Raw genomic sequence first — 121,896 nt, forward strand, 5'->3', positions numbered from 1 at the left:
GCTAAAGCAGGTAGATCTGTCCCAGTGAGATCTAGCAAGCCAAGATAAAAACAGTGGGTTTAGAAAAATAGCACTCGTTGATGAGGTGAAATGAAAAATAAAAAGTTTTTTTCATTTGAAAGAGTGACTGAGAAAAAGAGACCTTCCATCCATTGGCTCACTGGCTGGAGTTGGGCCTGGCTGAAGGCAGGAGCCAGGTACTTGGGCCTGGGGTCATGTGAGCGACAGGAGCCAGGCACTTGGGCCAGATTTGCTACTTTCCCAGGTACGTTAGGGAGCTGGATCTGAAGTGGAACAGCCAGGAGTTGAATGTGTGTGCCTACATGGGGTGCTGGCATCGCAGGCGGCAGCTTGGCCTGCCATACCACAACGTTGCAGTCACTACTGATACTTTTTCTCTTTTGAAAAGATATTTATTGTTGTTGTTAGAAATGCAGATTTACATAGGAAAGGAAAGATAGAGACAAAGCACTTTCATCCACTGGTTCAATCCCCAAATGGCCAGCTGAGCTAATCTGTAAGCCAAGGTGCAGAGTTCCAAGGACTTGAGCCATCGGCTGCTTTCCAAGGTCATAAGCAGGGAGCTAAATGGGAAGTGGAGTAGCTGGGACACAAACTGATGCCCATTTTGATGGCAGCACTTGGAAGTGGAGGATGAGCCTGCTGAGCCACTGTGCCGGCCCCAGTGCTACCTTCCTGCAGCTCCGTTCATGGAACACCTGACTGACGGCGTGAAAGGGTAGCGGGTTGTAAAGGTGCATTAGCACCTATGCATAATTTGGTCCTACAAGTGGAAGACATTGCACCCATGTTTTCTCCAACACTGAAGTCCTGAGCGAGATCCAGCAGGCTTCTGTGGTTCCCTTCGCCCCAGGGCTCACAGCAGCAGGGCACGGTTGTTCCAGTTTTGGCCCCAGCTCCCTGGTGTGTGGTCAGTTTGATGTTTCCTCCGCATCAGAGAGGGAACCAAATACGCTGACGCCCGCCTCCGAGCTCACTGCTGGGCACTCAGCTCCCAGCGTTTCCTGCACAGACTCCTCCCTGACTGGGCACGGTTGCCCCCGGCGCTCAGCTAAGCCAGGCGAGGGCCCCGATTGGTGCATGTGGACAGCATCAGCTGTCAGCCTGTGAACTTGGCATCTCACTACTGAGCCTTGCACTTCAGAGATCAGCTTCATAATGTTCCCTCCATCAAGCACTTGTTTCAGACAGGGAACTGGTGCTCAAAGTCACGACCCCCGAAAGTGTCCCACTGGCTGGTGGTTTAGAGGAGCAGTGTGTTGTGGCTCTCCCTTGGAACAACTACTAACCCTGCTGGAGTCCCTGGTTCGAGACCTCCCTCTCCTGCTTCCAATCCAGCTCCCTGCTGATGTTCCTGGGAGGCACAGATGCCAGCCAGATGGGAGAATCAGGTTGGGTTCCTGCTTCCGGGTTTGGCCTGGCCTATTCCTGGTGGATGTGGGCTTTGGGATGTGAACCAGCAGGTGGAAGCTCTCTGTCGCTCTAACTTTCAAACCAACCAATCAGGCTTTCTTTTTTTTCTCATGTGTTCTTGTTAGTGGGTGCAGCCATTGGATCTGTTCAGTTTATCACATCCTGTATTGGAGCCCCTGGGTTTGATAACCTGCTCTGCTCCTGGCTCCAGCTCCGCACTAATGCAGACCCTGCGAGGCAGTGTTGATGATTCAGGTAGTTGGGGAGGGTCACCCCGAGAGTGTGGAGACAAACCTACCTTAACTCTCTTGACCTCCACCTTCTTACCCGGGTAATGGGAAGGGGTCCAGATTTCGAGACTGCTGTTAGTGTCTGCCCACGCAGTTCCTCCTCCCCTCCCACTGCTTGGTTCGTGCGCCACATTAGAGTTTTTTTAAATTGTACAGGTGTATCTACAGAGAGCAGGGATGATCGCCATCCACTGGGTCACTCCCCAGGTGGCCCCAGTAGCTGGAGCTGAGTCAGTCTGAAGCCTGGAGCTTCTTCTGGATCTCCCATGCAAGGGTCCCGAGGCTTTGGGCCATCCTCTACTACTTTCTCAGCCACAAGCAGGAAGCTGGATGGGAAGCGGAGCAGTCAGGACGTGAACTGACACCCATATGTGATTTTGGCGCTTGTAAGGTGAGGGTTTAGGCACTGAGCCATCACTCCTGGCCCCACATTACAAGTTTATTTTGCTGTACTTCACGCCATTTCCTCAGGAGACGGAAAATAGTTTTAGTTTTGAGTTTATTATTCTTCCCCAAACAAAATTTGAAGAAGTGATATCTGAGTGTTGAACTAAGTGTCAAGGCGTCATATGCGAAGGGGAATTTGAGCCTGATGTTTGTGAATGCCGAGTCTTCGTGGTGATCAGCACTGAGCACTTGGGAGGATTTGTCATGCGAGCTGTTCACAGAATGCTGCGTGACCAGCAAGGGCCGGCCGTTTGCCTGCTGCTGCATTTCTTCCTTTGAAGTCCTGCTGTGTTTTGATGAACACAAGCCAGGCTGCTGTGGCACCTGCTGCCTGTTCCTGGCAAGGACGTGGATGGTCTGTTCCTTCTTGACAGATGGAGACCTGATGGGTGGTTTTACTGTCACTGCTTTCTGGAGCTTTCCAGATGACAGGAGGTGCTAAGATCCTTCGAGACCTGTTTCTCAGGGCTGGTTTGCTACACTCTGAGCGTTGTAAGTGCCACACGATCGTGTTGCTGCTGTGTCTGTACCGTTCCACCCACGGCACTCTTGAGCCCCCGCATTCTGTGTTGAAATCTCTTCGTGGCGTGTTGAAAGGCGTCGCTTGCGTAGCCCTTGGAGGCCTCATCACTGAAACGGGAGTTGGGAAACAGTTCTGTACTTCCCACTAGTTTGTGCTTGGCCATGTTGGGCACCAGTTGGGCAGGCAGCTGGACTCTGGGTGCAGGATGCCTGTAGACACGCCTGCCCAGCCCTGGGCCCATTCCCCACTCTGGAAGTGGGAGATCAGCTCAGCAGAAAGGGGTGAAGGCGCAGCCTGGCTCTGTGCTGCAGGAGCCGCCTATGGGAAGCTGTGAGTATGACTTTTCTGCCCTAGCTCTTTCTGCTGTAGCTCGGAGGAATGCATTTGGATCTGTTGAGTGTAGAGAGGATGCCAGGGGATGAAGTGGCTGGTGTCTACTCCTTTGCTGTTCGGTGGGTGCTCGTTGGCACCAGCTGTTGTGGAGTGAAGTCAGCGCGCCTTCGCAGGCAGTTCCTGCTGGGTCTTACCCAAGTCGTTTCTGCCACAGTTGGTTTCTTCCTGTTTGTAGTGGCGGTGACCCCTCCGCTTGTAGCATACATGCTCTGTGCGTTTGCTTCCACGGAAGTGATCTGTGCATCCGGTGTTCTTTGGATGATCAGTTAGTTCGAAATCATCTTTCCTCTTAAAACAGCAGCAAGGTACCTCGGGAATGCCCAAGTTTAGAAACTGCCGAAGTGACACGTCGGTGAGTATGATCCCTGGCCCCGACACGCAGTCGGCTTGACCAGGTCCCTCCCAGGATCCTCTACCTGCAGAAGCGTTTGGGCTGAATGTGCTTGCTGGATTAAACATTTTTAGACAGGTGCCTTTGGTGGTTAAGAAAGAAAGAGACCATGCCCGGGTGTGAGCTGCCGCCGCCGTTTGCCCTGCGTGGCCTCCGTGTAGCTTCTGTTCTGTCCGACCGAGCTCTGTTGTCCGGAAGTGTGTTCCATGCTCTTCGCGTGTGCCCATCGCTTAAGGTTGAATGATTTCAGGTTACCCAAATTTCTGAGCAGGTGTTCATTTTTTTTTTTTCTTGGAAAGGCAGACACACAGGAGAGACAGAGAGGAAGATCCTCCATCCAATGATTCACTCCCCAAGTGGTTGCAATGGCTGGAGCTGAGCCAATCTGAAGCTAGGAGCCAGGAGCCAGGAGCTCTTCTGGGTCTCCCATGCGGGCACAGGGTCCTAAGGCTTTGGGCTGTCCTCAACTGCTTTTCCAGGCCACAGGCAGGGAGCTGGATGGGAAACAGGGTCACCGGGATTAGAACTGGCACCCATATGGGATCCTGGCACGTTCAAGGCAAGGACTTTAACCGCCATGCTATCGCACTGGGCCCAGGTGTTCATTTTTTATTGTTATTTGACACTCTTGCATGTCCACTAATGTTAGTTATTTAAAAGCTTTAAGATTTTGGTTTATAACCCACATGTGAAAAAAAGCACCATTTTTGAGCGTTATCTTGTAAAACGTGCCTTGGAGTAAAATCCCACTGTACTCATACCCCTTTTGTTATTGTTTGTTTTTAAATGCTCTTTTAAGAATTCATTAATTTGCTTATTTGAAAGGCAGAGTGGCAATGAGGGAGAGTTGTTGACTTTGCTTTGCTGGTTACTTCCAAAAGCCAGCAGCAGCCAGGAGCTCCCTCCAGATCTCCCGCATGGGTAGCAAGGATCCACTGCTTTCCCGGGTGCGCGAACAGGCAGCTGTGTTGGAACTGGTACTTGGACATGGGACATGATGGGACACGGCATCACAAGCTGTGACCCAAGGGGTGTGTTTTTTTTAATGTTTACCTGTTTTACTTGAAGGTCAGAGTTAGAGAGTGAGGGAGAGACAGAGATCTTCTATCCTTTGGTTCACTCTACAAATGGCTACAATGGCCAGAGCTGGGCCAGTCTGGAGTCCACCCAGGAACTTCCTCTAGGTCTCCCATGTGAGTCCAGAGCCCCAAGAACTTGGGCCATCTTTTGCTGCCTTCCCAGACCACGGGCTGGGAGCTGGATCAGAAGTAGAGCAGCCGGGGACTCAAGCCAGTACCCACATGGGGTACCATCACAGCAGCCCATGGCAGTCCATGGCAGCCCCAGACCTTAGCTTTTTAAGGCCGTCTGTTGAAGCAATCGTTTTTATAAGCATGTTGTGAACATGGATTGAAATGGAAGGATCTCTTGTCATTCATGTCTGGCACAGTCTGTTTTCCTCATTGACACACAGTGGGACTTCACAGAGAGCTGGGCCGTTGAGGAAGGCTGGAGGAGGACAAGGCCCCAGCCTCCCTGGATCCCTGCGTGTAGTGAAGCACCAGTACACGAGCCGGGGGCCATTCTCCTGGGTTTGCCAGGGTTGGAAATGGCCTGTGCTTCTCCCAGCGACTGCACCCCAGGGTGGAGAGACGGCTTTCTGTTCTTTATGTCTGGCGTCACAGCTGTGCACCCGGGCCTCGCTGAATGAATGCTGTGGAGTGAATACGGCTGCTTTCAGAGCACTTTGTGCGGCTCCCACGCTCCTGAGGCTTCCTGCGTGTAAAACCTGCCACTTGGGCACGGATTGAGATCCCACAGAAATAACCAGGGCGTGTGATGATGGAAGCAAATTGTGCATCTGCAACCGTGCAGTGACTTTGGATGGGAGTTGAGGGAGTTGTGTTTATTTGATGTCAGCATCTCAGAGGAATGTATGTTTTTATTTTCTGTCCCTCAGTCTCATGACTAGTTTAGTAAGCCTGTTGCCTGGTTTTTGCATAGTAATGAATGCAGTGTTCCTGGATATGGGCTATGCTTAGAGATAGTAAAATTTCTCCTTGTTAATTGTAACTTGAAAATGCAGGATCTGGTTCCTATGAAATCCCAGATATTGGCATTTTGCAAACATTTTAAGAAGTCAAAGCAGGGTTTATTGTGGGAGCTGGGTGTTCTGCTCTCGGGTGACAGGTAAAATGTTTATTTGGCCCTCTGAAAGTCACCGAGAACCACCTGATACCTGCAGTAGTTGAGCTTGTTCCTAGGTGGCTGCCCGTTTCCTTTTTCTTGCCGGCTGTTTGCTTTGCCCTGGGTGGTATCCAGGCAGGCTTTGGGACAACAGGTGCATCTGTTAGAACGATGATGGGGGTGTTTCTGTAATGCTTCCATTCATCAGGCTAGACCCTGCCTGTCACCCACGGCAGCCGGACGTGGAGTTCCGCCAACTGCACTGTAGGTGTGGTTTTTTTCTTATAAAGAACTCCATACTGTGCAGGTACACTTTTATTCTAATTCACATCTACAGATGAACCCCAAGAGAAAAAAAAATAGTGCAAGTTTTAAAACAAAGGTTTATAGAACAATAGGCGAAGTTGTTGGGAACTCTGAGCTGGAGAATTGTGACCTCTGTGTAGACAGGATGGTTTGTGATCTCAGTGTGTGACTCCGGTTGTTTAATCTGGGTACTGATTCTGACTTACTGTTTACTTGGTGCCATTTGTGTGTGTTTCTTCAAAAAAGCAAAATGAAGATGGAGGGAGATGGACCTTCTGTCCACTGGTTCCCTAGCCAGCAGTTATGGCTGAGTGATCACCAGGGCTCTGCCAAACCCAAACCAGGAGCTCAGAACTCCCTCCAGGTCTCCCGAGGGGGCAGCAGGGATGCGACCCTGGGCCACCTTCCACTGCTCTCAGGATCATGAGCAGGGAGCTGGTTCAGGGAGCAGCTGAGACTTGGATGCTGCAGGCCACAGTGCTTGCCTGCAGTCGGATGCCTTTAGGCTGTTTTGATTTCATGTTAGTATAGGTTATTACAACAACTATTTGGGAGACAGAGTTCCCAAACTTGGGTTTACTCCCCCAAACATCTATAGAAGCCAGGGCCTCCATCCTGGTATCCCAGCTGGGTGGCAGGAGCCTGGTCACCTGAGCCACCACCTCTGCCACCAGGGTTGGAAATCGACAGGCAGCCAGAGTGAGGAGCTTATGTGTGAGTCACACGCAGGTACCTGATGTGGGATGCAGGAGTCTTAACCCTCCAGAGCAAATGTGTGCTGTGGACAGGAAGCAGGAATCTGTTTCCTAGCCCCAGAAAGCAGTTAGCATCCGCCATCCCCGGAGAGTCTTAGCATGGAGCAACTGGTGAGAAGAGGCCAGGCAGGGCCGGTGGCGATATGCGGTGGGTGTCTCTCATGGGGCTCTTTGCAGGTTCGGGTCCCATCTCTCTCAATGCTTATCCATCCGATGACACCAGAGGGTGTCCCTGGGGCCGACATATCACGCTTGCCAGGGGCAGGGTGCCTCCTGCAGGACACATGACGATTCCAAGTGGAACGCAACAGCAAGTGTTGTGGGCTTGGAGCATAGCCACCTCCACAGCCCTTCCAGTTGCTCTGTTAGAATGGACTACACCCTTTAGATGGTGCCATTGTTTGGCCAGTTCAGGGTATTGCAGTAAAAGCTGATGGAGTGCCTCGAACATGGGCAGCTTAATGTGTGGCCTGAGTCCATGGCAGCAGACAGGGCCCTGGTGGCACCCCATCCCGATCAACAGAGGGTATGGGAGAGTGGAATTAGAACTGGTCATTTTTTCACCGTTGCTTTGTGTCTGGTTTCCAAGGAGTATTAAATTGCCCATTGGAAACAGATCTTAGGTGTTTGAGCCTGGCAACTCAGTGAATAGAGATCTGGACACTTGCTGGGGATGCTTGGAAAGTTGGAGATGCTGAGGAAGTTTGTGATTGGAAGTTTGTGAACCTCTGGCTCCAGCTGTCCTCCTGGATTGGATCTGGAATTAAGGAGAAGAGCCAGAGGGAGTCAGGGCAGGAGAGCTGGGCAGGGCAGCTGGCATGGTGGCAGTGGCTACAGCCACAGTGGGTGCCATCGCCGGGCTGCGCCCAGGTGTTTGAGGAAGATAAAGTTCCACGTCCAGTGCCCTTTATCTGGAAAACCTTTGTGGGTGGTGTTGGTTCTTTATCAGATGCCCTCCCAGGTGCACTGGGGGTCACCTTTAATGGGCTCAGGGCTGTGTAGCTTGCGGCCCTGCTGTGGTGACCATGTGTAGACTCATGGGCCTGGTGCTTGGGGACATAGCTCACTGCTCCCCTTGCTTTAGTCTGCTGGGTTTTTTTTTCCCTGCTCTCAATCATTCCCACGGAATCAGTTTTGTAAAAACTGTGCCACATTCTTTAGGCTTTTTTCCCCCTTGCTAGTTAATAGCTCCAAGAACACAGTGGAGTGAACATTGAACACTATGTGTAGGAGGAGTAAATGTTATTAGAAAATCATAATCTGGAACATAAAGGATTGTGGGAAACAGGAAAACATCACCAGCATTTCCTGCTTGTAGCTGCTCCTAAAATTCTGAAGGGCAGGCAAGCCTGGGCTTTTGTTGTTCTTTCCTTTTTTGAAAGCAGTATTTGTGTGAGAAGCAGCGAGAACATGCAAGAGTGCCTTCCCATCCACTTGCTGCTCTGCAGGCACGCAGGCCGAGGTTGGGTGCAGGGCCACCGCCGGGCACCAGGAGCTCAGTCCTGGTGGGGTAGGGCTTGAACTGCCTTAGCAGGGAGCTGGGTGTTCATCCCAAGTACTTCGTCTCCAGGTTAAACAGCCATCCCCTTTTCTGGATTTCATCACCCATCTGTATTTTCCTAGTGAGTAATCACTTCTTTTGCTTCTTCCTCCCACGTTTGGAAATTGGTCTAGTAAAGCGAATGAAACCCGATCTTTGTTGTTAGAATGGGTTCTCTGCCAAGCCCGAGACCTTTTGCAAAGAGATGGCTGGCTGATCTGCATCCGTTGCCAGAATGCCCGAGTTGTAGCTGGCTCCTCTGCTTCTGATCCAGCTTCCTGCTAACGTGCGTCCTGGAAGGGAGCAAATGTGAGCTCGAGATACAGGATCTTGGCCACTCATGTGGCAGGCCCAGCTGAGTTCCAGGCTTCTGGCTTCAGTGCAGTCCAGCCCTGGCTGTTGTTGGCATTTGGGGAGTGAACCAATGGATGAGAATGAATCATCTTTCTCATTCCACCCAACTTTCAAGTAAAATGAAAAAGAGTGTGCATCCTAGTTTCCATACCCAAAGTTTGCAGGTAACAGCCACAACCTTATACTCCCTGCATTGTTTAAGTAAGACAATTGGAAGGGTTTATTCTGGTGTCAGCCATGTACTAGGCACTCATAAGCAGTATGTTTATCAACTTCACCTTGTCTGCACATTATTTTTTTTTTTTGAAAGAGTGATGCAGAGCAATCTTACTTTACTTCCCAAGTGCCTGCGGCAGCCAGGATTGGCCCAGGATGCCAGGAACTTGAGCCAGTCTCTAACATGGGCAGTAGGAATCCAGGTACTTGGGCCATCACCCACTGTCTTCCCAGGCGTTAGCAGGGAGCTGGCCAGCCAGTAGAGCACATGGGACTCACACCCACACTCTGCACAGTGGACTTTCCAACTGGCAGCTTAACTGGCTTGTGCCACAACCCAGCCCCTGTGACCATAACTTAGCAACTGTCGAGTGCTTGGTCAGGTGGCATACATAGTTACTGGCATGGCCATGCACCAGATAACCCATCTTGTGGTTTCCTGTGAATTCTCACAGTGTAGAATGCTGTGCAGCATGTCCTTCCGTCCCACAGATGCGTCCGCATGAAGAGCCTTCCCCAAGTTCATGAGAAACGTGTGCTATGAAAACAACTCTGTGGATCTTGCAGTATTTGCTCTGAAATAAACAGCCTGCCCGTGTGTTCATGCATGCCCTTTCTGCAGTGACAAGACTGGGGTCTCAGGCAGGCTTGGTGTCTCTGAGACAAATGGTCTTGTACTTCACAAATTGGCATGTCTTCACATACTTTTCCTGGTTTCCGTCCTTGAAAGCCATTCTGCCCAGAGTAGCTCACAGGTTTCTTGGTGATATTTCTTGGTGGTGTTTTCCATTCCATTGTTACTACACCCATTCTTACTGATATTTTGATAGTTCTTTTGTAGAGAAGTCGGATATTTGCTTACTTCTCTAAACTTGTTGTACCATAAATAATATCCCATTTGATTCTGGGATTGTGCCTTTGATTTGATTCAAATCTTCTGCGAGGCACAGTTTCGTAGTTTCTCTTTCAGTATTTGCATCCCCTCTGGTTCCTGCTGCGAGTAACCTGGGTTGGAGATGGGGGTGGGCGCAGAGTCGGCAGACAGCACCTGGAGTCTTGTCCCACACTGAGCTGTCGTTTTCCTTGTAGGCTTGTGTGCTTTAGAATTGTGTATTACCTCTGCAAGGTGGTTTTTGTGGAGCGCCTTCAATATTCCATCGTGCTTGCCTTCCCAAGATGAATTCTCTTCTTCCCTGCTGAGCCCCCAGGAGGGTGAGGGTGGCGAGCAGGACCTGTTCTCCTGCTGAGTCAGCACTTAACTCCTAGCCTCTAGCACCTCGCCCAGCGGATTTGCCGAGCTCAAAACTGAGCGGAGCTGAGACGCTCGACAAGCATTTAATGCGCAGCAACCCGCCCTCCCTCATTCCGCAGACACTAGAAATGCGTTGGTATGCGCTGCCCCCACAGTGGTTAATTTATAAAATCATTGCTTTTTGAGTACTTTATTTTCAAACTCAGGTTTGTGTAAAAAAGAAAAAAAAGGCATGTAAATACTTGTTTAGGAATCTTTGCAAACAAAATCAGTTTTCAGTGGACTGCAAATCACTGGTGTGGCTGAGATTTCTAGAATATCTTATCTTGACTTTCCAAGTTAACTTTCCAATTTCTTTTTCCCCTTCCTGTTTGTCCAGTTGAGCCTCTTGTGACCTTTGTCCCTGACTCGGCCGCCTGCACTGTCTGACGTGTTAGGACTCGATGCCACCACGGGTAAATCTGTGGAAAGCTTTTAGCTGGCCTGCCGTGCCTTGTTTTAAGTAGCCAAACACCTGCCAAACAAGCCCTGCACATGTGAGTGTCTATATATGTTCCTTCCTCCAGGATTTGCCAGGCTGGAGTACAAAGAGAGCGATTGTTACCCAATAAGCAGTAGTCACACACTCCTACCAATCGCCTTAGGAGGGCCGGTTGCCATGGAGTCCGCCATCTGTTCACTCCCTGCCTCCGGGATGTGATTAGCCTGGCTGGGCTGGGGCCTGGGCGGTGGTGGGAGCCGATGTGCGATGGACTGGGCTAGCGGGGGGCTTCGAGGGACTCACTGGAAGAACAAGTGAGGGGGTTTTGCCTCCGCCGCTCCTGACTGCTGGTTGCAAGGAGTACCTTCTGCTTTGAAAGGTAGGTGCCCCGGCTAACGCCCCAGCTCCTTACTACGCTTGGCATGGAGCATGAGCTCCATGTGGTACAGGGAATGGCTGCTGGAGGCTCTGCAGGCAGAACCCGGCAGCATTACACGCTTGCCTGGGCTGGATTTCAGGCAGCCGGGTAAAGCTCATGCCGTTACCTGCTGCCGTGGGAAAATGCAAGGATTCTTCCTTACCCTTTAAAAATGCTCCTGCGTGTGTGAGATTAGATTGGGACCTCCTCCCATTAGGGGTACTCCCCCAAACCCCCCCCCCCCAAAAAAAAAGACAGTGGCTTTTAAAGATTTCTGACCAAATTGCACCGATATTGTTTCTGACAACTGCCCAGAACCATGACCTGCTCCGTGTCCGAGCTCATTCTTTGCGGCGCGTCCTGGGTCAGGGACGTCTGTAGGTTACGGTTTTGTTAATGATTATTTGGGCCCACATGACCGAGCCCAGCAAGGTGATCTTTCTGCAAGGCTTCGGCCCAAGTTTAAAGGGCCTGAACATGTGGAGACAATGTGACGGTGGTCTCCAAGGGCAGGCTGCAGGCTCGGGGACGCAGGGAGGGGACGCAGCTCGGAAGGTCAGCTTCCGTTGCAAGGGCTGCCTTTGTGTTTCTTCTATTTTGGCAGCTCCTTAAAATGTGTGTTGCGTATTGTGAGCAGCCGGGGGAGATTTTCGTCCTAACAAATGGATGATTGACATTTTTCTGGGTGGCTAAGAGGTTGGTAACTCAAACAAGGGACTGCTCTGTCTTTTGTAAAGCGGCATTGTGTCCCCTCCCCAAAACTCTGCCCTGAAATAGAACGGAGAGACAGAAGGAGCGCTGTCCGCGCACTGGGACTTGGGTGCTGCAAGTTTTTCTGGCATTTCAACCACAGCACCCAGCGCCCAGGGACTAACCAGGTCCTCCATTTTTATGTGAGCCGGGGAGGGCAGTGAGGAGAGACTTGGCTTGGGCTGTTCTCTTGCCTCTGCCCGTGCCTTCTGCCGCTGTCCTGGTCTGTGTCAGGGGGTCGGTGGCTACCCTGAGAGCCAGCTAAGGTCATTGGTTTGATTTTCTCTTGTTAACGACAGGGTGAAATTAGATCACCTCACCTTGGTAGAAGACTTCATGCTCCCGTTCAGGATTTTGGGCCTGACTGAGTCATGGCTTCTCGGATAAATTGTCTTTACTTAAGATGCCTACTGCCTTTTGCAGTCACTAATAGGCACTGTCAGATTAGGCACTGTCAGCTCTCAAAACACTTTTTATTCAGTAATAATGCACATCTTACTGCCAAAAATGTTCTTAGTATCTTCTGTAGAGACTGCCACACTGATCTTACATTACCAGGTTAAAATTTTTGTCTGCAGTCATCAGTCATTTGTAAGCAATAGGAGGTTTGGGCAGAGATGACTTAAAAGCATCGTGCACATGGAGGGCATTCCTGGAGCTTTAATTACTGTGTAGCTTAGCAACCTGCAGAAGCCTCTGAGAGACTGGGTGAGATCTGCGTGGCATCTGATGCCTAGGAAGTGGTGAGGCAGCCAGGGAGCTGGGCTGGCCGGCCAGTTGTGAACACTCCTGGGTCTCTGCTGCTGCTGAAATGCTTGCTATTTTTATTACAGAGTGGAAGTTGGAAGGTTGTGTCTTGTGAGTGTGTTTGATGTTCAAATGTACCCCAGCCTTTTGCAGGCATTGGCAGGCACTCGGTCACTCGTTTTTACTAAAGTGTGTTTATCCACACACTCCTCGGCTGAGAAATGGGTAATACAGAATACAACCACCAGGTCTTCAGGACTAGGTCAGGAAGCTGTGTCTGTCAGTCACTTGCAAGGAAAGGTTGCCCTTTCCTGAAGTGCTGAAGGGAGGTGCCGGGAGCAGCCTCCAGGAGTGCTGTGCAACCAGCCAGGGCCCCGATTCCAGAGCTGTGAAGCCGGCCCTACCTTCTGAGTGCACGGCTCCCTATGGGAATGAGCTTGCAGCATCTGGCTTGCAGGGGCTAGTTCAACAGTTCTCACTGGCCCCACATCAGGGAGTGGGTGCTGGCAGGAATGCCGCGACTGTGGGCTGCATCCAACTTCTCCAACTCTTGCTGTAGATTGTGTTTTTATGTGAAAGAGAGAGAGAACGAGAGAGAAACTCTTCCCCCAAGTTTTCGTTACAACCAGGGCTGGGCCAGGCTGAAGCCAGGAGCCAGCGAAGTCTCCCATGTGAGTGGCAGATCCTCAGACAGCTGGGGCATCACCCGCAGCCTCCCAGGGCAAGTCAGTGGGAAATGGGAATTGGAGTGGGAGCTGGGACTTGACCCAGGCCCTGCACTGTGGAATATGGGCGTCCCAAGCAACATCTTCAACTGCACCAAGCTCGCCTCAGCTTTACAACTCCTGTCAATCATGGGAAATCTTGAGATTTTACTGAACGGTGAGTTTGTGTTCATGTAATTTGTATCTAGCCTTGTTGCAAGGCATTTCTTAAAGTAGTACATAGATGACAAATGTGAAACGGTGGTTGACATTCTGATTGAGCCCTTAATGGGCTGAGTAGATGGCACATCAGCCTACTCTAGCTTTGGAGTGCTTCCTGACCTAAGTCACATTCTGGGCAGGAGGCCAGAGAGCTAACCCACAGTGATCAATTTCCTGAATTCCTGCACACAGTGTTTACCTGAGTCCTAAATTGAGACACTCTTTCTTTGCTTTTGAGCACGGATTTCTAACACCGAATTTGAAGCTCTCCTGTCTGGGCCTTGGTAGTCGGCTTGGTCTTGTGCTGATTCACTGGAATGGCAGAATTTGCAGAGCCTGCAGCAGCTGTTAATACCACCACGGCTCTGTTCACATGGCCTTGGCATTATGTCTGTTGGCAGTTCTCATGACTTTGAAGACCAGAGGTAGGTGGTTGGTATGGTAGTATGGCATCCCCTATTGGAATGCCCATTGGAGTTCCGGTTCTACTTCCGATCCAGTTTCCTGCTAATGATGTGCACCCTCGGAGGTGGTACTTGGATCTCAGCTCTCGTGGGAGCTCTGGCTATTGTGGATGGGTGGGGAGTGAAGTGTAGTAGCTATAGAAGTGTTCCCTGTGACTTTCAAACAAATGAACAAATTGCTTAAAATGGTGGGGGGCGGGGTACTGAAAATAGGTCTCTTCTGCCCTTTGCTGCAGTTTGCTGCTGCAAGGCTGTGGAATGGCAGGAAGCGGAGTTTGCCCTGCTGCCGTTGATGGAGCAGTGCAGCTTGGGAAGCCGGAAAGCAGGTGTGAGCTGGTGCAAGCCCTGTGCATGCCGCTGGGTTGCTCGCCCTGCAGGAGCCTGTCTCGGGAGCGTGCTGTGGGTCCCAGCAGCTGTTCTGCGCTGGCCTGGCTGTTCTTGCTACTCCTGGGTGTCTGGGGAATAAAAGGCAAACTTGCCATCAGTTGGCAAGAAAGGGGATTTGAATAGCCCGTGGATGGCACTCTGAGCTGTCTCACTCTGTGGCCAGGGTTCGAACCCCATGAAGAGCTTGCCGGAGTTGCCCATGAGTGTCGAGCAAGACCTTATTCTTAGAAAAGTTCCCTGTTTTACTGGCAACACTCACCCTGGGGTATGTGGTTCTTTTGTAACAGTGATTTTTGAATAACCGACTTCTCCTGCCAGTAATTGTCCCTTCCTTCCTTTTACTTCCTTCTTGTCTGCTTAAATCCCATTTTTTTGCTTTGTTTAACTCATTTCCTCATCCTGAGCTGAGATTAGGAAAACCCTGCGACAGGGGGTGTTCCCTCAGGCAGGCGGGATTGTTGCTATTTTTAGCTCCTCTGGGATGTTGTGCTTTTTGCCTATGTTGTGTATTTTGCCTGGTGTAAGGCTCCCCATCTGAGCATGCTCCCGCAGGCTGATGGCATCTTTCCTTGAGGCAAAGAAGCTGAGGCCATCTAGAGCCAGCCGCTTGCCAAGCCCAGGTCGGGGAGCCTGGGAGCTGCAGACGGAGCTCGTGTCGCGCCTCGCAGGTAGATGCAGAGCCAGCGGCCAACATCAGCCGGCCCCGTGAATGGTGCCCTCGTGGACAGGGCAGCACGGGTGTCTCTGCAGACCCACCACATGCTTAGAGTTTGCACAGGCCTGAAAGAATCGAAATTCCAAAGTGACAAGAATGAGGTTCAGCGTCCCTGAGCCTGACTTTGCTGCTAAGGTAGCAGCGGAGCCAGCAGGGTGCCTGTACGCCCGTGCCTGGCAGCTCTGTCCACGGGGGCAGTGCTGAGAGGGGAGGGTGGAGCCCACAGGACTGTGTCTTCCCTACGGGGCTCACACTGGTCACCTGGCACATGCACCCCTCTCGGCCAGCAGCTAGACTGCTGCCCAGCTTCCTTCCACTCTCCTCTGCTCCCTGCAGCTGGGACTCCCTGCCCAGTCTGTGCAGTGGGTTTCCCTCCAGGTGCATAGCTGTCACCGCGTTAACCCTTTTGGGATTGACTGAACATTAGCTCCACACCGTCACACATGCCGAAGGGAAAAGAAGCACTTGGATGAAGTAAGAAGGAAGTGAGTGGGTGGTATCGCTTCCCGTCGTGCCAGCTGTGTGAAGATGCTGCATTGTGGGTGTGCTCAGGTTGCGTTTGAGGGCAACGGGCCTGAGCCTGGCTGGTGGGGAGATGCCTGTGGGCTGCTCAGGCACTAATGATGGGGAGCTGGCCAGGCGTCTGGGTACTACTCCTGCTTCGCACAGGTGGAAATGGAGGAAAGCCCTTCTCAGGGGTCATATGATCATGCCATGGGCACTGCTTCCAGCACCTCCCGTCTTTGGGGGCTTGACAGGAAAATGAAGCGCTTCTCACAGGCAGGGCTTGAGGGGCGAACCTGGGAGGACTTGGCAGGACAAGTACGAGACCTCAGCAGCCCTAGGTTGGGGCATGTCTGGGCACTTGGCCCCCCTGGGTGTCGGGGCCAGACCTTTAACCCCGCTATGCCTCAGTTTCCCCATTTGTTCTAGCTAGAGGAATGTTACAGAAGTTCAAGTCCCAAAAGGTTATAGGTAACCCCAAAGCCTAGGGAGGTCACAGCCCTCCCCAAGGGGTCTCAGAGATCAATGTTGGCTGCTCTTGTTGCTGACAGCTTAACTCCCCACCTTCATTTATTCAGCAAATTCTTTGTAAAACATTTATTTGAAAGATAGAGTTACAGAGAGAGGAGGGGAGACAGAAATCTTCCGTCCACTGGTTTACTTCCTGCGTGGCTGCAGCATCCAGGGCTGGGCCAGGAGATTGTTCCAGGTCTCCAGCGTGGGTGCAGGGGCCCAAGCGCGTGGGCCACCTTCTATTGGTTTCCTAGGCACACAAGAGGGAGCTGAATGGGAAGTGGAGCAGCTGGGAATTGAACTGGTGCTCATGTGGGAAACTTGTTCTAGTAGGGGTTTAACCGGATATGCCACCATGCTAGTCCTAGCAGATGCTTTCTTAAGTATATCGGTTTGAGCAGCAGAGCAAGGGATGTCCCATCTGCTGTTTAGTTCCCCAGATGATCAGAACTGGGACCGAAGCCGGGAGCTGGAACATCAGTCCAGTCCTCCCGGGTGGGCCGGAGGAACCAAGCTGGGTGAGCCGTCCCCACTGCCTTCGGGTTCCCCAGTGGCCGAAGCCAGCCAGGATATTTATGCAGGAGCCCTTGTGGGATGTGCTGGCCTGATTGCTGAGACAAATGGCTACCCAGGAATCACCTTCCCAGGTTCCCTGAGCCCTTGCTGAACTCTGGGTGAAGAACTGACAGCAAGCCTGCTTACCTGGGCTCAGCTAGCCGGTGTGAGCGATGACAGAGTGGAGAGAAGGGGGTCCCGTGTGCGATCAGCTGGGCTGGGGAGTGTGGTTCTGCTTGGTAACAGCAAGGAGGCATGGTGGACCTGGATATGCTGTAACCAAGGGCTGATTTGAGCTGGGGCAGGCCCAAGAATGGAGATTTCACCTCACACACGTGTCGGGTATGCCCCAGAAAGAGCCTGGGAGTAGTCTTCAGTTCAGGGGCGAGCAACATCGGAGGGAACAGGAGCTGGGCGGTTGGAGCCCACCTTCCTGCCCTTGCGCCTCCTTGGTGGCAGGCAGACCCTGTCTCCGTCATCACGGGCTCAGCGCGTTTCAGCCAGCCACGTCGCCGGCACCAAGCTTCTGAAGGTGGAGTTTAGGTCGAGTCAGGAAAGGCCTGACCTTGAGTGCCTGGGCTCTGAGCCCAAGTCTCACAGAGTGTCTGCAATGTTGCATAGGGCATTGCCGCCTCGGTTGTGTGTGAGGTCAACTGGTGGCCGACTTGCCTTGAGGGACCACACTGCACACAGCACGGGTGTAACTTCAGCTCGGGTGACAGCAGCTCGCACCTGGAGAGTGGGGTAGTCCAGGCGCCCTGGGGGGTTGGGGTAGGTAGTGTCCAAGTGTCTGCTTTGCTCTGCAGGGCTTGGGCCCTGGCACGTGCAACATGTGTGCACACAGCTGTTGGCTTTGACGGAGTGCACGTTCAGCAAATTTTAAGTGCAGCTGTTGTAATTGCAACATGCATAACTTGATAGTTTTTTTTTTGTAAATAAGACACTGCAAAGCATATTCCTTATCTAATCTCTCATAAACACTTGAGATTTTTCCTCATTCAACAGATAAAATTGTTGCTAGGAGATGTTATTTGCAGGTTCACTGTTAAGTGAAAGACTAGGATAAAAAAATCTGCAATGATCTGACTTCCATTCTCTCTGCTGAGCTTTCATGTTCCATGTTCTTTAGAAAGCGATTTGTGCTGCTTTAACTTTGCGAGATTTTATTTGAAAGGTAGTTATGGGGGTAAGGGAGTTGGGGATAGCAGGGGGGAGGGGAAAAGTGAAGGAAAAGAGACAGTGCCCATCTGCTAACTCGCTCCCCAAGTGGCTCTAAGGGTGGCAGTTGTGCCAGGGTGAAGCCAGAAGCCAGGGCCTCCGTTCGGGTCTCCCACAGGAGGGACAGAACGCAAGAGCCTGAGCCATTGTCTGCGACCTCCCAGGCACCTCACCCCTGCTTCAACAGTCAATCTAAGCAAAGAGTAAGAAAGTTTAACTATTGTAGCAGCAGACTCCAGGGTGCAGAAATGACTTTAATAAGTGTCTTCAAAAAGCCCTCAGGTGCTGAGTAATCGGCAAAGAACAAACAAGGTTCAGAAAGACGCACAGTGACTAGCACGGGAGGTGGTTTTTAAATAGAAATACACCAAGTATTTTTACTTTACAACTGGAACTTTGTGAATGCTTACATTGTGAGCATTTGCCTACTTCAGGTGACAGAGCAAATTAAACCTTCTAGAGAATGATTTAGTTGAATATTCTTTAAAAGATTTACTTATTTGAAATCAGAGTTGCAGAGAGAGTGAGGGAGAGGAAAGACAGAGAAAAGAGATCAATCTTGCATCCACTGGTTCACTCCCCAGATGTCCACAATGGGCAGTCCTGAACCGTACCAAAGTCAGCATTCAGAGATTGGTCCTGGTCCCCCATGATGTGGCAGGAGCCCAAATTCCTGACCATCCTCTGCTGCTTTCCTAAGCCATGAGCAGGGAGCTGGATCAGAAGTGGAGCATCTGGGACACAGCGGGGTGCCAGAATTGCAGGAGGCAGCTTTACGTGCTATGCCACACACTGGCCCTGTGGAGTATGACTTAGCACGTTGCAAGGGGTGAGATCTCCCTGTGCCTTGAGAGCAGAAGAATGTACAGGGATGGAAACCAAGCGCTTCCTGGGGAGCATCGAATCCCCTAGGCCTCCCCAGGGGCTGGCATCAGCACCTCCGCCCAGTATCTCTGAGCATGTCATCACGTCCTCACTGTGCTGCCGCTCTGTCCTTGCCCTTCACGCCAACCTTTTCCACGACCTGCTGTGGGTGACAGAGTGGGAGTACTGTAATGTCAGGTTACACCACGCCCTGGTGCCAGGCCCCGCGGAATGAAATGTGTAGCAGTGTCTCAGAGCGAGACAGCGGGGGTCTGCGCTTTGGTCAGGGATCAGCCTTGGTCCTGGTGGCCTTGGCCATGGCACACGTGCAGCTTTCAGAAGGTTTCCATCCTTCTCTGAGTTCTGGCTTGTCACGTCAGATCAAGTGTTCCGATGGAGTGGGGTGGAATGGAGCCATGCTTAGCCTGGTCAGCCGGAAGGAAATAGCTCTTGGAGTTGCCATGCTTTTGTGTGAGTGTATGTTGGCAAACATGTCTTCCCGTCATGCAGGACAATGCTCATGGTGAAATGCTGAGTGTAGGAGCTCGCCGGGTGTTTATGGGAGACAAGGCTGAAACGGTGCGACGCCTCACGGAACTTTCTGAAGCCTCGCTGTGTGCTGCCTTGCTCACATTCTTTGTAACCCGTAAACACAGCAGAATTATTGAAGGGCTGAAAGGAGTTCTTTAAAATGTTGGGATCACTTTGATGTTTGTTTTCCGTGTTCATTTAAAAATGAACAGACACAGTGAGCAGCAGGAACTTTATGCTCATAAGAAGTTAAGCTATTATAAAATGCTCAGAAGAGTGATGTAATTCTTCAGCAGGGAAAATAAATGTGTCTTGGGTAGTGCTCAGTACAGGCTAACAGGTATGTGTGATGTAAGTAGCTTAGAACTCAAGAAGGAATTTCCTACTTCAGTTTTGGGGTGGTCTGCTCAGGAACTGTTTTCCTGTTTATTGAAACAAATGAGAGAAACAGCAGTAAGAGATTGTGAGACATACTTCCGAGAAGTCACCTGTCACACGTGTGGAGCTAACTGAATTTCTTTTCCTACTGGCGTTCTGGGCAGGGACTGGAGTGTGCGTGGCAGGTCCTCGTCACAGGCCAGGGATGGCGGCTGTTGAGTGGGTGTCGGGGTTCATGAGAGAGGGCAGCCATATTGCTTGAAGGTTTCCCTCATTCCCTCTGGTTTAAATCCCCAGGCCCCAAGTTCGCCCCTCCCCAGTCCCAGCCCCACGCCATGCACACACTGTCACGTTTCAAACAGAACAAAAGCGTTTGATTTTTCATTTTGAAGAGCTGTATTTGTTTGAAAACCGTGGAGAGAGAGAGGTGGGTAGAGATCTGATCTGGCTTACTCCCCACAGGCCTGTTTGTCCAGGAGCCTGGAATTCAGGCCAGGGTTCCCCTGTAGTGGCAGGGACCCCACCTCCGGAGTCAGCACTGCTGCTGCTTCCCAGGGTGCCCATTGGCAGGAAGCAGGGTGGGGGCGGAGCTGGGACTCCAACCCAGCCTTCTCCTTGTGGCCATGCCAAGCTATGGCCTGACCACTGCCCACCCCTAGGATGAAGTGTATGTTGATGGAATGAAAGTCTGTCATTGTAAACCCCAGAGAGGTTATCAGGTAGTTTGTATGCAAATGAGAACATTGAAATTTATTTTTCTAATAAAATGCCACTGGTTCATGAAAATACCAAACAAATTCATTATTCAAGTAAAATAAGTGCACAGCCCAGTGCTTTAAGATGGCAATATAATGCGGTCAAGACAACTGCGGTGTAGCAGTGGGAATGCTGCTGGCTCGTTGATAGCAGGTCTCTGACAGTGCAGGGAGGCCCTGGTGGTTTTGATGGGGACCCAGCCAGCTCCAAGCTCCAGCGCTAAGCTGCTTCATGGACACATTCAAGTCAGCAGCTCCCATGTGCCTTCTGCACGTGTGGGGCTGACCCGGCCTAGGAGGAGCGCGTGCAGCTACAGCTGTCAGGGGGATCCTACCTTCTCCCTGTTCTGAGCACCATGACCTTCACCTTCCCCTGAGTGGTGAAGGTGACACAGGAAAGGCGGGATGCAGGGTTCTGATGACAGGTGTTCAGCTGGAGATTGCTGCTGGAGCTTGTGTGTGCTGACAGGACACGCCCCTCATGCCGGCTGTTGTCTGCTCCCGCCGTCGGCACTGACAGCACACGCCACTCATGCTGGTTGTCATCTGCTCCAGCCGTCGGCACTGTGGCCTGCCGCTGTTGGCTTTGGGGCTTGTGGCATTTCGGAGGTGACTTGAAGATGGACAGGTTACTGGGTGAAATGGGCAGGCTCTCCATAAAGAACTGTTTGGGGGGATATGTAAGTTCTCCTTCTAGAAGTTGATCTCTCCCGACTGGTGATTAGTGAACTATGCAGTGCCTGCACAGTGCCAAAAATGTGCCATTTCATGCAGGAAACATGAGCATTTTCACCAAAAAAGTTCTAGAGCAGGCACATTAGCATTTCCAGTATCCGTGAACTTCTTTTTCCCCTTTCTGAGTGCTAAACACATCTCGCAAGGAGAATTGTCAAAATGTTCCTGAAAATACGTATTGTTTCAAGCTGTATTTACAGAGAAATAAATTTTTTTGAGAGATGAGGAGATTAGAGAAGAGAGAGGAGAACTCTGGAATCTAGTGGTTCACTCTGCTAATGCCTGGGTTGGTGGTGCTCAGCGGCAGAGTCCAGGTTTCCTGGGTTGGTGGCAGGAAGCCACTACATAAGCCGTCACCCCAGCAGACACCTCACTACCTGGTGGAACCCACATCGCAATGAACACCTTTTTTTTTTTTTTTCTTTTTCTTTTTCATTTGAAAGGCAGGGAGAGCACTTTATTCATGGACTTATTCCCAAAAGCCTGCAGATCCCAGGGCTGGCCGTGGCCCATGCCAGGAGCCTGGAGCCCCATCTGGGTGAGTGTCCATGCCCTCTTTGCTTTCTCAGGCACACCAGCAGGAATTGCAGGTGGAGCAGCCTGGACTGAAGCCAGTGCAATCATGTGGGGTTGCTAGCCTTGCAGGCGGCAGCTTAGTGCACAGTGCCACACCATCACCCCATCCGCTCTGTCTTGGTTCCTGGGAGGAATTCTGAGAGAAGAGCAGAAAAGGCCAGCACTGCCTCTCAGCTCTGTTTCGTACTTGGCGCTTTAGGCACAGCTGGTTCACTGGCCGAGATTCCGTTCCCCTAGGTGGTGGGATTCTGGCAGTCCTTGGTCAGAACTGACGGTTGACATCATAGGTTATGTAATGGCACTTATGTGAGCTGTCAGACTTAAGTCATAAATCTTAGGTTTTTTGTTTTGTTTTCCCAAAAGACGCAAGCTCCCTGTATGCCAACCTTTCCGTGTCAGGTACCTAGCAGATTCTTACCTGGCAAAACAGTTTGAAAAACTCAACACAGTGTTTGTCTTTGGAATAAAGGTGACGTTTGATTGAGTTAATAAGTAGCTGTAGTTGGGAGTTTGAAGCAAAGTACTGCAGACAGGAATTTTGAAAGGATTCCAGTACTACTGTGTAGACTTTTTTCCTCTACTAAAGCTGATGCAAGTCTTTTATTTTTAGAGAATTTAAAAAATTTTTATATAAAGGGGACAAATCTGCTGTCTTTCCTATAATATAGTTTCAACAGCATAATATTTCCCTCTGTCCCCACCCTCCCTCCTCTCTCCTTCCTTATTTGATTTTGTACAATGACATACTTTGTTTTGCTTTACAATCATAAGTTTAACGTTCCGCTAAATAAAGGATTCAGCAAACAGTAAGAAGGAAAACTGCCTTTGTTCTCTTGCAGCTGAGCAATACGCAGAGTGTGCCCGTCTCTGTCCGGGCATCAGGTGGGGGACGTCTTGGTGGATTGCCCTGTTGGGAGGTGGGCTGCTGTAAACGCAGTTACAGATAACTCTTTGTATGCTGACTTTGTTTCCTTTCAGTAGATTTCCAGGAATGGAAGGGCTGGGTCCTACAGTGGGCTTTATTTTATGATAGGGAATTTTAAAATCTAATTTCAACATGTATATTCAAATACAGATCTTTTTCTTAGAAGATGAGGCTTTTTAAGAGATTTATTTATTTTTATTGGAAAGGCATATTTACAGAAAGAAGAAAAGGGACCTTCCATCCTCTGATTCACTCCCCAACTGGCCTCAGTGGCCAGAACCAAAGCTGATCTGAAGACCGGAATCTGGAGCTTCTTCCCAGTCTCCCATGTGGGCACAGGGTCCCAAGGCTTTGGTCCATCTTCTACTTTCCCAGGCACATTGGCAAGGAGCTGGATGGGAAATGGAGCGTCCGGGATAAGAGTAGTGCCCATTTGGGATGTAGGCACTTGCAAGTGGAGGATTAGCTAGTTAAGCCATTATACTGGCCCCTCGAATACAGATATTTTAAACTATGTTTTAGGGCATAGTGGGGTAGCCTAGTGGCTAAAGTCCTTGCCTTGCATGCGCTGGGATCCCATATTGGTGCTGATTCTAATCCCAGTGGCTCCACTTCTCATCCAGCTCCCTACCTGTGGACTGGGAAAGCAATCGAGGACGTCCTAATGCCTTGGGACCCTGTGCCCATATGGGAGACATGGAAGAAACTTCTGGCTCCTGGCTTCAGGTCGGCTCAGCTCTAGCCGTGACGACTATCTGGGGAGTGAATCAGCAGACAAAGATCTTTCTCTCTGTATCTCCTTCTCTCTGTATATCTGCCTTTCCAAGAAAAAGAAATACTTCTCAAAAATAAATAAAATCACCTGTAAAAATATTTTTTAAAACTATGTTTAAAGTCTTTGTAATACTCTTAATAGGTTTTAGACTGTTTTCTCAGCAAATTTGGGGGAAAATGTCACTTTCCAAGAGGCAAGTCTTATGGAAGTTACTAGATGGAAAGTTGCTGACATTTCAAGGAGATCCTTTGTATGGTGGCTGGATGGGACTAAAAGGTGTGCTGGCTGACTGTTCAGCTTTGGCCCTTGCACCTTGTATAACATTTTTGCAGCATCCCACTTGTGTGTCAGGGTTTAGCAGGTGCAGCCTGCAGGGTGCTTTGTCCCCTCAGCATGATGAGAGCTTGTGATTTAGGACACTCCTGTAGCCATGGGTGTCAGTGCACCAATGCAGGCCACCTTCTTGAACTACAGTACTGCACACTAGGCCACCACGATGTTACAGAAATGAAGAGGTGGATTGGATCCTGTTGATGGCTCAGACGGGGCTGTGTCTGTACCTTGTCTTGGTGTCAGTTGTTTCTGGGTCTCACAGCAGTACCTGGGGCTGAGTCACACACAGGTCACAGGTGTGTGTACACGTGTGGGGGAACACACCCCATCTCCACACGGAGCAGGCTGTGCCCCCAGCCTTGGAGCTTACTGTTGCGGAGAGCCTCCCTCCCCCACTCCGCCCACAGCAGTAAAGGGCCTCTGTCAATCGCATTGTTAGCTCACCTGCTCTCCCCTGAGTGCCTCGAGAAGATGCCGTTTAGTGAGGCTGTGTGGAGTCTAAAACAGTGTGCACGGGGCTCCTGCCAGTGAGCAGGGCTCAGCTGGCCTCCAAGCACTGTCTCCTATATGTGCATATGCGCTCCTATACCGACAGGATCCTATTTGGAGACCTTGTAACAGGAACGCAGCAATCTAGCGATGGGTTTACAGAGCAGGCATCTGGCACAATGGTTAATTTCCTGCCTACATCACTATGTGGTTTGAGTCCACAATTCTTTGCTTTCCGTAGAGCTTCCTGCACGTGTGTCTCCTGGGAAGCAGCTTCCCTGGCACCAGTGTGAGCAGTGCAGGTGGAGAGCTAGCCGTCTGCCTTCTCTGGCCCTGGCTTGCTGGGGCACGTGGACAGCTCTCTCCATCTCTCTCTCAACCTTTCAAGTAAAATAGAGCTAACGAGTTCATTAATTTAGTAAGAAGAGGTTTCAAATGTTCTTTTGACATTTAATGTGAAATTTGAAAATCTTTTTTTCTTGTTTGCCTTGAGCAACTACCGCCTGCTGTTTCCAAACCGGCCGTTTGTGACTTGCTTAGATGTTAGATGTGTTTGCCTGTCCTGGGTAGAGGATGAGGAGCAGCAGTATTCCGTGCACACGGAGCTATTGACCGATACTTTTGTCTTAAATTCCACCTGTGATTAGGTCACAGAGTAAAGCGTCTTCAATTGTGTAATGTATTTTATAATCCTTAGCAAAGTACTGAAAACTGGTTCCTTTTACTGATTAAGTTGACAGTACAAATCGCCAGGGTGAGACTCCAAAATCTTGAAGCATGTGAAGGTATCGTTGATGTGGTACCCATTCATCAGTTCCCACCCAGGTGATGGCGCAGGGCTGCTTGCTTCTGCTTCCTTGATTGCCCCTGTATCTTTAACCTTACTTCTTAACACAGAGTCCCTTAATGTTATCTAAAGGCCGCTGAAATCTAAACCTGCTAATCTATGTATCATCCTTGGGGATTTTCTGCATTATAATGGTCTTTGGAGAGTGCATTAAATTATCTGGGTGTGGAAGAAATAAGTAGAGAGGATAATTTAGAAAAATGGGATGGTGTTGCTTTTATATAGGTGAGTTTTCTTTCCACATTCTGAACTTGGCCTTGAAGAGTAGCTGGGCCAACACCAGAGTCCTAGGCATTTACCCTTCCCCAGTGCACTGTGACCTAGGCAGGCAAGGCTGGCGGACGGAAGACAGAAGTTAGGAGCGATTTGGATCAGGCAGCTGATCCAAAAATGGAGAAACCAGTGCCTTCCCGCTTTCTCCCCCTGCTCCGTGGCAAGTCACTGGCTGTTCTTTCCCCTTTGTGTGACCCGGCCAGCCTTGGTTTTATTTCCCTAAGGTCTCAGAGGAGCCTTTTCTGGAAGCTCTGTGGTTATTTTGAAAATGGAAAAAATAATTGTTGGGTTCCTGTGGAACTTCATGAAAAGGAAACATTTTTCTTGCCTGCCTTCTTGGTTGGGTGATTGCTAGAGGGACCGTGGTTTGGAAACACACTTTGAAGGCTGCAGGGCTAGGGATGAGGCTGGGGAGGTGGCGGGGGGTGGGCAGAACGTGCAGGCCTTGTCCAAGTGGCTGTTGTTCTGGGGGCTAGCAGAGCCACAGGGGCTGGAGGCTGCCGGCCACTCCCGAGAACCACAGGCGGGCTTGCCGGTGGGCGGTGGTGCCCTCCCGGCAGCCTCAGCGCAGCCTGTGCTTCCGTGCAGTTGCCGCCCAGCAGATTCCTCTTTATTCCTCAAGATTAAGGTTATCAGGGCCTGTATTGTGGCACTGCAAGTTTAACTGACACCTGCAATACTGACATCCTAATATGGGAGCTCAAGTTCCAGTCCTGGCTATGTTATTGGAATCCAGCTCCCTTCTGATGCATCTAGGAAAACAGTGAGAGATGGCCAGAGTGTTTGGGTAGCTGCCGTCCATGTGGGGGTCTAAACGGAATTCCAGGCTCCAGGTTGTCCCCAGGAGCTTCTTGTAAGTTTCCCTGATGGTTCATGAAACAGTTGGGACTTGAACCAGCACCCATGTGGGATGCCAACGTCTCAGGTGGTGGCTCAGGCCACTGTACAACGTTGCCAGTCCCACTTCCTTCTAGATGTTTTTTTTTTTTTAGGAATGATAATATTTGTAAACATACACATTGTTGTCCAGGGATATACGATTCACATACGTATTTTTGAAGCTTATTTGAGACACAGAGTAATTATATAGAGAGATCCTGCCTAGCAGTTCAGATTCCTGCATCAGCCTGTGCTGGGCCCAGCTGGAGCCAAGATCCAGAATTTTATCCAGGGGCCGAGAGTTCCCAGGACACAAGCCATCAGCAGGTGCCTCCGGGTGCACATGGGCAGGAAGCAGAGTGACGGGGACGGATTCCCAGGCACTGCAGCATGAGGTCTGGGCAACCCCACAGATGGCCTAACTGTGAAACCAAAACCACTGTGTAGGACACGGACATTTAAATGCTGAGTTGCTGGGTTTAGCTTTAGTGAAATATGTACGGACGAGTTCGAGTGTGTGTGTGTGTGTGACTGAAGATTGTCCCAAGAGTGACGACAGATCCTCCTCAGGGTGGGGGAGCTTAGCAGCCCCCTTGAAATCTCCCGTGCTGGTTCTGCCTCAGGCCTGCTCGACACAGGTGGCTGCCCTCTGCAGATCTGGTCATCTTCCCTTGAGTGTGCCACCTATGGCAGACAACAGCAGGCTCTGGAATGTTCTTAACTGTCTGTAACTGGAACCACGCTGTTTTGTGTGACCCTTGTTACACTTTGCTTTTTGTGAAATAGGCTGTGTGGTTGTGTGTGTTAAACTTGCACAGTGCATACTAGATCTTAGGAAGGTACTCCAACCTTGCTAAGGTGTTCTTGGAGTTCTCATATTAAGTTGGCGCAGATCTTTAAATCATCCAGAGGTGCACATGTGTTGTACTGGTTGATAAGCAGTCCTGGACCCCCACACTGCTGGCTGCAGCTCCCTCCTTGTCAGTCTGGCTGGTGGCGGTGATGGCTCAGGTGTGCAGATGTCTGACGGCTAGGTAAGAGACCAATGGAGTCCTCAGCTTCAGCTCCGGTCCGGTCTTGGCCTGGCCCAGTGCTGGTGCGCAAGTCATTTGGGGACTGAACCAGTGGGTGGAAGATTCTCTCTCTTCCTCTCTCTCTGCCTTTCAATAAAAATGAATATTCAAGCAATTTAAAAGCCTGGTAAAATAATAGCAAAGAAAATGGAGGGAAGGAAGGAGAGAGAGAGGGAGAGAATGAGAATGTGAGAGAATGTGTGTGTGAGAAAGAGTGAGCGCGCCAGAGAGACCTCAGGAAAAGTTTTCAGTAAATTGTCATATTTTAACTTTGTGCCTTTGAGTCAGCAAGTCCACTTCTGGTAAGCGCTCCAAGAAACATGTGCAGGTGGAGACAATGGAGGCAAAATGCAGGGCTGAGCAGCTAGTGTTGACTGGTGACTAGTCAGTGATAGTGCTGTGTGTAAAGCATGTAAATAGTGACAGACATGGGCAGATGCGTGGGAGGATGGCCACAGAGGCCCTGGGCCCGGGCCCCCGGCAGGTGGCAGGAGCTGGCCCAACAGCCCCTGTGTGGGCTCCGAGGCACGCTGACAAGGGGTGCAAGCATGTCTGTCAGTGCGTTGACCCCTGCACCAAATGCCCACCCCACAAATGGAGGCTTAGGAACAGTGGCTCAGGAGTTGCAGCTCAGTTTGAACATCTGCACAAAAGTTGTGGAATAGAAAAGTGCTCTGGCCCCAGGATGTGCCTGGTGTTGCTTCAGGAATGTCATTAAGGCTCACAGGCAGGCAGAGTGGAGGTGCTGCATCCATTGGGGTTGTTTTGTTTTCATGTTGTTTGAAGCTCATAAGGGAGTTGTTTGACCACAGTGTCACTTGATTTCAAAAGATTGTTATTAGAACACTAACAAGTGCGAAATTGATTTCCAATGCTGATGAGGGTCACTCTGTGGGCGGGGGCCGCCCTCGGCGGAGGAACCCTGGAGACCCGAGGCTTTACTTGGCAATTCGTGACTCGGAGTTAGACTTTCCACCATTTTTCCTCCTCCCCAGTGTAGCTGCTTGAGAACAGATACCAACACACTCCAATATAGTCTCCTGTTAACGCTTGCCAACAGTAAGTTCATTACCAAGAACATTTTTGGTTTTGTTTTAAGATTTTTTTTTTATTGCAAAATCAGCTATACAGAGAGGAGGAGAGACAGAGGAAGATCTTCCATCCGATGATTCACTCCCCAAGCAGCTGCAATGGCCAGAGCTGTGCCAGTCCAAAGGCAGGCACCCAGAGCTTCTTCTAGGTCTTCCACACAGGTACAGGGTCCCAAGACTTTGGGCCATCCTTGACTGCTTTCACAGGCCACAAGCAGGAACCTGGATGGGAAGTGGGGCTGCCAAGATTAGAGCTGGCACCCATATGGGATCCTGGTGCGTTCAAGGCAAGGACTTTAGCCATTAGGCCACCGCGCCAGGCCCCAAGAACACTTTCCTGAAGTTGGCATTGCCATCATGATGCAGAAATTTTCAATGCCATGACAGGTGATGTGCCAATTAGCTTTAAAGAAAAATGCTAAGATGGATAACTCTTTTTGTTTCATTTTTATTTATTTTGAAAGTCAGAATCACAGGAAGGGAGAGGCAGAGGCACAAAGAGAGAGAGATTGATTTTATCTGTTCACAATGACCAGGACTGAGTCAGGCTGAAACCAGAAGCTTCGTCCCATACCCCAGGGCGTTGCCGCGTACATTAGCAGCCAGCTGGACTGGAAGTGGAGCAGCCAGAATTTGAACCGGCGCTCTATGGGAGGCCTGTGCCGCAGGCAGAGCTTGACCTCCTACAGTGCAAGCCCTCCCCACACGTGTTTAAACACACTGAGTGTGTAAGCTTTAATTTGTGAAACATGGGCTCCATGCAGGAATCTTCACTTTAGGTCATTTCCATTATCGGAGAGGAAGTATTGTAAGTAATATTGTTAAGCATTCATGAAAAGAAAGGTGAGTTCAATATTATTTTTAAAAAAAAAAACAATGTTATAAGGTACAATGTGAACGTCAGACTGAGTTCCTTATTCAAGGTATTTTGCAGAAATAAGATCTCTACAAAGTAGAGGAGAGACAGAGAGGTAGAGCTTCAAGTCCCGAGGCCCTGGCATTTTCTGAATAGCTGTGGCTTGATCAGTTGGATTTTAGGTAATTTCCAGGATTGATATCTGTAACAACAACAACAACAAAACTTTAAAGACTTAATCTGTTTTCATATTATTACAAAGGCAGAAAAACACAGCATGGTTTTTCATCTTTTCTCCAACTTGCCCACAGCAGCCAAGGCTGGAGCAGCTTGGAGCTGGGAGCCTGAAACACAACCCAGGCCCCCTGCTCTGGTGGCAGGGCTCATGTCTGCACTGGCACCTGCTCTCTCCACAGCGGGATGCGGGCACCTGAAGGTGTGTGCCAAACGCCACCCTGCCTCATAATATTTGAAATGAACGGAACTATCTAAATATGCTTATTCCGAGACAGACCATCAGTCTGCTGACTTCTTGCTATTTTTAAAGAACAAACTGCCTGGGCCTACCTTGTGGCTGTGATACAGTGGTTAAAATCGCCCCCTGCGATGCTGGCATCCCGTATGGACACCAGTGTGAGACATGGCTGCTTCACTTGCCATCCAGCTGTGTGCTAATGTGCCCGGAGAAGCAGCAGAGCGTGGCCCACATCCTCGGACCATCTGTGTAGGAGACCTGGGTGAAGCTCCTGCCTCAGCCTTGCCCCACCCCAGCCACTGGAGCCAAGTGAGGAGCGAGCCAGGGAATGGATGATTCTTTTTTTCTTTGTAACTCTGCCTTTCAAATACAAAAAATAAGTTGGTTTTTTTTTTTTTTAAGAAAGAACTGGCACCATTCTTTTAAAGGATAGAACCTTAAAAACAGAACAGACCAACCAAGAGCTTTTATGTGCTCATTCGTTTTTAGAAAATTAGGGAGTAAGCTATCTGGCATAAGATTGTGATAAAAGTCTGAGAGTTGATGCATGGTCATGTGACCAGTGGCACGAGAAAGATCTGTTGTAATCACGTCGGCTTCCAAAATTCAGTCCAGCACTCCGTGGTCCCTGGCTGGGGATCTCGCACCTCGAGCCTCTGGCTGCCCTGGTCCCGCCTGCGTTTACGGGGCTGCCTGTTGTAGAACGTTGTAAAGACTCTCATGAACGTGGATTTGGGGTAGCTTCTTTCTGCTGCTGTGCTGTTCTAGTTCATTTGCTATTTTATTATGATCTATTTTATTTACTTGAAAGGTGGCGAGCTGGCAGTCAGAGAAGCTGGGAGGAGAGGGATTTTCTTCCACTGATTCACTCCCGCCAAGGCCACAGCAGCCAGGGCCGGGTCAGGCAGGTGGCAGGAGTCAGGGCGTCATCCAGGTCTCCCACCTAAGTGGTAGGAGCTGAAGCGCCTCAGCCATGTCTGCTTGCTTGCCAGGCACTTTAACAAGAAGCTCGATTGGTGTGAAGTGGCTGTGAGCTGATATGGGATAGTGGCCCATTCTTTGTTACTGCTGAGGGAAGGGCCACAGTGGGTATAGATGCTTGTTAATTGATTCACTAACTAAAGCAGTGCATGTTTCCGGGCCTGGGTAATTTCCAAGTACATTTTGTTGGCCAGGTATTTTTTTTTCAAAGGTTATCTGCCTTTGTAATAAAAATGAATAAATCTTTGAAAAAAAAAAAAGAAAACCGAAAACTGAGTTTGTAATTTTCAGATTGCTCTCCTGGCTCCAGAAACACAGCAGCTGGGGTGTTTTTGTGAACAGAAGAATGTTCTGGTTTTCACTTTACTGAAAACTGCTAATGCCAAGTGGTCTTGGACTCAGATCCCCGCTGTTCCCCTGCCAGAGTGGTCTGCAGACAGATCGGGCGTTTGCGAAGGAAGTGAGATGCAATCCAGGGATTCTCCTGCATTTCTTTGCCCCATAGCTTCGTTGTTTGCTCTGTGAGTCTCAGTGCGGAGTCACTTTCATATTGCAAACAGACTTATCAGGAAATGCAATTTTGGTGAAAAACATGGACATGCTTCGTTTCCTGATGGGCGGGGGCTGCTCCTCAGGGCCCCCCATGTCAACGGGAGTGTGAAAGTGCACCAGTCATGGCAGGTGTGTGACTGAGTGGAGGCTCTGACCTGGCCCTTCTTCACCCCAGTGGTTCTCACTGCTGGCCATGCATAGCAGTGTGGGCAGACACCTTGAAGCTTGTCAGCCCTGGGGGCAGGGTGGCACCTGACCTAGGGGAGGACCCTGTGGTGTGTGTGCCCTGGAGCTTGAGGAGGGGCGTGGGCTGGAGCGCAGAAGGTGCCTACAGCCAGGACCTCAGTCAGAGCTTACAAATATTTTCATCCTGACCTTTTCTACTGTTTGGTTATGTAAGCTCACAAAAGGAAGTTATGAACTGGGCTGTGAAAGTTTTTCCAGCTAAACGATGTCCCAGTTAAACAATGTCCTGGAGTAACTTCTCAGACTTGGCTTCTGGAGAGGGGTGTATGATGCTCGGTGCTGCCTCAGCCTGCTCCCTCCTCCAGGTTGGCCAGCAAACTCTGTGCTCAGACATACATAGTGGGCACTCGGGACGTCTGCAGCCTGGCACTCCTGAGGCTGGACTCCAGACGAAAGGCAGTCAACATTGCATTGGTAATGGTTGAGGCATTCGTCAGCTTATAACCAATCCTGTTCCCTGCAGTGCTTCTCCTTACGACTCAGGACTTGTCTGCCCCCGGTGGTGGTGGTGGTGGTGGTGGTGGTAGATTCCACACTAAGTAGAAGCTGCCCCGGCTGCACAGCAGCAGCCTGAGCCCCAGGGGGTGTGGCAAATGTGCAAGGGACGTCCTTGTACCCTGAAGCCCCAGTGTGCTGGCCAGAGCTCCTGTTGGCTCCGGCTCAGCCAGGCTGTCCCGGCTGCTAAAGCAGCAAGGAAGTGTCCGACATGAACGAGTGACAGATAATCAGTGTCCCAGTCATGTCCGTGGATCCAGGTAGGTGGTTTCAGTTTCTATAGCTGTTCCGCCCGGCTTTTCCAGCCTGTGGGCAAAGGATGGTGGGAGTTTGTTTGGGTTTTAAAGACAAGACTCCACCCAGATTCCTAATGTGGAGTGTTTGGGCAGGAGTTAGTAAGCTTTCGAAATGCACTCCTTGAGGGGAAGCCGGCTGAAAAGGGAAGCAAGGTGCCCTTCTTGCCATCTCCTCTCGTTTCTCCTGGACCAATTGCCATTCACTAGCTGCCAAGGGCAGAGTTGAGTTGAAGCCAACAGAATAATCTATTCTTGCTGTGTTTGTTGCTGGCACGCGAGTGTAGGGGGTGTTACTCACCTTTCCATAAGATAGCGTGGTGTACACTGGCCAGCAGCCGGCTCCTGCCACTGCCGTCTCCTTGAATGTTGCAGACAGTGGATTCATGGAATGGAGTCGGCTGTGTTGCACAAACGTGGTCATGTGACAGGAAACGCCTCCTGCAAATATTTTTAAGAGCTGAAATGGGTTTGCTCTGTGGAGCTATTTCCCTGTTGTTCCTGCTTGCAAGCAGGGTGTGGGCTGCCTAGGCGGAGCCTGGTAACCTGAGCAGAGACTGCCCGCCGGGGTGAATCTCCTTTCCTGAGCCCCCGGACAGGTGCAGGATGGGAATCGAGGGTGGGGGAGGGAGGCCAGGCCCTGTCCCGCAGCTTGGCTGCCCCGGCTGGCCCTGCTCTAGCTCCAGCAGTTGCTGAGGGGTGGGGCGGCTCCTGCCCCCTCCAGGCTGAAGCTGGGGTTCCCTTGCACAAGTTCCACTCCTGAAGAGGTGGCGCCTGCATAGGACTTCCCTGTGGCTCCCCCGGTACTCTGTGCCCTGAGCCGGAGGTGGGGAGGAGCTTGGCGTGAAGGAGAAGTGTAGGTTTGCCTTCTCTGGTCCTCCTCGCGGCCAGAGTTGAGAGAGGTGGTGATGTGTGGGCGGGGCGGGGGCATGGGAACTGGGGGCCCCGCCTCCGCTCCTCTCCCTGGGAGGGGGGCCTTTCTGGGTTCCCTTTGGCGTTTGCAATCTGGAAAGACAGGGAGCCCTTCCTGCCAGCACCCTGGCTGCTTGAAGTCATCTCAGCAGGTTCAGCCTCAGCAGTCCCAGCTCCTGCTTCCTGGGACTAGCGCATCCTTTTTACAAGACTTGGAAAATACTTTGCTCGTTTAACCTTCTCCTTTTTTTGGACAATTGACTTATGTATTTGAAAAGTGGTGATGCGGTGAGAGCAAGACAGAGATTTCTTGTCTGTGAGTTCACTTCCCCAAATGACCACAGCATCAGAGGCTAATCTGGGGGAAGCCAGGAGCCTGGAGCGCCATCCACATCTCCCACTTGGGTGCAGAGGCCAAGCGTTTGGGTCATCTGTTGCTGCTTTCTCAGGCACATCGAAAGTGGAGCATCAAGGACTCAGACTAGACGGCATATGGCATCCCAGGTGTGCCAGGTGGTGGCTGAACCCACTGCACCACAACCCTGGTCCTTACTTTAGTTAGGCAGTTGGTCTTCATTTCATCTGTGTTCAAATGTGTATGTCACGTAAATGATGGTATAGTGTTAAGATTTATTTTGAACCAACTCTTGTTAGATAATGGAATAATATAGGCCACAGGGCAGTACAAAGGAATACAGGGGCTGGAGAAGGTACCAGGTGATCCAGGGAAGACTGAACTGACTCATTCCTAGCACTGAAGGCCTTTCTTGGGTGTTCTGAAGTTGCAGCCATCCCTCCTGCTCTGACCACCCTGTGGTCATCATCACCTCTGCACAGTGAAGGTGAGAGTGTCCGCAGAGTCTTAACCGAGAGAGGAGGGGAGATCTCCACCCACTGGTTCACTCCTCCAGTGGCTGCAGTGGCCTGAGCTGGACGGTTCCAAAGCCAGGATCCAGGGGCTGCTTCTGGATCTCCCACGTGGGTGCAGGGGCCAAGCACCTGGACCATCCTCTGCTACCTTCCTAGGAGAAATAGATCAGAAGTGAAGCAGACAGGCTTAATAGGCTGCCCCCACAGGGCCAGCCACTCCAGTTCTTTGGTTCTGATAAAATAAGGAGCTGGTTTTTCTAAATGAGAACCAATGCTCCCATCTAATCATTCATCACAGAGCCATGACAGTCAGCCATAGGCCAAATGGAAATCTGGAGGCAGGAACTCAATCTAATCCTCCTGTGTGGGTGCCAGGCACTCCCCTCCACATGCCCCCAACTCCTCTGCCCTCCCCTTCACCCCCTGCTCCCTTACCCTGCTCACACAGTGTTTGAAGCAGCGTCAGCAGCTGTCTCCTGCGGTGGTTGGGAACTAGAGCCAGGAGGAGTTGTAGGCATCTCAACCGAGGTCTTAACCCTGAGGCCAAATATCCACCCTGGAGCCAATTTTCATCAGTTGAGAGCTATCTATGTGCAGGTGTTCATCTGGCCTCACCGTGGCCCAAGTCCCTGCCACACTCTGTGGCTCCAGTCCTCTGTGTACTCCGCTGCCAGCTGGCCCTGGACCGGAGACAGGTCACGTGTTGGAGCAGGCAGGGGGGGAATGGATGTGAACGGAGGAAAGTGCCGGCTCTCCTGTTGGATCTGGGTTCCTCCATGCCACCACAGAGCAACTTGTGATGTTCATGTTCAGGCTGGAAACCTGTGTTTTCCTCAAGTTTAATTCCTCTTGCCCCATCCTGGGTGCCCGCAAACCCTGCTTCAGGATGTCAGCAGTAGTCCACACCGCTGCTACCCTGGTTCCAGATTATTAGCCCAGCAGCCCACTCTATTGTGGACCAAACGCCCCCTCATAAAGGGAGACAGACAGCGGTCGCCCCTCCGCTCACCATCCTCGATGCGTTCCTCTGCTCGGAGCACAGTGCATGTGCCCTCTCCGCCGTGGCTGCTGCCCTCCTGGTCTACCCATGCTGTCCTCCTCCTTTCTGCTCCCTGGACGCATCAGCAGTGCCTTGGGACTTCCATAGTGTATGCGAGTACCCTTGACTCCATTTCCTCCCCACCTAGCACCTCTGAGCACTCAGCAGGTTCAGACCACGCTTTGTTGCCACTTCCACTGCCGTTTCTCTGGGCTCTAGGAGGGTTCCGCTGGTTGAATGTGGGAATGCATTGCTAATACCCATGTGCCTTTTTTCTCTTTGGAGAATTAAAGTGAGCCAAGCGGACAATTAGAGATGCGAACTGATTCGGTGAAGATTCGCTGAGGTGTTCAGGAGCTCCGTGAGCTTTTGAAGCCCGCCGCCTTGGAGCTGTGGCGGCCTCCATCTCTCCGCTTCCATCTTCACTGAGTGGGTGTTCTTGCTCATTGTGGGCTTTCTTCCACTTGGAAGTCTGAGAGGGCAAGCTGGCTGGCAGACAGTGAAGAACGGAGTCAAGAAAGGGGTGCACAAGCTCTGGGAACGGGGTGGGCTGGGACTGAATGTGCTGTGTGAGACAGAGATGAGGCACACTTTTGGGGGGTCTGAAAGGCAGAGACTTGGGGATCATATTTTCCACTTGGGAAGCACATTGCCCGTCGGGAGAAAGCATGGCAAGGTGAAGCTAGTTTGGCTTGGTTGCTCTGTATTCTTTGTAGGATGTTTTGCTGTGCCAAGCATGTAAGTCCCCTCTTTTTTGTTTTCTGTTTTATCTTCCTGCATGTAAATCATTTTACTCTTTGAAACTCTCCTACAGAAGGAATTAGGACAAGCAAGAAAACAAAGGAGCAAAGTAAAAGTGACCCCTTTCCATAGTTTCTGTAAAGTCTGAAGCAAAGGATGTGGAAGTCCAGGAGGTGTGTTAGTGTGTGGGTTTATGTGTGCATTTGTGTGACAAGCATTTCCCTTCCAGATTTCTGAGTCTGGATAATTAGAACCTGCATTTTTGTTTTTGATTTGTGTTTATTTGGCACACAGAGACGAGGAGCAAGTAAGCAAGCTTCCGTATGCTGACCGATTGCCTTGATGCTTTCAGTGGCCTGACAGCTGGAAACTCAGCCCAGGTCTTCCATGAGGGTGCAGGGACCCTCACTGCCTCCTGCCAGGCTTGGAGTGACGGGATACTGGGTCAGGGTTAGGATATTCAGACACTCTGATGTGGGACACGGGTGTCTGAATTGGCATCTTATTTTTTTCTAAGGTTTGTCTATTTATTTGAAAGACAGAAATGGTGGAAATAGAAGCAAGTCTTCCATCTGCTCACCACTTTACTTGCCAAGTGCTCACAATGGGCAGGCTGGGCCAGGCTGGAGCCAGGAGCTCCATCAGGGTCTCCCACGTGAGTGGCAGGGAGCCAAGTCCTTGGGCCATCATCTGCTGCCTCCCCAGCGTGTTAGCAGGTAACTGGATCAAAAGTGGGGGAGCTGGGACTCCAGTATGGGGTACTGGCATGCTGAGTGGCACCACCTGCTGCCCCCACACACCCGCCCCTTAACTGATGTTAACCTGCTTGAGTAAATACCCACCCATGATATACGTCTTAAAATCCTACAGCCCACAGTTGTAATTTATGAATTGTTACTTGATGAGAACAATGATTCATGGCTTCTGGGGTCTGCAGTGGGGCTTGCTGAAGCATTGGCATCCCTATGGCATAGGTTTAAGTCGCAGCTGCTCCACTTGAAATCTAGCTCCATACCGATGCACCTGAAAAAGGAACAGGTGAGGGCTCAGTTGCCTGGGCTCCTACGCCCACATAGAAGACCTGGAGGAAGCTCCTGGCTCCTGGCATCAGACTGGCCCAGCAGCCATTTGGGGAGTTTACGAGGGGATGAAAGATCTCTAATTCTGTTTTTTTAAGTAAATCTTTAAATAAAATATGAAATTTATTTTTGACTACAGTAAATGAATACATAAGCCTGCTAATGACTATGGAACTGGTGAAATTAAAAATTTGTGAGGTAATTTTTTTTCTCTCTTTAATGTTACCCAGTAATTTTTGTCTTAATCTCTTTCCATCAGAGTTGCTAGTTTAAGGTATAAAACAACAACAAGCCAAGAAGATAGTAGTCTTGGTACTTCTTCCGTCCTAAGTAGACTGTCTAGACATGGCGTGATAACAGGACCTGCCTAGCGGGCAGGAGGAATAGCATGTTGACTGATCTCCTGTTTAATACCTTCGTCTTCGAGGACCTATTAAACAGTCCAAGTTGAGGTGTTAAGTATGAGTTTAGAAAACAGAAAAGGAAAAATGAAATGGAAACCAAAGGCAGACTACTGAGTTTATCTGAGGGGATTTGCTCAGTAAAGGGCGACATAGGGACCAGAGCTTGATGAATGGGCTCATTGCAGAAGGCTGGTCAGGCCAAAGGAGCTGCTATTGGCAGAGACATGAATGACAGGTGTGGGGGTTGCTGGCCTGGGGAAGAAAGGAACACAGTCCTGATAAAATGTTTCCAAGAAGGGAATAATAAGATGAGTCTCATCAGTGGATGAGTAAGTTAGTTAAATTCTTGATTTATAGGGGGCACAATTAGACTAGAGACATGGCCTAGCTCTGTCTCAGGCGTGCAGTTTTAGAATTCAGAATTGGAGAAGTGGTTATCTTTGATGACCTGGCTCATTTTTTCTTCCTCACTTCCTCCTCCTGACAGCCAGGGGGAAATTTTTTTTTTAAATGTATATATATTTGTGTGTATGTGTATATATACACACATGTAGTGTGTGTGTGTGTGTTTATACACATATAGAAAGAGGAAATAAAAGATAAGCTAGATGTGATAGAACATGACTGGGACAATTGTCTGTACTGTCAGAACACAGTCCTGCCGTGCACCTGCCCTTGAGGGACTTGAGTCCAGCCAGGGGCTGAGGGACAGGTCCACCTGCTGGTTGGATCCCACAGCAGGGTGTAAGGAAAGCACACACCCAGCTTACTAAACTGATGGGTGCTCAGTGCTGGGGAAGAATGCACTATTGATGTTTGAGAAAGTCATGATGAAGAACAGATGGTGAAGGGAGACAGTAAAAGTTGTTGCAACTTTCACGAGCCATCCAGTTGGCCAAAAGTATTTTCAGAAACCTGCCAGTAGTCAGTGGCCCGAGGGAAGAGTTCTGAAGGCTCTGGGCTTTGACATGTCCCCAGAGCCAGGAAAAGGGGGCTCTTGATTTTTAAGGAAGCTAAGTAACTTTCCCATGGTGACTAAGTAAATAACCGGGCCAAAAGTTTGACCTTTCAACCTCTAGTTTTACTAATCACCCCATTTTCTCCTGGGGGAACCAGAGGTACTTCCCGTCTACCCACAGCCTCACTGCTCACAGCAGGTCAGCCTGCTCCTGTCACTGGTCACATGCCTGGGCTGCAGCGGGGAACAGGTGGCTTTCAAGCTTTGGGCTCAGAAACTTTTCCTGTGTGGGGCAAGTTCATTGTACCCATTATTGCCACCGAGCTGAATTTAGGTTGACCAAGTAAAGGAAGCATGACAGGCGCAGTGAGACACAGAGCTGGACAGGACGGGGGGCAGGAGAACTCAGCCAGACACTTGAAGGAGGCGAAGCTAGTGGTCAAGCTGAGGGAAAGCAAGTTCCAAACGAACAAGCTAGAAAGGGCAGCTCGGAGGCGAGTGAGTAAGAGTCAGCTTATGAGAGCTGATTTGTTGCGTTTTCTGAGACAGCCGGCCCTGCCTGCTTCCTGACGACTGCAGCTGCGAGAGCTTCATTTACTTGCAGCAGCATCCTCATCAAATAAGTTGACGTGTTGGCAGTTAGGCTTCTGCAGTGTGCAGAAGTCGGTGAGAAGTGGAGGTTTGTGTTACTTGGTAGTCCAGATGGCTGGAGCAAGTGGCTTGGCTCTAGTTCGTCAACAAAGACCAAGTTTTGCCCTACGAGTTCTTTCCTGCCTGTCTGGTGCTTCTTCAGAGCTTGATGAGCTCAGTGCGAGTTTGCATGTCACTGATTTTGGACTCTCTCCGTTCACGGTCTCTGGCAGCCTTGGCTCACCTCCACCTGGGGTTTCACAGCTTCTCCTTGGTGTTTGGTTTTTTAAATGTTTAAAAATTTCATTTCATTTACTTGAAAGGCTGAGTTAGAGATCTTCCATCTGCCGTAAATGGCTATAAGGGCTGGGTCTGGGCCTGGCCCAACCCAGGAGTCAAGAGCTTTTTCTGGCTCTCCCATGGGGGTGCAGGGGTCCAGGCACTTGGGCTGTCTTCTACTGATTTCCCAAGACACCAGCAGGGAACTAGATTAAAAGAGGAGCAGCCAGGACTCAAACTGGCACCATTATGGGATGCTAGCATCATATAAACCAGGGGGTTGGACACCTACTAGGTGTCCTAAGGGCCTGCCCCGGTTCTAACCCTGCCCCGGTTCTGACCCTGCCCCACGGGGGTGGCACATCCCGCCTGATGAGCAGTCTGGCCCCCAGGACTGACATGAGGTACCAGTCATGAGCCTGGGCATCTCCTCTTGCCGACTGACAGGCAGTAATTTGAAGATGCAGCCTTCCTGGGCTCAGCTCTGTTCTGAAGTGGCTGACAGAACTCTGAGAAGGTGCTGTGCGGGACCTTGTGAGGGGTACAGCTGGACGCCCCCCGCCTTTGGGTGAGGTCTGTAACTCCACGGCAGGAGAGCTGGTGTTGGGTGCCCCACCTGTTGTGTGTGCGCATGTCCTCCAAGTTGGAAGCCCCACACCCTGTCTTCGGGAGCTTTGACCCCATGTAGCATCACAGATTCCTTCCCCAGCCTCCGGCTCCACTCCTTCCACAGGGAAGGTTCCAGGCTTGGGCTTCCGGCCACACAGCCTCTTGCTGAAGTTGTCTACTGGATGCCATGAGCGTTCTCATTCCCGACAGAGAGGTTCCTACTTCTCCACAAATTCCCAAGACTCCTCTGAGTGATCTGTGAGGAGCCACAAGGAGTGCTGTGCCCACGACTGTCGTGAAGTTCCAGGAATTTTAGGGTCGCTCGTGGCCAGCGACAGGGCACAGAGCTCACTGACATCACTTAGTGTGACCTAGATAATCCGCCTTTCAGCTGCTCCAAGGGGGCTTCACGCCTGCATGTAAGTGTTGCCTGGGCCCTAAGCTCGAGGCACATGATGCTGTGAACCCAGAAAACCAGAGAAACATCTCCAAGGGGGTCCCCAACTTTATAATTCTGGTGGAACTTTAGCTTCACAGCTTCAATGACGGAGTTCATTTCAGGCAGCTTCTGTTGCAAATTCTGGCTTGGTCCTAGCATGGAGCAACGCGGAGTGCGTGTTTCCAGCCTGGGCTGCACATGGAGATAACCCCGGAAGCTGTAGCACGAACTGGGGTGCTCTCCCAGCCCCCAGGCCTTCTGGGTCACTGCTGTTACGTGCAGGCCAGGGATTACCAATCTGTTTTGAAGTTATATGGTGATTCTAACAATAGTCGGTTGAAAATCACTGACCAGAAGGCATCATTTTTGTGGGGGTGGTTCAAGCCTTCTCATCAGCCAACTGGCTCTCATGTAGCAGAGATGGGGAGGAAACAGTTTCTGCTAAAAATATTAGGAAGGCAGCTGACCCAATAGCACGCTGCACCTGCAGAGTTGAGGACCATCCAAAACCCAAGATGATTCCCCGTGGCAGGGTGAATTTACTGAATCCACCCCAGAGTGGGTTGCGAGCCAAGAAGTGCTGGAACAGATGTGTCAGGAAGCCAGTAACGAGCTCCTTGAAATCCAGTAAGTTTTGCTTCATCAAGCCTGCACTGCTGGTTGGAGGAGGAAATGGGGGCTGGAAAGTTACAGTGCTAATTCAGTCTGTTGCCTTGTTGAGGTCAGGGTCTGTAGGCTTTTTCTATAAAGGGCTATATCGGACATATTTCGGGCCGAGTCCTCTGCTGTGCCAGAGTAATAGGTAGCATCGTGCACAACACAGGTGAGCAAGTGTGTGTTCCGGGAGAATGTTGCTTGCATAAGCAAGCAGCCAGCAGGAATTGGCCTGTTGATTGCATGTGCCTGATGGGAAGGAGTTAGGTGGTCCTCACCCTTGGGAGAAGGGCTCACTCGTGCTGTAAGGCGTGAAATAGCTGTTGAATTACAAGGACACACAACTCATCCTTGCTGCTTTTCTGCTGTCCACGGGGCTGAGAAGTGACTCGTGTTCCCCTGATGCAGAGCGGATGTTTTGGTAGAGTTCTTGAAGGGAGATCTGAATTGGCTGTGTGCACATCATTGTCTTAATTTCTTAGGGCTGAATCTAAGGCTGATTTTATAGTATTCCATAAACTTGGTTTTTGTGACATATGATGGGGCCTTTAGTGGATTTTTGTGAATACTGTCAGTTTTCATGGAATGTGGAATCTGTTTTAAAGGTTTATTTTTTTAAATATTTTATTTTTATTCGAAAGTCAGCTATGCAGAGAGGAGTAACAGAGAGGAATATCTGACGTCCATTGATTCATTCCCCAAGCGGCCACAATGGCTGGAGCTGCACTAATCCAAAGCCAGGAGCCAGGAGCTTCTTTCCGGTTTCTCACATGGGGTGCAGGGTCCCAAGGCTCTGGACCATCCTTGACTGCTTTCCCATGCCACATTCAGGGAGCTGGATGGTAAGCAGGGCCGCCGAGATTAGAACCAGCGCCCATGTGGGATTCCAGCGCATGCAAGGTGAAGACTTTAGCTGCTAGGCCACTGTGCTGGGCCCTTAAAGATTTGTTTTATTTTTATTGAAAAGGCAGATCAGGTTTACAGAGAGGAGAGACAGATCCAGCCACTGCTTTACTCCCCAGATGGCTGTTTCTGTGACCCTTCTTGGAGGAGCTTGGGTCAGTTCTGGCAGGAGCCACATCCCAGAGCCCAGCACAAGCCCGAGCCAGCCTGTAGGAATGCACTCCCTGGTGTCCCGAGAATGTCTATGATGGGAGGTGGGTGCCTACCTGCCCCAGGTGTGGACGTCTGACCCGCAGCACCGGGCGGCCCGCTTTGTTAGTCAAGCTTCTTGGCAGATGCAGTGTCTCCTTGGTCTTGGGGTTTAAGCCCTTGGGGAGCGAAGCCACGTCGAAGGGCAGGCTGGGAAGTGCTGCTGTGTGTGGGAGTGTCGCGCATCCTGCACCAGGCTGCCTCTGCGCCCCAGGCTGCTCTCTGTGCTGTGGGCTCCTGGGCGGCTTTCCCTCCTGGGCGGAAGGCAGCGTGCAGATGAAGCAGAGCTTCCTCTGCAGTGTTCCTGTCGTTACTCATGTGTGCATCCCCACAGTGTGCACGGTGGGGAGAACTGGGAGAAAGCCAAGTGTGGAACCACTGTCCAGCTGTGGTTTCCTCTAGGGTTTGGCTCCAAGGCTCCCATGCACGGTGCTCAGGCGTCCTGGATCCCTCACCTGGTGCTGCTTCTGCGACCAGGACTTGGTGGGTTTGTGCAGCCTCGGGGCTGAGAGGCTCCAAGTGGCGGCCAGGAGGTCAGAGTTTCAGTTCAGTTTCAGGGTGAGGTCAGGAGGGCAGCCGGGGGCTGGGTGGGAGGCAGGAGCAGGTCTACTAGTGGGGGTGTCAACAGCCAAGACTGCACTGCCAGACCATGGGTGGCTTTTCCCACAACACGCTCCGGGGTGCACCTGCTCCTCGGGGTGTTGGCTTGCAGTGCCTTTCTGTGTACCCTGGAATCAGCTGCGTCCTTGGCAGTTTGAAATAGGGTTTTCAGTACACTGCGCAGGGAGTAAGGGGGAAGCGAAGGGTGGAATTTGGGAGGAATGTAATGGTTTTCGTTAGGCTCTTTGCAGTTGGCTGTGATTATTCTCAAGTATTTTGTGCTTGGGACGGATAAAGACGAGATCTATTAACCACGGATGTCGAGGCTGTGATTACGGCACTGAAGTGTGCTTTTCAGAAAATGGCTCAGTATGAAAAACAAGCAATTTTGTTAATAACAAATGAAGAGATATCCAACGGAGGCAAAATTTAAACAGTTTATGTCACGCAGGGCACCCATTTCCAACCATGAACACTGAAGATAAGATGAATACTGCTTTTGTGTTGTAAATCCACCTCATGTCTACTGCCAGCCACTTGGTCATTACTAATACCATAACCCTTATTGAATAAGAGGCTGGTGTTCTGTGTGCAAGGACTTCACAATTTATTATTGTGTTTATTTGCGCACATCATGGTTGTGCTGGAATTTATTCCGAATGATCTCCTGGCGATCCCAGAGCTGTCAGAGGGAACAGTCGCGGAAGCCAGTGGCAGGTGCGGGATGGTGAGGGTACAGATTCGTGCAGGAAGGAGACACAAAGCACCTGGTCCCTTCCTGGTCTCCATGTGGGAGACCTGGATGTTGTGCCAGGCTCCTGACTTCCATCTGGTTGGGCCAGCCCCGCTTGTGGCTATTTGGAAAGTGAACCAGCGGATGGAATATTTCTCCGTCTTTCACGTAGAGAAGAATGTTCCCAAGCCAGTGAGTAAGTGGGAGCATGTCGGGGAAATTTTACATTCCTAGTCTGAAAAGTGCTCGTTTAAAAAAAATCAGTTTTGGGCCCGGCTCAGTGGCGCAGTGGTTAAGGTCCTCGCCTTGCACGCCCGGGATCCCATATGGGCGCCGGTTCTAATCCCGGCAGCCCCGCTTCCCTTCCAGCTCCCTGCCTGTGGCCTGGGAAAGCAGTCGAGGACGGCCCAAAGCTTTGGGAACCTGCACCCGCGTGGGAGACCCAGAAGAGGCTCCTGGCTTTGGATCGGCATAGTATCGGCCCGTTGCGCTCACTTGGGGAGTGAATCATCGGACGGAAGATCTTCCTCTCTGTCTCTCCTCTCTGTATATCTGCCTTTCCAATGAAAAAATAATAAAAATAAATCTTTAAAAAAAAAATCAGTTTTGCTTTTAGCAGATGTCCATTTCATATTGGATGCATCGTGTCTGTTAAAAAAGGAGTGGTCGTAACAGTTGCGTTTCTATTCTAAGGGTTCATCCAACTGGGAAAGTTGTGAAAATCTGAAATATCTGCAGTTACCTGCCTTCGAGGCTTGTCTGAAATTCATACTGCTTTTTCACTTAAAGCCATTTGCTTTACTTTGCAGGATAATGTTCTTTAATTTTAGGAAGCATGAGACAATGAGTTTGAATTATTGGGAACCTGTAGTGCACAGTAGTTTGCAAGTCTACTAAATTGCAATTACAGATGATAATACATGGAAATGTGCAGTTGAATGCTGGGTTTTTTCTTTATTTTTCGCTGTTGCTCTTTTTAGCCAAACGTCTGTTTGGATCCACAATTCCAGATGTTTACAAATCTATTTACAGTTTTGCATATGCATTGATGAAAATTATTTGGGTGAAAGCAGTTTATCTCCCATCCCTAACCACCTTGCTGGATATTTCTGGCTTGTATAGAAATAACATTGAACATTTCAATTTTTAAAAAATATTTTTGTTTACTTGAAAATCAGTTATAGAGAAAGAGGGAGAGTCGGAGATCTTTCGTCTGCTGGTTCAGTCCCCAAAGGAGCACAGTGGCCAGAACTGGCCAGCCTGAAGCCAGGAACCTGAAACTCCGTCTGGTCCTCCCCTGTGGGGGCAGGGCCCCAGGCATTTGGGTCGTCTTCCTCTGCCTTCCCAGGAATGTTACTGGGAGCTGAATTGGGATGCTGTTGAACATGGCAGCTGAACCTACTGTACCACAGTGCTGGCCTCAAAATTTCAAAAATTTTTTAATATATAAAAGGAAATATTTGTATGCAGATTGGGCTGTAAAATAGCTGCTTATTAAAATAGTACTTATTCTCAGAATTTAGGAAACATCTCTCATGAGACAGAAAATAAAAACATAAGCCCGTGAGTTTACCTAAGATGCCCACAATTCATTTGTCCAACAAGTGTTTGTTGACCATCTACTTACATGTCAGGTGGTGCTCCTGGCTTATGAAAAGATCTTCACAGTGTCCCTAGAGGGGAGAAAAAATGCATGAGTGTCACTTTTTGTGTGTGTGCCAAAATGAAGTTTTCATTCATTTGCCAAGAACTTTTTAAAGAGCTTGATAGCTTTCCTGGAACTTAGTTTCCCAATAGGGAAGAGAAGATACCCAGCAGTGCAGCTGGCGGGGAGGGCAGGGATGCTTGGAGAGTGGCACCTGCAGCATGCCTGGAGTGGCTCGTTGTCATACCAAGTGGGTGGGCAGAGGGCTGCACGTGGACCAGGAGGCACTGGAGCCCAGACCTGGAAGATAACTCAGGTAGCCAGTCCTCTGGGGGAGGGGACGTTCCAACAAAGAACAGCCAGAGCCACGGCCTTAAGGTGGACCGATGCAAGTAAGGAGCCAGGGCTGGTGGTAAGGTCAGGAGGCATGGCTCACAGAGAGCCTGCAGGACCTGAGCCTGCAGGATCCGAGGGAAGTACAGAGCCTGTGGGGAATTGAAACACAGAAGCTGGCCTTGGGCTTGAAACAATCTCACTGAACCTGCTTGGGAGCTCTGCGCTGTCGCATGGACGAGGGAAGGCACAGGTTGGCTGTCACCCAGTGCAGGGGCCAGCGGTGTGGGCCAGGGTGGTGACGGGTGGGCAGCACCTAGAAATGCCTTGAAGCCTCCGTCAGCGGGGTTACTGACGGACACAGAGCACCCCCAGGAGAGAGGCTCCGAGGCTTTTGACCTCAGCAGGAGTGGCAAGTGAAGGTCCAGGTTTGAGCCTGTGGCTGGCACAGCTCTTAGACATGTGGTGGAGACACTGGCAGAGCATCCTTTGAGTCTGAAGCAGCAGGTGGAGGTGGGCAGAAGGCAGCAGGCTGGTTGAGGCTGTCCGGGAGTGCGAGCGCAGGTGGAAGTAAGAGAGAGAATGTTCAGTGGGATGTGGGTGTTCAGGAGGATTTCCTGCCTTGTTGGAGGTAAAAACAGATTAATATTTTTGGATGTTTCTTCATTGAGCAAAAGATAAGCTTTCTTATTCACAACATTTCATTTCAGCAGTGGGCATTGGGCTGCTGCATCCCCTGTGGGAGTGCCTGGGCTCGGGGCTCGTCCTGACGGTGCCCACAGAAGTCGGGTTTCTGTCACCCCAGCACCAGAGACCTGAATTGGCTTTCTGGCGAATAATGTCCTCAGAGCTGATCCATGTTGTGGTTTGTCCACATCTACTTTCCCTTTCTGTAAGTAGCCCATAAATACGATTTTCATTGTAAAACATTTAAACAGTGTGCTTACATCGGCAGGAAGGCATGGAAATGCTTGTTCTGCCCTCATTTCCTCAAGTTAGGCAGTGTTATCGCTCTTGCTTTTGAGACATTTGCATCTGTATTTGCATTTATCCCGTGTTGTAAATGATGCCGATCGGACAGTACTGTAGCACGGTTTTCTGTCTTCAGTGTCTTGAAGAGCTTGCACTCCGCTGCCAGTGTTTTACACTTTTGCATTGGCTGCCCCCGGACAGGAAGCTGCATGTGCGAGGGCTCTTTCCGCATTAGAGATGCCTTAGAAGTGTCATTGTGGGGTCTAAAGAATTACCGTAAACTCACCCTAGGATGTTTGCTGAGGTTTGTGTGGTTTGATGGTCATTGTAGGGAATTCACTCAGCTCAAGCAGTGTGGGGGAACTGTTTGAAATGCTGCTGCTCGCTCTTCCTCCAGACCCATAGTCCTGCCCTAAGCTTCAGGACACATCAGAGAAACATACAGCACATCGTGCGTCGTCCACACGTGGAGCCTACGTAGCTCTCAGGAGGCGTGGGGCCATGAAAGTGTTGTTTAAGGATTGGTTTATGTATCTGAAAGGGCACAGTAAGAGAGAAGTTTTTCCATAGTTTATTTCATTCCCCAGATGGCTGCGAGAGCCAGGGCTGGGAGCTGGGAGCTGCTTCCTGACCTCCTACATGATGGCAGGAACCGGGGACTTGGACTGTCATCCACTGCTTTCCCAGGCACGTTGGCTAGAAGCTGGATTCAAAGTGGGGCGAATGGGGACTTCAACCAAGGCCCGTATCCAGAGCCAGCGTTACAGGTAGTGGCTTAACCCACTGTGCTATAATGCCAGCCCCTTCTCTGTGAAGTTCAAATTATTTCAAATTAATGATTTTTTTAAAGTGCATCTCTGTGCTGCTTAGAAAATCATCTCCCAAGCCCAGCACAGTGGGCTAGCAGCTAAAGTCCTCACCTTGTACTCGCTGGGATCCCATATGGCTGCTGGTTCTAATCCCGGTGGTTCCACTTCCCATCCAGCTGCCTGACTGAGGCCTGGGAAAGCAGTCGAGGACAGCCCAAAGCCTTGGAACCCTGCACCCATGTGGGAGACCCAGAAGAGGCTCCAGGCTCCTGGCTTCAGATTGGTGCAGCTCCAGTGGTTGCGGCTACTTAGAGACTGAATCGTCGGGTGGAAGATCTTCCTTTCTGTGTCTCCCCCTCTCTGTGTGTGTGCCTTTCCGATAAAAATAAATAAATCTTTAAAAAAAGAAAGAACATCATCTCCCTTTAGGAAACCACTTCTGCCTTCTTCGGGAGATGCTCTTGCCCTGAGGGTTGGCATCCGTCAAGCTGTGCCAGCCTGGAAATTTGGTGCAGCTGAGAACGAGGTTATGGACGGGCAAGGCTGCATAATCAGGAGCATGAAGGAGATTATAAAGATGAGACCTGGGTGCCTGGAAGGGATGAAACCAGAGTGGCTTCTCCTTTTGCATAGCAGGCCAAAAAGAGAATCCAAACCTAGGATGTGATAAGTTGGTCAAGAACGATTACTGGCACAAAGTTTGGTGAATCGGCAGATGTCACCTTCCCGCCAAGAGGATTACCTACCATTCAGAAGTGGGACAGGAAGTGTGATTGCCAAGGTGCAAAGGTCCCGGGAAGAAAGGTGAGCCGCACAGCGCCCCCTGCAGTTAGAACAGAGAGGCTTCTGCAATCAGGGATGAGACTGGATTCCCTGAACGCGTCTGAAGTTAACTCGTGTCTAGCCATTCCCCTGAAGGTAGCACCAGCAAACACAGCTGAATCACCCAAAGAAAAACTACAAAATTGCTCAGACCCAGTGATTGCACAGGTGACAAGTCCTCCAGAGAAGTCAAATGTGGTTGGGAGATGTCCCATTTAAATACTAACCTTGTGGGGATGTGTCCATGCCTGGGATGGCAGCACCCCACATGGGTGCCAGTTTGAAACCCAGCTCCCCTACCTCTAGTATAGCTCCTTGCTGCTACCTCTGGGAAAGCAACAGAAGATGGCCTAAGCACTTGGGCCCCTGAACCCACATAAGGAAGCTCAGAGAAGCTCCTGGCTCCTGACTCTGGTCTGACCCAGCTCTGGCTAGTTTGGCCGTTGGAGAGCAAATCACTGGATAAAAGATCTGTCTCCATCTTCCCTGCTCAACTCTACCTTTTAAATAATTGTTTAAAAATCTCGGAGGGTTGGGGTAGGGGATGTGTTTAAACGCTGGTAAAATGTAGTTCCTTCTGTGATCCAGATGTCTGTTTAATTACAAGTCACTCCACTTACAATTTGGAAGTGTAGAGCCCCTGTCGTCATGTATATGTGACAGGTGACCCATCTGGCTGCATTTGGGGTCTCGGTTCCCTGTTACACAACTGCACCCAAGTAAGGGGCATCAGGGAGTGTAAGTGGGCTGAGCCCAGCTCCGCAGGCAGCCCTCACTCTGACTGCTCGTCTCGGAGATGCCAGCTGACCAGCTGTCACGAAATGGTCATTGTCGGCAGACAGCCTTCACCCTGACAGGTTTGTCCTGCACTGTGGTCAGTCTGCCTTTCCTGTAATGGCCAGAGAAGTGAATATTTTTGGCCTTGTAACCACATGTGGCCTCTGTGTATATTGATCATTACTTTAAAAAAAAGAAAAAGAAAAACCAAGAGCCAGTTAAAGCCAGATGCGTTCTGTGTATCCCTCCCTCCCCACGGGGTTGGAAGCTTGCTTGAAATGGTCGTGTGGGAATGAATCTGGCTGTGAGTTTATTGGCACATCCATAAATCTATAATCATGGCTTTGATGGGATTAGAAGGTGGGCGTGGGGTTGATTTTCTTCCCCCTCCCTCTCTCCCTCGCCCCTCCTTTGGTTTGTTTGAAAGGCAGGACTGTAAAGACCTTGCATCTCTCGCCACATGGCTGCAGTGACCAGGCTGAAGCAAGGCACCCGGCTCTGCCTACAGGTCTTCCACCTGCTCGCAGGAGCCCAAACACTTACTTGGGTCTTGCTTTGCTGCAGTCTCAGGTACAGTAGCTGGGACTAGAAGCAAAGCAGCCAAGACTCTAACTAATGTGTGTGTGGGGTGCTGGTGTTGCCAGCCGTGCGGCCCCTGGAAGCCTCGGCTTGGTCTGCTTTAATCCCCTCCCCCACCTGTGCCCGCTGGGGTTGGGTCGCTGCTTGGTCTTTTGGTTGTACTCGGTGGCTTTCGGTGGCTGCCTGAAGTCTGTCCTGCCTTGGACCCCGGCAGGTGGCCTAAGCCATCCGGCAGTTCCTGCAGGCAGTGTCCACTGGTCCTGAGGGGCTAAGTGGAGGCATGATGGTGGCGTTATGGGTGTGTCATTCACGCTTGAAGGTGTGTAAGTTCTCCCTGCTGTTTACATTTGAATACTCTGCCGCGGGCTCTTCAATCAGTCCTTCAGCTGCACAGCACTTCCTCCAGCTGGCACATAAACCGCCTTAGCGGAAGGCTGTCTGATGCAAACCCCACTGCCTGGGGCCTAAGTGCTGGCTTTCTGCCGACGCTGCAGACAAGACCTGCAAGCGACAATATTTTCTAAAATCTGCTCCAAGGCGAATTTTAGCGGAGCACAACAAATCGGGTAGAAGCGTCCTTTGTATTAATTGCTTAGTTTAACGGGATATTTTTTATTCAAAGTAATGCTTTGAAAATTTTTGGCAAGTCCTAATTTTAGATATTTGAACTCTATAAAAAGTGATGTGCTTTGTTTCTTAACAAAACAGTAATCTCTTAAATGGCAAACTTTGACTCCTTGTAGTGAATTCCTGGTAAAGATTTTACTTTTTGTTATTACACAATTCTTTTAGAAGATTTAAAAAAATTATTTGAAAGGAAGAGTTAGAGAGGCAACGACAGAGGTCTTTCTCATTTCCTTCCTTACCTCGTGGGAGCCTGCGTCTCCATCCAGCTGTCCCCCGTGGATACAGGGATCCAGGACGTGGGCCATCCTCCGCCACCTTCCCAGGTGCACAGGTGGAAGGCACCACAAGGACCTGAATCCAGCGCTCTGATACCAGAGGCCAGCATCACCTATGGCTGCTTAACCCACACTGCCACCATGCTGGCCCCAAACTTTTTTGTCTTAAGCCAAGTTCAGTTGTGTTGTTAATATCACCACATCAAGCAGAGGGAAGGAAATGTGTTACATGTGTTAGAGAAAATGCTGATGTACGACTTCTCGCCGCAGGCCCATCTCTCCCCCTTTGGTCTGTGTCACGTGGTAGATTTCATAGTTGCTTTAAAGAGCATTTTGGGGGTTCTGCGTTCTAGGCGCATATGGCAATATTACCTACATAATGTCACCATTCTTCCCTTGGAAAGCCCGGGTCACTCTTAGGCTGTTGTGGTGGTCACATGGAGCCGAGTCAGGCCCGGTTGAGAGGGGGTGTGTGCACATGTGGGCGTGTGTCCGTGGCTAATGGAGCCGTTCTTGCAGCGCCCCCGGGTCAGCTGTCATGTCTGTGCCTACTGGCTTTTGTTCTTTTGAGTCGCTCAATGACTAGGGGCTGACTGGACAGGCAAAGGAACGCTTTTAACGGATTAGTGCCGGGCCTCCCGCGCCGGCCTCCCTGCCTCCCGGCAGCTGCGCCCTGCCCTGCCCGTGGCCCTGGGAGGAAAGGCCGAACGGGTGTGCGGCAGGCGCCCGTCAGCATGCGCCGTGAGGTCTCTGAAACAGATGGCATGAGATCTTCCCCAGGAAACCCCTGTGTCAAGGCCAGCACACGCCGGGAGAGCCTGGTCAGGCCCAGGCCAGGAACAAAGCCTGGGTTTGTTTCCCGGGCTCGGCAGAAGCCTCCCTTAGCAGCCAGTGGCGTGCCCAGCCTCCATGCTGACCGGCCCTCTCCTCTCCTCTCTTGCGCTCCTGCAGGTACCAGCACCTGTCCAAAGATCGCCATAGCCCTGCCTGGTTTGACAAGTAGCACTGACACTCTGATTGATGGCCGCCTACGTGATGACGAGGCCTGGGGGATAAATGGGAGGACGCCAGCGAAGCGCACGGCCGCAAATCCAAAGCCACAAGGTAGGACTGCTGCCTCGGAGAGGGGTGGTGGGCAGTGGCACGTGCTTGGCTGGCAGAACACCAGCCACGGCGAGCGGGGAAAGGGAAGGGTTAGGTGTCGTGCTTTTCAGGGTCTTACCTGTGAGCCCTCACCGGCTCTGCTCCTGGCAATGGCCACGTTCCTCTCTCAGAGTCCTTGTCCTGTGGCTGGCACACAGGATTAGGCTGCACCTGAGCTGTAACTATAAGAAATATTTCCAGATATTAAATGAGTCACAAAGAACTTTGCTGTTTTTCCTCCTCCTGCCCCAGTACCATCATTCATTGTTCGGCCTATCTGTGGCACCTGTCACCACAACTTTGTCCTTGCCTGAGATGTTTTATGTTCCCCTATGTCTCCGTGCATTTGTACTTCTATAACAAAATCCATATAATGGGTAGCTGCTAAAAATAGACATTTATTTCTCACAGTTCTGGAGGCTGAATAGCCCACGGGCACGTCCGGGGCAGGTTTCGCGTCTGAGGGCCTCTCTGGCCATCTCGTTGCTGCAGGCTCACTTGCTGGCAGGTGCAGGTCCCGTGCGCCTTCAGTAAAGCCATTTATCCCATGAGCTCGTGCCCTCCCTCAGCCCCACATCACTTCATACCGTCGTCTTGGGCTGAGGATGTCCAGCTTTATTTCCTTTTTCTCATTCACTACAATCGGACCCACTCTAGAATTTAGTCACTTTTAGTTTTGCTCTGTATTTTCCATTACCGTGTCCTCTCCTGTATCACCTAGATCTTCAATGACTGTAATCTACTGCCACCTTGAATACAACCCTTTTCTGTTGTTGAAAACATTGTTATTATTTGACAGAGAAGGAATGAGAGAGAGACCGTGCATCTGTTGGCTCACTCCCGAGATGGCCACAGTAGCCAAGACGGAGCCAGGCCACAGCCAGGCACGAGGAATTCCATCTGAATCTCCCATGTGAGTGGAAGAAACCCAATGCTTGGGACATCTCCCACTGCTTTTCCCAGGCTAGTGCAGGGAGCTGGATCAGAAGTGGAGCAGCCACAACACAAAAGGGTGCAGGTTACAAGCAGTGGCTTTATCCTGTATACCACAGTGCCAACCCCTCTGCTTTTCTTTAAAGATTGTTAAATACTTATTTATTTAATTGCAAAGTCAGATATATGAGTCTCTCTCCAAGTGACCACCATGGCTGGTGCTGCACTGATCCAAAGCCAGGAGCCAGGAACTTCCTCCAGGTCCCCCACATGGATGCAGGGTCCCAAGGTTTTGGACCGTCCTTGACTGCTTTCCCAGGTCACAAGTAGGGAGCTGGATGGGAAGTGGGACCACTGGGATTAGAACTGGTGTCTATATGGGATCCCAGTGCATTCAAGGAGAGGACTTTAGCCGTTAGGCTACCACGCCGGGCCCTGTTCTTTAAAATTTAACATGGTGCCAGGCAGTCGTCATCCTAGACACAAAGCTCTGTCTTAGTATTGTAAGGTTAGCTTCTGAGTAGATTAGACACTGTGTCAGCTTAAGTTTTTCTTATTTTCATTTTTGTATGAAAGGCAAGGAAGGGTAGATTAAGATCCTCTGTCCTCTGGTTCACTTCCCAAATGCATCAGCCTGAACTGGACCAGATCAAAGTCAGGAGCATGGAACTCCGTCTGGCTCCCCACATGGTTGGCTGGCCCCGAAGTACCCCAGCAGTCCGCTGCCGTCTCCCGGGATGCACTTAAACAAGAAGCTGGATTGGCAGTGGAATGAATGGGACTCAAACCCAGACACTCTGAAATGGAACACAGAATCCCAAGCAGTGACTAAACTGCTACCGCAGACACCTGCTGATGTCTAGTGATTTAGGGACCAGTTAAAAGTGCTCCTCACGTATTGGTTGGGAGCTTTCTTTAATTTCTGCATGCTTAGCTTTGTCCAGGTCTCTCTGAACCAGGTGCAGGGTTCCAGGGACTTGGGCCATCCTCCTCTGTTTTCCTAGGCCATAAGCTGGATGAGAAGTGGTGCAGCCAGGACATGAACCAGCCCCCAAATGGCTTGCCACCACTTGCAGGTGGAGGTGTAACCTATTGAACCACTGCACTAGCCACTAAACAAATTTTGAAAAACAAAAATTACAAACTTAGCAGAAATGTATATTATGATAAAACTATGCACAGAATCTGACCCTTTGTGTACCAGTGCAAGTTTTTCAGTCCTGTTTCCCCATGACCTCATACCTGCCAGTGTACCCAGTTCCTGCCTCTGTCAACATCTTTGAGCCCTTTGATGCAACATTAATTAGTTCCTCTTTATATTTCAAAGATTTACACTCCTGCAAATATTTCCTATAAATATGATTGTGATCAAAGAAGCTCCAGCTTTGTGGAGGTAAAAGCTTTGTAAGTCTGTAGCAAGTTTCGTGTTTTGATCTTTCTTATTACTACTAAATTATTGCATAACAAATTACTACATTCTCTTTGGAGAAAGCAAGCATAATTTAGGTTGGGCAGGACAGTCACTTGTGCTTTAGGGTTTCCCCCCCGACTGGTGTGTTCTAACTGAGGGATGTTTGGTGAACAAACTCTAGAGAGAGAGTTGAATTGAGTACAAAGCATTATAATGAACAAAAACAGTGTTCCAGTTAGCAGCATTAAAGTTATTCCTAATGTGATTTTTGTTCTTTAATGGAAACTTTTATTTTGTTTCTTTAGTTTTTGTTTATTTCTCACGAGAGTTTTTTGGCTGTAAAATGTGCAAGTACCACGGTGACTTCAACCTGAAGGATATGATGTCATTTCCTGCTGACCCTGTCCTAAACATGCTGTTGATGCAGAATGAGACATCGCCATTTTCTGTTCATATTTTCCTGTGTGCATTGTACTGAGACACAAAAGTGGATTCATTGCTCCCCTCTTCGCCCACTGAAATGGGCCTCTCTCCTTGTCTGTGGTCAAACGGGAGCTGGCACAGCGAGCATCTGGCTACCGCATGCCCGAGGGAGAGTGGACCGCCAGGCCGGTCTCCAGCTGGGGAGAGGGGCGTGTGAGTGCAGGGACCCATGGTGCCTCTCCCTTCTTCCAGAATGTGGGAGCAGGGTGTGAACTACGGGAGATGACTGTGAAGGGATTCCAGTATGGATGGCACACTCGCAGTGCCCCGTATTTCCTTGTCTGCCGTCAGCTCTGGCAACGGGGCAGGGTACAGTATTTGGCACAGGAAGGGGTCGCTGTGAGTGGAGTGGAAGCCTTGCTGGCTGGCATGTGGTTTGTGGCACATTAATGCGAGTCAGCTGGAAGCATACGGCCGCAGCAGAACTCTGCCCCAGCTCAGCTCTCCTTGCTGCGTTGGTGCTGGGCGGCAGGAGCCCTGTGCGGGTCACAGCCCAGTGCCCCATCATGCCCTTCACCTTTCCCACTCAGCCTTTATCCACGTCACATGCAAACGATGGTGCCGCCTCCAAGGACTGTCAAGTGCAAACTTTTACCCAAAATCAGATGATTCTACTAAATGGAGTGAGGCTGGATAATATACTTTTGAAACATTTATTTATTTGAAAGAGTTACGGAGAGCGGTGTTCTGTTCACTGTCCATCCCCCGATGCCCACAGCAGCCAGCGCTCTCTGGGTCTCCCGCGAGGGCGCAGGAGCCCAAATGCTTGGACTGTCTTCCACTGCTTTTCCCACGCCTTAGCAGGTAGCTGACTGGAAAGTGGAACAGCCGGTGCTCCATCCAATGCTCGTATGGGATGCTGGTCTCACAGGTAGTGGCTTTACCCACTATGCCACAATGCCAGCCCTGGAAAGATAGTATATTAACATTATATTCCTGCATTTTGCTGCTTTATTGGCTTACATGTTGTTTCACCTAGTGATTCCGGGTCCTGCCATAGCTGTCACTGCTGTTGGGAGGACAGTTTGTGACAGTGCCTCTGGGTCCAGTTTAGCCATTTTCTATGTGGATGACTTCTGTGCTACTCCAATAGCATTTGATACCTTGATGTTCAATCATATCTTATGTGTAATAGCGGAAATTGAAAGAACGCTCTAATTTGGAAATGAGATCTCTACAGAACATGCAGCAAATGTCCCAGACAAATCAGAATTGGCAGGTTAGGGTTCCGTTTCCATTCCCAATAGTTGGGTGCAGCTGCAGGTGCGTGCACCCGGCTCGGCAGAGTTTGTCAGTGACATCTCGCATCCTCTTCTTTTTCTACAGTGCCTCCAAAGCCGTTACACCTGCAGAGGTTTCCTTCGCCTAGTAGACCCCAAGTCCCCAGGCAGAAGGCTTTCTCTAGTACACAGCCGAGGATGGACGACGCGAAACCTGCCTCGACTTCATGCGTCTCGAAAGAAAAGCCCAGCAAGGTGTCCGACCTCATCAGTCGCTTTGAAGGAGGCAGGTGAGAGCGACTCCTCCGTGGGAGAAGGCGGAGGGGAGATGCATCAAGTGTTTGGCGATCAGCTGCTGGAATCCCAGGGCTGACTGCAGGCAGTCCCCTTCTCCCTTGTGTGTGGCAGGCCTTGAGAAAAGTGTGCCTTTGCAATAGATTCCTGTCCGCGTTACCCTGATCTGAGTTGTCACTGACTCGGTCTGACGTGTGCACTGCCTCCCCCGCGGGGCCATCAGCCTGTGCTCTCCCGCTGGTTCTTTGCGTGTCACTCCATGGATGTCCCTCCTGGGGGCCATCTGTTGGCCACTGAATAGGGAAAGGGACGGAAGTTTCTCTCTTTGTCTCTTCCTCAATGGTTTGTGAATGTGGCTCCTGCAGGCTTCTCTCCTGCCTGGGGCCCTCTCTTCTTCCTGACCTATTTGATCTCCTGTGGGCGTCCGTACCCATTCCGTGCCTGCATCCTGCTCAGCGCATCCTCACCTGATGGTAGGCTTTGCCATGAGATACTGTCAGTAAACAGACGTGAGTGAAGTGATGTGTAGTTCTCCCTGGAATTCAAAAGCAAACCCACAGGTGCTGCTTTCCCACTTGGAAGTCCTTCACGGCTTGGGGGGATGTCCCGGGGCCATGGTTTTAGCTGCTGCTTGAGCTGCCTGCATCCTGTGTCACGTGCTTGGGGTTGAGTGTCCACTTCTGACGAACCTCTGCTAACGCTCCTGGGCGCCTCCCAGCTGCAGGGCTTGGGTCCCTGTGGCTCCTGTCGCAGGTCTGCATGGAATGTCTGGCTTCAGCCTGGCCCAGCCCTGAATGTGTTGGGCATTTGGGGAGTTAACCAGTGGATGGGAGAGCTCGCTCTCTGAGTACGGTCTGCTTTTCAAATATATTCACATATGTATTTTTTCCTTAAACATCTTCATTTGTGCTTCTAGAGGCTTTGGATGTATCTGTCATCACTGGCTTAGGTAAAAAAAAAAAAATTATCCGAAGGATTTTGCTTCTAGTTATCACCAAGAGGGGGTGCTTAACTGCACAGGCCCCTCTTCCATCACCGAGGGCAAGTCTCTCTCTGAATATTCGGTAGCATTTGGTGATCGTATTTGTTTATAAAATTCATAATGAAATCATAGTTTGGAAATACTTTCAGAGCACCCGGGACTTGTGACCCAGCACAGATCTGCAGTGTCCCTGATTTAAAATGAAGCTAAACGTAGTTCCATGTTCTAGAACAATGTGATTTACAAGGCTGTCTTCATTTTTCACTCCCAATCAGTTGCAGGAGCTTCGATCATAAATATTTAAGCTCCAGCATCTCGCCTCTCAAGAAGGGTTTGTGAAATGCTTTGGCTGTCTCATATCCTAGCCATCTACTAGATTCATTGAATCTCATTATAAATGCTTTCTGGCTGCTTGGCTCAGTGGATGCACTAAGGGCAGAGGTGAGCTCCTGCGATCGGTGGGCTGCACGGGCCGTGCCCTGTTTGCGCAGAGGCCCGAGCCCAGGACCCCGTGCTGTGCTTCCCAGCATCCTCGGCTCCCAGGTGCTGTGTGCAGGGCTCAGGACTGCAAGGCCTGGCTCTCTGTGCATATGGCCTTGGAGTCCGTTGCAGGGGAGCGGTTCCTGTGTGGGCATGGCTGCTGACAGCACTGTCTGCAGCAGCGTGACAGGTGACAATGCCTCTTGACAAGCTGCCACCGGAACGGCCCGACCCCGAGAGCAGGTGGATTGATGAGTGCTGTCTTGGGTCTGTCAGACTTGTCAGGGAAACTTGGATTGACTTTTCAGTGACGGCCAGGTGTCTGCAGGATGGTGTTGTCCCGGCTTCACCTGGCACTACTGTGGAAAGGTGGCAGAGCACCTGGCTGCATGCCCACAGGACCCCAACAGACCAGGCGCTCGGGGCCTTACCTGCATGTCGGAGCTTTGCTCTGAGCTGCACTATTTGATTAAGATTGGTGATTTGAAGCAAGTAGATTTTTGTTGTTTTTACTGTGGTTTCCACGCCCTCCCCGCCCCGGCCCTTTGGTAGGATTCCAGCTGTAACACTGCTGTGTGGACCCAGGCATTGGTTTTCCCCAGTATCACGGAGGGGCTGACAGCTTCGCTGCCCAGTTACAGCTCCCAGGGTCTCTAGGCTCTGCTTCAGCTGCTGCTTTGCCCAAGCCCTGATCCACCTGTCCATCCTCCGCACTGCCCCGCCATGATACCAGAGAGAGCGCGCCAGATCTTGCAGCACCTGAGGCCGGGCCACGCCCAGGCTGGGAGCTGGGAACTCAGGCCGGGTCTAGCACGTGGTGGCCAGAGCCTGGCGCTGGGCTCCCCCTGCAGCTCTGCAAGTTCTGACCCTCGGAGCTTTGATCACTGTCTCGCTGGTGACGAGACTGGCAAAGGTCAGAGGGCTCACCAGGAGACTGCTGCAATGTGTCGAATACAGTTTTTGAGAACATATTCTGCTTTCCAAATAAAAATAAGCTTTTGCTTTCTAGCCTATTCATCGCTTGAGGGCTGGTTAGAATTGTTTTCAAAATGTTGAAGTTAAAATCTCAGGGAAAGATTTTATTACACGAGTGTGTCTTCACTTACTAGTCACACTCTTCCACAGCCCAAGGAAATGTCCCAGGCCCACTGGGTGAGGCTCAGGCCCAGCTTTAACTGTGGACAGGTTTCCAGGAGGAATATTTGAGTCGAACTTGGGGGTGGGAAGGGAACCATGAAATGTCCCATTGAACTAGAATCAACATGTCTTCAATCAAGAACTTTCCCATGCTGATATTTTCATGATGCTTTTCTGTTTTATCTTGTAGCGCCTTATCAAATTGTACTGATTTGAAGAAAGATGCCGGTGTGACCCTGAATGTTCCCCGAACCCCAGCACGACATGGGCTGACGGCCTCCCCTCCACAACAGCTCTCCCAGCTCCCACCCCACCCACAGGGCAGCGGTGCGGCTTCCACTCAGGCTGCCCAGACCTGTGTGCCTAATGGCGTGACGGCAGTGCAGAGCCAGATGGAGGGCGAGGAGGACAAGGCAGTCCCTCTGAGCCCCGACGCACCTGCCCAGCCTTGCCAGCCCTCGCTTGATGCGCACATGGTGAATGGAGAGGGAGCCCGTGCAGCCCTGGGCCCCGCGTCACCTGCACCCGACGACTGTGACGAGAAGGCTTCGGAATGCAGTGGCGGGACTCTGGGCACCGGTCCCCAGCTCCCCGCGGCCGGAGGGACGGAGCTGGAAGCCAAGGCGCAGGAGAGGGAAAACAACGAGGACAGCCCTGTTGAGCCGGAGCAGCTGGAGCCGCCGGAGCAGCCCCCCAAGCTGAAGGTAGAACCTGGGGCTGGACGGGTGCTGTGCTCTGAGCCGGGCACTGGGGTAGGCACGGAGCTCTCCCTGATGCCACTGGCATTTCCCCTCCTCCTCAGGCAGCTCTTTCTCTTGGGTAGCTTCTGTCAATGTCTTTGCTGGCATTTCAGGAATCAGAACAGTGAAGGCTTGGTGGCAGGGAAAGCAGACGTGTGTGCTTGTCTTGTGGGAAGAGCATGCTCCTGGTCGGGGCAGGGGCGGTGCTGCACACCCTGCGTGTAAGCTGTGAGAGAGCGTGCTTCAGCAGCTTATCCAGTTAAAGGAGTAGCTCACTTAGAAGCCACATTTGCCACCTGCTGCTTGCACGGCAGGCACCAGGGAAGCGTTCACCAGCTCCTGGGCAGATCACCCTGATGGCTCTCAGCGTCTCGTTTCTCATGTTTCCTAGCTGCTTCCCAGTCTCCTTTACATGGCGTAATCAAGGTATGAGAAGGGTACCTGAAGATCATTCGAGCTAAGCAGCTTTATAGAAGGAGGAAAGCTCCTCTTCTGTGGTGTCGCTCACAGGCCCGGGGCTGCCCCCGGGCCTCTGCTGGGTCCCTGATGGCGACAAGTCACAAAACAAATGGATGAGAGGCAGGAAACAGAGTGAGAACTCCCCAGAACGGCGTGACTGGCACACTCCCCAGTTCACATCCTGTGTAAGGAGGACGTGGGCCTGGGAGATGAGCACGTGCAGTCAGCTCAAAGCTGACTGGCAACATACGTGAGGGGACACCACAGAGTCCGCGTGAAAGGGGAAGTCAACATTGGCACTTATTTCGGTGCAAAATTATTTTGAAATTCACGTGGGTTTCCTTTTTGTCATAGTATGCATTTTGCACATATTATGGAAAAGGTGGAGGTGGGAACCATTGTTGGTGCAGTAGATGAAGCCACTGCCTGGCAACACTAGTGGGAGTTCCAGCTACTTTCATTGCTGCTTTCTGCTGTGATCTCTGGGAAAACAGCACAGGACGGCCCAAAGAGCTGGGCCTGGGCCTCCCTGTGGGTGGCCAGGGTGAACTCCGGGCCTGGCTTTGTCCAGGGAGCTCCAGCTGCCACAGTTATTGGGACATAGACCAAGAGCTGCACGGTCTCGCTCTGTGTCTCCCTGTAACTGTGCCTTTCAAGGGAGAATAAATATTTGAGGGGGAAAAAATGCACCATAAGAAACTCACAGTTTTAAATTCCTTTTTTCCACAGATTTTTTTAAAAATTCCTTTCATGTTCGTAATTATGTCACAGCAAAAACCTGAAAGAGCCGTGGCAGATTTGTCAGGAGAGAGCTTTGGGATTACTGATATGGTTTTCACAAAACCCTTGGGATTTCTTGGATCCGAGTCGCAGCGGAAGTCCCATCATGAATTTTCCTTAAAATAGGTGCGTGTTTTTACAAGTTTGACTGAAGTGAAATCAGTCTTACGATGCAATTTTCACTAACCCTAAAAAAAAAAAAAATGCCAGGTGAAAAGGGGTCTGTAGTCTTCTTCCAGCTCTGAGTTAATTTTAACTGCTGACTGTTCAGCAGGGAAAGTTTAAATACGGAAGTGGGCGGGAGAGAATGAGTCACCCTTGGTAACATGATCTGAAGCGGTTAGGAAACAGCCCAGTGGCAGCAGGAGCTCGCTCTGTCTGGTCACTCTGCTGCAGGGTCCCGGCTCTGTACTCGAACCATGGTGAAAGGAGGAAAGCTTTAGGACCGAGAAGCCAGCCTGCACTTGGGATGATGCCGCCAGCCAGCGAGTATAGACCAGTAAGGGCTGCTACTGTTCCCAGGGGAACTGTCCTGACTGCAGACACGGGTGGTGCTGGTCGTGTCTCTCGTCGTCTGTGTTCGATGTCTGTCTGTCCTCCTTGAGTCTGGCTTGGTAGAGATGGTAGGACTTGGCTGGGAGACGCAGAAGGGCCAGGCGGGCTCAGCGGTGGATGGTGCCGGAGGGAGAACGTGTTCTTTGCAAAGTGTTGGTCTGAACCCCACATGCTTGGCAGCTGCAGGGGTGTTGACTGCTGGTCTGCGCTGCCCATGTGCCCCCAGCCCTGTGCTGAGCCCGGGTGCGTGTCCCTCCCTTATTGCAGAGGCTGACCCAGACGTGAGCGGTGAGTATGTCAGTGAGCCTCTGCACGGATTCGGCTAAAGGATGTGAGCTCGCACGAGCCTTGGGGCAGCAGGTCTCTCTCTGCTGCCCTGTGCGGGGGTATTTCCTTGTTGGCACAGCCCTCCCCGCCATCAGCCGCTTCTGAGCCTGCGCAGCGTGATGCATGTCACAGGCAGAATGGAATATTTTGAGGCTCACTATGCAGAAAATTGCAAAAGTTGTTCCAGTCATCACAGAACTGGGTGCAGATTTGCATGCGGAAAATCAAATAAGTATTATTTAAACCATTATTAATTTTAACAGGCATTTCCCTCAGGCCCAGTAGGAGTCACATGACCAAAGAATGAGGGAAAGGAGATGACCAATAGAATTACAGCGACGACTAGGGTCGCAGGTGCACAGGTTAGAGTCTCATGTATAACTGTTATTATTTGGAAACTGACTGGAAAATGAATCTCAGCTTGTGAATTTTTCACTGATGATCTGGGAGATTTTCATGAATTGCTTTCATTGGCAATTCTGGGACTCCCGACTCCTCGAAACGGTCAGCTTAGCACACTCTGGCAACGCTGCACTTTGCAGTGACCTAGAATACAGCAAGACAGCTCTGTGTACAGATCTAGCATCACTGGTGTGACCTTGAGCTGTTAACTTCAAGGTGATAACAGTGTCTTTAAGCCGAGTTTAATCTTCTGTGTCAGCAGGTTAAAAGACTGAAATCTGCAAAAGGGAAGATATTCCAAAGAAATGTGTTACAGCTAGCATAATGCAAGGTGACGTTGCTGTGCTCTGCGTGTTCCTGTTTGCCTTTGGGGAGTACAGGGCTAACAGTATCAGGATCTGGCTTGCTGAATTGGGGCCATGATTAATAACTTGAGCTATATTGAGTGCACTCTGTTTATGAGACAGGGGAATGAGTCAGTGCATTTGGAATGAATTTTGTTAGAAATGGTTTCACCTTTTCTTGAATTTATAGACCTCAGCAGGTGAGCTTCAGTTGTCTAGAAACCCGCTAATGAGCATTGATGCGTTGGTAATGCTGTGTATAATGAAAACTACCTTTATGGTTTCCCAAGCCTTTCATATCTGGAATACATTTTTTTAAAGATCTATTTATTTTATTGGAAAGGCAGATATACAGAGAGGAGGAGAGACAGAAAGATTTTCCGTCCAATGATTCACTACCCAAGTGGCCACAACGGCCGGTGCTGTGCTGATCCGAAGCCAGGATCCAGGAACTTCTTTCCGGGTCTCCCACGCAGGTGCACGGTCCCAAGGCTTTGGGCCATCCTCGACTGCTTTCCCAGGCCACAAGCAGGGAGCTGGATGGGAAGTGAAGCTGCCAGGATTAGAACCGGCGCCCATATGGGATCCCAGCGTGTTCACGGAGAGTACCTTAACCATTACGCTATCGTGCTGGGCCCTTATCTAGAATACATTTTTTAACAAGTTCTGTTGCTTGTTTTTTTTCTCAGATTGAGTCAATGTTTCCTTTCTCTCTATCTCCTGTGGTTAACCAAGTAGAAATGCATGGGGCAGGTGTCAGATGGATGCACAGGTTGGAAGCATGGGGCAGGTGTCAGATGGATGCACAGGTTGGAAGCATGGGGCAGGTGTCGGATGGATGCACAGGTTGGAAGCATGGGGCAGGTGTCGGATGTGCTGGGAATTACCCTCATCCTTCTGAGAGTTGCTGGCTCTGAGTCCCTGCTGCATTTCTGGTCCAACTGTTACTGACGCTCATCCTGGAGGGATGTGCTTGGCCATGGGGGAGGCCAGGATGGAGTCTTGGGCTCATGGCTTTGGCCTGGTCTGGCCTCGCTGCTGTTGGCAATTAGGGAATGAGCCAACAGATGAAAGATGTCACTCTTCGTGACTTTCAGATAAGTTAATTACTACATGGAATAAATTCATGGAAAATGTTATGAAATATGAATGTGGAATTGAACTTGAGACTAAAGTTTGTGTAGATAACATCTCCATTTTGGCAACATAAGCTCAAAGTAGTAATATGTTAAAAGTCAAATAATGATTTTATCAAGATTGTAATAGAATCACATGAAAAAGATGACCCTTCATGTGACCTAAAATGATAGGAACTATTTAATGAGGAATGAGGGGTGCACGCAGACGTGACTTAGGGGAATATTAAATGTTCGTTTCCTGGTTATTGGTTATTGTTCGTTTCCTGGTTATTTTTAATGATCAATTTGCTTATCTGTATGTAAACCATGAGGGATTATAACTGTTATGTGGAAATAAAAATCTTGTCCTGCAGGCAAGAGTCAAATCCAGAAGTAAATTGCCAGTAGAAAATTAAGAGCTGTGTGCCAAATTAGCTCATTTTTCTTTCTTTCATTTCTGCTCACTGTTCAACTTTCTAAAGATTCATTTTATTTGAAAGAATTACTGAGAGAGAGGGAGAGAAACCGAGATCTCCCATCTACTGGTTCACTCCCTAAATGGCCACAACAGCTGGAGCTGAGCTGATCTGAAGTCACAATCCAGAAACTTCTTCTGGGTTTCCCACGTGGGTGTAGGAGCCATTCCCTTCTGCTTTCCCAGGCCACAAGCGGGGTGCTGGGTGGGAAGTGGACAGCTGGGACATGAACCATTTCCCGTATCAAATGCTTATACTGCAGGTAGAGGATTAGTCTACTACATCACCACACCCTCATTCAGCAATTTTTAAGTATTAAAATTGCTGATTAACCTTGCTGGTTGTACTGTGAGGGGTCAGGTCATCTTAGAGTTAGGACATTTAATGGTGGTGTACTTTTTGCTGGGCAACAAGTTCTGTTTTTAAAGTTTTATTTAGGGGTTGGTAACTGTATTCAGTTGGCTAACCCTCAGAGACAGAGAAGGGAGAAGGAGAAATACCCGCCAGTTGCCCACTACTCACATGGCAGCTGTAGCAGTGTCTGGGCCAGGCCTCGGCCAGGAGCCTGAATTCCCACAAGGTCCCCCATGTTGCTGGCGGGGTCAAGTACTTGAACTGTGTTTTCTCTAGTGCTTCAGCAGGGAGCTGGGGCAGAGTGGAGCAGCCAGGACCGGGACTGGTGCTCCTGCATGGAACACCAGGACCACCAGGTGGCAGCTGCCATGACTGCCCCCACAGCAAGTTTCTTTTAAACTTCGAATTTCTGTCAGTGAGCAAACATGTTGGATAACTGTTAAAACTGTGTTAGAGAATTCCTGTCTAAGAGAAGGCTGTCCCTTCTCTTGCAAAAGTCGAAGAAAAGGCAGAGGCACAGAAATTGTCCCGCCACTCATCCGTGTGACCGTACTGTGAATGCGCTGTGTAGTTGTCCTCAGATTCATGGAAAAGGTACAGGTGCCACATGCTTCACAGAACCTTCCTAAGAATCCAACCTGCTGCACACCCGTGGCCTGGCTCATGGCCATCCAAGGCTGCTTCCTTTTCTCCCCTTAGAACGGAGCAGTTTAGGCGCTACTCTGCTCAGTGTGTCGGAAAAGTAAAGGAGGGCCCAGATCTGCACATCCGCCTCCTGCTGCATCTCACAGTTCTGTGTGCACGGCCCACTCTGTGGGGGAGGACACACGGACAGGAACTGGACCTTCTGGCCCCAGTTGCAGTGGCTGGGAGGCCGATGCACTAGCTTAACATCCATGCGTGGGATGAGCTGTGCAGGCCCGGATGGAGAACAGGAACATCCGGCCACTAAGAGACAGCTGCAGGGTGCTTGAAGGAACTGTGGACGATCGCTTGAAGGAACTTGGGCAGGGATCACCTGGGCTGGGCGCCGAGGTGGGGCCTGGGAATCAGAGGTCCAAGGGGCTGGGGAAGTGAGTTAGAGTTGGGGTGTGGTGGGGAGGTGGGGAGAGAGCTTGGCTTAAAAAGAGGAAGCCAGAGATGAATTGCAAGGGCTTTGTGCACTGAAGTTCTATTGTCCTGAAAATAACCCCAGAGGTGTTTTGAAAAGGGAGTTACTTTTAATAGAAGAAAAGTAAGTAAGTCTCGCTGGAAAACAAGCAGATGCAGCAAAGCCTAGAAAGTAGACAGCACTGTTAACTCCACTCGGGGCACCATCAGACACTCCCTGTTGCAACTTGCTGGTCTACACTGCTGTTGGAAAGCTGTATTCAGTAGCACAGAGTGCGGCCCCTCCAGATCCTGGGGCGTGGGATTGAATGTGGGGACTTTCCCCCATTAACTCAGACTTTCCATAAACCAAGTCCTGTGGCCTTGAGTACTTAATTAGTGCATGGAAGGGCCATGATGACACATATGTAGGTTTTAGAAGAATGAGCCACATAAAAGGAAGGACAGCTGAGCAGGGCGAAAGGCTGCAGTAGCCCAGATGTCGGGTAGAGAGGCCTGGCGGATGTGAACTTGGAGGAGAGCTGCATGTGGGCGCTTGAAAAGGCTTCTGGAGAATAGAATTAAAAGATCAAGCTTTATTATTATTTTACTTGAAAGTCAGAATTAGAGGGGGAGGGAGGAGGAGAACAATGAGTCTTCCATCTGCTGGTTCACTCTCCAAATGGCTGCAATGACCAGAGCTGGGCTGATCTGAAGTCAGGATCCTGGAGCTTTTTCCCACGTGTGTACAAAGGCTTAAGACTTTGAGCCATCCTCTGCAACTTTCCCAGGCCACAAGCAGGGTGCTGGATCGGAAGTGGAGCAGATGAGACTCCAACCAGTGCCCATATGGGATGCCAGCACTACAGGCGAACAGTTAGCATGCTCCAGCACCATGCTGGCCTCAGGTTTACTTTTGTCTAAGAATTTTTCTTTAATCTGTGCCTCATGAGACGTCTTCAGAAAGTTGGGGGAAGGCAAACATTTGATGCACTGAATTTAAAGAGCTTATGGGGGGACTAGACGAAGGCATCAACTACTAAAATGGAATCTTCTGGAGGCATTGTGTCTTGTGGGTTAGGCGTGAAAGCTTGAGTCCAGCTCACGGCCTTGTGGGCTGCCAGCCTGATGGCCTGGGACATGTCACTGTGACACCATTTGGCCATTCATGATGGGAAAGAGAGTCAGGAGCCTGTGGATGTGAGGTTGCTAATGAGCTTGCGTTCCTGGCACGGGAGCGGCATCCCTTTGATGATGGTAATTATGGCTCTGGAGCCAGGGAGGAGGATGTAGGAGGTGGTGCAGATGGGCAGGGTTGCTGCTGCCAAAGGATGCTGTGTAGGAGCAGGGAGTGGGCTGGAGTGCGAGAACACACATCACGGAACGGGAACATCATGGGCTGGCCAGGAGGAAAAAGAGCACAGTGTTTGGAAACGGGGCCTGGAGGGGGTGGGAAGCTCAGGCTAGTTGGTGACGCTGGAGAGAACAAAGCATGGGAGCCATTTAGAATACAGAACTAGGAGAGACCCAGGCCTTCCATGAACTTGAGCTAGCTCAGTGCACCTGTGCAACTGAATTCAACTGAGTTGCCAGACACTGCTCACGTACCATGGCCAAGGCACCGAAGTGACTGCCAAAAGACGTCCTTGAGGCCAAGGGTCTGGCTCCATACACAACCACTACTGAGAACATAAGAAGGCATGGAGAACTGCATGAGGAGGCCAAGGTTGAGGTGAGAGTCCCTGTTGGAAGCAGAAATGAAGTAGGGATGGTTCTGGGAGTCGCAGAGGGATGAAGACACTGAGAACCAAGCGTGGGGACTGCCCGGCCCAGTACCCAATATGGTTCCTGGCCTGTGCATGTGACCGGTGTATCCTGGAGGACCATGGGATGCTTGAGGAAAGTGGAGATGGGGATTTGTAACAACAGGAGGACCTTGTCTGTTCTCCAGGTGCATAATGGGAGTGAGGGAAGTAGAAGATTCACTGAAATGTACCTCCTGTTGGGGTACTCGGGGGTTCCTGGGAAGAGCTGTGGGGGCAGCTTGCACTGAGTGGTGCCCCAAAGGGCGTGTTGCTCTTTCATTGGCTAGTTTAAGGGATTGAGTTTTCCCGTCAGCAGGGCAGGGGGGATTCTGGAGATAACAGTGTTGAGTGGACAGTGAAGAGAGGAATGAAGTCATGACTAGTCAGCAAGTGAGGGCCACTTTGCTGACTACTGGCTCAAGGGGGCGTTGGCGGACGGAGTGTAGCAGCATCCTGGTTCTAAACTCATCCTTCTTGATGAAACAAGTGCGGCCTCCAGGATGAAGTAAGGCCACCACTAAGGGGCCTTACTTACTTACTATGGGCTCCTGGCTGCAGGTCCCTGCTGCTGCACGCACTCCCTGGAGGCAGAAGTGATGGCTCCCATGATTGGGTCTGCTGGCCATGTAGAAATCCCAGATTGAGTTCTGAGATCCATGCTGTCCACTGACCCAGTCTTGTTGTGAACGTTTTGGGAAGGAGTCAGTGAATGGAAGATACGTTTCTCCCTCTGATGTCCTCTTCTCCCTCCCTTCCCCCGCCCCCAGTCCCTCCATCTCCCTGTTTTTCTTCCTTTTAAGAGTATGATTAAGTAAATAAATACATCGCCATTACTAGGACAAAAGGAAAGCGTAGCACTACGGGTGCTGGTACAGGGAGGGATGTATCTCGAGCATTCTCTGGTTGCTGAAAGTGGGGACTTCGGGGTGGGGTGACTGAGTTGATTGCGTGCAGCAAGTCATTGATCTGTGCATAGTTATTTCATTGTACTCATTTTCATTTTTTTTAAAGATTTATTAATTATTTATTATTGGAAAGTCAGATATACAGAGAGGAGGAGGAGACCGAGAGGAAGATCTTCCATCTGATGATTCACTCCCCAAGCAGGCACAACAGCCGGAGCTGAGCTGATCCAAAGCCAGGAGCCTTGAGCCTCTTCGGGTCTGCCATGCGAGGCAGGGTCCCAAGGCTTTGGGCCGTCCTCAGCTGACTTCCCAGGCCACGGGCAGGGAGCTGGATGGGAAGTGGGGCAGCTGGGATTAGAATCAGCGCCCATATGGGATCCTGGCATTTGCAAGGCAAGGACTTTAGCAACTAGATCCTTGACTGACTTCCCAGGCCACGGGCAGGGAGCTGGATGGGAAGCAGGGCCACTGAGTTCCGTTCTGCTCCCAAAGGCCTCAGCGTGTGTCTCACTGGCTCCCTGCAGATTCCCTTCAGGAGCCCTGTCTAATGAGGGAATCCTGTCCCTTTCCTGAACGGGAATGACTCTGCAGCATGAGGGTCCCTTCCCAAATCTGGATACCTCTCAAACAGGGGAAGGGCCAGGCTTACGGTGTGGTGGGTTAAGCTGCTGCGTCTCATAGGAACTCTAGTACAACTTCCAGCTGAGCCACTTCCAGTCCAGCTCTCAGCTGGTGTTCTGGGGGAAGCAGCAGAAGATGGCCGGGGGCTCATGCCACCGTCACCTTGGGAGAGCCAAATGCAGGTCTAGGCTCCTGGCTTCTGCCCAGCTGTTGCTATTTAGGCAGTGAACTAGCAAACGAAAGAGCTCTTTGTCTCACCTCCTCTCTGTCATTCTGCCTTTCAAATGAAATAAGATCTTTAAAAAAGATTTACTCTTTTTAAAATTTATTTGTAAGGCGAAGTGACAAATCTCCTGTCTGCTAGTTCACTCCCTAAGTGGCCACAATGAGCAGAGCGGTGCCAGGCCAAAGCCAGGAGCCTGCAGCTTCTTCTGGGTCTCTCACCGTGAGGGAAGGGCCCAAGCACTTGAGCCACCTTCTGTGGCCTTCCCAGGGGCATCAACAGGGAGCGGCATTGGAAGTGGAGCTGCCGCAACGGGAACCAGCGCCCATGTGGGAAGTGGGGTAACTCTCTGCTATGCCGCAACACTAACCCAAAGGAAACCCTTAACAGGGGGAAATGGGGGAAGGGAATGTGGGAGAGGGTCAAGCATGCTTGCCAGGCAAGCGTCAGAGCCAACTTTACTGGTATGTATTAGGTTAAACCAAAGCCTCGACAGATGGGGAAACTTGATGACTGTATTGTTTTTGTTTCAGTGTTTCTGAGGGCATAAATCATTTAAACATCATTATCTTGCTTTACCTAAAGACTTTACCAAGAAGAATGTCTCATTCCAGTGCTGTAGGAGAAAGCGCCGTAACCTCCCCCATGAGAGGGAGTGTCGCCTGCAAAGCATAAAATGGATCTCATTCCCAGAATGTCACGGCACGTTATGCACAAGGTGTAATGTAGACTTGATGCACAGATTGAACGCTGGCTGGGAAGTGGCTTGCACCTACTTTGCGAGCAGTTTTTCCTAAGCCTGTGTTATGCCACAGCATCTACACTGAAAGGGTAAAATTTCTCAATGTAAAATCTTACGCGTAAGACATGACATGTGTTCCCAGCAGACAAGCTCAGAGGCTCACAGTGGTTGGAGATGGCTCCGTGGACAAGGAGGGGCGGACATGGAGTAAAGGAACTCCAGTGTTAGAGGGTTGGAGAGACTCGGCGAGAGGCGAGGTTTAGACTCGTTCGCACAGTGGCCTCGCCCGCTGTAGACCAGGTGTCTGAGGTGCCGGTAAGACGGAATGAGAATGAAAGCAGATGTCGGTGAAGGCTGAGCAGCCCTGGGCAGCCGTAGATGGGTCAGAGAGAGGCCCCTTGCAGCACCGGGCCAGACAGCCTGGAACTGGGTCACCCAGGAGTTGGTGATAGGCCTCCAGAGTCTGAGATGAGACAGGCACTGATGACAGCCTTGGGACACATGGTGATGGTGTCACCTCACCAGCAGGGCTGGCTGGATGTCGGAGGAGGGCGCTTCAAGAAAAGCCTGTGGAGGTTTTATAGAAAATAGGTGTTTTGGGCCCGGCATGGTGGCGCAAGTGGTTAAGGTCCTCGCCTTGCACGCCCGGGATCCCATATGGACACCAGTTTGTGTCCTGGCTGCTCCACTTCCCATCCAGCTCCCTGCTTGTGGCCCGGGAAAGTAGTCAAGGATGGCCCAAAGCCTTGGGACCCTGCACCCGCGTGGGAGACCAGGAAGAAGCTTCTAGCTTCGGATCGGCATAGCATCGACCATTGCGCTCACTTGGGGAGTGAATCATCGGACGGAAGATCTTCCTCTCTGTCTCTCCTCTCTGTATATCCACCTTTCCAATGAAAAAATAATAAAAATAAATCTTTTTAAAAAAAGAAAATAGGCGTTTTGTCTCAGGCTTTTGGCATGTCCGAGGAGTAACGCAGACAGCTATAGTGGAGCATGGTGGCCGCTGTTCCTTCCTTGAGTCAGTACACGTGTGTTAAATGCCAGGGTTTTACTGACAGGTTGCAGTTGACACAGGAGGTAGAGCAGCCAGCAAGAAAAAAGATGACCCTGTCATCACAGAACTGGCCAGGTGCACACGTGTTGGATGTCTGAATAAAGGTATACTATGGAGATAATAAGGCAGGATTTAATTCCAAGTAGTCCAGGCAGTGAGCAGTGAGGATGCTGGATGAATGATGAGTTGATCTGAATGATGGAAACACGGGACTCATCTTACTGTTTCCTGTGCTGGTTAGAATCTTCCAGGATAAAATGTGTTTCTAAAGGCAAAAAGGTATATGCGTAGAATGAATAATTACACGAGGTGTTTGAGAGGGTGACAGAAATTTCCGAAGGGTGGCTTGGAAGAGGCAACTGCACAGCCTTAGCTCTGGGATCTGAAAAAGAACAGAAGTTGCAGGAAGCGAGCTGGTGTGCTTGGAGCACAGGAAAGCTTCCCCAGGGCACGGGGCTCACGTGCACAGCTTCCTGTTTCCAGTTTCCTCCACTTCTGGTCGGTGGCCCCTTTGTAAGGAGTTGGGGTGGCAGAAAGCTCCAGAAGTGTTTGCCTCAAAATGTTAGGGGAGGGGTCTCCCACGCCCCAGAACAGCAGGTGCGCCATCTTTCTAATGTGGGGATATCTGTTCTATTTTTAGGAGACAAATGAAGAGAAACTGCACAAAATAGCTAATGAGCTGTTGCTCACAGAGAGAGCTTACGTCAGCCGGCTTGAACTCTTGGATCAGGTAACGTTTCCCTCTCAGAACTGTTTTATGCTTGGGCATCGCTTGAGAAACTGCTTGGTTCAAGGTCAGCTTTCTCAGTGAATTCCCTCCGGCTGTTCATATTTTGTTCATCACGACAATAGAGATTTCTCTGGCACGAAGTGCCATTGTCTGGGTGCCCTGAGGACGGCCCTCGCCTAGCGCTGTCACGTCGGCTGTGGAGCGCTGGGTGGGTGCTGGGGCTGCAGTCACTGGACCCAGAAGCGATTCTGCACGCTCAGCCTTGAGTAAAGAATGTAACAGAGTGCCTACTGTCAACTTTTTCATTCAATAGTTGATGAATTCAGACAGGAAAACTTCACAACATTTGTGGAAAATGGAAAAGACAAGTTTATGACAAGATTAACATAGCTGGTCAAGTGCTGGCTAAGGCACTTGTGTCCCAGTTGGGATTGCCTGGGCTGGAGCCCGGCTCCAGCTCCGGCTCCAGCTCCTGGCTCCAGCTCCCTGCCAGTGCTCCCCTTGCAGAGCACCAGGGGACGGCTCTCGTAGCGGGGCCCTGCCTCCATGCGGGAGACCAGGATTGAGGGGCCACCTCCTGACTCCAGCCCAGCCACTGAGGGCACTGGGCATGTGACTGGGCAGATGGGAGCTTTCTCTGCCTCTATCTCAAACAAAAACCAAAACAAAGCAAAAAACAGGCACATATATTTTGAAACTTGTGCATATAAATGGTCTTCAAAAAATTATATAAACAGCATATTATGAAAAACAATTCATGGATTTCAAAGTGTTTTTGCACAAAACAGCTTGTGTTTCTTCTGATCCATTTTTTCCATGAACTTTCAGCACTCTAGTATTTGAGTCTGCTCTGTACATCTTGTACTTAATGGTGTCACCTTGAGCATCCTTTCAAATCTGCTTCACGGAAGCAAGGGTTTTTGACCACTGCAAAACGTTCGCAGCATTGTGGAAACAGCTGTTGGACACTGAGGCATCCAGATCCTGTTTCAGCAATAAGGAGCAAAAGTTGCCTGCAAATGCAGAGCGCTCCTGGCGGAGGAACAGGCTGCCATGCTTGGGTGTCAGCCTCACGAGCTGCCTTAAGGAGCTGAATTCCGTGGAAGCAGGCAGGCGTGGGCAACGTGGCTCCAAAAGCCAGAGCCCGGTGGGCCAGCAGGAGACTTGGGGAGCTTTTGTAGGACGTGTGTGCTTGTCGGAAGACTTGCAGCGTACGCCGTTGACTGCCCACCTTTCTCAGTGGTCCCAGGGCATATTCTCCCTCTCAGTACATTGCGTTTTGCGTTTGCTTTTTAAGCCAGACTAACATATTGGCCACCCCTGCTGACCTGTTGGAATTTTTAGAGACTTAATTGCTATACACAGCCTCCAAGGACCTAATTTTGTGTTCTTTTTGCTGCTTAAGAAAATGCGGTGGGGGTGAGTTTAGGAAATGAACAGCCATCTGGCCGTGCAGAAGGAAGTGGACTCCTTTGGCTAGCCTTTAGGGGGGCGGCCTGAGTGAGGGGGCTCAGACTGCACAAGGTGCTTATTGCTATTCTGCATGGTCTTCCAAGTGCCTGGTGGTGTGTGGGGAGGGGATCCCTCTGCCTGCAGCGCTGTTTCAAGTTGTCTTTCATGAGAATTTCCTGATAAGCATCTCGGAACTGAAATGGACTTCTGCTCGTTCATCGGTTACATATCAAGTGGCTGTTACTCAGAAATAGATCCTGGCATTGTCTCCTTCGCAAGGAACACCAGGGAATAACAGGGAAGCCAAGATTCACACCAGCAAGCTAGGAAAGGGCAGTAATGAATGTCATAAAAGTCATTCACAATGTAAAGATCTTTTTTTAAAAAAGCCTAAAGTACACATAGTGTGTTCTAACATCTCTTAATTCAAGCTGTAGACAGGAAGTATAAATCCTTTTTACCTCAACTGGAAATTCCCTGGCACAGAACAGCTAAGATGCCTGCCCTAAGCGCCCCCGCAGAGGGGCACACTCTAGGTTAGAACCATGCGGGAACGCTTCTTCCGTGTATCTAAACTGAGGCGCACTCCTGCATCTTAGAAGATCATCTTCTTCGGCCATGATTTTTTTGCCAGAAGTTACTATGAGCCCACCATGTGCCTAATCCGTGCTGGTCGGGCAAGCCATCACTTGTAAGTCATGTCTGCTGTGTTCCTGTTGCAGGTATTCTACTGCAAGCTCTTAGAAGAAGCAAACCAAGGCTCGTTTCCAGCAGAGATGGTGAATAAAATCTTTTCCAATATTTCATCAATAAATGCCTTCCATAGTAAATTCCTATTACCAGAGCTGGAGAAACGGATGCAAGAATGGTAAGAGAAGTAGACAGAAACGTTATCCCAGGCAGCCACACAGGGGCTGTGTCAGCTTTTAAAATTGAAAGAAACGTCATGACGGCTCTAGGTAGACAGTTGGGGTCCGTTTTCACATTCAAGATCATGGGGAGAAGCCGGGTACAGTGCCAGCGGAGGTGGGGAAGCTTGTCCTCTCTGCTCTCCGAGCCATCTTTGACAAGTGGATAGCGCGTGACAGGGAGCTGCCCAACCCGCTGCAGCATCTCGCTTTGCTGCTGCCCCGTTCCAGTCTCCCCGCAGACAGGAACCGAAGAGGCGGGAGGCTGTGCGTGGGAGATGACTCCATGTGCAGTCCTGTCAGCCTGCTCACGCGCACGACGCCTGGATGACCTGTTTGCACACTCCCTGCAGGGAAACGACCCCCCGCATTGGGGACATCCTTCAGAAGCTGGCGCCGTTCCTCAAGATGTACGGAGAATACGTGAAGGGATTTGACAACGCGATGGAATTGGTTAAGAACATGACAGAACGTGTTCCTCAGTTCAAAGCAGTGATTGAAGAGATCCAGGTAACAGGACTGCTGTCCACGGACGCCCCTTTCCTTCCCCGGGTCAAGCACATGGGCTTCTAGACATGAGATGGCTACAGACAGATGGAAGGCACTTGGCCAAAATCCTTATCATTACGCCCAAGAAAGCAGTGGATCTTTAAGAGAAGGAAAAGAAGTTATGTGTCCAGTTTTTTTACTCTGATTAGATTAAGATTAATTAATGGCAAAACGCCATTAATCCCTCATTGCCCACGATGACCTCGTGGCTTCTCTGTGCTTGTCACTTTGGCTTTCTGTCCATGGGTTCCTTTGCCTGTCAGCTAGCACATTCCAAGTGCGTGGCCTGGCGCTGGTTGCACAGTAGGTGCTTGCTAGGTGATCGCAACGACAGGGTGGTTATTATTGTTTTATCACTGATTTGTATCTTTGCAATGCCTGGTGTCCTGTCCACAGAAGATGACCCAGGCTGACAGCAGAGTGGTAGGTTGGAAATCAACTACCCAGGTCTCCGGTTTAGTCAGCTGGCATTGGAAAACTGGTTTCTTCATGTAAAAATTTCAGACTCCATAATATTTTCTTGGATCAATATTAGTTGCTTTGTTGGGAAAAAAAATCAAATGACATGGGGAAGTTAATATTGTCTCTACTCCCATGCCCTTATTTCCTTCTTCCTTGTCTGTCTGGTCTGTAAGCAAGTCTAGTTTCCTCCTGTCCGTGAAGCCACATTGCATACATTCCCCCCAAGATTGATTGATTTATTCGAAAGGCTGAGAGAGAAAGGGATCTTTGACCAATCAGTTCACTAAAGTTGAATCCAAGGAGCCTGGAATTCTGTTCCTGTCTGCTACATGGACAGTAGGGACCCAAGCACGAGGGCTGCCCTGGGGTGCCCTCCCAAGTGCTTTAGTAGGGAGACGGACTGGGGTGGAGCAGTCGGAACCACGTTTATAGGGGATGACCCTGTCACCGGCGGGGCCACGATGCTGGCACCTGGCAGATTCGTCTCACCAGAGCTCAGATGCAGGACCCTCCCTTACACCTGCATGGATGAAACAAGGGTGACCTCAGCTTAGCTCCAAGGGGCTTGGCATTCTTCACTTATTACCATCCCTCCTTCATTCCATTTCTCTGTGTTTATCTTATTTGCCAAGAAAACCCATCCGCTCCCTTTTACTAAACTCACTTCCCAGCGCCTGCCTTGGGCTCTTTTCTTGCACATACATCCTTGTCTCGCTTCCCCACCCACCAATGCCTGGGCTGAGCAGAGGTCATGCTAAACTTTCCCTTCTCTGTGTACCCTTTATTATGTTTGCTTTGAATGCACAAACCTAAATGCCACTTGTATGTCTTGCGGTACTCACAGTGTGAGTTCAGTTACTCTTTCAACAGGGCTTCTGCTTTAATCTGAACATAAATGTGTCTTGGTTATCCCTCCCTCTTATGTTAACAGCTGTTTGAAAAAGCAAGTGATACACGTTTAATTTTGCCTAAAGGAAAGGATCTGCTTATATCGCTTGATCCTAATGAAAAAGAATGTGTTGGACAATGAAAAGTTAAAATTTTCTGACAGATAATAAGGCACCCAGGCCTTTTCATTCTTATGTTGAATCTTTTTTTTTTAAGTTCAGAAGAAATTATGATAGCCTTATTATGAAATAATTTCTGAAAAGTCCAGTCATTTATTTTACTTTCTTAAAGATTTATTTATTTTTATTGGAAAGGCAGATATACAGAGAGGAGGAGAGAGAGAGGAAGATCTTGTGTCCAATGATTCACTCTCCAAGTGGCTGCAATGACTGGAGCTAAGCCAATCCAAAGCCAGGAGCTTGTTCTGGGTCTCCCATGTGGGTGCAGGGTCACAAAGCTTTGGGCTGTCCTAAACTGCTTTCCCAGGCCACAGGCAGGGAGCTGGATGAGAAATGGAGCTGCTGGGATTAGACCTGGCGCTCGTATGGGATCCCAGTGCATTCAAGGAGAGGACTTTAACCACTACACTATCACGTCGGGCCCCAGAGTCGTTTAAGATTGTATGTTTAGTAGACCTCATATAACAGGTGCATGCCTTAGTGCTGTAACTTCTTAATCCTTGGTAATGACTAATTGAAGTGGTTGCCAGTGATCTGGAATATTCGTGCTTAAAATTTTGCTTGATCTTTCCTGTATGTTCTTACAGGTTATTAATGTAAACCTTTAATGTTATAGAATACAGGGATGTCTTCAGTCTCTGTCCCCAAAGACTGTGACTTCATGGCTTGGGGTGGCCCATTTCTGGTCCATCTCTGCTCATGTGCTTGGGGACAGCAGCAGAGTTTGGCCCCCAGTGGAAGTTGCTACCTCCTGGTGTTTCTAGACTGTGTGTGGACTCTTTCCTCAACCCTTTCTCCATGCAGAAGCAGAAGGTGTGCGGGAACCTGACGCTGCAGCATCACATGCTGGAACCCGTGCAGCGGATCCCCCGCTATGAGCTGCTCCTGAAGGACTACCTCAGGAAGCTGCCCCCAGGCTCGCCCGACTGGAACGACGCGAAAAGTAACGCTTTCTCTTTCCTCCCCATTGCGGACCCATCCAGCGGCCAGGCTGCCGGGTGGCTCCCTGCCGCCTTAGCCAGCCACTGCTCCCAGAACACAATCCTGGGAATAGTTATCAGCACCCCAATTAGGCAAGTCTCTTTGGAGGCCAAATCACAAGTTTAGAGCAGTGCCAGTGCGTTTCTCCGGTGGGTTTCATGTTAATCACTAGCTCTGAAGTGTCCAATCAGAGTTCAGGGACATCTGGAATAGCAGGATGCAGTGACCTTCTCACGGGAGACCAGAGCCATTCAGAATTACTGGTGCTGCTGTTTCATCAGACAGTTGATGAATACCTAGACGACGAAGGGATACTTACTCTCTTAAAATAACCTGAGTGGAGTGTGGAGTGGGCCTCAGCCGCCCTACAGCAAAACAGGACGTGATGCTTTTTTTTTTTTTTTTATTGTCCAACAACATTTTCCCTAAGAAAACCTTCCTCCAGTTTTCTTAATTGTCTGTTACTTTTTCATTTCAATGTAAGTTCCGCTTTTCATGCACTTTAAAGAACTGGGAATGGCTTGATATTCCCCCAGTGCTGATCGCACTGCTGTGCACCAGAACCTGCCCCTTGTGTGCGTCCCTTCTAAGCCAACACTTGACGAGAGAAAGGAGGAACATAAACCGTTTCTTTCAAGACCCGAGTCTTGAACATATGCTGTCTCACTGGCTATCTGACACCGTGCAGGTGTCTCCCGGGCCACAGAAACTTCACCTCTCCCCTGTCACCTTTCACAGGGAGAGTAAACCACCACCATCCCCCAGCCCCCAGCTTCCCTGAAGTTTCCACGTCCCCACTTTCTGCGCATCTGGCCCAAGTTCCTGCTTTTGTTTTTACTTTATGGTGGGGGTGGGGAGGAAGAGAGCTGTCAGTTCACTCTCCACATGAGTGTATGGGCCTGGGCTGGAAGCTCCACTGCTCAGGCCGTTGGCACTGCTCCCAGGGTGCACAGCAGCACAGAGGTGGAGTGTGCAGCCCGGCTGCTTCTCCAGGCCAAGCACAGACCGCGGGCATCCCGGCTGCCCTCGTCACGAGACCAAGCGCCTGCCCTGGGTGCTTTTCTTAGTGGCAGAGTTAGGCCTTGCAGATAGAAGACCTACTGCTCTTCCTCAAACTTGTTTCCCAAGCAATGGTCCCAACCCATTCTGTCTCCTTCCTCTATCCTGAACTGAATGTATAATGTTGGCCAAGTCAACATGCTTTTTTAAAAAGTTTCTTTACTCAAAGCCTTTGGCTCGCTTATGATACCCTGTCAGGGACAAGAAAGTTGGTAGCATGGTAGAGTATGTCGCTACCCTTTTTGGTATTGCATCACTATTTACACAAGGAAATCAGAGTAGAGCTCACTGAACAAACCTGAAAGTAGAAGGAAAAGCAACAACAGTGCGGACTGTTCAGCAGTGCCAAGAAGACAAAGTGCAGTCTGGAAGTGATCGAGTTGCTGTGGTAACGCAGCGAAGCACACCAGTATTCACAAGAGAGAAGGGAAGGGAAGAAAACAGGACATGACTTAGGTCTGCGAGAGAGTCCGGGGGTGATGCCGCCTGCGGCCCCAGCTCCCACAGCTTCTCACCAGCTGTCCCTGGCGCGGCTACAATGTCCACACTGAACATTCCCCTTCCCCATCTGTCACCCCTGCCTGCCCAGCAGAAACACACTCCCAACGCTGGCACCAGAGCAGTCCCCCTCCTCCCATCCAGGCTAGAACTGAGCGCTTTTTCCCAAGGAAAACTGGCTATGTGTCGTGCTTAGTTTGCTTTTAAAGCTAGTAGGATAACTTAGAACCTCAGGGATGTCTTAGAATTTGGAGTTAGAAACAGGATTCACATCTGGCTCTAGAATAACTTGGCTCTCTGTCTTCTTACTCAAATCATATCACCTCTTCATTTTTTTTTTTTTTTTCATCTGCCAAAAAGGAACTAACACACTTACTATCCAATGCTGGGTAAGAACTCACTGCTGTGGAGGAAAGCACCCGGCAAAGTACCTGCTATCAAGTTAGCGTACACTGTGAGAGGTTGCTGGTTTTGAAGGTCTGACATGGAGTAAATATTTATGAGCCTCATCATTTGACTTTTTGTAGGGAACTACCCTTCAGGTTCCGCATAATCAGCTTACAATCAGGCTTGGAAAGAATCCAGCTTACGAATGGACGTTGCCACTGCTTTCGTGGTGGATTTGGTCCCAGAGTTCTTGTTTCAGGGTGTAAGTCACTCAGCTACCGCATAGCCGAGGAAGGACAAAGCATATTTATTTGCTTTTCTTTTTTTCCCATTTAGAATCACTTGAAATTATATCGACAGCAGCAAGCCATTCTAATAGTGCAATAAGAAAAATGGTAAGTGGTTTTTAGCGGAGATAGGCCCCTTTTGGTTAGAAAATTGTCAATTATAGAAGCTAATACCATCTGTAGGATTGAACCAGACTAAACTGAGACGAACAGCAGAGGACATCCATGAAATGTGTTATCTGGAACAATCCTCTGTCCCCTCTCTAATCAGGTTTGAGTCTACGGATAACTGGGACCTGCCAGATCAAAACAAACTTACCCCCAACCCCTTCTCAGTTATCCTGATTTTAGTTAAGGTCCTAGTTGTAGTAAAGCTACTCTACTAAGTTGCAAACTCCTTTTAGCTGATCTTGTTTTAACTTCTTAGGAAAACCTAAAGAAACTCTTAGAGATTTATGAAATGTTGGGAGAAGAAGAAGACATCGTAAATCCTTCAAATGAACTCATAAAAGAAGGACAGATCCTCAAGTTAGCTGCTCGGAACACATCGGCACAAGAACGCTACCTTTTCTTGGTGAGTGTGGGAGAGGCAGCCGTGACTAGTATGTGACGGTACATGTCTTGGAGGAGGAGGGTGGCTGCTGGCCATGCAGTGATGTTCAGCCTGTGTTATTCAATACCATCAAGATTCTATGTAAGATTCCGTGTGAAGCAACCGAACCTTCCCTGCGTTCCTGTGCTGTGTGCATGGGCGCAGCACACGTGAGCAGCACGTGCGGAGACAGCCTGGCCGTTCAGAGAGGGTCTCTGCCGGCAGTGTTCAGGTGTGGGATGTGACACACTTCCTGACTTCCTCTTGCTTGTTGCAGATTTCAGCTTTCCTTTCATTCTGTAGGACAATACACACCACTTCCTGGACATTCTGTTGATTTACTATTTCCTGGCCACTGTTCTTCCCTGAGTCCCCTGTCATTGCTATGTATAGACTTTCCAGGTGAAAAAACATACATGCCCAATTGCCTTGCTTGTATCTAAAGTAGTCATGGCAGAGGTCTGTGTGCTTGCTACATTGTTCCTTTACACTGTGGGCAGTCCTTGTCCCTGCCTTCACTTCAGTCTGGGGTTTTTCTCCCATGTAAAAAGCCCTTCCTATGGTATCAGGATGACTGGTTTTATCTCTGTGCACGTGGCCTTTATTCTTTATTCTTTTTTCTCTAATGTATTCTAGTTCCCGCCTATGACCCAGTGCTCAAAAGGAGAGCTGCTATTTCAGGCCATGGCTTCACTTGCTACACTGTAACACCAGCTCCAGCCCCAGCACTGGACCCTTGTGCATACTGTCATTCTGAACCCTGCCAGGACTGGTTGCAAGTTTGTTTTTATCAGACTCTGCCAGTAGACTGCCTTCCTTTCTTCCCCATATATTTAGCAATGTTTGGCTTTTTTCTTTCTCCTATCTTCTGGTTCACTCCTCAGATGGCTGTAACAGCCAGTGCTGAGGTCAAGGACCAAGAACTCCATCTGGGTCTCCAATGTGAGTGACAGAGATTCAAATACTTGGGCCATCTTCTGCTGCTTTCCCATGCACACGAACAAGGAGCTGAGTCAGAAGCAGAGAAGCCAGGATTTGAAGCTTGCACCAGTAAGGGAATCCGGGGGTCATGGGTTGAGGCTTAATGTGCTGTGCCACCTTCTGGCCCCACACCTCCGGTTCTTGGTAATATGGAGACTTGCTTCTAGGTTTCATAACAACCTAGGACTTAGAGAGATTGCTCCACTGATCATGACTTCAGTCACCTACCATGACGAAGTCCGTGTACCATGAGCTCTGTCACTGCTGGGACTTCTGCATTTGAATACTGGGGAAACCCAGAGACCAACAACTCAGTGGAAGGTGATGGTGGCTTATGCCATAGGAGCAAAGTGCATGGAGGGAGCAGGCTCCTTGTCTGCCTTCTTTACGTAATGGCATTCTGCTGTGTCCTTACTGTAAGAGCTCTCGCCTGCTTACAAGAGACAGCACAAGAGTAGCCATAAAAGGCAGAGCTTAAGAACCCCCATACTCCTGTTTCTTTGTGCCTGTAAATTAACAAGATGTGGCCGAACTTCTTACAGCACACTTAAGCACAGGAATTTGATAACACAGCAGCTGTACTCCCTTACATGGTAGCCGTCACTGAATTGGCAGAAGGAATCTGGTGAGTGTTGCTGGTGAAGGATAATTCTCTTCCTTGAGGATGTGCTGTGGCACTTGCAGCAGCCACGGCCTGAACCAAACCGCCTTTGGAGGAGGCCTTGGCAGAGTAGGGAAAGATGACCATGGAGAGCAAGGCAGCCAGCAGTTGCCTTGTTTATGCTGTAACAGGGACAGTGATGGGAACCTCTGGGTGGTTTTTCCAGATCTGCCACTGGAACACAGTGATCATTTTGTGATAAAGTCTCCCACCAGCAGTGTGACGTGTCGGCCTACCGGGACGTATCTGAAATGTGCTCTCCTAGTTCTGCATCCTCCGGTGCAGAACTGAAATTTAGGACAGTGGTTGCAGGCAGTTACCAGAGGATACAGGAGGAACAAGCGGTGAGGAGTTTGCTTCCAGAGTGAGTACAACAGTACATGAACATGACGGGCAGTGTGGGTCAGAAGAGGGCCTGGCAAGTCTAGACCGACTCCCAGAAGACTGGACAACTAGAATTGCTGGACTTAAGCACTTAGTCTGTGTACAACAGTGCGGTCTTCTCGACAGCCTGTAACTGTCGAGAGCACGGTCCTGTAGCCCTGGAGAGGCAGGGTGGGGACAGTAATGCCCTTTGCTGAGCCCCACTGTACACTGACATGCCCAGGAATGTAACATCTTAGAGAAAACTCAATAATAAACCAAGTATAGTAATCATGTTAAATTTAGCGTAGTGCTATTGGAAGGGTTAAGTTTTAAAGATCATTTTTTTTTTAGTTGATAGTTACTCTAGAAAAAATATAAATAACCTTAAAAACAATCTAAGAAATCAGAGGATTGGGCAATATGGCACAGCTCATGAAGTTGCCTCTCGAGACATCCACAGCCCCTATCAGAGTTCCTCTTGGAGTCCCGGCACCTCCTCTTTTGATCCTGCCTTCTGCTAACCTGCTTGAGAGGCAGCACATGTCAGTCAAGTTTCTGGACCCCTGCAGTCCATGTGGGAGACCTGGATGAAGTTTCTGGCTTCTGCCTGGCACAGACTTGGTAATATAACATTTTTAACTATTTTGGTTCACAGGGGCTATTTGTTACTAAGGATGAGGCACTGACCCTTGCAGGCAGCAGTGATGGTGCCAGTAGCTGGGTTGCTGCTGCCCACATGGAAAACCTGGATTGTATTCCTAGCCCCCTTGGCCACAGTCTGGCCTCCTGCAAGCCACTGTGGCAATTCAGGGAGTGAACTAGCAGTTCAGAGTGCATGTATATGCTTGCTCTATCTCTTGCTCGCTCGCTCTTGGTGCCTCTCAACACAGAAATCAGACACTACAGATAATCTGATTCAATTTCAAAATCAAGTCCTTCGTTTTCAAAGTAGACCTTCTTAGAAATAAATCCCTATCTTTAAAAACCTTTTGATAAAACATTTGGCTTTTCTTCCAATTCAGAATGTATGTGGTAGGGCCCAGTGCGATGGCTCAGCAGCTACAGTCTGGCTTTGCATGCACCAGAATCCCATATGGGCACCGATTCATGTCCTAGTTACTCTGCTTCCCATCTAGCTCCTTGATTGTGGCCTGGGAAAACAGTGGAAGGTAGTCCAAAGCCTTGGGATCCTGCACCTGTGTGGGAGACCTGGAAGAAGCCCTTGACTCCTGGCTTGAGCTCAGCTCCAACTATTGGGGCTACCTGGGGAGTGAACCAGTAGAAAGATGGAACATCCTTGTCTCTCCTCTCTGTAGATCTGCATTCCCAATAAAAATAAATAAATCTTTAAAAAATATATTCATCATACTTGAGTCTGTGATCCAGTTTGCCATAGTAACCTAAGGGATGTTGGCTCACTTTTTCCATCAGGTTCAACTCTACAGGTTCTAATGATGCTTAGAGCTACTAAAATGGGTATTTTAAGAAAACTTCATATTAAACCCAGTGGTTAAAAAGTAGTTGCTAATTTTTTTTCCCCTAGCAGCTATTTCTGATTGGCCCTAAAGACACATGGAAATTCTGGAGTTTAATAACTTTAAGAACTTTCAGGGTTCAGAACATCAAAGGTCCTTAATAAGCTGAAATTACTGGACTAATTTCCCTAAAACATTAGTACAAAATCATGACTGGTTTTAAATAAATTTCCATAAAATATCTGAGCTATGGAAGGGAAGTACAGCTTTAAAAATTTAAGGAGTGATGCTTTTCAATATAACTGTAAAATATGCGTGTGGCAGTCGGGGTCTGTGCACACCTGCATGGCAGCCCTGCAGAGCCGCGGGCCGAGTCCACGGTCAGGCAGGCTGGCTTTGGGTGACGGTGCCTTCCTGCTTTCCCTCCTGCTCCTGGCTGCTGATGTGCATTCTGCTTCCTTGCAGTTCAACAACATGCTGCTCTACTGCGTGCCCAGATTCAGCCTGGTAGGCTCCAAATTCACAGTCCGAACCAGGGTCGGCATCGACGGGATGAAAATCGTGGAGACGCACAACGAAGAATACCCACACACGTTCCAGGTGTCCGGGAAGGAGCGCACACTGGAACTTCAGGCCAGGTGAGGGGCGTCCCCGTCACAGAGCTCTCAGCAAACATGAGGCTCCTCCTAGGAGAATTTATGGCGGCCTTAACCCTGTGTGCCACAAGGCAGGCCCCAGGAATTGTTTTGCTAAAGTTTTATTTGAAAGGCAGAGCAACAGATGTGTGTACCCGGGGAGATTTCTCTTCTATCATTGATTCCCCAAATGCCTACAACGGTTGGAGCTGGGCCAGGCTGCAGCAGGAGTCAGGAACTCCATCCTTCCAGGCACCCCCTGTGGGTAGCAAGGACCCAGGTACTGAAGCCATCACCTGCTGCCTCACAGGGCACCAGTTAGCAGGAACCTGCATCTGCAGTGGAGATGGGACTTGGCTTCAGGTACTTTGACACAGGATGTACGCTCCTCCTGGAGCAGTTTCAACTCTGTCCCATTTGCCAGCAGGAGCGTGAAGTACAGGCAGCAATCAAGTGAAGTGTAGTGGATCAGAATGACTCACGTTAGTGTTGGGGACACAGTCTTTCTTACATCACTCACTGTGCTAATGAGCTGCTGTGAGCCAGTGCTCTCCACCAGGTCCCCCGTGGCCCTCCCAAGAAGGGAAGTAAGTCTGGAAGGTGCAGGGATGACTCAGGCCCAGAGCCCAGAGGCTCTGCACTGAGCTGACACTCGGCTGTCTTTTGGAGATATTTAAAGAGAATTTGCTTTGGGAGCCAGATGCGGCCTGGGTCAGGAGTCAGCCTCAGAAATGACTTCTTCATGTGTTTCCTCTTTCACATTCAGAAGGAAGAAAAGTGTGGCATGTTGGTTTTTTATAGTTCGTATTCAATGGAAATTAAAAGTAGAACTGAAAACAAATTTATTTTAAAATGTTTGTTTTTGGTTGAAAGAGAGAGAGGCAAAGACAGAGAAAGCTCTTCCATCAGCTGGTTCACTCCCCAGATGCCTGCCATGGCCAGTGCTGGGACAGTCCACAGCCTGGAGCCAGGGACTTCCTCTGGTTCTCCCATATGGGTGCAGGAACCCAAGGGCTTGTTTCCCAGGCCATTAAAAGGGAGCTAGATCACAAGTGGTTCAGCCAGGACTTAAACCAGCATCTACATGATGGTGGATGAGGGGAGGACTTAGTACAGTCATTAACCGGTATGACCCCATCACTGGGCCTCATTTGAGTCTTGGTTTTTCGTTTCCAGCCAACATGCACCATGCAAGGTAGATGATGGCTCACCTGCTTGGGTCCATGCCAACCATCTGAGAACCCTAGATAGTAGAACTCCTGGCTCCTGGCTTCAGCCCTGGCTGTTGTAGGTACCTGCAGCAGGTAGGAGGTCTGGCTTTTAGAGAATGTCTTCAAAAACCTGTGGGGGATCAGGCAGAGGATATGCCTACCAGGCGTCCAGCTTCTGTCTGGGTGACAGAACATGCCAACAGACCCCAGCTGAGAGCCAGGATAGCCTGTGACAGGAAGGAGCTGCTGGAGCCCTCTACCAGGAGGACAATGAGACAAAGGGGCTTGGCTGAGCTCAGTGCCCCAAGCAGAACCATTACACGTGGGCCTTTAAAACGGCTGTGTCTTGCTTTACCTATAATGGGTTAGGAATGGCACTGCCTTGCACCCTCCAGGAGTAAGAAGTTGTCCATCACAGGAAATGTTAAATGGCTCCCCAAGGCCTTACATGCATATTTTAGTTTTCAAAACTCAGAATCTTTTTTTTTCCTAAGACAGGCTATAACTAGTAGCCTTTAATAACTTTCATTTCTTTCCAGAAATCTGCAAGATGCAGAGCCTTTGGTGGTTAACCAGCATGAGGGCCAGTGTGTAGTAACGAACACCAGACTTAAGTCTTCCCATGAAAATGGTGTGTGCCGAGCAGTTAGTCCAGAACAGATCAATTCAGTTGCCAGAAGCTTTTTAATTGGAAAGGCACAGTTACAGTGAGAGAGGGAGTGACAAAGATGCTTCATCACTGGTTCACACAGCTGTGGCTGGGCCAGCCAGGGGCCCAGAACTCCATCTGCGTCTCCCATGTGGGCTGCAAAGGCCCAGGCACTTGGGCCATCTTCCTCCTTGCTCGTGTACATGAGTGGGGAGCTGGACCAGAACCCCGAGGAGAACCCAGCATGGTGGGCAGCAGCAACCCACTGTGCCACAGCTCTGGCTCCAGAGATTCTTCCTGGTTCAGGCTCTACTAACTTCTAGAGCATGTCTAAATTTTCTGGGAAGTAGGAACAATTTGAAAGTGTCGTTTTATTTATCAGTTATAATTCATTAATATCGTCTGCACTGAACTGAATTTTGTTTTGTTTTAGTTCTGAGCAAGACAAAGAGGAATGGATCAAGGTAAGCCTTGTTTCTATCGACTCTTTTCAGCATCAGCTATATGTTGTACATACTTATGCTTTTGCTTCCTATGCAGTCACCAGAACAAGTTGAATTAATTTAAGGGATTTCCATCAGATTTTAGTACTTCATCAATTTGCAGGGGATACGGTAATGTGTCCTCTGAATTTCATTTGTATTTCAGGCCCTGCAGGAGACTATTGATGCTTTTCATCAAAGGAACGAAACCTTCAGAAATGCAATTGCAAAGGATAATGATATGCAATCGGAGGTTTCTGTAAGTTGAATTAAATACTTCTAAATTCTTTTTCTCTCTTTGCAGAAAATCGATGTAAGCATTTTGTTATCAGCCCTCTCCTTTTGCAGGAGAGGCAGAACTAGCTGGGCAGAAGTCCTACTGTGGCTTAGCACGTATATGCTAATGAATGCCTTAAACTATTTAGTTTTGAGTGCATGTAAGAAAAAAAAAATGTTAAAGAACCTGCAAATGTAGTTTTTTTCTGTTACAACTCTTATTTTCCCCCTTTAGACTGCCGAGCTGGGGAAGAGAGCACCCAGATGGATCCGAGATAACGAAGTAACCATGTGCATGAAATGCAAAGAGTCATTCAACGCGCTGACGCGGCGGCGGCATCACTGTCGAGCCTGTGGACACGTGAGTGAGCTTTCTGGGTTGGGCAGGCCGCGAGTAACTGCAATAGAACCATCAGCTTAGGTTCACATTACTGCAGATGGAAAAAGAAAGCAAACAAAAGGAGCAGAGGAAGACTTCAAACCAATTTTAATTAGAAAAGGGGGGACCTAAGGGTCAGCATTTAAGATGCTGCAGAAGAGGTGAGAAAGAATAGATCCTTAAAGTGCCAGGGAGGAAAGAGCCTCGGGCACAGGGAGTTAAGTTGCTGCTTACATCAGCATCCCTTCACTGAAGCGTGTGCGTCCTGGCTGCTCTACCTGCAGCCCAGCAAATACACCAGGAAATGCAGCTGAAGGCTGGCCAGGTACCTGGGCTCTCGCCACCCACGGGAGACCTGGATTGCATGCCTGGCACCCGGTTTAGCCTAGGCTGTTGTGGCCACTTGAGGAGTGAACCAATAGATGGACAATCTGCCACTCTTCAATAAAAGCAATCATAAATAAACCAGTTACAACATACATATAAAAGGGGGAGGCACAAAGTACATTTCAGACAGTGGTTGGTCTGTTCTGAGTCTGCCAAAAGATCCCGGGCAGGAGTGAGTGGGTGAAATGTGGCACTAGCAAGTTGATGAGCGAACCAACAATCGAAGAAGCCTTGAGACGACACTGAGAGAGAACTGCCTCAGTGAGTAAGGGCAGTCTAGATGAGGCAGAAGTGTGTCAGCTAATGAGAAAACGGTTTTCTCTAAGTTCAAAGATGTGTGGCCCTGTTTATCTTGCTACAAGAGAACTATGAATATCAGTGTTTGAACTTAGACTGCCAGATGTGATTCACTTTCTGGCAGTCTGAGTCCAGCAGGTGTCCAGAGGAATGGACAACTAAGGGTGACTGCCTGAGATGTCAGGGTCACGTGCGTGTTGGCATCACCGAGCACAGCAGAGAACCATGGTCCATGATACAAAGTCCCCAGCGCACGCCTAGGAGTGGGGTAGAGGACAGCACGATAGTTACAGTGTTCAGGGACGGGCTAGGAGAACTGGGCAGAGCTTTTGAAGGCAACTGAAGGCTGGAAGGCTCCACTGGCAGCCCTTAAAGGTGAGATAAAAGGAACATCGGGCCCTGAGAAGAGATGAACTGGGTTAAGGCATAGACAGCCCTATCTATGGCAAAGAGGCGAGGCTCTCTCCTGCAAAGCAAGGCACGATGGATGGATGGTGGGGCAGAGTTCACTTGCCATGTCAGCTCACAGCATCTTATTTATTTGGTGCTGGTAAATTCTCTTTACTGTAAGTAAAGCTTTATACTGAGCAGTTGTCAGTATCTAGTAAGAAGACTCAAAAACATGTTCAATAATGGCTGTGTTTCAAGGTCCTTGTCTGATTGCTGGTTCATTCACTATTACTGTCATAGCTAACAGTGTTGATGCTGCCTTTTTTTTTGTAAGATTTATTTGTTTTTATTGGAATGTCAGATTTATAGAGAATAGAGATTTTCAATCTGCAGGTTCACTCCCAAGTAACCACAACGGCTGGAACCTCATCCAGGTCTCCCATGCAGGTGAAGGATCCCAAGGCCCCAGGCCATCCTCAGCTGCTTTCCTAGGCCACAAGCAGGGAGCTGGATGGGAAATGGAGCACCTGGGACGCGAACCAGTGCCCATATGGGATCGCATGCAAGGCAAGGACTTTAGCTACTAGGCTACTGTGCCAAACCCAATAATGCTACTTCTAAACATAAGCTGCTCAAGGTGGGGCCAGTCCTTAAGCTGAGTCACACGTGACGGGGAGGCTCCTAAAGGAACCATAGGCACTATCTTGTTCTGACTAATGAATATACAAGAGTACCTCAGGTTCTGGGGAAATGGCATTAAAAGGTGCGTGCTTTAGGAAGCATGGTGTGGTGCCGCATGTTAAGCCCCCACTTGGAATGCTAGTATCCTGTATCAGAGCCAAGTCCCAGCAGCTCTACTTCCTGTCCAGCTCCCTGCTGCTGCACCTAGGAAAGCAGAATATGGCCCAATATTTGGGTCCCTGCCAGCCCTGGAGGAGACACAGATGCACATGGAGTTCCTGACTCGGGCACAGTCTGCCCTTAGCTGTAGCAGCCATCTGGGGAGTGAATCAGCAAATCGAAGGTATATCGCTGTAATTCTGATGTTCAAATAAGTAAATCCTACAACATGCTACTAAAGTATGATATAGTTTCATTTTTTAAAAAATTTTGGTACAAAGATTTTGAAACCCTTGTACTTTTTAAAAAAGCATTTACAAAAAAAATAAGGAAAGGAGAGTTCATGGTAAATCTTTCAGTTAAATTTCACCTGAACTAAACATTTTTAAGATTTAGTTGAGGGCCCGGCGCGGTGGCGCAAGTGGTTAAAGGTCCTCGCCTTGCACGCCCGGGATCCCATATGGGCGCCGGTTCTAATTCCGGCAGCCCCGCTTCCCTTCCAGCTCCCTGCCTGTGGCCTGGGAAAGCAGTCGAGGACGGCCCAAAGCTTTGGGACCCTGCACCCGCGTGGGAGACCCGGAAGAGAGCGGAAGAGGCTCCTGGCTTTGGATCGGCATAGTATCGGCCCGTTGCGCTCACTTGGGGAGTGAATCATCGGACGGAAGATCTTCCTCTCTGTCTCTCCTCTCTGTATATCCGCCTTTCCAATGAAAAAAATAATAAAAATAAATCTTTAAAAAAAAAATTTAGTTGAAAGGCAGAGTTACAGAGAGGGAGAGAGACAGTGATCCACTCCCCAGATGACAGCACCGTCCACGGCTGGACCCAGCCAAAGCCAGGAGCTTCTGGCAGGTTTTTCATCTCCCCTACCTCACTCCAAGAACAAAGGAAAAAGTAAATAGGGGAGGAACATACCAGATTCAGTTGGAAGAGTTACACCACGGCAGAAGTCTTGTGTCTGTTGGTTGACTCAGCAAATGGCTGCAATGGCCAGAGCTGGGGCTCCTGTGTGTCTCCCACATGAGCGCAGGGGCCAGGCCTTGAGCCATCTGTTACTGCTCGCTCAGATGCATTAGCAGGGAGCTGGATTAAGAACAGAGCAGCCGGGACTCAAATTGGCACCTTACATGGAGGCTTAGCATGCCATGCCATGGCACTGACCCTACAAGCGAACATTTTTAAAAGAGCATAGGACATGGGGCCCGGAGTGGTGGCCAAGCAGCTAAAGTCCTTGCCTTGAATGTGCCGGGATCCCATATGGGCACCGGTTCTAATCCCGGCTGCTCCATTTCCCATCCAGCTCCCTGCTTGTGGCCTGGGAAGGCAGTCAAGGACGGCCCAAAGCCTTGGGACCCTTCACCTGCATGGGAGACCCAGAACAAGCTCCTGGCTCCGGATCAGCGCAGCACTGGCGGTTGCGGTCACTTGGGGAGTGAATCATCGGACAGAAGATCTTCCCCTTCTCTCTGTATATCTGACTTTCCAATAAAAAAAAATAAATCTTAAGAAAAGCATAGGACAGTCAGGAAGCCACAGCAGTGATCCAAACCAGGACACAATCTGTGGGATTCTGTCCTATTACAAACAGTGCAATAGAGGTGCTGAGAATCACTGTGGGGTGGCTGAGCTCTGTACTCACTGTGGAGGATGCCGATGGTCCATGGAGAAGGACGCAGGGCGGGGGTCTGGCTGCAGCCTCGGATGGTGCCCTTCCTGCAGAGGCTGGGGCGGGGGACGGGAGCCCCACACGGCAGCACCTACCCTGTGGTGGAGATGGCTCTGTCCAAGCAAAAGCTGCCTTTTACCTTTAAGAGGAAAAGTCAGTGCCTGGGTTAGTCTTGCTATCACATCCACTCGTTACCCTTTTCCATTTCAGGTGGTTTGCTGGAAGTGCTCCGATTACAAAGCTCAGCTCGAGTACGACGGTGGGAAACTAAGCAAAGTCTGTAAAGACTGCTACCTCATCATAAGCGGGTTCACAGACAGTGAGGAAAAGAAGAGGAAAGGAATCCTAGAGGTAGGAAGTACTTCCTGTTTGCTGTGTCAGATTTTTAGAGAATGCTGAGGTTACTTTGCTATGAAGAACACCAATCTATCCTGTTATCTCTCTTAACATTAGTTTTGTATTTTGGGATCCTGACTCTGTAACGTTAAACCAACAGCATCTGAGTGAACTGCGCTAATTTTGTGGTTGCAGCCCTCAGCAAGTGTCGGACTATGCATTGACATCTCTAATGCTAAAGTGCTTCCTTTCAGATTTCTCTCCACTATAAACCATTGCATGTTTTTCAAATTTGAGGTACCGTCTTATTACCTGATGAGTTCGTTATGAATCTCCAAGTTATTATGGTCATTTAACTGTGACAGTAATCTAACTGAAATATTTTCAAGTGCCTCAAGTGAATTTCACTTTCCCATGCCAAGGGAGTCATACAACATCTTAAACCTGAAATAAGTTTAAAGTCCAAAGATGCCTACAGTGTAAGGAATTACCTTAGATAATGAGGATTCTGTAAAGGGCCAGTGGATGCTATGGACCATGTACATGGTTTGAGTACACAATGGCCCACAGTGAAAAGGTCCAGTCCAAACACACCCCTCGTGGGCCCCCCCAGGAACACGCCCGCAGCCACAGATGCGCACAATACAGCAAGTCACATAACTTGTTTTTAAAGTGAATTTCAGGTTGTTTCTGAAATAAAAATCTCCAGCTAGCCTTTTAACCAATTACTTATTGGGGTATGCCACAAAGTTCCTGCAATGTGGAATTAAAAGTAATTTTGCACCAAAATAAATTTTTGAAATGCATGTATTTTTTTATCATATGCATTTCTCATGAAGTTTTTGAGGATTACTGCTTGTATTCTTGGACTTCAAAAAGTTTTTGAAAAAAATAAACTTAGTTTTCAGCTGGATTTTCTATGAAGTTTTGGATCTGTTCTATTTAAACCGTGGTCCTCAGAGATAATGAAATTAGGAATTTTTTAGTGTTGGCATGGGAATTGAATGGGGTAACACAGGTACTGAGCTGGGAAACACACCATAAGCAGTGAGTAAATTTTGTAGCTATTTTGATTCAAGAACTGGTAGTGATAGCGGACTTACACAATTGCGCGTGGATCTTTCTGGACAGCATAAACTTGCTGTGCACTGTGGGAGTGTGTGTTGGAAGGTGAATCTCTTCGGCATGTGGCCCATTGCGTTCCTTCGTCTCCTGATTCTTCCAGATTGAATCTGCTGAAGTGTCAGGAAACAGCGTGGTGTGCAGCTTTCTTCAGTACATGGAGAAGTCAAAGCCCTGGCAGAAAGCTTGGTGTGTCATCCCCAAGCAAGACCCTCTCGTGCTGTATATGTACGGCGCCCCTCAGGTATCTAACCCACACGCACCTGGCAGGTTAGAGGGAGGCAGGACAGTCCAGCCTCTGCCATCACCCCTGCATAGGACACGGGCAGCTTCACTGAGTAGCAGACTGGAAAATAGAGGAAGAGCCAAGTTAGTTAAAGCTGATTGACTCTAACAACCAGGATTCGTTGATTTCTGGTTGAAAGGCAGATTTACGGAGAGGAGGAGAGATCTTCCATCCACTGGGTCACTCTCCAAATGGTACCCAAGGGGCTGGACTCACCTGAAGGCAGGAACCTCTTGTGTGCCTCACATGGATCCAGTGCTTTCTGATAGAAAATGTGGGCATCGAAAGCAGTGGCTTAACCTGTTGTCTGAGCACCCATCCTTTGACTTATAAAGGACTCTTTGGGGATGGCTCCACAACTCACTAAGTTAGGCTACTGTGGGATGCCCAGCTCCTGCTAATGCAGCTGGAAACGCAGCACAGATGCCCTGAGGGGAGTTCCTGGCTCCAGCTTTTGACTTGGCACAGATCCTCTATTGCATTTGCATGTTCACCCCCCCCTCCCAATTTCTGTAAGACCCCTGTCTCTGAAACTGCCTTTCTAGTAAGTCAGTCCTTAAATAGATGATTCTCACAGATTACCATTTAAAGGATTAGAGTTTTGGCACTTATATACTGCAGGAGTAGGAGACGTTTTGGCACAATCAAGATCCAATAAGTTAAAATCGTTTTTCTATTTAAGATTTATGTGTTTGGCTCCATTAACTAATCCTTTACCTCCAAGCTCATGTCCTGGCTTCTCTACTTTCAGTCAGCTCCCTGTTTATGGCCTGGGAAAGCAGCAGAGGATACCTAAAGCCTTGGCACTCTGCACTCAAGTAGGAGACCCAGAAAAAACGCCTGGCTTCAGATCAGCTCTGACCATTGCAGCCATTTGGAGAGTGAACCAACCTTTTTGGAAATCTGCCTTTCCAATGCAAATAACTTTTGCATTTGAAAAGATTTGTGTTTGAAATCTTTTCAAACACAATTTTTTAAAGGCAGATTCATCCACTGGTTCACTCTCCAAATAGTTGCAGTGGCTGGAAGTGGGCCAGTCCAAAGCTTAGATCCAGGAGCTTACTTGCCATCTCCGTGAATGCAGCAGCTCAAGGCTTTGGGCCATCCTCTGCTGCTTTCCTAGGCCACAAGCAAGAAGCCGAATCAGAAGTAAAGCAGCTGGGATTCGAACCAACACCCATAATTGCAAGCTGAGGCTTAACCAGCTATGCCACACTGGTCCTCTTTTCTCTTATTCCTTGTTCTGAGAAAATGTGAGTCGGATCAGAAAGGAACCCAAGGAGGAGGAGGAAAGACTGGGGAGCTGGGGACACAGTGGCTCAGCAGGTTAAGTTCCACCTACCAGTATGGAGCAGCAGTTTGAGCCCTCACGCCTCTGCTTTCACTCCAGCTCCCTGCTAGTGCCCCGGGAGGCAGCAGGTGATGGCTCAGCGCCGGAATCCCTGAGATGCACTTCCGCAATCTGGATGGAATCCTTGCTCCACCTTTCAAATGAAAACAAAGACGGGGGATTTTGCTTTTTACTCTCTAGGAAAAGTAAAGGGGAGAGGGGATTTAAATCGATCTTCCATTTACATTGTTCAGTAGTTCTTTGCGGATGGAATGCATGGTTCTGAGGTCAATCTGCAGGAGTAACTGACAGGGTTTAGATACCTAGAGCAGCACCAGGTACTGATGATGCTGTCCTTGAACAAGAGGTCCATGGATTATGGAAATACTTTCTGTACCTGCAGCATTTTTAGCTGTGTCTACATTAGCAGCTAGTAACACATTTTATTCAACATCTGTTTTCCCGGTGTCTTTTTCCTTGCCACTTGCTAGTGTTAGATACTAAGATGGCTCTTACTCTCTTCTCTTCTGAGAGTAAGTCCATTCAGTGAAGAAGGAATAGACTCCAAGCTGACTTAGATGTCAACTCTCCTACTCCATGCAGCCAGTGTCACTGTTGCCCACACGTGCAGGCATGGAGCTACTCACCAGGGCATTCTCCAGGCCCACGGAGAGCCACAGTGAGGCTCTGCATAAGGGACAGATCTGCCCACAGCTTCTCTCTCCAGACGCCTGTGGGACTGGGCCCTGGCAAAGCCTGGCCACTCTCAGTTGAGGTCTCCCACGTGCTGGCAGGGTTACAACTCCTTGAGCCATCCCCTGCTGCCACCCAGTGTGTACAGCAACAGGAAGCTGGGATCATGAGCAGATGTGGGCTGCAGGGATCCCAAGCAGCAGCTGAGCCATAAGCCCACCCCTGGAGCAGGGGCATGCAGGGCCACTTCCCGCACATCACGCTCCGTGTTGTTCCCGCAGGATGTCCGAGCACAGACCACCATCCCCCTGCTGGGCTACTCCGTGGATGACATGCCGAGGAGCGCAGACCTGCCACACAGCTTCAAGCTGACCCAGTCCAAGTCTGTGCACAGTTTTGCTGCTGATAGTGAGGAACTGAAACAGAAGTGGCTAAAAATCATCCTCTTAGCTGTCACAGGTGAGACTGCCGATGGTCCCAGTGAGCACGTGGCCACCGTGGATGACCATCCTGAACCTAAGAGAAAGTCTGAGTGCTGAACGCCAGGCCAGCCCCGCATGCAGAGGCTGAAGACATTCCCAGCTCTCCTTCCTCATCTCCTAGCACTTTATGTTGAAAACAGACTCATCAATGCACCTTTGGGCGACTATTTTCCTATATTGATGTATTCTTGAAGTTACTGTGTAGAACCATTCTCCTGATAAAGTTTTGAAATAATGTGAAAATGCAATTTTTATGAGCTATCTCTTGATTATGTCCTTTTGTCTTGAAGGAAATGGTATCAATATATTACACCACTACCAAGTTAGAATGACCCACTTTCACGTTGTCTTTCACACATAGGACCTATGAGAAAGATATACCTCTATGTTGCCAAAATAGATCTATGGTGAAAAATACAGGGACAGTTTAGGCTGTTGTATTAACTTATTTAGTTTATGAAGCTCAAGCTGCATAGAAGACATTGTTATTTTAAAACAAAAAAAGGACAAACTGTTGGTATTTAAACTTGCAACTTAGTAGCATAAGATATTGTCTTAGTATTTCTAGAAAAACATGTGAAGTACATAATTCTGTGTATATAACATTAAATCAGCATATATATGTATATCATACATGCTGTTCTCAGCTTTAGGTCACAATTATCTATATATTTTTTAATATAAAGCATGTTTCATCTTGAGACTGGGCAGTGTACCAAATTGAAATGTTCTTGGTGATGGCGTTGAATGATGTTGACCCTTTCATAAAGCAGTAACTTACATGACATGGATATTTCACTGAACTCCAACAGGATTTTCAGGGTGCTGTATGTCTATTATATGTCTAAAAACAGTGCCTCTCTTAGAAGGTGCTATGAACACCTGTTAAAATAATTTCACACGCGGGTCTAATACCGCTTCAGTCTGGATTATTCTGAACAGCAGTTGCATTTTGGCTGCTGGGATGCTCAGAGTCCATGGATTTTGTTACCAGTCACAATCCTATAATCATTGCAGTACTTACCAGCATGAACAAATTTTCACCAAAACCTGAACTCTGAGCCATACACGCCGACTAGACACATGGCCTATCTGCGTGTGTGGTAAGGGTTTCCATTTCAAGGACTGCTTGTCATGAACACGCACTGCGTGGGGCTTGTTCCACTGTGGAAAGCTGAACGAGAGCCACGCGTGTCAACTGTGCTTAGAGTTCGGCAGGCAGTGTAGATAGCAAAGGAAAGATGTTCCTCCCCCTCCCTCCGGGCAGCCTTCTGCAGTGTCCATGGGCCTAAAGACAATGCTTTCTCCTTTTAACCTCGGGCATTTTCCTGTACAGTCTGTTGTCATGAAGGCTGCTCTTCACATTGTACTTGGGCTACAGTGCCACATTAGGTCAATGATCCGACTTAATCCTTTGCTCACATCTGTCCCTTCACATGACCCCAGTCAGCTGGAAATCCACAAGAATGACCCTACTCCTATAGCAGAAATGTCCGTGTATCCAGCATTACACACTGCCACACATTTCACTAGCCTCTATCACTTGAGCACTTACTGCTTTTTTTCCACTCCAGAAAAAGCAAGTGGACCAATTACTGCTGGCAACATTAGTGTCCTGTTGTCCAGAAAGGCATATTAACATTAAACCAAATACCTGAGCCAAAAGGAGACAGAGGAGTTCTGTCAAATTGAGCAGACTTAGAGAAACCTTACACTGCTTCTCTTTTCGACTTGCCGACCTTCTGTGTGTGTGTGTGGGCACTTGTGTGACACACTCCTGTGTTCAGAAGGCTTGAGAAAGTTAAAGTATAGCTACCCATAATGCTTTGGTTTTCTTAATGTCAAGAAAAGAGAAGCAACAAAAATGTAAAATGAAAAGAATTTGGAAATATGTGGGCTAAGATTTATGAGTGATCACTTTTTAAAACTATTTGAACATCAAAAATATACCTTCCTTACCATTAACAGAACTAGTACGGACAGGCTCACATTTTGGCTCAACAAATGTGATTTAACTTAGTAAATATTCAAATGAAAATATTGTACTTTTTTTTTAAAGAAAAAGTAATGTTAAAAGACATATTTGAAAGGCAGAGAGGAAGGGAGAAAGTGGTCCTTCATTAGTTTATTCCCCAAAAGGCTACCTGAGCTGGGGGCTGTGCCAGGGAGAAGCCAGGCACTGCCCCGCAGGCTCCTTCACCCATTGCTTCCCAAGCACATAGCAGGAAACGACCAGCAGGAGCAGCAGCCAGGACTCTGCCTTGCTCTTCAATGTGGGTGTGAGTGTCCAAGTAGCAACTTCACTCGCCGCTGCACCACAATTTCCACTTAGCAACTTTTTATAAAAGAAATAATAGTACTCGAATAGAGTGTCACGTTCCCCAGTCAGCATGTTCATTTTCCAGCCCACATCCTCAGCCATGCACCGTGAGCAAGGAACTGCCTCCTCCACTTCCCTTGGTGAATTGCTAATACCTTCACTTGGACAGAGGTAACAAAACACTCAACCCAAAGAACCGCTAATCAGGATAGAAGGCAGCGCCGTTGCTTTCTAAGATACCTGAGCAGTCACGGCAACTTGAACCTTGAAAACGACCATCAGTTGCTCTCCTGCCAAAATCAGCATTCCCAGCGCTTGTCCCTTATGTGCTGCCGAGTCACGTTTTCTTTGAAGTCCCTTTCCTCCATACTCGAAAAATATTTTTGCTATTTACAAAACAATGCAATTTTCTAAACTTAAACTTTGCTTTCATGGAAAATCAACCTTTTGTGCAAACTTTTCAACTAGGAAAAATGCCACCAGCCACTTTGGTAATCATGAAATTGTTAATGCCACTGTACATGCAAGCAATAAAACTATTCAGGGCATGGTTTACACTGAACCCTAGCCACACAAACATACAGAATTGCTTCATAGTATAATGCAATTGCTGAATACAGGGGAGGCGACTGGAAGGCAGGAGGGTATCGAATAACTGTCAACAGCATTTTACTTCTGCAGTCTTTGCAGACAGAAGCAAAGCTTACCAGCACCATCTCATCAAGCTACCTGTGGTTTAAATAGACACGCAGCTTGATCCTGAATTGTTACTATGTTACCCCCATTTTTTAAAGTAACCTTTTTATAGCAACCAGTCTTTTAAAGGTACCATGTCTACACACACACACACACACACTCTCTCTCTCGCTCGCTCTCCTTCATAAGAACAGTAAGTAGTACTTCAGGGTTATTGAAGATTTATTGATGCCTTCCAAAAATCTATCAAAACCACTTTGCAAGCTCAGTTCTTTTTTCTCTCTATGGAAACAGGGTATGGGATATGATTTTGGTTTTCCTTCACATTTTTTTCCCCCGTTTCTAAGCCTGAGTTCTTATTCTGAGCCTGCTGTCTGTGATGTATCTCTGATGAGCCTCTGGACAATGTTTCCTGAGAAACATGCACCAACAGGAGCAAGAAAGCCTTCAGGGAAGAAGCCTGGTTTTTGTTCAAGTATCCTTGCTATAATGCAGAACAGAGGATGTAAAAAGTCCTGCATCACATGATGTTCCTGTTCGCAGGTCTAAGACTAAGCACATGGTATTTATAAACTAAGAGTAATTCAGAATACAAGGATGTTTTAGTGTTTAAGTTTTGTCTTATCCAAGAGTGTACTCGTGTAAGAACTGTGGCTGATCAATTCCCATACTTAGAATTGTATTGGCATCTAGAGACCATTATTGTTATTTATTCTTTATTCTTACTCAATTTTTATTCATACAACTCTATTTTCATACTACTATGTGCTATGGGTTCTATATCTGTGGAAATTATGATTATTATAATACCATAGTAGACACTAAGTCTACATCAAAAACCTTGTGTATTTGGGTGTGTATATATGTAGAAATACTTTTCAATTCTTTCCATGAGTGAAAATTTTATAGAATTTTTTAAACGTAAATATTTTACCAGAATTTACCAGAACTTGAAATGTGTCATCTTCCCTTTGCCACTCGCATGTACTCAGTTGTGGGCTTGGATTTTTTCTGTCTCACGCCTCTATCTGCCAGAGAGGGGGACACAATGCTGCTGTCTAGGGCAGAACAAGAGCAAGACAAGACCTGCAGATGCGAAAAGCAAGTGCACTCTAAGCAGGAATCTATGGAGCTTTAAGCTATTTGAGCTATCTTGGCCTCTAAATTATAGAATACAGCATCTGCCATTACCTTCCTCTCCTACTTTGGGTTTAAGAAAACAATTTCATTCTCTTATACCATATTCTATTCATTTGACGGAAGCAGAAAAGCCTCTCTGAAGTGAGTTCTTGGTCAGTTACGGACGAGGCATTCGAGGGCGCTGCCTGCCTGGGTGTGCAATAGCACAGGGTGTCTTCACGATTGTTTCTGACTTGGAGTCACTGACAGTTATGGGGAGGTTTGCCCTTTGCCTATAGTTGTGGTAGATGTAGTGAGAAGATCAAGACATCTCACTGGGTATTTTACTAATAGAATAGTAAATATATAGAGTGAAATCGTTTGGGGAAGAATTGGTCTGTGGGGACTGTTAGCATCACCGGACTACATTATGCATTACTCTGTCATTAGCAAAACAATCGTATCTGTGAAATATCCAACTTTATAACCAAATTAGCATTTCATGTTGTGACAATTGACTGGTAAGTGCTATCTAGGTTTTTCCTCTTGAACCGGTAACATTTGAAAACTACGTTACCAGATTTTTACAGTTGACTCAAATGTGAATCAGTGTAAATGACTAGTAATTTTTCTTTTCTAGCTGTATGAATGTAAAATACTTGCAGATAGTGTATATATTGTGTAACATATGTATATTTGGTCATAAGGCAAAGAATTAGAAACATTGTAAAATTAAGCACTTTAATTCCTATTAAACATTTTTATCTTATAAATAAATATGTCCTTAAATCAATTCTGATGCCTTAAATATTATTTCATCTAGGATTGTGTATGAGAGCACTTCTAGAAGTTCATGGGGAATATGAACGATTTATGCACAGATTTCACGGTTTCTTGCATCAAAATAAACCTGTCTCTTGATTCCATTTTCCATTAACTTTCCTTTTATGCACAGACACACGTATATAGAGATCTGCCATTTGCTGGGTCATTCTGCAGATATCCACAGCCATGGCTGGGTGGAAAGGACATGTCAGCAAGCCGGAAGGGACCCCATCAGGGACCCCCGCATCAGAGGCAAAGACCCAACAGCGTGAGCTCTCACCTGCTGCCTCTCGGGATACACAGCAGGAACTTAGAATCTTCTCAGACTTCACATCAGACTGCCAAAAAGTTCTGTCAGCTTCTCACCAAAATACATCCAGAATAATTCTCTGGCCAGCTCCATTGCTGCCACCCTAGCCTAAAGCACCATCCCATCTTGCCCTATCCAAGAGCTTACTCAGTACTTCCACACTTCCACCTTGGCTGCCCCCTCCCCTCCCTTCCTTCTCAGTCCATTCTGTGCTGCTCTAACAGAATACCCCCAACTGGACAATTCCCAATGAATGCAAATATGTTGGCTTACAGTTACAATAACTTCTTGCTTCTTAAAAGCAAACAGGGCCTGGTGCAATAGCATAGTGGTTAAAGTCCTTGTCTTGCACACACCAAGATCCCATTTGGGCGCCAGTTCTAATTCTGGCAGCCCCGCTTCCCATCCAGCTCCTGCTTGTGGCCTGGGAAAGCAGTTGAGCACGACCCAAAGCCTTGGGATCCTGCACCCGCTTGGGAGACCCAGAAGAGCTCCTGGCTTCAGATTGGCGCAGCTCTGGCCGTTGCGGTCACTTGGGGAGTGAACCATCAGACAAAAGATCTTCCTCTCTGTCTCTCCTCCTCTCTGTATATATCTGACTTTCCAATAAAAATAAATCTTAAAAAAAAAAAAAGTAGACAAACAATCGAACTCTTTGTGATGGGTACCAAACCTACCCACAAGGTGGAGCCCTCCCTCCTGGCTTCAGATCAGCACAGCTCCAGTCATTGTGGCAATTTGGGGAGTAAACCAGTAGATGGAAGATCTTTCTGTATCTCCGCCTTTCCAAAAAAATAAATAAATTTTAAAAATATATAAATGTATATATTTTAAAGGCCTCAATTTTTTTCTTTTGAAGGCTTAATTCTTAATACTATTAACATTGGCAACTAAATTTAAAGATGTGTTTCCAGGATCAGCACTGTATAAAAGCTGTCACCTTTAACACCAGCATCCCACATGTACGGCAGTTCAAGACCCAGCTGCTCCACTTCTGATCCAGTGCCCTACCAATGTGCCTAGGAAAGCAGTAGAGGGCTGCTCAAGGCCTTGGGCCTCCACATTCACATGGGAGAGCCAAAAGAAGCTCCTGGCTCCTGGCTTCAGACCAGCCCAGGCCTGGCTGTTACGGACACCTGAGAAATCAAACAGCCGATGGCAGACCTCTCTTTCTAAAACTCTAAAAATAAATCTAAAAAAAAAAAAAAAAAAAAAAAAAAAAAAATCCTTTTGGAGGGGACAATGTTGAGACGGCAGCACACACACCAACATGCAGCCCAAGGAGGCTGTGAAGGCACAACTCATATGACTTCCCCTTTCTAGCCCACCCCTGGGAACCCCCATTTCACTGGACCCAGGCTGTCTCCCCAGCCCTCTGCTTCACTTCCTTCCAACCAGGCACACCGCAGCCTCTGCCTTGCCACAGCACACCCTCCCCAGACAGCTGTGTAGTTAATGCCTGCACCAACTGAAGGCTCACCTTCAAGAGAATCAGCTTAACCTGCTGCTTTCATGACAGCCGTCTCCACTGCCAATGCTGCACAGTGGGAGACTGCTGCTAATACAGCCTGCACAGAGCCTCTGCGTGCCCTCCTCAGATTCTAAATCAACCCTCGCTTAGTTATGACACCTGAAACACTATGAGTACTTTGCAAAAATTTGTTATCCTGTGCTTAGAGAATGCTGACAAGACAAAAAATTAGTAGAGTTTTTTTTTTTCTAAGTATTTTAAAAACATAGTTGTTGGAATACTTGGATACAGAACCAATGGGTCACAGTCAGTCAGGTTTACCACCTTTTTTTTCCCCTAAAGTATTTAACACTTTATAATGCGTCAAATAATTTAACTACTTAAGATGCATTTGAGGTTCCAGCATGGCGGCATAGTAGGTTAATCATCTTTGTGTGGTGCTGGCACTCCATATATACATCAGTTCAAGCTGCTCCACTTCTGATCCAGCTCCCTACTGAAGGCCTGGGAAAGTAGAAGACAACCCAAGTCTTCAGGCCCTGCACCATGTGGGACATCCACTAGAAGCTCCTCTCTCCTAGCTTCAGCTCAGTTCTGGTTAGTGCAGGCATTTGAAGAGTGAACCAGTGGATGGAAGCTCTCTGTGTCTCTCTGTAAAATATGTCTTTCAGATCAAAATAAGTAAATCCATTTTTTAAAATATATATATTTCAGGGCCCGGCGCGGTGGCGCAAGTGGTTAAAGGTCCTCGCCTTGCACGCCCGGGATCCCATATGGGCGCCGGTTCTATCCCGGCAGCCCCGCTTCCCATCCAGCTCCCTGCCTGTGGCCTGGGAAAGCAGTGGAGGACGGCCCAAAGCCTTGGGACCCTGCACCCGCGTGGGAGACCCGGAAGAGGCTCCTGGCTTCGGATCGGCATAGTATTGGCCCATTGCGCTCACTTGGGGAGTGAATCATCGGACGGAAGATCTTCCTCTCTGTCTCTCCTCTCTGTATATCCGCCTTTCCAATAAAAAAAAAAAAACTAATAAAAATAAATCTTTAAAAAAAAATAAAATATATATATATATATATATTTCAGAGAGAGATGTATTCAGAGTGTCCATGTGCTGGCTGACTTCTCAAAAGCCGTTGACAGATGAAGCGACAGCAGGCATGAATTGTGAGCTTAACCTATACCTGCTCCATGGGGGATTCACAAGCGGCTGCCGGACCCATCACTGCTGCCTCCGTGGGGCAACTGGCAGGAAGGTGAAGCCAGGAGCTGCAGCTTGAGCCAGGCATTGGACCCAGGTCCTCCAGTGTGGCTGCAGATATCTCAGCCATTGGCTTAACCATGACGCTAACTGGGCATTCTAACTGCGGCCTCATCAGGTCTCCTTTCTACTGTCTGTCTACAGCTACCAGAGCTTCCTTAAGGGCAAGGGCTTTTTTCAGTCAAATTTGATCACTGATGTTTCCAATCCCCAGGACATTGTGCACACTCAGTAACCACTCATTATGAAGGTGTATGGAAAAGAAAAACATGACAGAATTTTCTTTCAAAGGATCAGATGGATAAAGTACAGACCTATGGAGAAGAGTCTAAGAAGCACGGAAATAATTCAACCTCTTACGAAATTCATTTCCATCCCAACATCAAAGTTCAGTTCCTGATGACGAGCTTAAAAATATTATAGATGACTTCAAAATGTACTGGTAAAAACCTCATCAACATTTGTACAGTGGATTCTCGCTTTCAGATGCCAGTCACAGGGTGTGTGTTGGGCCCATTGGTCAACGTGCCCAATTAAGGCATCCTCACTTCATACTGGGGTGCCTGGTTCAATCCTTGGCTCTGGATCCCAAGTCCAGCCTTGATCAAAGCGAATCCTTGAAGCCATACTTAGGGCTCTCAAAGCTGGATCTCTGCTACCCACACAGGAAATCCAGATTGGGTTCCTGGCCATTGCCTGGCATCTGGGAAGTGAAAGAATGTATGGGCACTCTATCTCCACCTTTGGAAAAAGAAAAAGTCAGTCAGCTACCCACCACCATCACCCAACAGGACTGTGAGAAGATGAAAGGCAACTGGTCACTGTTCCAGGAGGATCGAGACGTGCAGAGACATATACATCCTGAGGAAACAGAGCTGGCAGGATGGGCCTAGCCCACGGTCTACTTTGTTAATAAGGAAATGACGTATGTGTTTTTTGCCATGCGTCTAAGTAAAAATAAAACAAGAGGAGTTTGGATTTAGTAAAGAAAATTTCCTGCTTCTGCACACCGACACTGAACCTCCTAGCATATAAGGACATTTTTACAAGAATTGGAATTTTATAGTTAATAGTTTATTTATGTGAAATGTAGTGTGACAAGAGACACACTCCCCAGCTGGCTGCAATGGCCTGGACTGAAACCAGAGCCTCCAGTTCGAGCTCTCCCTTGTGGCAGGGATCCAGGCACTTGAGCGGTCATCCTGTTTTCCTAGGTATGTTAGCAGGAAACTGGATCGGAAGCTGAGCAGCTGGGGCTTAGATAGCATTCAGATATGGGGTGTGACACTAGTGGCAGCTTAACCAGCTGTGACGCAATGCTGATTCCTGCTTTTTGTATTTTTAAAGTTTTCTACTTCATTTATTTACTTTGGGAGGCAGCGAAAAGGAGAGACGCAGGGATCTTCTGGCTGCTGGTTCATTTCCCAGATGCCTAGAACAGCTGGATGGGCTAGGCTGAACCAGGAGCAGAGCAATCCCATTCGAATTCCCACATGGGTACCAGGCACTCAGGTGTTTGAGCAAGCACCCGATACCTCCAAGAGCATTGGCACGAAGCTGATCTCAGGCACTCTGATAGAGCTGTGAGAGCCTCACGAGGCAGCTTAGGCTGTGCACCACAACACCTGTGTTTAAGAAATGACATTTTGGGTCCTCAGGACTTGAATGGACAGACCTCCTGGCAGTGTAGCAACTACTGGGGGCATCTGAGTCAGGCTGGACTCAGTGCTTGGGGCCCTAGCCCTAGCCACCACTGCCAAGCGGTGGACGAATCCGGGGCTTGCCTGGGTCTGGGAGTTTTCTCCCTTCACAAGCAAATACACCGTGAGGGGAACTCAGCAGCCCGGATGCCTGGCTCTGCCCATTGCCGCTATCTAGTGGGGAGGCCACATCAGTTCATCCTTGGGCTTGGATGGATGACCTCGCAGCAGCATTACTGCATTGAGATTACAAATACTCTCATGAACTTTTGCCTTAGCTACCTACCTACGTACAGACAACTATTGGTTTAGATACAAACATTCATAGATATAATGGAGGTTCTATATGTGTGTGACTATAAACATATGTTAGTAATATGCTGTAAGAGTCTATAAGAAATGACGTTCTAATCTGTGAGTCCTGGGAGCAGGGGGCCCAGTTGGTCCCGGGTCACCTGGTCCAGGTCCTTGAGCCTGCCTGCATGGTGGGTATCAGATCTGTGAAACCCAAGGGCAGAGGGTCAGGGCGGGTATGGGGGAGGGCTGAGGGACCAGGGTCACCTGGCCTGTGTTTTTTTTTTTTTTAAGATTTTTATTTATTTTTATTGGAAAGGCAGATATACAGAGAGGAGGAAAGACAGAAAGATCTTCCATCTGATGGTTCACTCCCCAAGTGACTGCAACGACTGGAGCTGAGCCAATCCGAAGCCAGGAGCTCTTCCAGGTCTCCCATGTGGGTGCAGGGTCCCAAGGCTCTGGGCCATCCTCAACTGCTTTCCCAGGCTACAAGCAAGGAGCTAGATGGGAAGTGGGGCTGCCGGGATTAGAACCAGTGCCCATATGGGATCCCAGTGTGTGCAAGGTGAGAATTTTGACCACTATGCTATTGTGCTGGGCCCGGGCACCATCTTGTATGTCTAGACAAGATCAGTGACACACACAAACCAATTATCTGGGACAGTTGGTGTCTTCCTAATTGAGGACACTGATTGAACATAAAAATTGACTTATAGACTCATAAGTAATACATCTTAGAAATTTGCACCAAGGAAAAAAATCCTCCAAACAGAATTGCAATGTGAAAAGTTAAGAGACAGAGGCACAATGAATGTTACCAAAGACTCCCTGGTAAAGGAGCAAAAGCCTACACTACCCTCAGAGTTAACTGAGGGAGACATTGAGAAAATGGGGACACAGAATTCAGAAAAGTCATTATAAAGCCTCTGACCAACAATGAGAAGCACATAATACAGGAGTTCAGAGAATTTAAGGAATTTGTCACACAGGAAATTAATCAAATGAAAGCTGACATTTCAGAAGAATACAGTGGAGAAAAAAAAGTATAGTGGAAAATCTCAAAAATAGAATGAAGCAGAAGAAACTGGAAGATATTTTCTGTCACCAGGGGGAAACAAAAAGCTGGAAGCAGAGCTAGGCCAAGCTAAAAAAAGTATTCAAGAATTTAAAAATACCATTAAAAGACCCAAAACAAGAATTAAGGGAATGCTAGAAGACACAGAAAGATAAACTGGGATTAAAGGTTTATTCAATGAAATAATAAATGAACACTTCCCTAATCTGGAGAAAGAATTGAAAAACAATATACAGGAGGGTCGCAGAACTCCCAACAGAGTTAATGAAAAGCGAACCGCAGCACGACACATAATCAAGCTCTCTTCAGTTGAACATAAGGAAAAAAATTATTAAATGTACACATGAGAAATCAAATGACCTCTAAAGCAACCCCAGTGAAACTCGCAGCTGAGCTCTCAGAAGAAACACTACAGGCCAGGAGAGAAAGCGTGACATATTCCAGACTCTACAAGAGAAAAATTTTCAGCCCAGAATAACGTATCTTGCAAAGCTCTCCTTTGTCTTTGAAAATGAAATAAAATTCTTCCACAATAAAGAAAAACTCCAAGAATTCACCTCCTCCAAACCTGCCCTCCAAGTAATATTCAAAGATGTTCTCATGAAAGAGAAAAGGAATAGCAGCTGCCAAATCTAAAGGCAAATGTGGAGAACATCTCACTAAAGGCCAACAGAAGACTCAAAGAACAACCCATTGCTAAGATGACAGAACCAAACTGCCACCTATCCATATTAATATTGATTGTAAATGGCTTAAACTCAATTAAATGTCATAGATTAGAAAACTGGATCAAAAAACAAAACCCACCTATCTGTTGCTTACAGGAGACACGTCTCACCAACAAAATCAGAGGAAACTGATAAAATAAAATAAATAGGATGAAATAAGATATTCCAAGCGAATGGTAAGAAAAAATGTGCAGGGATAGTCATTCTTATATCAGATGCTATAGACACTGATGTGAAAAACATTAAGAGACGAAGGATACCATATAATGATCAGAGGATCCCTGCAACAATTAGAGATCACCACAATAAATGTATATGTGACAAATGCCAAGGCATCTAACTACATGAAACAAACATTAATGGATTTAAAGGGAAAAATAGACTCCAATACAATCATAGTGGGTCCCTAATCAACTATGTAAAGATTATCAAAATACATTTATAAAACAATCATAGTGGGTGACTTTAATACCCCATTAACATCAATGGACAAATTGAAAAGACAGAAACTCAAAGAAAAAACAGAACTCACTCAAACTCTAGAGTAAACACACTTAGTCAATATCTACCGAACCTTTCACTCTACACATAGAAAATACACTTTTTTTCATCAGTACATGGAGTCTTTTCCAGAATTGACCATGTTATAGGCCACAAAACAAGCCTCAGCAAATTTTTTAAAAATTGAAATTATACCATTCATCTTTTCAGACCATCATGAAGTGACACTAGAGACCAAGAAGTCAAAACACCAAGGAAGACTTGCAAACACATGGAGACTGAATAATGTGTTACTAAATAAGCAATGGGTTAAAGGGGAAATTTAAAAATTCATTGCAACAAACAAAGGCATCAATACAACATATCAAAACTTATGGAACATAATCAAGGCAGTGTTAAGAGGAAAGTTCATCCAAATCAATGCTTATGTTAAACTAGCAAAGCATCAAGTAAATCAGCCAACCTTATAGTTGAAGGAACTAGAAAAACAACAGCAAAGCAATCCCAATATTAGTAGGAAAAAAGAAATCATCAAAATAAGGGAGGAAATAAACCAAATACAGACCAAGAGAACTATACATAAGATCAATGAATCAAAGAGTTGGTTCTTTGAGAAAATCAGCAAAAAAATCCCCACTAGCCCAGCTAATCAAAACAAGGATGGAGAAGTATGCATCAATAGCATCACAGACAACAAAGGAAATATAACAGATACCTCAGACACACAAAGAATTGTTAGGAACTATTACAAGCAACTATATAAATAAATCAGAAGACCTAGAAGAGATAAATTTTGACACATACAATCCACCAAAATTGAATCAAGAAACAATTAACAATCTAAATGCAATAAGATTTAATAATTAAAGCCCTCCCAAACAAGAAAAGTCCTGGACCAGATGGCTTCACTGCTGAATTCTACCAAACATTTCAAGAGGAACTTACCTCAATCCTCCACAAGCTTTTCTAAACAGTAGAGAGACAATCCTTCCAAACTCTTTTTATGAAGCCAATATCACCTTAATACCAAAGCCAGATAGAGACAACAGAAAAAGAACTACAGACCAATATCCTTGATGAATATAGTCACAAAGATTCTCAACAAAATACTAGCCAACAGTATCCAACAGTACATCAGGCAGACCATTCACCTGGACCAGGTGGGATTCATCCCAGGCATGCAGAAATGGTTCAACATTCACAAATCAATAAATATGATATATCACATCAATAAAATGAAAAATAAAAACCATATGACCATCTCAATAGATGCAGAGAAGGCATTTGACAAAATCTAACACCACATCATGCTGAAAACCCTAAGCAAGATAGGTATAGAAGGAACATTCTACAACAATCAAAGCAATTTACAAAAAACCCAATGCCAGCATCATTCTAAATGGGGAAAGATTGGAAGTCTTTCCACTAAAATTTGGAACTAGACAGGGATGTCCACTGTCACCACTACTCTTAAATATAGTATTAGAAGTCCTTACCAGAGCTATTAGGCAACATAATGGAATTAAAAGAATCCAAATTGGAAAAGAGGAAATGAAATTATCTCTATTTGCAAATGACATGATTCTCTACATAGGAGAACCCAAAAACTCAGTCAAAAGACTATTGGAACTCATGAGACTTTGGCAGGATAGCAGGATACAAAATTAATGAACACAAATCAGTGCCACTAGTGTACACAAATAATTCCATGGCTGAGAAAGAAATTATAAATACAGTCCCTTTTAAACTAGTGGAGAGGAATCTTAAACACCCAGGAATTAAGCTAACTAAATATATAGAAGACCTCTATGATGAAACTATAAAACATTTAAAAAGGAAACAGCGCGCGATCTATGGCTAGGAACAGGCCCAGTTGGGGAGCTAAGTGGACACCCTAGCTGGGTTGAGGTTCCCACCAAGGAGCACAGGGGATGGAGTGGAGGCTGCGTTATGGCCTGGATATGGCTGCAGTCTCCCTGAGCACAAGTGTGGACTGGATGCACCAAACCAGGCTAGACTCCAACACCATCTGGTGCTCTGAAGGACTAGGGTAGATGTGGGACAGACTAAGCTAGATCTCTGCCCCTACCAAACCATGTGTGAGCTGTGTTTGAGTATGGATGAGCCTTGGCTGGGCTGAAACACCCAACAGTAAGAACCAGATGGGGTTGAAGGCCAGTCAGGAAATACCACTGTTCCTACTGGGACAGGATGTGGACTGAGTAGGGCTGGCTCATGGACCCACCAATATGCGAAAAATCTGGCACTGGGAGAGGTTCTGATGGAAGAGCCTGGGCAACTCCTCTGGCAGGACACAGTCCCTGTAAGTGCAAGACACACGATAGGGAACAGCCCAGAACAGGCCATGGAAACGTACTCACTGGCATACATTTGGCATGGGCTGGGGGCAGACCAGGCTGAACCAGTTCACATCACCTGCTGGTAAATCCAAGCACCAGAACAGAGTGTGGGTCGGGCTAGGTTTGGTCACAACAAAAACCAGTGCACATTACAGAATGCCAAGATGAGGTGATCCGTACCAGATGTGGCCACAGTGCCCAAACAGCACATGTGAGAACCAGGGAGGGAGTGGGTGGAGACAGCAGGGATAATGTGGGCTCCCCTGCTGGACAACCACTCCCATTGGAGAGCATGAGCTGGGATGGGGGCAGACCAGACTAGGCAGGGCTACAACACCTATAGGCCTCATGTGAACTAGATCAGGGAAAAGCCAGGTTGGGCTGTTTCGATTGGTGCAAGCAAAAATTAGAGTGGGTGAGGGTTGGTTGGGCTTTGCTGCAGCATCAGCTGGCAGAGGCTGGCACTGGAGGCTAAATGTGGTAATAGTCTTACCCACTTTCCTGTAGCCCTTGAATCTTTGTGCCCTAATTAACTATGTAAAGATTGTCAAATAGCTGACAGACATGAAAAGATGCTCACGCTCCCCAGCCATTAGGGAGATACAAATGAAAACCACATTGAGGTACAACCTAACTCCACTCAGATTGGCCTACATTCAGAACTCTAACAACACCTGCTGGCATGGATGTGGGTAGAAAGCTACCCCCCTTCACTGCTGGTGGGACTGCAGGCTAGTACAACCACTGTGGAAATCGATATGGAGCGTGCTTAGAGAATTGCAAATCAACCTGCCATATGATAGTTATCCCACTCCTACGAAAATACCCAGAAGAAGTTAAAACTGCATATGAGAAGGGTATCTGTAATCCTGTATTTACAGCAGCACAATCTACAGTAGCAAAGACAAGGAAACAACCCAGATGTCCATCCAAAGAAACTGTGGTAAATCTATTCTGTGGAATATTATTCAGCCATTAAAAAGAATGAAATTATACCATTTGCAACTAGATGGTCCCAACTAGAGACCATTATGCTCAGTAAAATAAGTCAATCCCAAAAGGACAAATACCATATGCTCTCTCTGATATAAGGCATGTTTCAAGCAAATTATAGAGGTGACCTGTGGTTTTTACACCCAGGTTAAGAATTACAGCTGAGGGACTTCATAGTTAAGTCTGTGACATGTGTAAGTAAGTAGGGGACGGACAGCAAATTGGTTTGGAGGGGAGAACAAGAGTGAGAGAAGTGTTCTGACAGCAGAATCTGTAGGGGGCAATGTAGGCTCATCCCTGTGGAACTGCAATCTCTGCCGGCTCAACCAAGTACAGACGAAGGGGTTAGGCCTTGCTGTAGAACTTAAGGAGGCACCCTGGCTGGGTTGGGGTTCCCACTGGTGAGAACGAAAATGGGAATGACGGCAGCAGGTATGGCTGTACATGGCTAGGCTATACCAGCGCAGGTGAGTACTCTGACTGTTGAGTGACAGATTGGGCTCGACTCCAGCCCTCACTGGTACTCATGAGAGCCTGGTCGGGTGTAGGACAGGCCAGACTAGGTCTTGATTTCCACTGAACCATGTGAAAGCTGTGTCTGGGCGCAGACCAGGTAGCACTGGGCTGCAACACCCAACAAGAACCAGAATGGGTGTGGCCAGCTGAGCAAGACCACTGTTCTTGTCAGGACAGGAAGGGGACAAAATCAACCTGGGCCAACGACCCACTGGTGTGCATGAGAACTGCCACTGGGAGGAGACCCGATGGAGGAGCTTGGGGAACTCCTTCACTGGGATGCAATCCCTGTAGCTGAGAACAAGAAGCAAGGCAAAGAGCAGTCCAGACAATGCCAGCTTACAGTACCTACTGCATCCATGTGGGTCAGGTCTGGGGACAGACCAGTCTGGGCCAGCACATAACATCCACTGGCAGATCTGAGAACCAGGTATGTACAGCTGATCAGGGCAGGGGGCAGGAGGAACCAGATCGGGGCACAACCCCAGCCAGTTCACATTAGGACTAGGACAGCAATCAGGCTGGGCTGAGATAGACTGCAGCACCCACCAACAGGAGGTGGAACAAGGGGCACACTAGTCAGGCTGCACAGTAACATTGCAAACACTGAGGTAAGGCGAGTCATGCCAGTCTGGGCCCAACAGGGGCCTGGTACATGAGTCCTAAGAATAGGGCATCTGACAGGGCTCAGGTAGCTTGGTTCACCATCTGTTTGGTGAGGGTTGGGCTCCTGAGCCCCGGGGACAGGTGAATTGAATTGAGGGGGTTTAGATCACTTGGTCCAGATCCTGGAGCCTGCCTTCTAGCTGGGTGTTTGTTTTGTGAACCTCAGGAGTGGAGGATATGGTGGGGCTTGGTCAACCGACCCGGGTGTGGAGGCCCACCTTCTAGCTAAGTGTTGGGTCCATGAGCCCCAGGAGTGGGGGATTTGGTGGGGCTCAGGTTGCCTGGCCTGGGTCCTGGGGCCTATCTGTGAGGTGGGTGCTGGGTTTATAAGCCCCAGGGGTGGGGGATCCAGCAAGGCCTGGGTCTCCTACTCTGGGTCCTGGGGTCTGCTTACTAGGTGGATGTCAGATTTGTGAGACCAGGGGTGGGGGAATCAGGCGGCCTTGAGTTGCCTGGCCTGGGTGCTTGGACTTGCCTGCAAGAACATGCCCTACTTAATGAAAAATGTGGAGCAGTGAACACAGGCCCTGCTGTAAAAGGAGAATATGGCAGCACATTTGGTGCCATATCAGAAGAAGGAGAACAGAACAAACTGGACAACTACCCCAAGCAAGCGATGACAGCAAAAATTCTCAGTGAATGGAGCCACTGGACATTGGGAGGGTGACATCACCCTTGGATTGGTGAAAATGGCAGCATTAACTAGCCAAACCACCTGGACAGAACCCTCGGAATAGGTGCACATGAGACTCTGGGTTGATATGAAGTAGTGGTTCCCATCCCTGGGTACTGGGACATGTGGAAAATCATGAGTAGTTTCCCGTTTGTCTTTCCCCTTTCCTCAGAAACAAGAATAGCAAATTTTGAAGCAATGAGTACACCCAATCTTCCCTAAACCTCGATCCTTGCCACCCTGATCAACCATGCAATCATTATTGAAAGATAAAAATAAAGATGAAGATGCTCAACATCATTAGCTAATAATGTACCTTATAGCAGGATACCACTACATAGCTCTCCAGCTGACTCAGCAAGCCACAATGACATCAGAGCTGGAAAGAATGCAGAATAGCACAGATATTCTGGAATACAGCACAGCAGTTTTTTATATAGCTAAACATTCACTTGGACATATGATTCAGAGACTGCACTCTCATTTATTCCATGCAGATGAAAGGTTTTTTTTTTTTTAATAAAGTGAATGGAACTTAAATAGCAGTTCTATTCATAATATTCCAAAATGGAAGCAGCTCAGATATTCTTCACTGTATAAATAAAACAAATATGTATATACCACGGACTACTACTTAGGAATTAAAAGAATTATTAATACACATACACACACACAAGACATTGCATAATGATTAAGGGATCAATTCAACAACAAGTGACTATAATAAATGCATAGGTAACCAGTGCCACAGCAGCTGGCTATTTAAAACAATTGTTGATAGATTTAAAAGGAGACTCCAACATAATAATGATAATGTGAGATTTCAACACCCTGCTTTTAGCAATGAAGAGATCTACTAGAAAGAAAATCAACAAAGAAATGACAGAGCTAATCTATGCCTTGGACCTAACTGGTATTTACAGAACATTGCATCCCACAGACGCAGAGTACACAGGAAATCTACTCCAGGACAGATCACATCAAAACGGACCTTATAAAATTCTAAAGAATTGAACTTGCACCATGTGTCTTGTCTGATTACCAGGGAATGAAACTGGATATCAACAACTCAAACTTTAGAAAACACGCAAACTGGAGACTAAACACACGAATGAATGCACAGTGAGTCATAGAAGAAATAAAAAGGGAAATAAAAATGTTTCTGAAAATGAATGAAGTTGACAGCATGACATATTCAAGCTATGGGATACAGCAAAAGCAGTGTTAAGAGGTACAATCATTGCAATGAAAGCTTATATCAAGGGCCCGGCGCGGTGGCGCAGTGCTTAAGGTCCTCGCCTTGCACAACCGTTGCGCTCACTTGGAGAGTGAATCATCAGATGGAAGATCTTCCTCTCTGTCTCTCCTCTCTGTATATCCGCCTTTCCAATAAAAATAAATCTTAAAAAAAAAAAAGCCTGTATCAAGAAATTAGAACAGTAACAGATAGATGATTTATCAATGCATCTCAAAGACCTGGGGACAAAACAAATCAAACTCAAAATCAGCATAACTAATAAAAATGAGAAAATAAACAAAATTGCTACCACAAAATTAATACATAAAATCAAGGAGCCAATCTTTGGAGGAAGAAATACAATCAATACCACTGACTCAAGTTTAAAAAAAAAAGAAGAAAAATCAGCAAAATCAGACATGAAAAACAAAATATAAGGGACATAACTGTTATACAAAGAATCATGAGGAATTACTACATACAGCTACATGTCACTAAATTGAAAAGTCTAAAACAAATGGCTGGGTTTCCAGATATAATCTACTTTAACTGAGTAATGACAACATAGAAAAGCTAAGTAGACCAAAAACTCAGAGATTTAATCAGTAATAAAGACTCTTCCAACAAAGAACAACCCAAGCCTGAGCGCTTCAGTGCTGAATTCTACAAAACCCTTCGTGAGGAACTAATTCCAAACCTTCAAATCTATCCAAAGCAACGAGGGAGAGAATCCTCCCAACTCCTTCTGTGAGGCCAGTGTCACCTGAACTCCAAAACCAGAAAAAGAACTCTAGACCAATATCCCTAATGAGCGCGGATGGGAAAATCCGCGACAGAATACTATCTTATCAAATCCAACAACACATCAGAAAGATCATTCACCTGGAACAAGTATGATTTATACCTGGCATGCAGGGACGGTTCCACATATGCAAATCAACACACATGATACATCACAAAACAAACTGTAGAACAAAATTCATGATTCTCTTAACAGACATAGAGAAAACAGTTGATAAAATACAACACCCCTTCATTATCTTAAAAAAAAAAACTTTTAGTAAACTAGATACAGAAGGAACCTTTCGGAATACAATCAAGGCAATGCGTTCGAACCCCACACCAGCCCGTGCTGAATGGAGCAAAGCTGGAGGCATCCCCACCAAGATTCAGAACCAGAAAGGGATGCCTACTCCCAGCACTACCGTGCCACAGTCCTGGAATTTCTAGCCACATCCATTAGCCAGGAAAAAGAAATACAAGGCATGCAATTGGAAAGGAGCAAGTTAAGCTAGTCTCATTTGCAGATAACACGATTCTGCAGACAGCAACCAAACCTATAAGAAAACATCGAAACATGTGAAAACCTGCCATGTTCATGGACTGGAAGAATTAATATCAGAACATCCATATTACTAAGTGCAAGTTAGACTCAACCTGATCCCAATAAAAAAAATTACAGCATTCTTCTTAGATCCAGAAAAAAAATGATGCTAAAATTCATATCAAAATACAAGAGACTCTGAACAGCTAAGGCAATCTTAAATCTAGAGACATCACAATAGCAGACATATTACAGGCAATTGTAATCAAAACAGCCTAGCACTGCATGAGAACCAACATGAAGATCAATGATACAGATATTCCATAAATGAACATACACATCTACAACCAATTTTTGACAAGTAAATTAAAATCAATCTAGGGAGAAAGGTGCTGGAAAAATTGAATCTATTAGTACAGAACAAACAATATCCCTGCAATATACCTTACACAAAATCAACTCTAAATGGAGCCAAAATCCAAGTCTATAATATGATGCCATCAAATTGCTATAGACACTATCAGGAACTCTCTGAAACATGTAAGTGTAGTCAATAAAAAGACCCAGACACACAGGCAATGGGGAAAAAAAATCAAATGGGGTTCTATCAATGTTAAGACGTTTCTGCACTGCAAAGGAAACCGGAAATAAGGTGAAGGGCCTGGTGCAGTAGCCTAGTGGCTAACAACCTTGCCTTGCACGTGTTAGCATCCTACATGGACGCCGGTTCATGTCCTGGCTGCTACACTCCTCACCCAGCTCCCTGCTTGTGGCCTGGGAAAGCAGTGGAGCACGACCCAAAGCCTTGGGACCCTGCACCCGTGTGTGGGATACCCGGAAGAAGTTCCTGGATCCTGGCTTCGGATCGGCATAGCATCGGCCGTTGCACTCACTTGGGGAGTGAACCATCAGACGGAAGATCTTCCTCTCTGTCTCTCCTCCTCTCTGTATATCTGACTTTCCAATAAATAAATAAATCATAATAATAATAATTTGGGGAGAAAATAGGGGAAGAGATAGGGAATGAGGTTCAGGGGAGGGAGAAGCCCAAATGCTTCTAAATCTGGATTGTGAATTATGTTGAAATCTTGGACTGCTGCTATGGCATAGTACACTAAGCCTCTACCTATAGTGCTGGCATTGCATTATGGGTGCTACTTTCTGTCCTGGCAACTCCACTTCCCATCTGGCTCCCTGCTTATGGCCTGGAAAAGCAGCAGAGGATGCTCGAGTGCCTGGACCCTGGCACCCACATGGAAGACCTGGAAGAAGTTCCTGGCTTCAGATCAGCTCAGTTCCAGATGTTTAGGACATATGAGGCCCAGCTCCAAGCATCATGAGCATTTCAGGAGTGAAACTTATTTACTTGAAAGTTTAACACACAGAGAGAGGCATTCACTAGTTCTCTTTTTCTATCACTCTTTCAAACACACAAGCTTCCAAAAAAAGTTCTATTTCAATATTTGCTCAACTGTTTTCAGAAAAGAATAAAGAATGAAGAAATAAACCTGCAGGCAGCTGGCAACCTCTCCTATCACATTCTTTTCTGTTGGGAAAGATAATTGCACATACTCATCTGTTGATGAAATAAAAGGATGTGGAACCCACTGGACCCATTTTCATGCAAAATCCATCAGGGCATTTACTGCCACTCAGTCATGTTCCTCAGGAATCCCAAATCATGACAGATGACAAACTGTCTTCTCACTTGAGAAAATGACTGAGCTAAATATCCTCTTCCCACATCAGACTTTCCAAAGTGACCTGCGTGCCATCCCATTCACCATCTCCTGGACGATGGCAGCGTGGAGACTTCCGGGCTGGCCCACCCCTCAGCCGGCTCTACCGGTGGTTCCCTCTCCAGTCCTCCCAGCTGTGTTTGCTCCTTGAACCTGCTTAATCCTCCTACCATCAGAGCAGGTGCAGGCATTTGGTAACGTGCTTAGGATTCTGCCTGGGGTCCCATGTCATCGTGCTAGCTTTACCCTGCATTCTGGTCCCCTGCCTTTGTGCAGCCGGGATAGCAGCAGGCTCTGGCTGAAGAAGATGGGTCCCCACCCCACGAGAAGAGATGCGATGGAGTTCCTGGCTCCTGTTTTTTTCCCTTCGTGTTGGGGGAATGTGGGAAGTGAGCTAGTGGGTGAGAGACATCTTTCACTCTTAAATTCACAACTGAACCTTGAGGGATGGATGGTCATAGCCCATTCTTGAGCTGAGATAAAAAATATTAGGGTTTATCAGAACATTCATGGAAAAATGAAATCAAAGTATGAGAATATTTTAGTGCAAAAAACTGAAATTCACACATAGCTTTTTTCCTAATGCAAATTTTCTATGAGCTTTTTGAAGATCCTTCATGAAGACCTCTCAAAGATTGCAGACTTGTAGTCTGAAGTCTTACTAATTTTATTTCAGGCTTCCCCTAAACGCTTCCCCATCTTCAAAAACTTTTTCATGGAAATGGCCAAAATGTATGGGTTTTATATGTCCTAGACACTATTCAGAGAAATTTTATCCGGGTAGTTTCATTCGTATTCTATTTAGAAACATGGTTATCTCCCAACTTTCATGATTTCCAACAGTGCCTCAAGGAACACCTGAATTTTGTTAAGAGTTCCACGTGTGCTTGAGGTTAGGGTCCATTCAAAGCCCCTCTGGCAGGCAAGCAGCTGAGGCGAGACATTATGAGGAGGCCAACAGCAGCACCCACAGGAGGAATATCTGGAAAATACACACTTGTCCCACCCCCACTGTACCTGTAATGCTCCTGGGGCTGCACACTAGAGGGAGAGCATGGATGCAAATTTCTCCCGAATGATTCTGATGCAATCATTTCTTCTGCCTCCCGTGTCCTTCCCTATGAGCCACTAGGAGAGCTAATGGAGACCCGTAGTCTTCCAAGTGTACCACATGCCCTGTCCTCATGTGACTCCTGATCTGGCCTGCTGCTGGTCACCTCGTGCTCTCCTGCTTTCCACACTGCTGCCCCAGGGCTTCACTGAGGATCTTGCCCCATTGCTTACTGCAATGAAAACAGAGATAGCTACCTGGCTGAGCAAGAAGAAGAAATGGAAAATTCCATAAAAATTCTTTGTCAAACAGCAAACTGTTGACAGAGAAAGCCACTGTGGGGTGGACAGTATGAATTGCTGTTCCTCGCCTCTTCACATTCCAGAGAGACAGTTCTCAAACTTTTGTCTGACCTCTGCTTTCTTCTTTTCCCAGGGACACTTGGCAAACCCTGGTAATACTTCTGGTTTTCACACCTGGGGCAGGGGTGCAGGGCTAGCTACTGGCATCTTGTGGGTAGCAGCTACGAGTGCTGATAAACCTGCTGTGACACAAACGACAGCCCCTTACCCCAACCACCAGAGATCGCTGGTTCCAAAGGGCAATGGTGTGGCCACGGACAAGCCCTGCCTTGGAGCCTGTGCTTCTCCAGCTGCCCTATGCCCTCCCTGCCCCTCCGAAGTGGATAAAACAAAGCCAAGAAGGTCACCTCTGAGCTTTCTACAGCCCTCTCCTCCTTTGTACCATCTCCTTGGCAATGCTCTACTTCCTTCAGGTCCAAACGGGGGGGGGGGGGGCAATGACATCTAACCAGAAAGCTTTAGGGCCTTAAACAAGCTCCTTGACTCTCGGTCTGGAGCTGGTAAGCCTTTAGCGGTAAGGTCTCGAGCAAAAGGACTTCTTACCTCTTGCATGACATCTGTGGAATTGGGCAGAGATGAGAAACAGACTAAATCCCGCTGGACTAGGAACACGCTCTGTGCTCTGGGAATCACTGTCGCTTACATCACAGCTACTGAATTTCTTTTAGAGTCATCTCCATTTCTCCAGATTAACTTATTGTCTTAGAATGCTTCCTCCACTTTGTCATTCCTTTGTGCCATGATTCAGACTGACTACTGCTGCTCAACCCAATGTCATTACAATTACCATTCCTTTCGAATTTATACCAAAAAAAAAAAAACCCCAAACAAACAAACAAGGAAACAGAACTGGTCTTAGTTGTTATTTGGTAACGTACGAAGCTTAAGAGAGTGTATGCCATGAAAGAGTCCTATACTGCCTCCCCCAACCCAGTGTCCCACCATGTCAGGATGCCAGTGTGCGTCATCTACCAAACTGCACCTTGCCCTACACGACAAGCAATGCTATTCCCTCTTGCAGGCTGGAAAATTAAGCTCAATATGCAGAATATTATGTCCAAAACCACACTCCTTCCACCATTTGCAAATCATGTTAAGAAATGTCTACTGGGCCCGGTGTGGTAACCTAGCAGCTCAAGTTCTTGCCTTGCATCCACCGAGCTCCCATATGGGCGCTGGTTTGTGTCCAGGCAGCCCCACTTTCCATCCAGCTCCCTGCCTGTGGGCTGGGAAAGCAGTCAAGGATGGCCCAGCGTCTTGAGACCCTGCACCCATGTGGGAGACCCAGGGAAGACCCCTGACTTCAGATCAGCTCAGCTCTGGCCGTTGTGGTCACTTGAGGAGCAGGCCAGAGAGTGGAGAATCTATTTCCTTCTCTGTTTACTTGCCTTTCCAATAAAAATAAATCTTAAACAGAAAAAAGAAATGCTTACTAACCCATTCTATAATCATTTTAAGTAGCAATATCACAGCTGCAAAAGACAAATTAAATCATGAACAGTGCCTCATATATCCGTGAGCACACATTTAGATGGTAAAGAATGAGGTGAGAGATGGCCACAGCACATTCAGCTGTGGCTTGGGACAGGTGCACTGCAATCACAGCGCACTCCAGGCCCCAGCTCTGGATACAGCTTTGCCTTGACAGGCAGCAGATAACGGATGGGAGACCCAGAAAGGAGTTCCAGGTTTCTAGCTTCAGTGGGACCAGGTCCCAACTGTTGTGGGCATTTGAATGCAGTGTTGATCTCTGTCACTCTACTGGTCAAATCTTACTCAAAAATGTTTTATTTTAATTTGAAGGGCAGAGTAGGAAAGAGAGAAACATCCTCCATCTGCTGTTTACTCGTCAAAAGGCTGCAGTGGCCAGAACTGGGCTGGTTTGAAGGCATGAGCTTCTTTCAGGTCTTCCCTATGGGTGCAGGGCCCAAGGACTTCAGCCACCCTCTGCTGCTTTCCCAGACCATAAGCTCAGAGCTGGATCAGAAGTGGAGCAGCTGGGCCCATATGGGATATGAGCAGTGCAGGCGGAAGGTTAGCCTACCACATTGGCCCCCAAACAAATACATCAGATAAAAAAACTTCCTCTTACAGAATTCAGAACGAACGAACCCTAGTGACAACCGTGACTTTCAGCCTCTGGAATTGCAAGACAAAAAAAAAAATTCTGTTTATCTAAACCAGCCAATGCGGTGTCTTTCAGAGGCCCTATGAAACAAACACAGCCCTTTTCAAAGTTTGCGCGTGAAAGACTTAAGAGAAGGAATGAAATGCGTACTGACCTGGTGGGAAGGCTGGTCGACCCAGGACACCAGAGCAATGCCGCAGTGTGGCCCACTGAGAGCAAGGACACGTCTTCCACAGCCTGGAGCCACTTCTTCTGATCTCTTCGTCTGAACCACGTCGGAGATTTAGGAAAACAGTAATTCCGGAGCCACATCATGCTTCGCCAAGATCCACACAGGCAAAGCCGGTGCCTCGGATAACTTCTTTGGCCTCTCACATTTTTTTAAGTAAGAAAAAAAAAATTATTATGTGTTTATTTGAGAGGCAGAGAGGGACGCAGAAGAAGCTTCCATCTCTCTGCCGGCGTCCTCCTGAAATGCCGGCAAGGCTCGGGGCTGGGCCTGTGGAGCTCGGGCAAGCAAGCCACGTTGCTTCACGTGGCTCCAATTACTTGAGTGGGAACACCTGGCTCCCAGGGTCAGCTCAACGGGCCCGAAGCTTGAGTCCTCTTCCCCATAAACCATGGGCAAAGGAAGCTGTAAGGGAGGCAGAGAAAAAGTAAGCCTGGAAAACAGAAAGGTGGGGACGTAGGGCCACAGGTGTAGAGGCTAGAGAGGAGCCCTTAGATAGAGTGCAGGTGAAGTAGCTTAAGGACAGGGCTGCTGGCTGCTGGCTTTACTCTGATACAAAATGACTGTTATCTCAGGAAAATGTGCCCCAGCTCTTGGGGGTTCCAGGATTGAAAGAAATGCCAATTTCTTTTGCTGACTGAGGAACACAGGGAAGGAACTGTCAAGGACTTTGTGACAGGACTGGGTCTCTTTCACTGCTTTCGTGCCGTCATACTGCCCTCTAATGGGGCATCTTTCTGCCAGGCTCATCTTTTGGCTTCCTTACCATCTGGCCCACTCCACCATATACAATTTCCTGCACCTGCTAAAAAGTATGTGTTAAGCGTGAAGCCTTAAGAATCATGCAAATGGATTGAAGCTGTTTATCATCTTTGCAAATTACTAGCAGTTTCCAAAATACGACAGAGGCTTCCCCACCAGAGTTGTGTAATTTTATGTTAACACTGAATCCTCACCCAGCGTTGGATTTGGACGCATGGAGGATGGCTCTGATGCATGATCAAATGCTGGCTTAAAATGACACTAGGCACATGCTACAAAAATAACCTCAATGGCCTTCCCATGAGCTAGTCATTGCCAGTTATTAATTTAATTCAAAATTAACTTCTTCTTGTTAGGGATTTTAACTTAGAACAAAAGACAGCCAGCTTTACAGCTAAGTAACTTGGCAACTCTTTTGATGAGGAAAAAGTGCCAAATCAGCCTTGTGTGTGCTGGCTGGGTTTCATCGCAAATTCTTGTTGTAGTTGTATTGATTCTGAACCAATTAAGTCTTTGTGATTCCAAACCCCATTTTTCAAGTTAAAAGAAAATGGAGCCCCAAGTCAACCATGCTGATGTTATGAAATCACCAAAAAATTCGGTAATGGAGAAAACCAGTGAAATAAGACTACCTTGGTCCCTATTGGGCTCATAATTAGTGAATGTGTGTGGGGTGGGAAATGTTACCATCATATCTACAAATAGTGGTGTGTCCTACGGCAAAATGCAGTGCTTGGCTAAGGTCCATGTATGTAGGAGGTGACTTCCAGAAACTTCACAGAAAAATGGGATTCATATGTTTGTGCTTATGCAAAATAAAAATTTTTTAATCCATGCAGGGTTTAAAAATGTTTTAAATTTATGTTCATTTTATTTGAAAGACAGCTTTTCAATGCACTGGTCATTCCACACACTCCTTCAATAGCCATAACTGGGTCAGGTCAAACCCAGGAGCCTGGGGACCCAGCACCAGAGGCATCACGCATCCGGACCCAGCACCAGAGGCATCACGCATCCGGATCCAGTACCAGAGGCATCATGGATCCGGACCCAGCGCCAGAGGCATCACACATGCTTTTCAGTGTGCATTTATCTGAAGGTTAGGATGGAAGCGTGGGAACTGGCACTCACCTGAACCAGGCATTCCAACACAAAATGCAGGAATATGGTCAGAAAGAGATGGCTGAAGGAGAATAATTTTGAGAAGGTCCTTTGAGGCCATATTTGATAATGGCTTAATGATATTCCCTAGCTAACCGCTTAGGAACACATCATCCTTTAGAGTAGGAAGGAAACACTTGCAGGCCAAAGAACTTTTCCATAAGCAGCGAAGTTCTGAACTCCAAATACAACCCCCCAAACTGACTTCCTCCAGTGAAACAAACTGCACAGAGCATGCTGCCTTACGTGAAAAACCAACTGTCATCTAATGAGAG

At 48.4% G+C, this 121,896-nt stretch overlaps 1 protein-coding gene across 3 annotated transcripts; it reads left to right on the forward strand.

Moving 5' to 3' along the window:
• Positions 1–2,641: 2,641 nt before the first annotated feature.
• FGD4 (FYVE, RhoGEF and PH domain containing 4) lies at positions 2,642–98,802 on the forward strand. Of its 3 annotated transcripts, none has more exons than XM_040978857.1 (17): positions 2,642–2,663; positions 51,078–51,230; positions 55,423–55,606; positions 58,400–58,913; positions 70,847–70,936; positions 73,111–73,256; positions 73,650–73,806; positions 76,179–76,317; positions 78,636–78,694; positions 79,014–79,160; positions 83,127–83,299; positions 85,590–85,620; positions 85,805–85,897; positions 86,150–86,275; positions 90,084–90,224; positions 91,435–91,575; positions 93,922–98,802. In XM_040978857.1, exons 3-17 carry the CDS (start codon positions 55,515–55,517, stop codon positions 94,177–94,179), a joined length of 2,307 nt encoding a protein of 768 aa, XP_040834791.1. In that variant the 5' UTR covers positions 2,642–2,663; positions 51,078–51,230; positions 55,423–55,514; the 3' UTR covers positions 94,180–98,802. The 3 variants fall into 3 exon arrangements, with proteins under 3 accessions (XP_040834791.1, XP_040834792.1, XP_040834793.1); XM_040978858.1 differs by lacking the exon at positions 2,642–2,663 and adding an exon at positions 2,825–3,024; XM_040978859.1 differs by lacking the exons at positions 2,642–2,663; positions 51,078–51,230; positions 55,423–55,606; positions 58,400–58,913 and adding an exon at positions 59,290–60,687.
• Positions 98,803–121,896: the final 23,094 nt, after the last annotated feature.

Source organism: Ochotona curzoniae, unplaced genomic scaffold (genome assembly GCF_017591425.1).
Source record: "Ochotona curzoniae isolate NIBS_2020 unplaced genomic scaffold, NIBS_Ocur_1.0 contig_2927, whole genome shotgun sequence".
Classification (NCBI taxonomy): Eukaryota; Metazoa; Chordata; class Mammalia; order Lagomorpha; family Ochotonidae; genus Ochotona; species Ochotona curzoniae.

Bases quoted from the DNA above. Each gene is read 5' to 3' on its own strand.
- FGD4 (XM_040978858.1), top strand. The intron at 78,695-79,013 runs GTAAGTGGTTTT...TTAACTTCTTAG, and splicing joins ATAGTGCAATAAGAAAAATG to GAAAACCTAAAGAAACTCTT. The intron at 86,276-90,083 runs GTGAGTGAGCTT...TTTCCATTTCAG, and splicing joins ACTGTCGAGCCTGTGGACAC to GTGGTTTGCTGGAAGTGCTC.